Raw genomic sequence first — 113,378 nt, forward strand, 5'->3', positions numbered from 1 at the left:
TGACTCACTACCGAGCTCTCCTGTTGGTACAGGCTTAAAATTCTCTTTTGGAATCTTGAATTTCTTCGACATCAGGTACTGATGTTCCTTCGGGGAAAAAAAAAAAACAAAAGGGGGGAAACCTCCAAGGGGTTACTCTGGATTTCCTGTGTAATGTCCTTCCAAGCTCTGTTTCTGACCAAGTCTCATGTGGGATTCCGGAAGAGCGTCAGTTTTACTGCGTATCTTAAGTCATAGAGGAAACTTTTTTTTTAAGCTGGTTTAGATTCCAAATGTATACAAATGAAGTCACTTTAATCCTATAAATACTTCTTAATTTATTTTTAAAAAATTGTGCTGTTAACCCTTTTACGGGGCAACAAGCTATGTGAAAAGTACAAAACTTTTTGTCAAATGTAATATTGAGAGTGCTTTTGACATAGTTCACTGGTTTGTCATCTGGATCAGTATCTACTGCGCAACGGGCAAAGGCTAGAATCCATGAACCAAGCTGCAAAGATCTCAAGCTAAATAAGGCGGAAAGATTTGGAGAAACAAAAGAAGGAAATTCTTTCCTATCCAATGTGTACTCTTCAGACTAATGCACTCCTTCTATCAAGCCTTCTAAACTGTTAAATAAAGTTTTCCAAACAAGCATTTAAACTTCATTACACAGAAGAGCAACAAGAATGGTGTCCCACCAGACAAAAGGCAGGAGGGAAAACAATATATATACGGAGTTCGGTGGGTAAGCCTGAATGTAGCACAGTCCTTCACAACCGATGGGGGCGATTCAACATGGCGTCCAACAACGTTCTAACGACGTGCTTCATCTCAACTGGTTACTATGAAGCAAGGTGTAAATGTTTGGCCCCAATCGGGCTTCAGAAATGGTTCTTTTTTTCATGACGAGCATGTCTGTCCAGCTATCAATCATGTTTGTTTGCACCAAATCCCAAGCCATTAAAATACGACTAATTTTAAGTTAAACAGAAGCCGTCTGCTCCACACTCGCCATCAACTATCCATGCTACTGCATTCCTCTGAATGAAGACAAGACGAAATGTGTTTGGAGGGCGGGGAGGAGGTGGGGGGGGGGAGGGGGAGGGGAGAGGGGAGGGGAAGAAAAAAGTTACCAGTTAGTAAGTTTTAATATCAGCATCATGACATGACAACCCGTACTCCCACTGAAAAATAATCACGCCAAGGCACACACTTGACATTTCCACCATAATCATTAAAACCAAGTGTTTGTATCATGTCTTAACTTAGGACAGTCTACATCCATTACTCTGTTCCCCAAGTGAACGATCACACTAGACTCTCACGGCCCTGCGACCGTGGCCTCGCTTTGCCCGTCTCAAGGTCTGCAGTCATCAGCCTCCCCTCTCTGGCTGTGGGTCAGCCACACACAACACACACAACACACCCACTTAGAGCGCACAACTCAACAGTTACTACCGGTACGTCCACAGGACTGTACAACCATCACCTCCACCAACCGCGGAATGTTTTCGTCGCCTGTTGGCACTCATCCGCAAACACCAGCCCCCAGCCCGTCTACTTTCAGTGTCTGGGGGTATGCCTGCTCAGGACGTTTCATACAAACGGAATCACACTCAGCGGTCTTTCGTGCCATCCAGGCTGTAGCAGCGTCACCGCCTGTGAACTCTACCGTTATCATAAAAGGATCTTACTTAGGGTGTCATGGTTTTTGGAGGTTGTTTTCTTCAGCCTCACCTATACTTTTCAAAATTTCTATTCCAAACAGGTGTTCATTTAAAAAAAAAAAAAAAAAAAAAAGTTTCTTCGAGTGGGGGATAAAGAACCAGAAGAGTGCTACATAGAAGGCCTAACAGCCACATACCCAGTTACACAGAAGCATTTTTCCTGTTTTAGGGCTATCTGTCTCTGGCTCTATCGATGTTCCCAAAACCCAAGGCAGAGTTGTTGACCCGGACCAGAGCTCAGAGCCACACCACATCTGGTGCATCCGCATCAACTAAGCACCCCCCCCACCCCCCCCCCCCCCCGGCAGCACAGTGGCTCTTCACTGTCATAGAGAGAGAAGCTCAAGGGTGTGTCTAAAATAAATCCACTTAGAAGGTCAATCTGTTACTACAGACCGAAGATTCTTCTTCGCCTTCAAATCTTACTTGAAGAGACAAATTCCAAATGACTGATAAGGTTAGAAACGCACGTACGACCAGTGACAGACGTATGCAACGTCTCTATCAGAGCCCCGGCCCAGAAACTGAAACACGACAACGAATGGAGCGGAGGCTGAGTCCTCATGGCTTTCCCTGAGGAAGCGGGTCTGCCGTACGGTGACGCACAGGCCAACGGCCCGTCGGGCCCTGAACCACTGAGCAGTGGTTCACAAACTTCACCCCTGTCGTCCTTCAGGCTCCCGCTCTCATCTGACAGCAGCTGGTTGCCTTTCTGGCTCATTTATGTGGGACAAAATGAACGCAAATCTCCTCTCGGTTTTCTAGGTCAGGGACTTCCTTCTAAGCAAACAAAACACTTCACCTGCTCTGTGTGAAAGCGGAGTTAAGTCCTTTCCATAAACCTTCTCATCACGTCTTCCCTCCAGCCACAATGTCTTGCTCAACGGAGCCTTGTCCTTCACTGTTCACTTCCTCGCTCTGGGCCTGCTTCGTTACCAAGCGTTCCAAGGTCGTGAGAAAACCCTCTTGGATTCGGGACTCGAAGGCCGGCAGCGCTCGAGTGAGGCCTGGCCCAACTCCGTCTGGAGCCCTCCAGAACTGAGGGTAAACATGTCTCTCGGAGGGCCAGGAGGATTTGTGCAAGACTGCACACGAACGACCAGGCCGGCATGCTGCCTGGCCCCAAGGTACGGGGGAAGTTCAGTTTCCTTCCCTCTCCTCTGCACAGGGGCTGGGGTGCCACGTGGTGCCATACGGGTTTATTTTTAAGAGTCAAATCCATAATCAAGATCGTTCTAAAGTGGTTCACATTTTGGATAATGGCTAGTTCTTGTGGGTATAAAAATATAAAATGCTTCCTGCATCATGAAGCAAGATGATTTTCCATATGCTGTTGAACTGACCACAGCCAGAGGATATGAAGGAGGTGGCACATTCCAGTTTATTCTCCCCACTGTCACCGCGCACACACATGCACACACGTGCACACCCCCCACCCCCCGCCTCTCACATTGCTTACACTCCTGTGAAGGGAGAGCGTATACAGCCTCTAAATGAGGGAGAACATAAATTCTGTCCCACGCTTAAAAGTCCTGCAACTTTACAACGAGTGGGGCCCTGTTCCACCGGGAGGGAGCCTGGCTGCCGTGCAGTGGGGTTACCTTCAATATTCTGGTGGTCTATAAAAGGTGCTGGTCCCCATATTCTAACAGTGCCGTCGTCGGAGGCGCTGGCCATCAGGGATGGGATCTGTGGGTTCCAGCTCACGCAGTTGACTGTGCGCGTGTGCCCTGTCAGCTCCGCGATGGGCAGTTCACTACGTTTGTGCCAGATGTAAACCTTGTGATCTGAACAAACGGCAATTCAAAGAAAAGTTAGGGAGTTGTCCTACTGACCTTCAATTTATTATTCGTTACACACAGAACATGTGATGTGATTATCAAGATGTGCCACGAGCAGCTCAATAAATTACCTTCCGAAAAAAGCCATTTTAATAAAATACACATTTTCCCTGTTAAAGGTGATTGATTAGCCCTCAAGTCATCACAGAATCTGCAACGTTCTGTAAGACCTGAGCAACAGTCTAGATCTTCCGACGTGAACAAACCTAGGACAGGGACAATAAATGCTAGGGAAACCGGACGTGACAGAAAAACTATGTGTCCAAATTCAGCAACAGCAATGACGCAGGTGACAGCGGACCCCTCGCAGGGTGTTTAGCGCACACTAGGTCCCGGACACCGTGTCCTGGGCCTACACGGTGCTGCCCACGCCCTTTCCGGGCTCGGGGACAGCGGAGGCTCCGGAGCCGCGGCTACTCAATGCCTGGCCACCCCCCACCACCGACCAGCCCCGTTGCTGTGGACACATAACCCGCTCCTGGCGACACTGCAGCCGTAAAGGAGGGACTGGACTTACCTCATCACGCACGAGGGTAAAATTAGTTTGTGTATGGAACAGAGTTTTGAAAAGAGCCTGGCACAGAGGAGACACCACGTGTTACCATGAAGTGATGGTCCTTAAACAGAGGGCAGAATCCTGGCTGAGTTAGAAAAGCATTCAACCTCAAGACGGGCCACTAGTGGCCAGCGTGGGAGCTCCTGGTGGGGGGGCGGTCAGTCCTTTATGGAAAAGGACGACGTCCTGGCTTCAGAACGTCTAACGTGACGACGTGAGGCTGGGGCTGCCTCTGAGCATCCTGCGTGCGTGTGTGAAGCGAAAGCGGAGACCCCCGCAGGAGAACTAGCGGAGCTCGCCTAGAAGGCGTATGCTGCTCGATCGTTTCTCCTTGCGTAAGAAGAAAAAACACGGACAAAGACCGGCAGATTAGCCACGCTTCCCCCCGAACTGGAGGAGCTCCCAAGAAGGACACCACAGGTCCGAGGAGCGTGAAGGTGCCTGAGCACTCTGTGAGCACACACCCACGGAGTGTGCGGCTGAGGCAGGGCTCAGGGTCAGAGCCACCGGCTTGCTGACCGAGCCCTGCCGGCTGCCACCGTCCAGGGCACCCACAGCTCATGCAAGGGCAAAAAAATAAAGCAAGTTTTTTTTATATCACCAGCACAATGAACACGCTTGAGCGACAGCAGAACTCTTCTGGGAAAAGGTTTCCTCATTGCTCTATTTTATACTGCTGTTCACGTGTTTGGGGATTTGGAAGGTTCTTGAAATATTTTCCTTGCAAACGAACGACAGGTGGATTAATGTGACCGTCTCGGGACAGGAGACATTCACTACATCCGCTTGGTGCTCAGGACGTTTTCAGAACCGCTCTACCACCCGGACTTGAGAACGCGCGTCTCGCTGTTTCAGGTGTGTGTCACTTGTAGCCCCGAATAGAACATACTGTGCTGTGCTCACAGTATTCATCGTTAGTTCAAAGTCTGCTCGGGGCCTAGAATGAAGGACCGTGTCACTGGCGACAGAGGCGGCCAGACGGCTCTCCGGGCATTTCTAGGGCACGTGTGCCATTCGGAAGGGCTGTGAGGCTGAAGAGGGGGGAGCAGGGCTGCGAGAGACCCGGGGGGAAGTGGACAGGCAGGCAGAAGGCTTCCCAAGTGTGGACCGTGTCAAAGTAGGAGCCAAGGCGGAATCCGGGCGAAAACAAATGATTAAACTACCAGGAAAAAAAAAAGGATTTCTAACTGCAAAGACATAAACTTTTCAAAAGTGTCACCTACAAACCACTCTTCTCAATCTGATCGGATTTTTTTTTTTTTTTTTAGTGGAAGAAACAACAGATAAATTCGTACGCTTCATATGAATCCCTAAAGGTCTTTGTCCTGCTTCTTTTTTTTTTTTAAAGTTTACTTTTGAGAGAGTGAGTGAAAGTGGGGGAAGGGTAGAGAGAGAGGGAGAGAGAATCCCAAGCAGGCTCCATGCTGTCAGTGCAGAGCCCAATGCGCGGCTCGAACTCATGAACCGTGAGAACATGACCTGAGCGGAAATCAAGAGTCCGACACTTGACCGACAGAGCCACCTGGGGCGGCCCTGTTCTGGTTCGTAAGTACATCTCATACTCAGAGGAAAAATTCCTGTGTTACTCTGTGATCCTCTGTGTACTGACAAGACAGGGGTAGCAAACATGGAACATTAGCAACATAATCCAGTACCTTGGTCTAGGTTGTAAAACTAGATTCAGTATTTTTAAAAGTGACTTAAATAACTTGCTGCCCTAGTACTTAAAACAGTAGAGTGGGTACTCAATGTGGCCAATGAAAATTTTCAGTAATTTCCCACGACTTGTATTTCTATTACCTTAAAAGGTACACTAACTTTCAGTACTTACTCACCTATCTATGTTGCATATTTTAAACAATTTCTCTCTTAAACCGGACTACTTTGGGAACAAGCCTGCCTGAAACACTGATGTTAGCCAACTGGAGAGCACATTTGCTCTGAAAGGCAGTAGAGACTCTTCTAGAACTTCAGCTTTTCTGAGACTGTAAGAATTATCAAACTCTATTGTTCTCTTTGGCCATTACAAAACCACTAAAGATTTAGCGATCATCAATTTTGTCTAAGTTCAGCTAAATCATCATAATCAACCAGACTTTTTAGATCCTACTAACCTCTGAATGCCACCAGCCTCATGAAAAGAGCAGGCCGGCATTTGAAAGAGTTTGGATTTAAGTAAACCTTGATGTGACGCACGCACCAAGCGTGACCAGCGCTCTCTTACGATTTTTACCCGTGTTAACACCCTGAATCTGCCCGGCAACACGGCCACCTTCACACATGGAGACGGTCACCGAGCTCCCACCCCATCCGTACACACGCTCCAACAGTGCACACAACTTACCTTCGCTGCCACTAGCGATGAAGTCTTCGTTATGGCCTCCAAAACATGAATGAATTGTATAAAACCCTTGCGTGACACCTTGATACTTTCTTACTAAAACTCTGTCTTGCAAGTCCCATAAATGAACTCCCTGTAGGCAAAAGAAAATGGACATATTTATTCTCCCTCAATTCAAAAGAATTTTAAAAAGTCATCTGTGAATTTCCCTTTGCTCGATGGAACAGTTTTAGTTTCTCGTTACGCAAAATGCCAACATTCTGATAAATTTATGGTTGACTCTACACCTTTAAAGGTCAAACATATGAGGTAAAATTTAAGAATCTGTAAAAACAGCAGTCTTGAAGAAAAAGTATTTGTAGAAATATTCGTTTACACACACACACACACACACACACACACACACACCCCAAAAATCGCAATTAAAATCTGAACTACACTAACTCTTTGAGAGAAGGATAAGCTTACCTGAGTTGCTACATTTAACAAAGCTAACCGGCCATTCTTGGAAATAGTAAAAGACATAATGGGGTGATCTTCTTGTACTCTGTAACCAGAAAATAATCTGTCAGAAGCAACATACTGAAAATCATCATACTGAAAATCATTCAAATTATCAAAATGTAACCTGTTCTACTAGCTTAAAGACCACAGTTCTGTCTGTAGTCGCCGCTACGCACTATTTTAATCAAGGAAGAAAATCTGAGTTTCTGGTTACTCGGCACCACCAGACCCGCCAATCCAAACAGTCAAACCAAATCCACAACATAAAAACTCTTCTTCTACAATAGCAAGTTCCACCACACGTTTTAACATAAATCAATGAATATTTAACGGATACAAAAAATAGTTACATGTTCCTATCTGTAAGGTCCTCGAAGTTGTACCCCCGGATTCGCTGGTGTGTATCTGATGCCAGAACCGTCTTGCCGTCGCTCAAGCACCAGAGGCATTGCACTCTGACCCCTTCCCAGGAGTCAAGGAGGTTACCATCTAAATCCTGAGGAGAGAAGCACCATTTAGTCCCAAAGCTGACCAGCACGTGGAAAGCAAACAGAAAGAATCTCTTGGCAATGTCTTTCTGCAGCAACGTTTGTTTTTTCCTGATCTCAACTTAATTGTTCCACGACTGGTTTTAGTCACAAAAATTTGAATACAGGGCAAATTTCATTACAACAATAAAACTGTTGGGAGGGGGAGAGAACCTCTGTAAAATCCATCTTTCCTTCAACAACCAGCCAGGCACAGGCAAATACAATAAATAGAAAGAAAGAATCCCTAAATTCCAAGTAAGGGCCTCGCTACTATTGGAAAAGAATTCAAATGCTCCTTTAAAATGCATTATACTGAGGTTTATCCTAACCACTCAGAAGCTGTGATCTGGAAAAGGTTGCTGACACGGTAATTGCAGCTTTACGGAAGCCAGAACGTGCTACAACACTTTAAAAACTTGTAACGTGCTCCAATGGGTAATGTGTTCTACAGATCAGAGCTCCCAGGATTATCATCTTGTTGAATGTTCCAAGGTCGGAGAGGCACCCTGTTCCCGTTCCCCAGGGGGCCGGGCTGCCAAGTCCTTGTCCCGAAGGGGTCAATACCGTAGGGGACGGCGGGGTCGGCAGAGACGTCGTGGTCATCTTGCAGCCAGGGACTTAAGAACAAACGGCTTAAATGCTGCCACGTACAGCGTGGTGACTAACTTGCAGATTGAGAGTTGCTAAGAGGGTATATCTTAACAGTCCTCACGACAACTTTGGATGCTAGTGGACAATTACCGTGGTCGTAATTTTCAACGCACACGAACATCAAGTCATTACGCTGTACCCCTGAAACTAATATAATGTTACGTGTCAGTTATCCCTCCGTTAAAACAAAGCAAAACGGAGGGAGTAAGAAATAAAAGTAGGACAGTGCATTAGCCCACGAATAGAAACTCCACTTAAAAAATGGGAAGATCACACGTAGATCAATACACTGTGCTGAGACGACTGGGAACAAAAAAAGCACTGGGGGCTTGTAAGCAAGCACGTGTCCCATGGCCAGCGTAACGGAAGGCCCCCCAGTCTGTAACGACCACGTAAGTCTTCACGATACGCATCTCCGGCGACATTTAGCGATTTACGGGATTCAGGATCTTGTTTAATTCTGGTCTTAAAAACATGTCTCGAAGTGCCCCTGGCACTGAGCCTCGAGAAGACAGGGCCTGATGACATCACACCCCTGGCAGAGCTGGCCTCGTGACAGGACTCGTCACAGGATTGTCACCTAGTACTTCTGCTCGTCAGACAGCCAATCCAAGATCAGCAGGGCAGATGCTAATCAAAAGACATTTCAAATAACGACTGGAAGGCTCTCTGGTAGCTCTCCTCACCACTTTTAGTCCTCAAATACTTAAGACCACCTGCTCATGAAACTCAGCATATTTTTGATACAAAAAACCTAAAACCTCAAAAGAATAGTAAAATATTTTTCAATCCTATACATTAGAAACTTGTTTATGAGAACAAAATGCTCAGTAGAATAATTTTTTACGTCTTACTAAACTCAAAGTCCATAGTTTGTATAAAAAGGAGAACAGACAGTTCTGCACACTCTGCTCATTCAGAACGAGCGCAAAGCAGGTCTTCGTGGAACGTATCTTATACGAGATACCAAGGCAAAGCGACTATTTTAAACTTTTTTTTTTAACGTTTATTCATTTTTGAGAGAGAGAGAGAGAGAGAGAGAGAGAGAGACAGACAGAGCATGAGTGTAGGAGGGGCAGAGAGAGAGGGAGACACAGAATCGGAAGCAGGCTCCAGGCTCCGAGCTGTCAGCACAGAGCCTGACGTGGGGCTCGAACCCGTGAACTGTGAGATCACGACCTGAGCCGAAGTCGGACGCTTACCCAACTGGGCCCCCCAGGCGCCCCGGCAAACGAACTATTTAAACACAACGAAGAACAGAGGCGTGGAGAGGCGCACGACATACTCACACACTGATAGAACTGGCCGCGCTGGCCTCCGGTCACAAAGCGTTTCCCGTCTGGATTCCAAGCCACACTTGTTAAACTGTCCTCGTGAGACTGGCTCATTTTTGTCCTTAGCTCTCCCGTCTACAGAGGAATAAAACTGTGGATAAGACCTTCAGATATTCTTCTAAAGGGAACGTATAAAGAAAAGCCAACAGTGACTGGGCTATCTGGTTAGTTTAGTCCTCCTAACTGGAGAAATGAACTATTTTCACCAGCCTCATAAAAAGCAAACGAACAAACAAAAACACCGCAGCCTCAAAGAGAAATTAATTAAGAATATGGTGAAAAGCTCAGCGCTGCAGGCCTGTTCCTTCTGAGTTCCCACTTCTCCTCACTCCATAGTCCTTTACAGATTTATTCTAAAATTGCAGTTAATGCCATTAGCAGTTCCTCACGAACACGATTAATAGATTGAAAAACTGTGCCCTTGAACTAGGGCAGGGGTGTTCTAAATTATGTCAAATTTTATACTCAAGATGCTCAAAATGTAGTAGGGAAGATGGGAAGAGAGAAAGGAAAATTATTTCTCTGATATCTAATTTGTTTAAGTTTATTTATTTAGAGAGAGAGCATGTGTGCGTGAATCCCAAGCAGGCTCTACGCTGTCAGCGCAGAGCCCGACACGGGGCTCAAACCCACAAACCGTGAGATCATGACCTGAGCCAAAATCAAGAGTCAAACGCTTAACTGACTGAGCCACGCAGGCACTCCGATATCTCATTTTATCTCAACTAAAAGTCCCAGAAAAGAAGAACTTTTGTACTGTTTGGCGTAGCCACTTTAAAGTATTCCCAACTACGAAAGACTGTTTAGTGGTTACAAAACTGAAACATCCTCCTCTTATTTTTTCTAGGTTATTCAACTTAGAAGGTAGACACATACCATTTAATCTAGTCTCGATTCCATTTTGTTCATGGATTAGAAAGGCTCTGAGAGAGATTAGCTGCCCTTGATGTAATAAAAAGTACATGGGCATAATTTTCCTGTGAGAAATGGGTAATCAAAAGTAAAAAGAAAACAGTGAAAACAAAGTGTAGGATCAGGAAACGGGGCCAAGTAATAAAAGCAAAGAGGACACTAAACTAGAAAACCAGAAGTCTCCCTGATTTTCCCTGGTCCAGCAACGTTAAAACCTTCCCCCGTATCGTTAATTGCTCTCACCTACTTATCTTTTTGGGTTGCTAGAGAGAAACAGTTTAGAACCACAAGTACACACGCAACAGCTAAATCCTCCACACTTCCTGTCACAAACACGTTAGTACACATTTCTGTAGGCAGAAATGGTCTTTTCTTCTGTTACGCTCAGGACAGCACGTATGTGAGTATGTAATTACGAAACAACCTAAAAATATAAAGGAATAAGGTGAAAATGGACTACGTAACAGGTCCGCTGAGTAACACACAAGCAAACAGGCGAGCTAGAACATCGTGTAACCGTCTAGAAACTCAAAACTGACCCACAGGAAGACTGTGGCCACCATAAATCCTGAGTCTACCACTGTAGAGTTATGACGACATGTCTTCCTTTGAATGGGGGAAAACAGCTTTGACGGAAAAAACCCCTTTGGTCTTTGAGGGGAGATTCACTTCAGGCCCGTTTTGCTGAGAAAGCCACGGACTCTCCTGTGCCTTGCCGCTCCCCGAACCGGATCCCGAACACACGCTGCGCGCACACTGCTTTGATAAAAATGGCACTAGCAGGGCGCTGGGCGTGTCTGACCATGAAACGAATGTTAGATATTAGAGGATTAATTATAGCTAATGTCAGGTTAAGACGGGAGCGCGTGTTATACGGGAGAACGTTATTTTGTAGCAGGTACGTGCTTAAATATTTGGGATAAAACATCCTATGTGTTATTTCCTTCCAAACGTTTTGGATGTGGGGGTCTATGTGAGTGTGTATGCACGTCCTCATGCGTGAGCACACACGTGTCCACACAGAATGTACGGAATGTTAACTGCCGAATCCAGGGTGCTGGGCCCAGGTCACCGCTGTATTCCTCCACTTTTGAACGTTTTCCTTAAGAAAGTGGGGTCTCACACATGAACAGCAAGTGAGCGGTGACAGAACCGCCCGGGGCAGCAGCAGAGCGAGAGTGTGGCCGGTCACCTTCAGGGGTACCCCCTGTGCACACTTCTGCAGAGTTTGAGCTCCACTCTCTCAGTAAAAACCAACTCACTTCCAGGCCCCCGGACTCCCAGGCCTAGCTCATCAGCTCGCATTTTTACATTCAAACCACAGCCCGGACCACGCTCTGGCCTCGCGTCAGAAAAGCGAAAAGAATGGCATCGAACCAGCCATCTTGCAGAAGGAAGTTAAAAAAACCAAAACAACCCTCAAATTGTAACTATAAGGTTTCCCAAACATAGTACAAAATTAATGGCGGGAACTTAATGCTAATTTTTAAAAAATGGGACCCTAGATAAAGGCCAAGTTTTCATTTAGAGACAGCAACAGAGCGCTTACTACTGAGAGCTGAAACTTCCTTTGTTTCCCAGATTAGATGAGACCACCAAACACAGGCCAGGGGACAATGGTGTGGCCGCCAGGTGAGAAGTCTGACCCCGCAGGGAGGCTGTCACATGGCAGTTCCGCGTACATCAAACGACGAAACCACAGGGCATCCTCTGGGGAGGGCAGGGGTGGGGTGGGTGGGGAGAGTCCCACAGTCAACAGCGTCAAGTCCACCATTCCTGAAAATACTCATTCCTCTTTCTTTTCAAAACTCTATCATGCTCAGCATGATATTTAGCTTTATACATTCGGACACCTGGGCTCCATCCGACGGATTCTCTTTGCTAAGGGGGCCGAATGGCTCTGCTCTACGGGAGAGTCGAGTTTCGAGTGTGTGGATGTGCAGAACGGCTTTCCTTAAGGGCCGAAGCAGGGACGGAACGCGCTCACCTGTACGTTCCAGAGCCAGAGTTCAGAGCAGTCGTCTGGGCCACACGCAACAAGATAGTTGTCATCCGGACTCCACGCGATGTAAGAAACGCCGTACGCGTGTCCTTCTAAAGTCTTAAGCAGTTTTAGCAGGTGTGTGTCCTAAGGGGGAAAGAGGCCACTTGGTTAGAGTCCCCAGAGTCCATGTCCTACTTCAATGAGCTGCGAGGTATACTCTGAGAACGTAATTCACTCTGAGGAAGTTTTCACAGATTTCACCAATCTCCCAGCTGAAGCCCAAACAGCTTGCTTCATAAAGACACGTCCACACGGCAACATCCAGTAGGCATCCACCACGCACCAGGCCCCGTGTGCCAGAGGCCAACATAAGGACACAGGCCGTTACCTGGTGATGCTCTCAGGGACACTGAAAGCAGGTGTAGTCACAGCTACGTTTTCATTTTTGAAAACTGCTTTCTTGAGACACAACTTAGGTACCACCCTCTCAAAGTATATGACCTAGTGAATCTAGAACATTCCGTGGCCTCACAAAGAAGGCCCGTACTCACTGGCAGTTACTGCCCCCACCTGCCTCCCCTGGCAGCCACTCCTGTCTCTCTGGATCTGCCTATTCTGGACGTTTCGTACAAGTGGAGCCATCCAATATGGCGTCCTCTGCGATCGGCCTCTTTCACTCTGTGCGTCTGCGTGGTGTTTCCAGAGCCCATCTGTGTCGCAGCCGGGGTCAGCATTCCGTTCCTTCTCCCTGATAAATCCTCCATTTGTGGACACGTCAGACCCCGTGTACCCACTTGTCAGCTGACCAACACGGGACCGTTTCCATGTTTCTGGCTACTGTATCTAATGCCGTCATGACCGTGGACAAGTCTCCTCTGAGTCCACGCGCGTGAGTGGAGCCGCCACCTCTCTGTGTGACACCGAGGAGCGGCCACAGTCTTCTGAGCTTCTGGCTGTGGCTGGGCAGGACGAGCACGGTTTGGCAACAGCGCCTCGTGTAACCCTCATCAGTCTCCAAGGTTACCACCCCCCCTCGCCCCCACGGTACAGGGAAGGGCGCAAAGTCTGTGAACGTGGAAGGCCTGCCCCTGCCCGGGCCCTAGCGTGAGCCGTGTGGAAGGGACCGCGCCGTGAGAGGGGAGGTGGCGAGTGACAGGGCTGAAGAGTGGGCACCTTCACTTCGGGCTAAGGGTGAGAGGAGAGCCGCCGACAAGTTTTAAACCGGGGGCTATGGGACGTGACATCTGGCTTAGGACGGGGACTACGGGATGTAACATCCGGCTCTAGGAGGACGTGGAAGGTGAATCTGAACGAACGGACACAGGAAACATACACTCATAAAGAGCTGACACCACAGCCATTAACAGTTAAGACAGGCCATCCAAACAAAAGTCTGGACCGAAAGAGGTCACACACAACAGAATGGGACGACCTGTACATTTTGGTTGTGGGAACAGGAAACGGGGGCAGGAAGCAAGGAGTTCAGTTTTAGGTTTGGTCAAAGATAGAGACCAGTATCAAGCCTGCAGGATTCCAACGGCGAGGACCCAAAAGTAGTTAGGGATGGGTCTGATAAACTACTCCGATAAAAATAGGTTGGGAGATTTTTCCAGAAATGTAACTGACCAATGGATGTGTTTAATGTACTTTGTTTCTTCACTGGACCCTAAGTCTAGCATTTATTCAATCGCCTTGTCCAAACCGCCGTTGTTTGACAAAACTAACTAGGTAACGCTACGACTGCCTGTGATTCCTCTCTGGGAGAAGGCTAACAGGCGTGGGGATCCGTACAAAAACAGAGAGTCTCCGGCATAATTTAACAGGGAAGTCTAGGCTTTTGGACCGGCTCAGGATCTTCCAGCAAGAAACTCTCATTCGTGGCGGTCCTTCGTATCTACCCAAAGATTCACTTCTAAACTGATGACAAACTACTTTAGAAGTGTGTAACTAAAAAACGAATTGTTTCATGCACATTAATTAATCCTGAAAAAAAAAGCGCAAAACATCAATGGGGATATTAATACTAGGTTATTACGAGCACAGCGTCTCTATACTAACCTGTTCCAAGTGGCAATATCATGTTCATGGAATCCACTGAACTCTGCTTTAGATTTTGGGTGGGGAAATGAGTAAAATGTTTTTTGGGGGGCAAAGGTAAGAAAACCTGTTAAAAGAAATTAGGCACTGGAATCACACCAACTCAAACCTCAAAGGTCCCTACGTATTCTTTTTTCTATCTATTAAAACACACACACACACACACACACACACACACACACACACACACACACACACTCAAGAAGATTACCAACTTTCTTACAAGTTTTTCAGACAGTACTTGACATAAAATACCATCGTGCTAAACTCTAAAATCCACTGCATTTCAAATTGGAACAAAAGCATGAATTCTGCATGTCCCAAGCTACTCTGGCTACAAAAGCCCTTCACGTGGAACTCCTGTCCCGGCAACAGCACCCTGGGTGATACCAGCATGAAGGCCCAAAGTCCCCAGCAAAGTGTACAAGATCCTCCTCGACTGGCTGCTCCGTACATCATGAGCCTCGTCTCCTAGTCCGCAGCGTAGCCTCTTCCCGGAACTGCCCGGATGCCAGCCATGTCCTCCTGTACCTGGGGGCCAGTAGTAACTAGCTTGTCTAAGTAACCGTTTACTCCGTCTTCTCCGAAGACTTACTCGTCTTACTCTGCCCTCGCTCTCCAGCTCCGGTGGCGTTTCTTCTTTGAGGCCTTGTAGCACCCAGTATAGAACAATCACACTGTATGACCATGAGCTGGCAAGAAGGCCTCGCATAGAGCACGTGCTCAGAAAATAGGTGCCAAACGGTAGGAACTGCTACACGTCGTTGCCAAAAGAAAACGTAATAAAGCACAGCCTGATGTGCTTTCTTTCCAGACACGCTGCAGATAACTGCTGAAATGCGACTCCTTGGAATGGCACTCAAAGGCCGAGACTAGACCCCACGCTATTTTCCTAATCTGGTTTCCCGCTCTTTGCCTGACTCACCCTATTCTCTTATTTGAAGGTGGGGGAGGGCAAGGTAAGGTCCCTCTCGCCCCCAAATGCCCCTTCCTGTCTCCCTTGATGTCGTGCACATCAAGGTCAGACTAGGTGCGCTCACCTGAGCGGCAGGCCTGCGCTTTTGTGACCCTTTGTACATACTGCATGAAACTTCCTTCGCCTGTGGTCTGCAAGGAGTCATTCAGGAACAGAAACGGGGGTCTCTGAACTTGAATGGGACAAGTGCACATCTTTATTTTCACTAACCGCAGGCCGAAATTCAGTATTTCCTTCAATCTTGAATGAAGGCAATTAACAAGGCGGCATCAGGTGATACACGAGGGACATTCACATACTGAGTATTAGGAAGGATAAGGTGGCGGTTGACAGAAATCTCAAATATTTTCACAGCACGTTACTTGTTGCAGGTATCTTGAAACGCTGACGCCCATCACTACTTCAAATCTGATACTTGTTAGCTCTCTTGCTAGAACTTGTTATTTAATGCGTTAATAAAAAAGCACCACGTTATTATACTGTATCTGTTTCTATACTATCTTGACAACTCTATTTCAGCATACTTGGGCTTCCTATATGTTCTGGCTTATGCATTTAAAAATGTTATGGGGGGGGTCCCTCCAGAGTAGTACATGGTACAAAACGAGAACGCCTGCTTTATCGCAAAGGGTAGGCCTTGTTTACCTTTCATCATTCACAGCACATAGTAGGTACACAAATCTCGAGGTGTGTTCTCCAATTTGATTTTGTTTTAAAGTAATAAACTCCAAGCCCAACGCAGGGCTTGAACTCACAACCCTGAGATCAAGAGTTGCACATGCTACAGACTGAGCCAGTCAGGCACGCCTGATTCTTTTTTTTAAAGATATTTCCTTCTAGAGGCACCCGGGTGGCCCCGTCAGTTAAGCATCCAACTCTGGATTTCGGCTCAGGTCCCGATCTCACGGTTTATGAGTTTGAGTCCCGTGTCAGACTGCACTGACAGCGCAGAGCCTGCCTGGGATTCTCTCTCCCTCTCTCTCTGCCCCTCCCTCACTTGTGGTCTTTCTCTCTCAAAAATAATTAAATTAAAAAAAGAGATTCGGAAGGCAAAAGGGTAACAAGTCTTCTCCTAACTTGTGACACAGTGGATGCCGTACCAATCCGGAAATCAAATATTAGCACGCAAACCGGCAGGGGGCATTGAGAGCAGTGGGTCTGGAGTGAAACTCTTCCTGGATCTGAGCCTAACTCCGCCACTTACGAGCTCTGAGAGCCTGGGCACTTAACTTCCGCCTCAGTTTCCTCACACGGAAGCAAGAGGTGGGGGCAGAGGATGAAGCCAGATCTCGCGTGCACGGACTCCGTGCCGGCACGTAACGCGCACGAACTGTTGGTGTACGCGCATCATCTAGACAGCACAGCAAGAGGGAAGACACGACAAGAACGGGAGGAGAATGCTCAGAACTCATTTACGTGTGTACACTTCATTCGCTAACAAGCGGTCGATTCCATCACTGATTACCTTTTTGTCATCTAAACCCCCCCGCAGTAAAGTACATACCAGATCAACGTGCCATATGATAACGGTCGTATCTTTTGATCCTGTTGCTAGTTTAGTGCCATCGTTCGAGAATTTACAGAACCACACTTCATTACAATGCTCCGTAAGGATCTGCTGAGTGTAACACGGGAACTGTCTCCTAAAACAGAGAGGTCCACAAGTAATTCTTCGTTCAAAGCAGAGTAGAATAAGAACAACGAGAAAGTGATAGAACCGCGTGGAGATCAGAAACTTTACAAACGAGATATCAATGTCCTTATAAATCTGGAGAATCAAGTTTCCATAGTACGTAGAAAAAGATTATAATGACATCAGCCAAGGCCATCTCAGGGGAAATCAGTAATCCAGAGTCTCCTTCGATGCCCAAGTTTTTCTTTTTACCCCCGTTCTCAAGATTGAAAAAAGAGTAAAAGTATGCATCCATCAGAGAATTTTTTGGTCTGATTAAGTCAACTCCTATGAATAAAAATTAACAATCAGGTGTTCAAGTTTGTGTGAGCGGGCCGGCATCGGGAAGGATGTATGCTGACAAACAGAAGGACGACAGGCATCAGAGAGTCTGGGTCACAAGCTGTCGTGTCTGGCAGGTCACTGACCTCCTCTAGGCCTCCATTCCCTCATCTATAAAATGGGATTCATCTATACTTAACAGGGTTCTGCCGAAGATGAGAAAAACATCTCAAGATCCTGGAACACAACAGATACTCACGAGTGATCGCTAATTCTAATACCCCGCTGGGGGGAGCAGGAAGTGCGGTGTCCAGGAAGGGCTGCGGCGGCTGGCCACGTATCAGGTAGCTTCCCAGAAAGTGGGCAACCCCTTTAATGCGAGTCTCCATTTTTCCAACCATAAGCTTAGAGGGAAGGGGACATGCCTCCTGAAACTCCGTACGCAAGGGTGGAGTCCAAGAACGAGGCCGTGAAGGCAGGGTGGGGAGATGGCGCCTGACGCTCTGGCGGGCACCTCAGGGGCGGCAGTGATTGTTCTAGACTAAGGGCAGAGACTTCTACAATCACCAACCTAAAGAGGAGGCAGTTACCACAAGGATGACTGTTCTAAGCACCTTTTGAACCATTTTTAAACTCTCTTGACGTTTTCCAACCTCCGCAGCAGCACCTCGGACAGCTTCCTGAGCTAACCTGGCAAGGCTCTGGACCCAGCCCACCAGTCGCGGAGCCTGGCCACTTGGGGCTCCCGGCCACGTGACATGCGGCTGGCACAGCTGAGGAACTTGAGTTTTAATTTTAGTTTCTTTACGTTTAAGTGGTCACGTATAAATCAGTGACTACTTTGGGGACACTACGGCCCTGTAACGGTCTCTGTAAGATTATAAAAAAGGTACACATTAGTGGAGAAACTTTTCTTAACTCAAGTACACCTGACATTATGATAGAAACTGTCTTTCAGGCGTGTGGCGGTGCCTCAACCATTATGTTATCACCGCAACAGGTGTGTTCTACACGGACTGTGTTACCTGTGCTGTACTGTTCATCCCTGTGACTTGACGACCTTCTAAGTCTGTCTGGAAAAATGGTTTTCCCTATTTTTTTTACCCAACGAATCTAGAATCTAAAAATATATTTTTATCAATTCACCAGCCTGATAAGTAATCTAGATTTAAAACCAAGTTAACATTCTTTATCTGCACACAATGACCATCTACCGTAGCACTTGACTATCGGCAGGCTGCTTTAAACTTTCGGGTTGTCTATAAGTTGCTTTAATATTAAACGGTTATTCTATATCTAAAACACAATCGATACCAGCTGCCATTTAGTAGGCACTTTCTAGATGCCCTGCACTGCTGCGTACTTTACATATAGTACTGCTAATTCTCAAGACCAGCTTGCAAGGCAAGTAAACATCTCCGTCTTCGTAAGGCTCAGAGGACAAATACCGAATCTCACAGACCGATAACTGAATCGGGATTTAAACCTATGGCTCACTCTCCAAGACCAGTTTTCTTTCAATTATCATTTTTTAAGTTGCATTTTTCAAGACACTGTTGGATACAATTCCAGTCAAGTGGGTACTTTCAATACCAACAGTGCTTCCCCCCACTTTATGGGTAGTAATTGAGAGTGATGTCTTTTACTCAGTGAGAAACACCTTATATTTAGGCATAAGATACACAATAATTCAAATGGGCTAGATTGATCCCATGATCAGTGAAATGACAGATCTAAAACCAGAGCAATAAAATGTTCTTGAAAAGGACCAATTCGTAGTAAGAATTTAGGGCACAGATCATCCAGTCTACTACCGACAGTCATTACAGTAGTATTTAAATTGTCATTATTTTTATCGTTAAATAATTTCTGAAAAACAGCCCTCAGTTTATTAACAGCCTAATTTTAGATGTACACAAGTGAAAGCTGAGGACTTAGTTTTCAAGTAAATTTAAAATTTAAGATGGTGTTGGGGCACCTGGGTGGCTCAGTGGGTTGAGCGTACAACTTCAGCTCAGGTCATAATCTCACAGTTCGTGGGTTCGACCCCCAGATAGGGCTCTGTGCTGACAGCTCGGAGCCTGGAGCCTGCTTGGGATTCTGTGTCGCTCTCTCTCTGCCCCCACCCTGCTCACTCTGTCTCTCAAAAAAAAAAAATAAATGTTAAAAAAACTTAAAAAAGAAATGTAAGACGGTGTTAAAAATTGCACCTTCCCAAGTAAAAGAGAATAGTATAGCATTTTAATCAAACTGAATCTTCACATTTTAAGTTTCTATAAATATTTCATAATAATCTTTTACTAAAAACTCAACACTTACAAAGTTATCTATGGAAACATCCTTCCACTGGATGCTGGTGAAAAACCCCACCAATTTAACCAAAAATATGCATTCACTGTCACAGATACAAATACACGATCTAAAGAAAACTCTTCAGTGCTGATTAAGACTTCTACAAGTTCCCGTTCACTTATTCATAATCAATTCTCTGTCCTCCAGAGAGAAGAAAGAAAAGCTGGTATTTAGATTTCAATGCTAAGATTTAATTTATGAGAATACAGTTTTCTAGTTCCAATGCTAATCTTATTTCCCCAAGGGAGTAGAGTAGGTAAAAAAGACAGCAAAATTTCATTTGAAGACCTCTAGATGAAAGGGGAATAGCAGGAATTAAATCAAATCCAGGTTTTCCTCTCCTAGTTCAGCAACAGAGGAACAGCTCACCGTAAAGACGTGTATCCCAACGTTATGCCTGACGCATCCCTCCCCGGTGCCGTTCAGACGCACCCCTAAATGTCCCTCTAGGCTGACTCCCAGTGTTCTGGCTGGGAGAATCTGGGCAGACGGGAGGCCTTCACTGAGACAGGGAAGTTACGAGGAAGAGTAGACTCTTCAGGGACAGGAAGAGGAGAGGGAAGTCCACTTTGGACGTGCTGCATTTAAGATACTCGAGCAACACGCACAATTGTATTAAGGTCCAAGGCTTAGGAGATGAATTCTGCAGCCCTTGCCTGGACCCGGGCACCGTTAGAACCCAGAAGAGGAAGGCGGGATGACAAAAGAAACTGTCTGGAACACAGTTAATAAAGCACAGGTAACGAGCGGCAGCCAGCAGTGAAACCAAAGAGTCTGCAAAGCAGTCATTGGGTTTAAAAAAGAAACTGTTCGTCACCAACATCTGCAACAGTTACGGGGCTGTGCTGGCTGCAGAAATCTGAAGAGCGAAGGACACAGACGGTGTGACTGCACAGCCGGGAATTATCTTAAGCAGCAGACTCTGAGGCAGGTGTGTGTGCGTGTGGCGTGCACACTGGTAAGTAGCAGAAGCACAGAGTCAAAGTTTTATTTTGATTTTAAAAGACTACAGGGGAGACCTTCCAATCGACGGTGAGTTCTGAAAAGCATGAACTTTCACTCCCACGTAAAACTTCAGGAGTGCTTTCTACGCAGGTTCTAAGAGCCTGATCCCTGATCTGAGGGCAAGACAAAGTCAGACTAAACATTTTCCATCATTTACTTTCACAGGTCCTACTACAGACATTAAGAAAAACGCAGGTCCCGTGCTCATAGATTTGAGTTTCCGCACAGGAAGGCAAGCCCTTCACCCACCGACACCTCTTAAACCATAAAGGCCACTGCAAATAGCATTCTGCCAGCAACAAATTCATGCAATATTCAGCAATAAATTAAATCTTAGAAAGGCCTGGCTTCACAACTGCCTTAGTTTTAACACTGGTCTCACATTCCCCACAGGAGCTGCGAAGGATGAAACCATGTCGCTTTTTAACTATAATCTCCTACCTCTTTTCAATTGAAAGATTTAGAAATTCGAAGTTAAAGAACAACATTAAACAGTAAAACAGGAAAAAAGAAAAGGACTCTAATCCATCACTTTCAGCAAGTTTAAGACACACACCAAGTCATTATCCGCTAGGTGAAGGCCAACCGTCAGCCTCCTGTTTCCACTGCATCTGGGGAGGGGAGGCAACACCGAGCCACACACAGAGCGTTCTGTGCACGCCTGGACCACGCGCGCCAACGTTCGGGTTCCTGGACCCAAAGCCCGTCGCCATCCGCACCCTGGCCCCACCTGCCCGCACCGGGGCTTCTGCAGGGGCCTTTGGCAAAACAAACTGGGCACGCACAGCACAGCTGTTCGTGTTTGGTTCACCAGACCCAGATCGTCTCCCTCCTGAAGCCTGAAATATTTCCAGATTCGTTCTTTAGCACCTTATTTACTGAGAGAGAGAAAGAGAGAGAGAATACACGTGTGCGAGTGGGGGAGGGGCAGAGAGGGAGAGAGAGTCCCAAGCAGGATCTGCATGGTCAGCAACAGAGCCCAATGCGGGGTTTAAACCCACGAACCGGGAGATCATGACCTGAGCCGAGATCAGGAGGTGGATGCCTTACACAACTGAGCCCCCAGACGCCCCTGTTCTTCAGTGTCTTAAAAATTAGAGCTCAGCTTTAAAAAAAAAAAAAAAAAAAAAAAAAAAAAAAGTTCTTTTTTTTTTTAACATTTATTTATTATTGAGAGACAGAGAGAGAGCATGAGCGTGGGAAGGGCAGAGAGAGGGGGAGACACAGAATCTGAAGCAGGCTCCAGGCTCTGAGCTGTCAGCACAGAGCCCGACGCAGGGCTCAAACTCACAAACTGCGAGATCGTGACCTGAGCCGAAGTCGGACGCTTAACCGACCTAGCCACCCACGCGCCCCGAGCTCTGCTTTAACTTGGAGATCATCATTAAAATAGTAGGGACAGTTTCAGTCAAAATACTCCTAATATCAAAAGTGGAGGCTCAATCCCTACAGGTTAAATTACGTATTTGGACAGGTACAGCAACAAACCCAAACCAGAAAGTTAACACCTGTTACTCCAACCATGTTTAGTTCAGGGGCCAGGTTCTACTAAAAAGCAGACCTACCGTTAGGAACAAAGTATTTCCATGATCTTTATGGGCAGGAAATAATTGGGGCCACTGTTAAAACAGCGACAGCGTCCAGAAAGAGAGTCCTGGCCTCCAAGGATGGCCAACACTTGGGTCAGTGGCCTCGCCACCCGACAACACTCACAAGCCCTCACCGGGAGGGCCGGACACCGAAGATCAGCGACCCGCCCACAGACAAGAGGAGGAAAGCACGCTCTCCAGCTGAGGGTCACTACATAAACACCTGCACGTCTCTCCGGAAACGTCAGCTTCGGTAATCCCAGCTCCACTCGTGAACGTGAACGCGGTACCAGAGACAAACGGTTTCACCGCGACAGGACAAAACTCCAAAAGAGAAAACATTTTCACAAAGTCCGTACTGAGTCTGTAAGACGTTCGCCTACTTCAGAACGTAAGAGCATAAGAAGTTGTTCTCTTACCTACTACAAACGTGGTCTATGAGCAGAGACACAGAATCTAGGTTATTATCGAGTTTGGTGTTGTGATACAGGCACCGATCCCTTTGCAGCTCCACCGCCTGCCGCAGGAGAGTCTGTAAACGCCGAGGGGGAAGCATCACCGATGGCGGCAAGTAGGCTTCGGGAGAAGATAGTTTTAAAACAAGAAACGAAAGTAAATGTTAAAACACCAAGACAGTATAACCTTTTACTGAAGACACTTGCTCGCTCTCTGCCGCACTGGCCCTGACCCGATAATTCAGGCCCCCTGAACGGAGCAGTGGCGGGCGGTGCGACAGAACGTGGGCTTCATCAGGATTTGTCAGCGGCTACGGGGGCGCCGCCGCAAAACGGGACAGACGGGAAGGCTTTAACTTGTATTTTTTTTTAAACAATTTTTAAAAACTTTATTCATTTATTAAGTTAGGCTCCACGCCCAAAGGAGGGCTCAAACCCGTGATCCCGAGGTCGAGGTCACATGCTCCCTGACTGAGCCAGGTGCCCCAGGAGGGCTTTCACTTGCATGTGAATTTCCAAAACTAAACAAAAGCAAAAGCAAAACAACAACAAAAAACAAACCCACCACCAACAACCCCCCTCCCCCTAAAAGGCAGTGATGGAAAGAAAATGTACAGACGACCATGCGCCCGAGGGAACTAAGCGTCACCGCACGGGCAGGGAAATCTAGAAATCTAGAGACGGAGGGGGACTGGTGTTTTGATGCAGACACCAATCTATTCCAATCCTTCCGTGCCTCACCCCTCCCGGACCACATGGTTTCCCGACTCCTAGGATGTTTACTCCTGCACCTCAACGTGCAACACACAGAGTAAAGTGATTTAAAATCCAAGAGGGCAAAAAGATCGTTTATGTATAAAACTGTGGCAAAAATAAAACCCTTCTGCTAATTTGGAAGTTACCTATAACATTGAGGAAAACAATTAAATATGGCCCTTCCTATTGAAATCAACAAAATATTTAAAACACTTGTAGTTTGGTGGCTCCTGGCTGGCTTAGTCGGTGGAGCGCGTGACCCCTGATCTTGGGGTCGTGAGTTCAAGCCCTATGTTGGGTGTAGAACTTACTTAAAAAAAAAAAAAAAAAAAGTACAATAAAGTCTTTAAAAAGGAAAAACAGTTATTTAAAGGTCTGGTTTATGTCCTTTTTCTCGAACCACAGCACTTCCCCCACAAAGAAAATCTCAACGGGAACGTGACTGCGCAACACAGGTGCGAGGAGAGCTGCTCTGGGACCCGCACCCCACACCCCCCACGGCTCCTGAGGATGTGAGCTACCTCCCAGACTCCAGGGCCCCATCTGGAAACCTCTGGTTTAAAGGGCTTCGTGATGGATTTTCCCTTCTTGCCTACATTACCGCTCACTGCTCACTAAGAGTACGTCTAGACACAAGGCTACCTAATCAATTCTCAGTATCTATTTCTAACATAAGCGAAAACACAGAAACCAAAAACGAAGACTCTTCTTACTCTGAAGTTTGTCCAACAGTTTGGATCGGGAAGCCGTTCCTTTGCCCTCCCATTCTGCTTTTGCCCGGAGGTCTTCCGCATGGCTGCACATCAGATAGCTAAAAATGCGACAGAGGGAAAGCAGTGAGTACCAAACCCTTTGCTTCGGATTAAACATAATTGGAAAATATTGATTATACTTTCACTAAGAGAAACTCATCAAGAAGAAATCTCTACAGTGGACCCAATTCACTAATACAACTCGGCACCCGGACAGAATTACTACAACGTAATACAGTGTGACAGCGGCATGCGCGGTAACTGTTACGATGGTGTCATCCACTAGCAGATTATTACAATCCACCAGGGCACACGTGCAGCTCTCCCTGTGCGCCCGGCTCTGCTCCAGGCGCTCCACGCACTACTTGATTTAACGCCCGCCGCGATCCCGCCGCAGTCCGCACGAAGCGAGCGCTAGCGTTCTCTTTGTACAGACGAAGCACGGAAGGCACAGAAAAGCTTCAGGAACTGGCTTAGGTAAGAGGCAAAAACGAAGGGGATATGAACCCAGGCATTTTTAGCCGCAAATGCTGCTCTTAAATACTACGCTAACTCAGCTGCTCCTCAGTTGTAAAACAAAACTCCAAAAAACCCCTTCAATTTACACGATGTTAATTAAACAACACCACACTTTCAAGAGCTGATCACAGACGTCACTCAAGAAACGGAACGACTGGATAATCACCCCTGTGTCATCCCGTGAAAGGTATCGTGAGCCCCCAAAGCAGGAAACCTGGGAACCGTTTCCCGGCTCACTATGTGTGCCAAAGGAGGTGTGAACGCTCAAGTCACGGATTCTGGAGAACACAGGAGGGCCCCGCGGAAGTGGGACCCTGACCTGCCTCTGGCTCCTCTCACGAGAACGGGCTTTGAAAGTCAGGGAAGCGAAGGCACGGTTCGGACACGGTGACCAGACCTAGCAAGGGACCCTCCTCCTGCTTTTACTCTGGGACGATGCTCTCGGACCTGTTCCTCTCACTTGGAAAACGGGCACTAAATAAGGAAGTCAGGATTAAATGAGAGGGAGTACTTGAAGTACTCAGTCCACTACTTGGTATGGAGGTAGAGCTTCCTAAATGATGAGAGAAACACCCGACACCTCCCAGTTAACAGGAGTGCCGCCCCTCTCCTTCTGAACTGTACTTAGCAGCCAGTAACGTAGGCCCTTCTTCCTCAGGAGCAGACCTACTCGCTCTCTTGCCATTTAGCATACAGTGTCTTAGCTACTTTAATAGCATGAGTAGTTTGACTCAAAATACCCTATAAAAAAAAGCCAGATATCATAACAATTTTGGTTTCTAAAATACATTTTGGGGAGTAAAATTTATCATCGATAATTTTATGGAAAAATTGTTTACTTTGCTGGGAGCCTCAGTCGGTTAAGCGTCCGACTTGATTTTGACTCAGGTCATGATCTGACAGTTCCTGAGTTCGAGCCTTGCATCGGGCTGTGTGCTGACAGTGTGGAGCCCCCTCGGGAGTCTCTCTCTGCCCCTCCCCGACTTGCTCTCTAAAATAAAAAAATTAAAAGAAAATACACATTATACTTTAAGATTTCAGATGAACCTGTCTATGGGAAACCACAGAGTGTAACTGAAAGGAAGGAGAGGGTGAGAGGAAGAAACCATGGGTCTGAACGCCAAGTCCACACCTGGCCATCTCTGGGCCATTTCCTTATGTGGAACACTCAAGGGACACACTGGGTTAAGATCATTCTGGAATAAAGGCTATGTGATAAAGTTACGTGTTCTGTGACCAGACAAGACAAACCTCGTCATGGGAATGTTCTTTAGCTGACACAGAAACCAGACCCCCTATCGGAGAGGTAAACAGAAGGAAGGAAGCGGTCAGCTACTGTAGGACATCCAGCAGCAGCACCATTTCAAGAGGCAGCGGGTGTGGACCGGTGACTCTAGAATCAGTCAAGCCGGAGTCTGGGGCTCGGCTCTTGGTGGTGTGTTAGCTGTATCCTGGACTGGCTACGTCGCTTCTCTGACGTGGTTTCCTTTCCCTCAAAAACCCTAAAATGAACCCTATACCTCTCTGGGTCCATCGTTTTACCCACCATTTTGTATCTGGAACCTCATCATGTGTCGATGCTGTCCTGGATGCTGGGGCCCTGTCCTATAATAAAAACTGCTATGGAGAAAAACATGAAGCGCAGTGATGTGACAGAGAACACCTGGTGGGTGGTTTTAGGAGAGGATATTTGGGCTGGGACCCTAGCAACTAGTAGCTCCTCCGAAAAGATCAGGGGAAGAGCATCTAAGATAAAGGGAACAGGCAGCGTAAGTGGCCTGGCAAGTTAAGGAGCAGAAAAAACATTCGTGTCACTGGAGCGAATGGATCGAGGAAAAGACGGCAGGGAAGGATCAGCAAGCGTGTGGGCTTAAGCAGAGATTGTGCATTTTAAGAAAGGGAGAGAAATGACTTAATGTACGGTTTTACTTCTGTATCTAGCCAGCTGCTGTGTGAACCGTGTGCCATTAGAGGAGCAAGAACACATACGGTGGGACTCATGAGGAGGGTACGGGAACATTCTAGGAGAGCTGGTGTGGACTAACTAGGGTAGAAATGGTGGAGACGGAGAGAACTGGACAGATCTGGTATGTTCTAGAGTCAGGCCGACACACAGCGGAGTGAAAGGGTTAAACAGCCGCAAGGATGAACCTTGGGCTTTGTGTGGACGAGTGGGTAGAAGGTCTCACCGTTTACAGAGGCAAGAAAGTGAGAGCGGGGGTGGGGGGAGGGGGCCAGCGGATTGGAGAACTCTGCTGTGAGCATTCGCCCGACACAGCCTGGAGACACCCCGAAGACGTCAGGCAGGCCGGAGACATGCGCGGGGAAGCGGGAGCCTCGTGCCCAGAAGGCACCTGAAGGTGCGGCCCGGAGCGTGAGCGCGAACAGAAGGGGGGCCAGATCCAAGCCCCACGGCCCCCCGACACGTACACGACTGACGCGAGGCTCAAGTGGGGCGCTTGGCGAGGGCCTGGGACGCGACGGGTACACGGTAACAGAAACGTCTGATGCCTCGCGCCGGAAGCCTCGCTGCCTACTGTCTTCACAGACAGTCGCGCCACGGGGCTCTCCCGCGAGACCACGAAATGGCGACACGCGCTGCTTCTTTCACCCCCTTGCGTGGCTGATCCCGGAGCCTCCCGTGAGGACGACAAGAGCTCGGACACGTGAGTGAGTTTATCCAGACGAACACGGGCCAAGAGTTCGGCCCTCTCCAGAGGCGGGCACGCCGTTAAGAAGGGGGACTCGGGAGCGGCCCCCCGCTAGCCCTAGCGGCCCCTTCACCGGCCTGGCTCGGGCCGGGCCTCCTTACCCGCTGAGAACGTGGATGCGCTCCGTGTTGTATTTCAGTGGCGTCAACTCGCAGCGCAGAACTTGAAGCGCCTCCAGGACCTTGCCGTCCTCCAGGTACTCCAGGTACTTCTGCTGCAGCAGCAAAAACTTCATCCTCTGACATGACAGAAAGCAGCAGTCAGGGGAAAAAAGTTGGCGGAAGTTTCAGAAAACGTTTGTGCCTAGACAGAACAGTAGAAACCATTCTACTATGCCCTCTGAGAATAACTTATCATAAAGCTTTACGATGACTCAAACATTTCGGGTTAACAGAGTCACAGCAGGTGAAATGGGACTGTGCGATTCCACGTCTTAATAAAACTCTGCTTTCAACGCCCGATCGCAGATCAGGTGAGGCCATTAGTGACCATCGCATCAACACAGGGAAACACGAACTCTGCCCTTAAAACATTCACCTAGAGTTTTATTTCTTTTGTGAAAACTCAGAACTATTCCAAGTATTCTAAATTCGTTTTGAACACCTGACTTTTATAATTGCATTAGGGGGTTTTATGCAACAAGTTTGGAAAAGACAGAAAAACTGGTTCTCAGAGGCAATCATTTAAAAACTACAATGCAGGGGCGCCCGGGTGGCTCAGTCGGTTAAGCACACGACTCTTGCTTTCAGCTCAGGTCATGAGCTCGGAGTTCGTGAGTTCGAACCCCGAGTTGGGCTCTGCACTGACACTGCGGAGCCTGGTTAGGATTCCTTCTCCCTCTCTTTCTGCCCCTCACGTGTTCTCTTTCTCTCAAAGTAAATAAACTTAAAAAAAAAAAAAAAAAAAAAAAAGCTAACCTGAAAAGTCTACAGAAGGATTCCAGTTTTGTATTTGGGGACTGGTAACAACCAGAGCTCTTGAAGCCCTGAACTGGGAGGCAGACAATTATCAGCTCTTTGCCCCCAAAATGACAAACCGCTTCCAGCTTACTATGAAGCACTTTCACATTTAGTTTTTTCTGGAATGAGTTTGGTTCTAATTCTTTCTAATGTCCCTTTACTCTATTATTAGCTGGAAAAGAGATACTTATGAGCAGCCAGGTGAGAATCTTCTACAATCGAAGACCCCTGCTTACAGGGGCTCTCTTGTCACCTCTACCTGTGGTGCCTAAGCATGCCACAGGTGCAGAAAACGTCAGTCATATTCGAGACCCCAAGGGACTCGGTGGCAAAGATTTTAAATCTACTTAAAAGAAAAAACCAAACGATAGTTTCTTCTTCTTCAGTAAGAGGCTTACTGTGAAAACATTATTTATATACTGCTATCCAAAAATGGTGTAGTGAAATTATTTCTTCACAGAGTTAAGGGTACCATGAGCCTCCCTACATTAAAAAAAAAATTTTTTTAACGTTTATTTATTTTTTTGAGACACAAAGCAGGGGAGGGGCAGAAAGACAGGGAGACGCAGAATCCAAGCAGGCTCCAGGCTCCAAGCTGTCAGCACAGAGCCTGACACAGGGCTCCAACCCACGAACCGTGAGATCGTGACCTGAGCCCAAGTCGGACGCTTAACCGACTGACCCATAGGCGCCCCTACACGGTTTTCTATTAGGCAGTATTCAGAAAAAAGGCATACGTACAAGCTTAGAAAAATGGTTTCTAGCGAAAGTAAATGAAACAAACCCTGTCATTTAGTCAGGCCTACATTTAGACACATCGTTTATAAGACATACTGCATATATTTGGTGATCATCTAAAACTTCAACCTGTAACTGAAGAACGATGAAAAACATTTCAAACTGTAACATGAGCTCCTACGACTCTAGAATTTACCCTTACCCAATTTTACACTTAAAAGTCAGACTGGCTAGTGAATGCTTCAGAGACAGACCAGTACCAAGATGCCCTGCAAAGCGTGTTGTTCATGGAGCCAAAAGCTAACCTCTGTGTGTCAAATAAAAAAATACTTTGAAGTCCATCAGGTGACAAAAACCAAAAGAACAACTTAAAAGACTTTTATATTTGAAGTTATCCTGGATATTCTCACCATTTTATCTTCTGGAAAGAAAAAAAAAAAAAACCTCTATGAAATGTAGATTTCCATTTATCGATCTGCTGTTACAAGTTTCATTTCACGTAGTGTTTCTAATTAAACTTGAGAATCCTGTTTAGCTGCAAAATTTTTCATTTAAATGCCACATGGAACTGGCCAATAGTATGTGTACTTGATTTCTTCAATAAATTTTCTCAGCAATTGGAAATTTGGAGAAAATTACTTGTTAGCACTCAGAGCGAATCTTTATTTTTTGGGTATCCATCATTAGGTTCCAGGCACACCCCCGCTCAGTGTAGGTAGGGACAGTGCCCCAAGTGGGGTTTCCCCTTTATCTTGCCACCAAGAGCCTGTGATACGATGTTACTCTCTTCCTAAGGGGCAGAGGCAGCACAGGACACAGGCAGAGGACGCGGTCGGAGAAGCCGGTGTGAACACGCATTCCCTGTACATACGGGGCACGCCAGACAGGCAGTGCACAGACTACCCGAGGAGGCCTTCTATCCGGATTGAGACAAAGAATACCCTCGCAGGGGCACCAAACCCTGGTGGCGGGCGTGGTGAGTGACACACCGCTGGCCAAGCACAGCGAGCGATTTGGTGGGAAGAGAAAATATTTATTCTCCTAAAAATCAGTTCGATTTGTATTTGACATGTATGAGAAGGATGAAGAGTACAACTGCAATTTACTTCCCACAACTGTAAACACAAGTTCAAGAAAATTAACATCGTTCACCAATGATGTTAATTATTTACCAGAAAAGTTTTAAAAAATTCGGCAAAACTAAAGTTTGCTGAGCTGGAGACAGCGTTATTAACTTTTTTTTGCTTTAAGAGCACAATCTTCTCAAATGAAGAAAGAAAGAGACTGAGAAAACAGGCTCCCCTTTCTGTCGTCTCCCAGCTCCTAGGGGGACCTCTGTGAGAGATTATTTCTGTCCTCTGATCATCTCTCAGAGCCCTTCCGCCCAGGGAGTCTCTGTCCCTTCTACCATCTGACGAAAGAAATGGATAAGGGACAGCTCTACATGGTAAACCCTGTCTCCCCCCCGCCCCCCTCGGCCCACCCAGTATCGGGGCTGCTTCACTCTTTCCTCCCACCATTCGACGGGAAGGAAAACCCCGAAGTTGCACAGGAAGTCTGGTTATCCCGGGCAGCCTCCTAGCTAACTCAGGAGTGCCTCTCACTAACTCTGGAATAAGGTTATAACCAAGTCGTAGCAATTAAACCATGACTCAGAGGAAAGGGGAAATGAATTCTATTTAAACCATGGCTTTCAAAACCCCTCCCTATTTAACTTTAAAATACACTAGTTAATCTCTGTCCCTCCAATTAGCATTTGAACACTTTTCTTGAGCACATTTCTATACAATAAAAAATACATAAAACTTTTAGACCGAGTTTCCTATTCTACTGGCCTCTACTACCAACCCAAACTCCCCAAACGTATCAAACCATATTTGAACCCAAAATGAAAAATGTTGATTCATGAGCTCACTTTCCAGAAAGTCCAGAGCAAATTCTGCTATTTCTGGTATCATCTGACTGGAAAGCATTCAGAAATATGGTACTGGGGGGGGGGGGGCAGGCGGGCAGGGAGTAGATTGGGTGAATAAAAGTATTTGAGCTTAAAAAATAAAATACAGGGGCGCCTGGGTGGCTCAGCTGGGTTAAGCGCCGGACTCTTGATTTCGGCTCAGGTCACGATTCTCACGGTTTTGTGGGTTTGAGCCCCAAGTCGGGCTCCGCACGGAGCCTGCTTGGGATTCTCTCTCCCCCTCTCCTTCTGCCCCTCCCACACGCTCTTACTCTCTCTCTCGCAAAATAAATAAATTTGAAAGAAAAGTTTAAAAAGCAAAATACAATGGTAGCCTAGACTAAGTCATCAAACGTGTCTGGGCATACAGTGAGAATGACGACGCTGAGAGAAAGCTCCATGTTGTGCTCCGTGGCATTATGACAACCACGCTTGGATTAGACGATCTTTCTGGAGATCGAGCGGGGAGAGGAGCAAATCTGAACACAGACTCGAAGGGTGATAAAATGCTGAACTGGATCTTAAACCTGGAACCTTTCTCTTCGTATAAATACCTAAAAAGTTTGATGGCGTGAGGCTCAGCCAGAGATCTAAGCTTCATGTTTTATTAGATCCCAGAACGTTCTACAGACCGAACAGGCTGTAAAAAGAAAGGATTCCTCCCCATTATCTACAACTACCTTTCCTGAGTTTGCATGTTGCTTCTAATGAAGATTTCAAATGAGACAGTCATACCCTAAATCCAAGACACAAGCCCCACATTTCTATAAGAAAAAAATAGGAAGTGAGCCTATAAAAATTTCACTACTAAATCACAAATGGAATTTGAAGCAAAGCTTACAAAAGGCAAACAATCTCCCCAAAACTCACACACTTATATTTCTTGTCTTTATTTCAGGGTTATCTTCCATTCTGCCAGAGCTAATCACTTATGAGAAACTGCTCCATTAAAATATACTTGGTTGTTTTGTGGTTTTTTTTTTTTTTTTTTTTGATAAAACCCAAACATAATGACTGGGGAAAACTTATAACTGCTGGAAAATTGATAACCCTCTTAAATATAGATGTTTAACTTCTGTTTTCATTTTTAAAATTTGACAGGGAACTGATTATTCCACGAGTTATTTTATTATCAATCATCTGATTCAAAAGTAAAAATTTTAATATTTAAGTATTTACTGAAAGCAAAAACATGTATACTAGATCATCAATTTAAACTAATCCACATTTGTTCATACTTTGTACCTTTAATTTGCCTTAAATCTATTCCCTAGGACTATATATTATTGTATAAAATCATATCATGAATTTGAAAACTCTTTTGTAATTAAGATTCACACACACACGCCAAAAACAAAAATAAGAGACCCTGTTAGGTGTACAGACAAAAGCAGAAAGATTAATGTTTGGCCTAATTAAAAAAAAACAACAACCAAAAAACAACAACCAAAAGGTAACAGTAGTCACTCACTAATATTTAACAAACAGCTGGTTTCCCTACTTCACTTCCTATTGGTGCTCCTTCCCTCCCCCACCAGACAGGAAACTGCTTTTGACAACAAATGAATCAGCTAGAAGTTAAAAGGCCAGGAGCCTGCAGCTGATTCTCCATGGTTTCCAATCACAGCCACTCAGAACATCTTATCCCCTCCTCTCCCTCACCGACATCTACAGAAGAATTAAGGTCCTCTCAGCATAAAAGATTCCTGAAGACTGGGCAGAGAGGCTAACCAGTTTAACTACTAAGGTGACCTCGTCAGGGAAAGAAGGCCTGTGAGCCGAGCTCCGTGGTCAGATCTGCTCACAAACCCCCTACCAGACCAATATACATACACTGACCAACTCAGACACTGTCAGTTCACACGACTGCAAGAATGGAAAATGGTGAGCACACCGAAGGAGCTGGCTTGAATGGACTGTTATTCCCAAAGATTAAAGAAAAAAAAGGACAATGTACCAGCTACTTAGGATAGATCTCCTTTGCATCCTTAGGATACATCTCCTTTGCTGGTACGTTCAGTACAGATAATAGAAAAGTAGAACTTATGTTTGATTCCACATAAAACTGTTCTTAATGGCACCGAGAGCACAAACACCTCTCGATCGATTCTGTAGAAGCTTAATTTATAAACTAGGTTCAAACGACACATTTATTAAACATGACTTTAAAGACATTAAACACGATTTTCAAGACATAAAACTCAAAACTTTAAATCATTAACACTCATCGCAGTTTACAAACTTAACTATGCAAAATTTAACAATTTTTAGGCTTTATCTTTTATAGGTAGCAGAAGCCTACAATTATCAATAACCTACTAAAATAAGCATGAATGTGAAACTAAGAACAAAAGTGTATTTACCACAATTATTCCCAACAACGTTTGAGAGATTTCAAGTGCGCCTCTTACCACAATAGCATGAGGAGAATGCACTAAGGGCTTTAGTTCATTCAGGTCATTTTCTGCCTGCAAAAATTGGTATAAAAGAAAAACAGAGATGTCACCGGATGAACATTCAAATATATAATTTTAGCAGCAGTCACACAGCTCTATATGCCCTACTTTACCTTATCCCAGTCTCCTTCCATGACATGATTTCGGAATTTGGTGGCAGAAGGATGTTCTAAACGACATCCTGACTCTTGCATGAGGAGATCAACAGTCTGGCTGCAGGAGAGATACAGTGTAAACAGACCTGGCCAACTTTAGGGTTTACCCTTCTAAATACACTAACGTCCATAACAACAGTTGCGGAAGTTTTCAAGCTAAGTTCATGATGAAGAGAAAGAAAGAAAGAAAGAGCTTTTCAATGTGCTTGGCTCACCAAACTTGCATTTTTAAACTGCCACCTTCCTGTGCTTATGTCAAGTTAAAGGCCTTCTTGAAACCAGAATTAGAGTTAAGTTCTTCCGATTTTTACCACGTAATTCCTCAGCAGTTTAGCAAAGTATGAAATCTCCAAAGACGTGCCGTAACAGACGGGTCAAATAAACGAAGACCCAGGAGGGACAGACTAACCACCTTACAACGTTTCAGGAGACAGAAACTGTCAGCTCCAGATAAGGTGATCGGGACGACCTGGCTTAGGGAAGGAAGGGCCTTACATCCAGATATTACGTTCGCACGGAAATTCTACTAGGTCGCTCTTTAAAATTAAAATAAATCCAGCATCAAAAATCACTCTCTTTCTCGCTCTACTAAAAATAGCAAATTTACTATGGTGTAGGTTCCAAACAGTCACGAGTTATTTCCTCCTGCTGCTGTCAGCTTGCTTCTGGTCTCAGTAATATGCTCTGTTCACATTTACAAAATCTGTTTTCATACTAATCCTTTTCCTCAGGGAACAAAGTGAAATCTTTCGAAGACGTGTTTGTCTTTGTGAGCTGAAAAGACTGATCAAATGTAGTTTCTTTCATCAGATAGTTCGATACCTGAGACTCTCTCCTTTACACGTTTGTGTTTATGATTCGATGCTTTCTTGCTCAGCTCCGTGCGTTTTGCCAGAGAATCAGAACACTGAAGTCACTTCTAGAAAGTGTCCCCCCACCCCCCCACAAATCTATGAATCCAGAACCACAGCTGGGCTGGCCCAGAGCTCACTGGGGCCCCTGCTTCCAAGCGGAACTGGCCTGCCGTCCGGGGCACCCCCACCCACCCCACCTTCCACCCGGGCAGGGTTTCTTTGTGCACACGGCCCGGTGGGTTGTGGCCCAGGTCGCTGTCCACCTTCACCCAGCTTTAGGCACTGCAAGGCCACCCGCATCGAATCTGCACATCAGCTGTCCCTTTTTCACAGGCAATGGCTTTCTGGGCCCGAAACCGGGGCCTGGGGCAGTTGGTGGCAGGCCTCCTGCTCGTACACAAGGGCCTTCAAATGACAACAGGGTTCCACTCGTCCACTCCCACCAGGCTTCCTGCGCGGCCTCCCTCCCAAGCGTCCCGGCCCCTCCGCTCCCACGAACACTTGTAGGGGACTGTCCTCCCGGGCTGGTGCTCTGCCCGGGGGTGTCCGTCAGGGCGGGGGGGGGGGCCGGGGGGCTGTCCCACAAAGACGCCTCTCACATACACTCGAAAAACAAACCCTCCGAGGTCCATTATTTCCGTCCGCCCCTCCCCCCGCACCCGGACACACTCCGCATCTGTCTGGACCGACAGACGAGTCCCCGGCCCCCCTCCCGTTCGCGCAGCCCCCCTGCTCTTCCCTCCCCCCCCCACCCCCACTGGCCCGTCCGCACCGGCCGCCCGGAGAGGACACTTACTTGAGCCCCAGGCCGTTCAGGTGCTGTCCTATTAGCCGAATGACATCCTCGTCCGACTGCGAGAGCCGCTTCTTCTTCTTGAGGCTGCTGCCCAGCTCCGGGGTGGCCGAGGACGCGGCGGCGGCCGAGGCGGCGGCGGTGGCGGCGGCCGCCCCGCCGGGGACCCCGTTATTGACGTTGAGGCTGTTGCTATTGTTGCTGGCGGCGGAGGGGGCGGAAGGCAGCAGCCCGTTGGCGTGGGCCAGGTCCCCCGCGGACGACGACGACGACGGGGACGACTCCCCGTTCTGGGCCGACAGGCAGGCCAGCTCCTGGGTCTGTCCCTGGCCCCCGCCGCCCCCTCCGCCGCCGCCGCCGCCGCCGCCGCCTCCTCCTCCTCCTGCCCCGTTGGCCTGCATGATGCCGCCGCTGACCAGGCTGTGGCCGCTACTTCGGTGGGGGGCGGCGGCGGGGGCCGCGGCCGGGGGCAGGCCCACCACCACCACCACGGAGGAGGAGGAGGACGACGACGACGACGAGGACGAGGACGAGGACGACGAGGACGGAGGGGAGAGGCCTGCTCTGCCTGCCGAAGCCCCGGGCTCTCCTGCTCCCTCCGCCGCCGAGGCTCGGGGTTTCTTCCGCGGGGGCGGGGAGGCTCCGCCGGCGTCCGAGTCGGAGGAGGAGGAAGCGGAGGCCAGAGTTTCCTCGCCGAGAGAGGCCGTGGTGGGAAGCCGGCGGGGCGAGGCGGGGGCCGGGGGAGGGTCGGGGCGAGGGGGCCGGGGGCGGGGAGGGGGGGGGGGTCGGGGCCGGGGCGGGAGGAGGGGCGGGAGGAGGGAGAGGAGGAGGAGGGGGAGCAGGAGGGTCCGGGCCTTCCCCCCCTCCCCCCCGGCGGCTCGGAGCGCGGCGGGGGCGCGCCGGGGGTCGGCGGGCGGCGGCGGGGGGCGCGGGGCCCGCCGCGGGGCTGAGCCCCGGCGCTGGCGGGCGGCGGCGGCGGGCGGCGGCGGAGGCAGCGGCCGCCTCGGCGCTCGGTGGCTGCGCTCCGCTCCCTGGTGTGTTGATTCTTCCCCCAGCTGCTGCCTAATGGAGTCCAGGCGCTCGCGTCACAGGAAATGCCTATACTGCCCTCCTCACTCACTTCCGGTGGCAGGTATGGAGCCTATGGGGGGCCTGTCAGGCGGCACGTGCGCGGGGTGGCGGGGCGGGCGGAGCGCGGACGCGACCCCGACCCCGGCCCCGCCGCCCCCGACCCGGGCCCGGGCCCCGCGCGGACGCGACCCCGACACCGGTCTCGCCGTCCCCGACCCCGGCCCCGCGCGGACGCGGCCCCGACCCCGGCCCCGACCCCGCGCGGACGCGGCCTCGACCCGGACCTCGGCCCCGCTGCCCCCAACCCCGGCCCCCGCGCGGACGCGGCCTCGATCCCGGCCCCGACACCCCCGACCCCGGCCCTGCCCGGACGTGACCCCGACCCCGGCTCCGGCCCCGGGCCGCGCCGACCCCGACCCCAGCCCTGCCGGGACGCGACACCAGCCCCGACCCCGGCCCCGCGCGGACGCGGGCCCGACCCCGACGGCCGCCTTAGCAGCAGTAAGTGCGGCAGCCCCAGGTCTGGCGCGGGCCGGGGTCAGGAGGGTCGAGGTCGGCGCGGGTAGGCATCGGGGCTGGGGTTAGGGGGTGAAACAGGGCCGGCGCGGGCCGGGGTCTGGTGGGGGTTGGTGCCGGCGCACGCCGGGTCGAGTTCGGGGTCAAGGGGGGTCGGGGTCTCGGCGGGCTTCGGACGGGGCGGCGGGATCTGGGCGAGGAGGCGCAGGGTGGGAGGCCCCGGCGGCTCAGCCAGCGGTAACCCGGGCGAACAACCTCCTGGTCCTAGTGTGGAGCAGCTGGAATTATCGCGTGCCGCCCGAGGGTCTGGGGCGGCGGGCGGACGAGAGCCCTGCACCCCCTGGGGAGGTGGGCTGCTGCGGGGAAACCGGCGGTGCTCGGGCACCTGCCTAGGGGCGGCCCCTCTGCCTTCCATCCGCCTCCTCCAAAAGTGCATCTCTTCCCAGCGGGATTTGAACTCCGCTTGGGATCCAGGCATGACATTTTTTGGTGAAACGTAAGGCTTCCGTGTCACCGTGATGTACGTGTTTGTATTGCTGCAGAAATGCAGCAGCAAAGACTGGGCTGAACCTTGACCACTGGTGAGTGGTCTGCCCTACCCCAAACGAGTTTTATTTACGTGTGGGGGTGATCGCTCACATACCTAGTGTGTGCATTTTCTCAGAAATTTAAAAAAAAAAAAAATCTTTCTCCTAAGTCGTTTCCTCTGGAAAAAACATGGATTTAACTAAGCGTTTTCTGTCTCTGAAATTTACCGTAATAACAAGTCATGGTAGCTTTAACCAGGCCTTGGGAGACTGTCCTTTTCCACTTTGGAAAAATGGTAAAGAATGATGCCGAGGAGAAATTGGTAAAGGAATCCTGAGCTCTGTTGATCCTCAGACTGGAAGAAGGGAGAGGAAGTCTCATGCAGGGTCCTACAGAGACCTAGCTTTGTAGTTGTCATCACTTAAATATGCTTCCAGGTGGCGGTGTAATCGCAAGGTGACTCACATTGGATGTTTTTATTCTCCTGAGACAGACCCGAGTGCCAGCTAAGGATCGTAGGGCACCGTCCCTGTAGCCAGCAGAGCCTGAATTACTGGATGGTTAACACCTTCAGAGAGCCCTGTTTGTATGTTCACTTTAGACAACCTTATTATTATTAAGAGTCGTTCATGATAATTTGTCAGGCTCCTAACAGTATTGAGGATAGGTTCTCGGTGAAATGTATAGCTTTCCTAAGGAAATGGTTACTTAGTGCAGATAAGGCTCACGCTTCATTAACAAAAGTAAAGAGGATGAAAAGACAGAAACTGGGCTCAGTTGCTGTCTAAACTTAATACGTATATCCTAGCTTTTCTATTTTTTTTATGTGATCCCGACTGCTCTCACTAGAATTCTGAATTTATGAAGTCTACGTGCACACGCATTTTTCTCTGTGCTACATTATAGCTGGAGAAGCTGGTGTCTGAACTCTGAGTGGCTTTAGAGCTGCGTTTGCAGTCCGTGTGCGGAAGAACAATGCTGGAATAGCTCTGTGTACGCTCACCTTCAGTAATGCCATTATCACCTCCAGGATGAAACCCACCGTCCGTCTTGCTCTCTGCAGACTGACCGCAGGCTTTCTTTTAGACCTTATCCCTTACCACTCCCTTTATGAACCCTTCGTGACTGTCCCCTAGACGTGCTGGGCTCATTTCATCTTTTGAAGTTCTACCCTTCTGATTCCAGCTTGTCTTTCGAGATTCAGTTCATTTTGGGCCCGGTCAGGGAGGCTTTCCTGACTTCCAGCATCCTAGAGTAGCACCTATGTGGGCCTTCGGTTTTGAAGGCTGTTTGTAATGTTTTCTAATTTACTAAGACCCCTTCTTCGAGTCCACAGAGAGGAGCCTTTCTAGACCTCTGTGCCCAAGAGAATGAAAACAGATAATATCCAAGGAAAACACTCATAGAAAGGGCAATTAGGATTTTGTGAAAGTTTTGTTTCAATGACAGATATGTATCTAGGCCTTACAAAGTAAAATATGTTTTCTCCGTAGGACATTCTCAAAAAAAGACTTAGAAAAAAAGACAACTCAAGAAATAGGCATTGGATATTGAAATGACAACTTATTAGTACCATCCAAGGCAGTGTCTAACCGTAAAAATTAAGAGCTCCTGGATTTTTTAAAAAGCTGAGATAGTATGTGTGTTTATAATAAGATATAAAAGCACATTTCCACAATTTTTTACTTTGTAATATTTAATAATTAATATTAATTATTAATAATTATTTTATTTTTTAAATGTTTATTTTTGAGCGAGCCTAAGTGGGGGAGGGACAGAAGAAAAGAGGGAGGAAGACACAGATACTGAAGCAGGCTCCAGGCTCTGAGCTGTCAGCACAGAGCCCGACGCGGGGCTTGAATCCACGAACGGTGAGATCATGACCTGAACTGAAGTTGAATGCTTAACCGACTGAGCCACCCAGGTGCCCCTAAGTTTTTATTATTTTTAAGTAATCTCTGCACCCATTGGGGCTCAGACTTAATAACCCAGACATCAGGAGTCCCACGCTCCACCGACCGAGCCAGCCCTATCATAGAAGTCTTTGTAAAATGAGTCAAGACTATTATTCTGTCACGATGTGGCTTTGGTATCTCAACCTGGTACTTAGCAACATCAATATTATTCAATTCATTAAATTTTTGTTAGGAAGAGGTAGTTTTCATGATCTCAGGTATCCCTGGGGAGGGTGTGTTTCTATCCCTGGCTCCTTTCCTAGCTCTTCTTCAGCGTTCTGACAGTTGCAAGCTGGCCTGGGACTTGGGTGGGTGAGGGAGACATCAGGAAAGAGCACTGTGCTTGGAGTCAGAACACTTAGCTGATCAACCTCGGGTGAGTTGTGTAACTTTGCCGCCCTGTAGTCATTCCGTCTTGTAAGTACATACAGAAAATGACCTCAGCCTACCTGTTGAGTTGATGTGGTAGTCAAACAAGGTAACAAATATACCAAACGTTTGGGAAAATGCTGTCAAAAGATTTCAAAATGGATTTTAAAAAATTTTATTTATCTTTATTTTTTTTTTTAATTTTTTTTTTTTTAACGTTTATTTATTTTTGAGACAGAGAGAGACAGAGCATGAACGGGGGAGGGTCAGAGAGAGGGAGACACAGAATCTGAAACAGGTTCCAGGCTCTGAGCTGTCAGCACAGAGCCCGACGCGGGGCTCAAACTCACGGACTGTGAGATCATGACCTGAGCCGAAGTCGGACGCTCAACCGACCAAGCCACCCAGGCGCCCCTATCTTTATTTATTTTTGAGAGAGACAAAGCATGAGTGGGGGAGGGGTAAAGAGAGAGGGAGACACAGAATCCGAAGCAGGCTCCGGGCTCTGAGCTGTCAGCACAGAGCCGACCGGGGACTCAAACCCGCAAACCACGAGATCGTGACCTGAGCCGAAGTCAGATGCTTAACTGATGAGCCACCCATGCACCCCTCAAAATAGATCTTAAGCCCGCCATCATTTCAAAAAGGATTTGAGGCAACTAAGTGCCAAGATGTAAGATGGCTTTCCTGTTCTTACCAGTCCTGAGCCGTAGACCCTGTGGTCGCTCTCCCATGTGACTGTGTTCCCGTGCCCCCGGCCCCCAGGCAGGCAGCTCCTTATCGTCGGTCCTCAGTGAGGGGGAGTTTCTGACACCTGCTCACTAGCGAAGGCAAGCTAACTTGGCAGTCCTACCCGCTGTTCGCTCCCGGTTCCGGGCTCCCCTGTTTCCTCCTCCTGCAAACATCTCCCCCTGCCATGAGCCTGTAGGGCGCACCTATAAGCAGCAGGGGGTGGGCGCGTTGAGCGGACCTGAGCGCAAAGGACCTAAGAGCAAAGACAGGCTCCTGCATTGCCACGGGAACCCTCACGCTCAAAAGCGAACAGGCGGAAGCATTCATGTCCCTCAGCCGGAAACAGGCCTTTCCCGTGCTGTTCCCGAGACCCATGGGGTGTAAATCAGGGCGTCCCAGGAAAGTTTCCGAAGCACCCAAATCCACCCAGGAAACTAGACGTGTTCTTTTCCAGCCACACAAGTGGGATAGACCGCTTGGAGCCGCCTGCATGGACTTTGGCAGCAGGTCGCATTGAAAAACCACTTACAACACCAAGCCTTGTGTGCAAAGCTATTCCCTGAAGCGCCGTGTGCAAAAGCAAAAAGAATGTGGTAATAGCTGTGCTGATCTGAAAGTATCAGGATACATACGCTATTAAGGACAAAATGCATGTAGCCAAACTGCGTAATCTGCTTCCTTTTAGGGCGCCTGGGGGCTCCATCGGTTGAGCATCCGACTCAGGTCTTGAGATTGAGCCCTGCGACAGGCCCCGCGCCGAGCGTGAGTCTGCTTGAGCTTCTCTCTCCCTCTCTCTCTGCCCCTCCCCCACGCACACTTGCAATCTCTCTCTCTCTCACAAAAAAAGAAAAAAAATATGATTCTTTTAGTAAACAAGTCAACATATGTGCCTACATCATTTTTCCAGTAGGATAGAAAAGCCTAACCTTTTGTTCTGTTTTTTTAAAATTTATTTGTTAGCAATATGCATTTATTATATTAATAATATATTTATTTACCAATAAATTAATAACACTTAATAAATATAATAATACTCATTAATAAATATTGCCAGCGCGGAGCCCAATGTGGGGCTCGAACTCACAAATGGCGAGATCATAACCAAGAGTCGGACGCTTTACTGACTGAGCCACACAGGCTCCCCAAGAAAAGCCTAAACCTTTGGGTGGAAGGACTCCAGTGGTGGGAAGGCACTATTTTTTAAGTGTCATTTGGATTTTGCTTTCTTTTGTGTGTGTGTGTTAATGTATGTTTTTAAGGTACTCATGTGTTTTAAAATACCCTCAAAAACCATCAAAATATTCACAACAATTTAGTCATAATGAAAACATGCCGGATAAAGCAGTGTTGTGCATATTTAATTGACATGAAATCTATACATTCTTTACGTCTCCTTTTCATCACCTGTGTCTTCTGTGTGCCCAGACTGCTAACTGAATGTACACACCCCTTTCTCTCATTTGGTTAAATTCATCTGGGGAATAAAGGGCAAAAAGACACTCCTATTTATTAACTTTGAAAAGTAGCTAAATAATTCACGGCCCCTGGAGTCTGCATGGTAGACAGCAAGCCCTTTGGGCAGCATTCCTCATTCTCAGTGTCATATATGCTGTTTGTTCGCTTCTCTGGCATTATCATCATTAAAGAACAGTCCATGGTAAAACACAATTAATGATTGTTAACAAGAAACAAGTTCTAATTAAGAGACAGTATGTTTTCAGAATGTACACACAGGGTCTAATGGCTAGACTTTTGTTAACATTTTTTAACGTTTATGTATTGTTGAGAGAGACAGAGACAGCAGGAGCAGGGCAGGGGCAGAGAGAGAGGGAGAGAGGGAATCCTAAGCAGGCTCCATATGGCCAGCCAGCGCAGAGCCCAATGCAAGACTTGAACTCACAAAGCCGTGAGATCATGACCCGGCTGGAAACCAAGAGTCAGACCTTAATCGACTGAGCCCCCCAGTCGCCCCTAATGGCTACACTTTTAAAAATTAAAAATTTTAATGTTTTAATTCCCAGGACCTCTTCGGTTAATTATTCTTATTTTGAAATTATTCTCTTTACTAATACTAAGCATGTAGACAGATGTGAAACATTAAAATAGCGTCAATAATTTTAGAAAGTTGTTTGAAGGAGCCAGGGATGCCAGTCATTAACGACGAGAGAGTGCAAGCAGCTCTCAGCTCCGATTTGGGGCGAGTGGAGTGGCAGTGTCCGAGTCCAGACTGGCAGTGCACGGACTTGCAGCCTCCTTATTTAGCACGAGTAGGGTTTGCATTGTCGCCCGAAGGAGCAGCCTTTCTGTATACGTTTCTGAAACCTAAGGCTATCCACTTTCCTGCTAGACCTTTGACCTCTTACCTCGGAATATCTTTCTCTCTCCCCAAATTATTGACAAATATTGTTTGGTGACAGATGGAAATAGCTAGAAATAGATGGGTTCGTAGAGTTTAGCCACAGAGTTTCAACAACACTGTTTTATTTTATTTATTTATTTATTTATTTATTTATTTATTTATTTATTTATTGTTTATTTTTGAGAGACACGGAGAGACAGAGCATGAGCAGGGGAGGGACAGAGAGAGAGACACACAGAATCGGAAGCAGGCTCCAGGCTCTGAGCTGGCAGCACACAGATTCCGATACGGGACTCGAACCCATGAACCATAAATAATAACCTGAGCCAAAGTTGGACGGTCAACCGACAGAGCCACCCAGGCGCCCCTTAACAACACCGTTCTTTTCCTTCGGTTTCCGAGGAGCCTCCCTTCTCGTTCTCTCTGTCCATGGCTTCTGTAGCGATAGGATAACACGAGGAGCCAACACCAAGCATTGTTTTGAGCGCTCTACACAAACTGTACTATTTTAATCTCATCGGCCTTGGGAGGCGTGTACATTACCTGCATTTTACAGGTGATAGACCAAAGCACTTGGCAATTTGGGGCCATGTAGCTGGTGTTGGGGAGAGCTGGGCGCACAGGCTTCAGAGCTGTGTGCTCCCCCCCCTACGCTCTTCAGAGATGCCTGGTATTAGTCAGAAAAGCATCCACTGTTGAGGTCTCTGGGGGTCAAGAGAAAAATGGAACAGTCCCATACATTCATTTTTTAACCTTGCCCTTTTTGTGTATATGAAACCTTGGCCTCTTCCCTTTGAAGCCGTCACTGTTTCATTAGCCTGATTAATAGATAAGTGAGCCTCTTGGGGCGGGCGGTAGAAGGTGGTCCTTCCTCCAGGAGCCACCACAGGGAGAGCTCATTTCTCCGAGAAGGCCTTGTCGACATGGCCTGTTGCCCAGAAGGGGAGCAAACTAAGCTAGGTGCAACCTGGAGATTTGCTTATCAAGTCAGTGGCCTTCACTGCCAAGTGGTGAGTGAGGGCCGGAAGGAAGGACTAGACCCGGAGGGCTTCCTGGGAGACACGCTGGGTCAGGAGGCCTCAGTCATCTTATTTTTGTAACCACTTGAGTCTTTTCTCGTGAAGCGTTTGTTTCCCGACTGTGAAAGCCCACACCACTCCAGGATCCCAGACTTGTTTTATACAAGAATTCCCAGTTGATGACTTCACACCGAGAGAGGCCGGACAGCACAGGCTTACTGTCTGGGCATAAGAGAGAAAGAGTTAGCTCAGGGAGGCTGTGGGAGCCTCCGTTAAGAGTCTTCTGTTCCAGGGAGGGCACCCGGGCTGCTAAGACACCTTCCGACGACGGCATATCCCTCAGAGCGTACAGATCAATGACTACTCTTCTGTAAATATTTTCTATTTAACTGCTTCTCTGAGAGTAGACGTTTCCTGTGCTGCTCAGTGTGCAGATGTGGCGTGGGCCCCTCTGTTTCAGATACCCCGCTCGATAAGGAGGGAATGGCCAAGTTGACTTCCTGCGGTCCCTGTAGCCTGAGGGTTCAGTGCTCATGGTTTCCATCGTCACTGCACGATATGATTTGATTATGTCGGGGCCGGGTGGAAGAGAGGAGTCATGGATAGCCCCAAAGCATAACACCTTGGCTGTGCAATAGCTTTAAAAAGCTATTTTTACAAATACAGTAAGCTATTGTATTAAAAAAAAATACAATCTTGTTATTATACAAGATTGTAAACGTACACAGAAGTGCAACAGTACAGGTGACCCTTGAACGACACAGCTTTCAACTGCGCAAGTCCGCTGAGATACGGATTTTCTTCGATACGCTGAGCCCAGTCCTGTGAACGTATTTTCTTTCTTACGATTTTCTTAACACTTTCTTTTCTCCGGCTTACTTTTTTGTGAGAATACAGTATATAATGCATATAAAAATGCGTTAATTGCCTATTGACATTATTGGCAAGGCTTCCAGTCAATGGTAGGCTATTAACAGCTAAGTTTTCAGGGAGTCAGAAGTTACGCGTGGATTTTTGGCTGCGGAGAGGAGTCAGTGCTTCTGCCCTCCACGTTCAAGGGCCACCTGTGCAGCAATCCCCAGGTGCTTACTGTCCAGCAATACTGGCCAGTAACTCATCTATTCTTGTTTTACTGTCCTCCCTCATCGGTTATTACTGAAGCATATCTAAGGTATTACTTTATTTATAACGTACATATTTATACTTCAGTAGGTAGCTCTAAACGATAAGAACTCTCCTTTTTCTTTAAATATTTATTGATTTTGAGAGAGCGAGTTCATACTTATGTGTACACGAGCGGGAGTGGGGGGCCCAAGGGAGAGGGAGGGAGGGAGGGAGGGAGGGAGAGAGAGAGAGAGAGAGAGAGAGAGAGAATCCCGAGCAGGCTCCACACTGTCAGCACAGAGCCCACTGCAGGGCTCAGTCCCACGAACCACGAGATCATGACCTGAGCCGAAATCAAGAGCTGGATGCTGAACCGACTGCACCCCCCCCCACCCCAGGCTCCCTAAGACCTCGCTGCAACACCATCACGTCACCCAAACACCTGAACAACGTCTTCATTATCATCAAATATGCAGTTGATGGCCGAATTCTCACAAACACTGTCTTAACAGTTGCCTTGTGTGAAACAAGATCCAGTCAGGTCTCCACATTAAATTTGCTTGATAGATTTCTCAAGTCTCTTGCTTTTTTAGGAAACATGTTTATGAAAGCGTCCTAAATAGAGAAGAGCACATAAATCCTTAAGTGTGCAGCTCACTGGATTCTTTCCTGGGAGGCCCCTACCCCTGCCACGAAAGCAAACATTGCCCGACCTGAGCAGCGTCTTACCGTCGTTTTAATTTGCATTTTTCTGATGACTAATCATGTTGAGCCCTTTTAAGATAGTTGTTCTTTTTTTTGGGGGGGGGGTTGTGCCATGGGATATTCTCTTTTATGAAGTGCCTTTTCAAGTCTTTTGCGTCTCCCTCCCTTTAACATTGTGTTTCCTCTTTCTCATTGATCTGTGGAATTCTTTATGGATTGTGAGTGTGAGTGTTTTGTTGGACCCACGTCCTGCAAATTCCTTCTCCCGCTGTGTGGTTTGCTTTCAGTCTCTTAATGGTGTCTCGACGAGCAGAAGTTCTTAATGAAATCCAATTCATCAATTGTTCCCCTTATGGTTTGTGCTTGTTGTGTCCTACTTCAGAAGTCATTCCCCGTCCTCAAGGGCACGGAGATACTCTTCTCAGATAGACTCTGCAAGCTTCAGAGGTATCCTTTACCTGCCCTGGATACGTCCACACTCCTAGACTTTTTGTTTTAAAGTTCATTTACTTATGTAACCTCTCCGCCCAACGTGGGGCTCGAACTCGTGACCCTGAGACCAACAGTCAGACGCTCTTACATCTGAGCCAGCCAGACGCCCCTAGAGTTTAGCTTTGTGACTGGTGTAAGGTAGGATCAAGGCTCATTTGTTTTTCCGTGTTTTCATCCGGAGGGTCCAAAGACCATGCCTTCCTCTCTGCCCCGCAGTGTGGTGCCGTCACCATGAATTAGAGACTGGCACACGTGTGCGTCTGTTTCTAAACCCTCTTGGTTCTCTTGGTCGGTTCACGTATCTTTGCGCTTTTGCTGGCCAAAGTTTGTGCTAGTACTGTACTGACTTAACTGCTGTAATCGTATGATAAGTCTTGCCATCTGACAGAGTAAATCTTTTAACTGTGTTTTTCTTCTTCAAGATTTCCTTGGTTCTCTTGGTCCTGTATTTCATAGAAAAAAAAAAATGGAGTCATCCTGTCAGTTTCCACCAAAAATCGCCAAGATTTTGACTGGAATCGAATACGATCCGTAGATCAATTTGGGAAAAGCGAATATGTTCACGGCATTGAACCTTTGTGCCCAGGAACACGGCATGCTGTCCCACTTACATAGGTCTTCTTTCGTTTTTCTTGGGAATGTCTCTGGATTCCCTGGGCAGGTTTTGCACCTCTTTTATCAGTAAGATTGATTCCTATGCGCCGGACGGGTGTTTTTGATGTTAATGTGAATGGGTATCATGTTTAAAATTTCATTTTCCTCTCCCTGTCCTAATGTTAAGATTGCGGACAGGTAGCTCATCGTCCAAGATAAGTTAAAAGTCCATATCAGAACTATTGTTTTAGTCTTGAATTTAGCGTGTTTTTACAGCTTATACTCATTTTCCACTTACACATAATTTAACAATGCAACTGGGCTTTCGTTCTTCCAAAGGACCGGACTCAACCCTCCCTTTGGAAGACTCCAGAAATCTATTTAGGTGAGGAGCGAGGGATTCTCCTGGGAAGAGCCCATCTTAAGGGAGCAGGAGCCAGGCTGGCCCCACTTGACCCTGTAACAAAGCCCCTCCCCGAGGGAGGGAGACCGTGTGTGTCTGTCACTCACTTGTCTCCTGGCCCAGATGACTCTGACTGCGGTGAGTCCTGGGAGGACGGCGTGAGAAGGGAGGGCTGTGGGGATAGACCGTCAAGAACATTCTAATGATAATTTCAGAAAACACTGGATGCCATCTCTCCTGCTCTGTCGGCCCCGTTGGTAGCATGTTGCAGAAGGAGGGCACTGCCCCTGAGCTGGCAGCAGGATGCCCGCAGCTTGGGCTCCCTGTCTTAGGACTTAGCGAGGCTTCCCCAGGGCTGGGAGGGGCGGCCGTGGGAACAACAGCGAACATTTGCTGGGCCCTCACCGTGCGCTTCGTTCATTTAATCACTGCATTATTTTACCACATTATTTTCGAGACGGAGGCACAGAGAGGCTAGGCAACTTTCCCGGGTCACACAGCTCCCACATGGCAAAGCCAGGATTCAACCAAGCAGCCAGGTACCAGAGCCCACGCTTTCCAAATTGTGCATTTGTTCTTGTGGTGGCAGCTCGTGGTGGGGGGGATGGGGGGGAGAGGGTGGGGCAGGGGGAGCAGGACAGAAGGAATAAAGTGGGGTCCTTGCAGAGCACTGGGCCAGCCAGCCGGCTGTACCCGCTCTTCAGCTCCTGTGAGGTATCCCTTGAGGCCTGTGAGAACTGTCTTGGGGAGGGGGCCGCTCTCGAGGGTTCTGGGGCCCGAGTTAGCCAGGAGGACAGGAGAAGGGCAGCAGGTGAGGCAGTCGTGGTTTGCTGCTTAGATTCACAGCCTGAGAGACAGGGCAAGGTTTGTTCTTTAATTTTCTCCCCTTAAAACTTCCTCGGAGTGAGTGGAACCATGGGTTCTGGTCTGTTCTTTCTCGGAGGTGACAGGCGCGTCTATATTTAGACCAATAGTCATGCTTCTGTGGCGGTGGCCCAGCGTGTGCCTCCAAGAACGGCCGCGCTGAAATCCTAACACGCGAATCTTCACGAGCAGATAAATCACCCATGTCGTGGGCTGGATGTGCACCCATCAGAGGGACCTGTCACCGATGGCGGCTCGAGGGCCGAAGATAACTGGCTGGGCAGGCGGCCCTGAGCTCACAGGAGCCGGCCACTCTGGCCTGGCCGCCTCTCGACCCCCACGCGCGAGGCCACACAGACCACAGCCCCGTCCTGTCCGTCACCTCCCGCACGTTGAGTGTCACTGAGTCCCACTGATTCCACCCTTTTAACAGCTTCCAGTCTGTGACCACTCTTCCTTCTCTGTTGCTGCTGGGGGCTGACATCTGGGCGTTTTCAGGCCCAGAGGGGACAGTGACCCACGTGCTCTGCTCTGTTCTCTTCTCGTGGCCTTCACTGCCACCCAAACTATCTTTGTAAGTCAAAACCCGTCATGTCACCTCCCTACTTAAAAATACCTCAGTGGCTCCCGCCTCTCAGAGGATTGAAATCCAGCGCACGGGGACTGGTGTGCGAGGCTCTCTTAAGACCTGGCACGTGCCCCCCCTTCCAGGCTGCACTGGCCTGTGCCCCCACCCCATCCAGGCCTCACACCCCTCACTGCTTCACGTGGGGCTCCTCTGGAACCTGCGGTCTGTTCCCAGATGGGCTGCTTTGCCGTGATGCTCCCCGACAAGGAGCCTTCCCCGTCACCCCTCTGTCTCCTTTGCCCATTTGGCCACCTCTGACCTTTCCTGAGACTGTCCTCACATTCCCATCGAGCAGACAGCTGCACACGCTTCCATGAGCTTCTCTTGCACCACACTGGCTTGGGTAAATGTCCGTCTTCCCTGGCGGACTCTGGAGTCCCCCTTGCCTTATTCCCAGCACACCATCGGCCCTTCGCAGGGATGGCCTCCTCTGCCCTCCTCCCTCATCCAACTGTCCGTCCGCTCATTCAGCTGGCGCTCGTCCAGCACTGGCCGTGTGCAAGGCCCTGTTGTAGTGGCTAGTCCGTGAACAAGACACAGAATGCCCACGTCCACGGAGCTTGCATGCTAGTGAGGGGAGACAGGCAAGAAAGAAACACACAGGAAATAAATGAGGGGGTGTGAAGCGCCAGGCAGGGAATCAGGGTAGGGTCACGGGACAGAATGCCGGGTGGGGGATGCTTGGAGTTGGAGGGCTGGGGAGGGCCCCTCTGAGGGGCTCCCCGGAGGCCGAGACCTCTGTGAGCCACCTTCGTGAAGATCAGGGTTGGGAGCATTCCAGGCCGAGGCAACAGATAACACAAAGCCTCGGGGTGACAACAAGGTGACTTAGAATGAGCCCTGGTTACCTGAAGCCAGGCCGGTCATAGGGTGCGGTGAAGAAAATGCCTCTGAGAGATAGAAGTGGAGAGAGAGAGAGAGAGAGAGAGAGAGAGAGAGAGAGAGAGCAGGGTTGGGGGTTGGGGGGTGGGAGAGCAGAGGTGGGGAGAGAGAGAGCAGGGGTGGGTGGAGAGAGTGGAGGGGAGAGAGAGAGAGAGATCGCAGGGGGGCGGGGAGCGGGTAAAGCTGGTTTTGGAGTCAAAGGTGGCTCATTCTTTGAGCAGGAGCAAGCTGGACACTGACCAGCAGTGGCCGAACGGCGTTCACACCCGACGCAGGAGCACTAGGTGCCGAGTCTCCCCCGCCCAACCCCACGTCCCCCGCGTCATGAGGGCCTGTGGGTAGGAGCTGCTCACTGAGAACTCGCTTGGCTTTCTACTCTTCTTGGAGCCTTTGTTTCGCCCGAGGCACACGGTTCATACAACCACAGGAATGTGAAATGCTGCTGTTGTTAACCGGTGCGGCAGGAGGCCCTGAGCTCACCCCTGTCACTGTCCTGCAGCCTCGTGTGTTCTAACCCCCTTCCCATGCACGCAGCGTTCGAGATCCCATGTGTGCCCGCTCATGCATGTGCGGGGCCGTGGCCGAGGGTTATGTAACGAGAGCCTCTCTGAGCACACTTGGCCCCTGCGGACGGCCCCGGTGTGGCAACCACAGGCCTCACCACAGGTAGGCTGAGCGTGAACTTGAAAAGCAGGAGTCGCGGCTCCAAACAGCCTGTCGGCCCGCTTTGTTTTCTGACTCAAAATGTTCCCTTGAGACACTGGGTTTAGGTTCAAAAAAGACCCACGCTCGTTCCGTCCCCCAGAGAGGTGCTCCCCACCGCAGTCGTGATCTGGAGATCGCAGTCCGTCCTCCCCTGCGGGTGGGTGGCTCTCTTACCCGAAAAGGTGTTCACATCCCTGTGTCTGATTAACCAAGCAGCCTGGCCACACCAAGGCCACGTCTACACAGTGTGATAGACCCTGCTACAGCACAGTGATCTATTTTGGTGGGTTTTCTCCTATTAATTATGTTCCCCGTTCTTGTGGGAAGTGACCATCTAGAAAATGTATTGAACTCTGCAGTGTGGTCACTTAGTATTGAAAGGAATCTGGGCCTCTAAACTTTTCAGGCAAGGTGACCGTGACTGACATGCGTGATGGCCAGGTGTCTTGCCCAGGTGTCCTGGTGAGGCCTGATAGTCATACGTTCCTGACTTTGAGGGCAGTTCTGTTCCCAGTGACTTCCTTTAGTCATCGAAGGTGGGGCTGGCAAAGTAGTGACCTGAGATTGTCCTTTTTTTTTTTTTTTTTAAGTTTATGTATTTATTTTGAGAGAGAGAGAGAGGGGAAGAGCCAGCACAAGTGGGGGAGGGGCAGAGAGAGAGAGAGAGCGAGAGAGAGGAAGAGAATCCCAAGCAGGCTCTGTGCTTTCAGCAGAGCCCAACATGGGGCTCGAACTCATGAACCATGAGGTCATGACCTGAGCCAAAACCAAGAGTTGGACGCTCAACCGACTGAGCCACCCAGGCACCCCCTGTTTTTTTTTTTTAAGCTAACAGTCCTTATTTATTTATTTATGTATTTAAACACACTTTTTAAATGTTTATTTATTTTCGAGAGAGAGAGAGAGAGACAGAGCTCGAGCAGGGGAGGGACGGAGAGAGACAGAACGTGAACACTACATTATTCGGAGAAATAAATTGCAAGTAAGCACCTCCCAAAACACACCACCCTCACGGCTTCCTGAACAAAAGGCGCCATGCTTTACGTATCCAGGACGCAAACGGCCCCTTGGACGGGCTCATTTCTACTTGTGAACTTTTCTCTGGTCTCTACTTCTAGCTTTCTTCAACCCCACCAACTAAGATTTCTTCTGTGAAGCCAGGAGGCTCCACACAGGTAATAAATAATTTGGCTATATTGTGCTGAGCATAATTGAAATGTCATGAGCCATCTAGAGAGCAGGGGAACCAGTTCTCGCTTGCTTCTATTGGCTTAGTCAGGTTACTCCTCTGGTGCCTGTCACGGAAACTTGGGCTGGGAGACCTGGTGAGGAATGTTTCCTCCTCCGGGGTTTCGACGGGCCCAGCTCTTTGTCATGGCCTCAGAAGCTGCGTGGCTACGGGTAAGGAAGGCTGCCCTTCTGGAGGGATAATTATGGTCCGTGACCTCTGAGCTTTTAGCTTGACCTTACCCTGCACCCAAACTCTGCGCCCAAACTCGGGTGTGCCTCAGGAAGTCATCTGTTTTTGTGCGTTCACATTGATGGTTTCCTTCCCCCTTTTATGGAAGGGGATCGGCCTCGGGTACCGGTGAGGAGACGAGATTCTGAATCAGGCCTTTTGCCTGGCCGGTTGCAGGGCTCGGAGGAGTGTCTGTGCAGGGAGGTTTAAGTGGAGGGAGGAGTCATGGTCATTAGGGTACCGTATGCCTGGAAAACCAAGCACGGCCGCCCACCTCCTCTCTGACTCACCCTCGCAAAACGTGATTAAACTGGAGGGGCGTGTGGCAAGCAGGTATTTGATTCAGCGAAGTGGGCAGGGCCTGAATTCCATCCTTTACCACCCTCAACACCCCATGGTTTGTTTGGTTTTTTTTTTCAGAGACCTAGAAGCTTGGGGATCTCGTGAGACACTGACCTGTGGCATCTGTCTGGGCCTTAGTGTAACCCTGTCACATGAGTGGCCTCATGAAGGAGACTAGACTATTCATGGGCTTGGGAGGCTCGTTGACTTACCAGGAATCCAGTGGGTCCAGGATGATCCAGGAGGGGAGGCTTCCTCGAGGTAGGCAAACCCAGAGCAAATTAGGGTGGTGCTCGGCGGCCCCTTCCCTTGAGTCTGTCTGTCCCTCCTCAGGGACATTGTTCCCTCTGAAATGATCACGGGAGTAGTCTGGTTAGCATTATGAGAGATTTTTTCAATTCCGTACCTCTGATATCATGTGTAATAGGAGAATGGAGAACAAAACACCTCCACGGCCAGACCAGTGTTGGCCACATCAAAGCAACGATTATTGTACCAGTCGTGGTACATTAACGTGGATCCCACTCTAAACGTTGCTCTGTCCTTTCTTGTTTTTAAATGAATCATTTGGCTTGAATATGACGCTTGAGACATCGAGCATAAAATGCATGGTCGCATTTGAATATGAATACTACCTATGTGTTAACAATAATTGCCGCTTTTATTACGTGTATGGCAACAGGTGTATTATTTTAAATTACACACGTGACATGTAAGGTGTAGGGTGACTTAGATAGTTACTGTTGCTTCACGTGGCCTGTGTGGGACGGACCAGTTTAGACGATGAGGCCATTCCAATCACAGAAAAAGGTCACCTTCATCTGCCTGTCAGAATGCGTGGAGATCACGAATCTGGAGTCCTATTTAGACGTCAGTGATGTGGTACAGGGAGTGTCGAGCTCTCCCCTTACCCCCACCCCCTCCCACAAGCTTGGCATCCTTATAGGTGGTAAAGTTTCACCCGTGAGAAGCCCCGGTGTGCAGTGGGTCTGGACCCGAGGCCAGAAGCGGGGTGTGGTCCAGGGACCTCTTCCTTTTGGACACTCTACAGATGTGCTGTTTGCCTGGAGCCACGGTCGTCGTGCCCCCCCACCCCCACCCCGACCTCCTTGTTGTAATGGGCTGGCTCTGGTCACCCCGGAATCGCCCTGGGCGCTGCCCGCGAGCTGAGCCCCCCAAGCCTGCTGGACAGGGCCAGGCCCGGCTGGACGCGACTCTGCGTGCAGAACTTTACCCGTGCAGGAGGGGTGGCCGAGCCCGCCTCCGCGTGCCCCGCGGTGCTCACCTCTCCACTGGCCTCTGGCTGGGGAAGGGAGACGGCCCAGGCCATCCTCACGCTTCCCCAGAGAACCCGGCCGCGCTCGCATGGCTTCTCCAAGGATCAGAGGCTACCCAGTGAAGGGGAATCTGTGGCCTGAGAATTTAAGGGGTTTGCAGCTCCCCTTACTCCCCCCACCCAACGCCGTAGTAGACAAAATTCTCACCAAAGGGCCGAACACTGCCAGGGGGGTCTTGCCACCCTTCCTGGCACTCCCCTGCCCCGGGCTCTGGGAGCATTGTTGGTGGCTCTGACACCTGGTGGCCATCCCAGGAACTGCTCCCGGGGAAGGGCCCACCCCCCTCCCCCACCCGCCTAACCCCAGCCCTTCCTAGTAATTTTAATGTAGGATGTACTTTATAAGTGAGTTATTGTTAATCAAATTGTTTATAAGTTACATTCTTGCAAATACATTCAACAGAAGGTATCTGGACAGAATATGTACGTACTGAGGCACCAACCAGCCCCGTATAGGGCCTGCCGGCAGGTGCGGGGGTGGGAAGGGGAAAGAGAGGCTTTTTTAATCTTATAGCTTTAGTTCCCTCTGAGATCTGTTGTGCACAGAAGGGGTGAATTACTTCACATTGTAGCTGAAGTACCAGCTAAGGCAGGATGCCCAGAAGTGCAGGATGTTCCCTCCGGGGCTCCTGCCCCCCTTGCTCTGCATTCAGGCACCTTTAGTCCCTTCATGCGTTTTGAGGGAGCACCGTGCGCCTGGCACTCACTCACCGGCCCGCTGCTGAGGGGAGGCTGGTCCTGCAGCTTGTGGCAGCTCCTTGGGGCACAGGAGGGAAGGCAGCAGCCCCTGCCAGGCTGCCCCCCTCCGAGGGGCTCCAGGTGGAGAGCCAAGCCCGCGCTCAGGTCCCTGCCGCCTCGCAGGTGTGAGGCCCCAGGAGCACCTTTCACCGGGTGAGCGAGACAGATTCTCCCAGGTTCCAACTCGGAGCAGGGCTCGGGTGGGGGTGGCCTGCCTCCGGCAGGAGAGCCGGGTCTGATGAAAGCGGCCACCTTCTCTGTGCTTCTCGCTGTCCGATACCCGTGTTTCCTGCCCCTGCTTGACCGTGCCCTTCACTCAGCTCACCACGAACCCGTCACCTGTCTCTCCGCCTTGCATTTTCATGCCTCTTCCCTCTTACCATCCCCGCCCCCCCGCCGGCCTCGGTAAACAGAAGATATTTCTGGGGCGCCTGGGTGGTTTAGTCGGCTGAACGTCCGACTTTGGCTCCGGTCGTGATCTCGCGGTTCGTGAGTTCAAGAACCCTGGGCAGCTAAGCAGCCTTGGGGAACGTGCAAGATGTTCAGAGTCCCCTTTGCCGAGTTCGGTCCTCGTGGGGAGAGGTCCCTGGACGGTGGGACCTGAACACAGCAGTGAACTCCTTTGCAGCCGTTGGTCTTTAAGAAAGGTTGTTGGTCTTTAAACCCAGGCGTTTCAGCTCCGGACATCAGCCCTTTTGTGCCCTCTAGGGTCAGGACAGCACACGTGTTACCCCGGGATCGGTTCCTGCATCCACCGTCTTTCCGGCTCCAGGCAGCCGGGCGCCTGACCTGCCGGCCATCGCCCTCTCCCTGCTCGGGGCAGCTCCGTCCTTACCTCCCGGAACAGTCAGAGCACCTCCCTTTGCCCTTTCCCCTTCCCGCGGCTGCTGACCACATTCCAGGTCTGTAGCAGCCACCATGTCAGCCGAGGACGGGAGCCACACGCCGAGGACCGCGGCAGAAGGCTGACCCTGGATGACCTCACGGACCTGCCAACACAGCCCGCGACTACGAACTTCTAGTCTCCAGGAAGCGAAGGTCAAGCTCGTGTGTCCGTGTTACCCGAAGCCAGACTTACAGATGGGGACCCTCAGTGGCACCCACCCGTTTTCCTGTTCTCACCCAGACCGCGGCACAGGGCCACTGCTCTCGTAAAAAACAGAAATCACACAACTCGGATCTCTGGTAGGACTCTGCGCACAGGAAAATGGATCTGTTGGTGCCGTCGTTCTTGGAATCACTGAATTTTGAGTGTTGTTGCCGTGGAGGTGGGGTGGGTGGGGTGGAGCTGGGCTTCCATAAATGCACAGAAGGATCTTCGTTTAAATGTTCAATTTATTTTTGAGAGGGCGTGCACGGGGGAAGGGCAGAGAGAGAGGGAGACACAGAATCCGAAGCAGGCTCCAGGCTCTGGGCTGTCTGCACAGAGCCCAGAGCCCGATGTGGGGCTTGAACTCACGAACAACAAGATCATGACCTGAGCTGAGGTCGGATGTTTCACCGACTGAGCCACCCAGGGGCCCCCATCACTGTATGTTTTAAACAAAAGATGTGTAATACAGACTTACCTCTGAGTCATTATATGTTTTGGAGAGTAGATGTTTTCATAGCCGGTACGACTCTTACCCCTTTCCTTCCGTGGGGAGATCATCTTGCCAGTGTTCCACGGAACAATATCCGCACAGAAGGGGCTCCTGCCGTCCTGGTCCCATGTCCAACTCGAGACCACAAGTAAAAGAGATGTCACGAATTCACGTATATGTCTGGTTTTGACCGTATACTTTTCCTCGCACGTATGTGCCTTCCAGAGCAACCATATAAATCATTTCTTCTTTCGGTTTTCATAGTTTTTAATTTTTAAAACATTTCTCAAGATTTTAGTGAACATACCATAAAATTCACCCACTTACGTGTACAGTTCAGTGGTTTTTAGTACATTCGCGGAGCTGTGCACCAGCACTGCTCTCTTAAATTTAGAACATTCAACCCAGAAGAAACTGTGTTTTGCCAGTTAATAGTCATTCCCTGTTTTCCTCCTCCCCTGGTGGCTCTTACCCACTAATAATCCACGTTTGGTGTCTCTTATTTACTTACTCTGGACATCCCATGTCAATGAAATCATATCGTACGTGGTCCTTTGGGACTGGCTTCTTTTACTCCGTGTGGTGTTTTCAAGGTTCATCGTGTTGTAGCGTGGATCCATACTTCACCCCCTTTGTCTTTTCGAATAGTCTTTATTTTGTAGAGCAGTTTTAGGTTCACAGCAAAATTGAGTGGTAAGTACAGAGAGTTCTGGTGCAGCCCTTACCCCACACAGGCACAGCACCCCACACCGGATGGTGCATTCGTTCCGATCTGTCCACCCGTGTTGACACGTTATCACCCATCGACAGCATCCCTAAGATTTGCTCCTGATGCTCTACGTTCTATGTTGTTTTTTTTCTTTTTCTTTTTTTTACTTGAGTGTAGTTGACACACAATGTTCATTCTCTGGGTCTTAACAGATTATATTGACATGTATCCACCGTTACGGTATCATTCAGAATAGTTCCGTGTCACAGACTTTGAGTCTGGAGTTCTCTCTTGTCCAGCAAGGGAGAAGATGCAGAATTGAATATGAGAGAGGCTAATGACCGGGAGGAGACAAGAGCTCCGAGTAAGGGTCCTTGCTCCGTATTTAGTAGGATCAGAAGGCTTACAAACAATGGTGATGGACATGCAGAAAGAGACAATAAAACTGTGCACATTAACTCGCGTGTGAGAGAAAGGGGGTTACGAAGATATGTGGTGTCAGGGGTTTGGCTCAATACAAAACAAAATCCCGACGCAGGGCAGATGGCTGTTTATGGCAGGCACGAGGCATGTCTGTTTATCTTAACTTGTCTAGGGGATAAGACGGACTGAGCATGCTACCTCAGGGTCAACAAGGCACCTTTATTTTGATAACTAGCTCAGATCTGGGCAATTTCACCCTGCTGTGCAGTCTGTAGCCCTGTTTACCTGTTTACCTATTGTGGACCTTGCATTCTATGGAAGCAGCTTTCTGATCTTGTACTATGCTGGGGGCACTTTTGCTCTGTTTACCTAATCCTAGGTGCTTTAGTCCTAAACCCTGTTAACCCATTGGTGCAAACTCAGGGAATTGCTAAACTTATTCCCCATAGTTCCACGGCCCTAAAAATCCCCTGTGCTCTGCTTATCTTTGTAAAGAGCTGCCCAACTGTTTTACAAGGTGGTCGGACCATCTTATGTTTCCACCAACGTGTGGGACTTCCAGTTTCTCTCTCTTGTCACCTTCCCAGCACTTCGGATGGTCAGTCTTTTCAGTTTTAGCCATTTCGATAGGTGCGAGGTGGGCTCTTGCTGTGGCTTTGGTGGGCATTCTCCTGATGAGTCCTTCTGTTTGCTTGTTTTCTGTGTGTTTTCTTTGAGGAAGTACCTGTTCAAATTCTTTGCCCATTTAAAAGATTGTGTTGTTGGGGCGCCTGGGTGGCCAGTCGGTTAAGCGTCTGACTCTTGGTTTTGGTTCAAGTCATGATCTCACTGTTTGTGAGTTTGAGCCCTGAGTCGGGCTCAGAGCTTGCTTGGGATTCTCTCTCTCCCTCTCTCTCTCTGCCCTTCCTCTCGCTCTCATTCTCTCTCTGTCTCTCAAACTAAATAAACTTTAAAAATGTGTTGTTTTCTTGTTATTAGTATTTCAGAGTTTTTTTATGTAGTGCGAATACAAATCCTTTATCAGATACACGTTTTAAAGGTTTTCTCTCAGTTTACAAGTCATCTTCATTCTCTTAGGAGCTAAATTTAAGATTTTGGCTAAGTGCACTTTATCAATTTTTTCTTTTGTGGGGTCACGTTTTTGGTGTTCTAAGTAATCTTTGCCTGCCTCCAAATCACACGATTTTTCGCCAACATTTTTTTCTAGAAGTTGTACCATTTTTGGTTGTGCATTTAGACCTATCACTCCATGTTGCATATGGCGCCAGGTATGAACTGGAGGTCATTGTGTTTGTGTGTGGGTACCAGTCATTCCAGCCCTGCCCTTTCTCCACTGACTACTTTGGCAGCTTTGTCAAAAAGTAGTTGTCCATATATATGTAGGTCTATTTCCGGGTTCCCTGTTGTGTCCCCTTCATCTGTTTGCTTATTTACGCCAAATCACACTTTTCAATTCTTGTAGCCTTTATACAAATCTTGAAGTCAGGTAGTTTGAGTTCTCCAACTTTATTTTGTGTCGTAGCGATTTTGGCTATTCTAAGCTCTTCACGTTTTCATTTAAATGTTAAAATCACCTTGCTAATTTCTGCAAGATCCACCTGGGATCTTCGCTGGCATTGCACTGAAGCTATAGAACAATTTGGGGAGAGTCAACGTCTTAGCAATATTGAGTTCTCAGATTCGAGGAAAATGTATATTTCTTCACCCTTTAAAAAGCTCTTCTTTAATTTTCTTTAGCAATGTTTTGTAGTTTTCAGCGTAGCTGTTTGTATACCTTTTGCCATATTTATCCTAATTTTTTTTTGTTTTGATGCTGTTATAAATAGTATTATTTTGAAAAATTTCAGTTTCTGATTTTGTGTTGTGAGTATACAGAAATACAATTGACCTGTTATATTGATCTTATGTTCTTATTAAACTTACTAAACTCACTAGTTCTGGTAGCTTTTTTGTAGATTCCATCACATTTTCTACTTGGATGATGATATTGTTTGGGGCTAAGGGCAACTTTATGTTTTCCTTTCCAACCTCGATGCCTTTTATTTCTTTTTCTTGCTTGATTGCACTGGCTAGAGCCTCTAGTACACTGTTGAACAGAAGTAATGGAATGGATGTCCTCATGTTGTTCCTGATCTTGGGGGGAAGTATTCAGTTCTTCACCACTAACTATGATGTTAGCTATAGACTTTTCAAAAAAATTTGTTTCAATGTTTATTAATTTTTGAGAGACAGAGACAGAGTGTGAGTAGGAAAGGGGCAGAGGGAGGGAGACACAGAATCTGAAGCAGGCTCTAGGCTCTGAGCTGTCAGCGTGGGGCTTGAACTCACGAACCATGAGATCATGACCTGAGCCAAAGTAGGATGCTTAACTCACTGAGCCACCCAGGTGCCCCAGCTACAGGCTTTTCATAATGCTCTTTATCAGGTTGAAGAAGTTTCCTTCTATTCCTAGTTTGTTGAGTCTTTTTGTCATGAAAAAGTGTTGCATTTTATCAAATGCTTTTTCTGCATTAGAGATGATCACATGGTGTTTCTTATGAATTTGTTAATAGAATGACTGACATTGTTTTTCAAATGTTAAACTGAGGCTGCATTCTTGGGATAAACCATGCTTAGTCATAATGTATTACTCTTTTAAAATTTTTATTTTTTATTTTTTATTTTTTATTTTTTAGAGACAGAGTGAGTACAAGTAGGGGAGGGGCAGAGGGAGAGGAAGAGAGAGAGAATCCCAAGCAGGCTCCATGCCCAGCACAGAGCCCAATGTGGGGCTTGATCTCATGACTGTGAGATCATGACCTGAGCCAATATCAAGAGTTGGGCACTTAACTGACTGTATTACCCCTGTATTACCCTTTTAATAATTGTTGGATTCCATTTACTGAAATTTATTTAAGAATTTTGTATCCATGTTCATGAGCATATTGGTCTGTGGTTTTTTCTCTTATAATGTTTTTTGGCCTTGGTATCAGAGCAGTGCTAGCTCATAGAGTGAAGTGGGAATTATTTACTCTTCTTCAATTTTCTGGAAGACTCTGTGTAGAGTTGGTGTTACTTTTTCCTTAAATACTTGGTAGAATTCACTATCTGGGCTAGGAGCTTTCTTTGTGGAAGGATTTAAACCTTAATTAATTTAATTTAATGCCTTTAACAGAAATAGTTCTATTCAAGGGGCACCTGGGTGGCTCAGTCGGTTAGGCGTCCAACTTCGGCTCAGGTCATGATCTCGCAATTTATGACTTTGAGCCCTGCCTTGGGCTTTGTGCTGACAGCTCTGAGCCTGGAACCTGCTTCAGATTTTGTGTCTCCTTCTCTCTCTGCCCCTCCCCCATTTGTGCTCTCTCTCTATCAAAAATAAATAAAATATTTAAAAAAAATTTAAAAAAGTCTATTCAAGTTATTTCTTCTTGAGTGAGCTTTCATAGTTTGCATCTTTCAAACAATGTTTTATCTAAGTTGTCAAATTTATAAGCATAAAGTTGTTTATAATATTCTCTTGTTATCCTGTTAGTATCTGTAAAGTCTGTAGTGATGTCACTTATTTCTGTCATTCCTGATATTGGTAATTTGTCTCTTCTCTCTTTTTTCCTGATCAGTCTGTCTAGAAGTGTATTAATTTTATTGATCTTTTCAAAGAACCACCTTTAGATTTCATTTATTCTGTATGTTGTTTTTCTGTTTTCTATTTCATCGATTTTCTCTTTGATCTTTGTTATTTCCTACGTTCTGCTTACTTTGGTTTCATTTATTCTTCTTTTTCTAGTTTCATATCATAGGTCCTGAGGTCATTGATTTGAGACCTTTCTTTTATTCTAATAGGCAATTAGTGCTGTAAATTTCCCTATAAGAATTGCTTTAGTAGAATCCCACAAACTCTGATAGGTTGTATTTTCATTTTCATGTCATGAAAAGTACTTTCTAATTTTCCTTTTGATTTACTCTTTGACCCATGGGTTATTTAGAGATGTGTTATTTGGAGATTTTTCCGGATATCTTTCTGTTATTCCTAATTTAATTCCATGTGATTACAGAACATACTTTGTATGAGTTAAGCCCTTTTACATTTATTGAGATAAGTTTTATGGCCCAGAATATGATCCATCTTGATAAATGTTCCATGTGTACTTGAAGAGTGTGCATTTTGCTTTTGTTGGACACAGTTATTATTTATCTGATTACATTTTTAAAAGTTTATTTTATTTAGTTTGAGAGAGACTGTGTGAGCGACCAGGAGATGGGCAGAGAGAGAGGGAGGGAAAGAGTCTCAGTAGGCTCCCACTCTCAGCACAGACTGATGCGGGGCTTGATCTCACAAACAGTGAGATCATGACCTGAGCCAAAATCAAGAGTTGGACGCTTAACCAACCTACCGAACCACTCAGGTGCCCCTCATATGATTACATTTAAATTTATCATCGGAGCACCTGGGTGGCTCAATTGGTTGAGCGTCCGACTTCGGCTCAAGTCATGATCTTGTGGTTTGTGGGTTTGAGCCCCGCATCGGGCTCTGTGCTGACAGCTCAGAGCCTGGAGCCAGCTTCACATTCCATGTCTCCCTCTCTCTCTGCCCCTCCTCTGCTTGTGTGCATTCTCTTTCTCTCTTGAAAATAAATAAAAAACATTAAAAAATTTGGTTATGTGAAATATTAACAAAAATAAATTTATCATTTATATTTGTTTTCTATTAGTTTCATCTGTTCTTTATTCCCTTTTTCCTCTCTTGCTGCCTTCTTTTGGATTTGAATATTTTTTATGTTTCCATCTTATCTTTTTTATTTGTTTGTTTATTTATTTTTGAGAGAGAGAGAGCATGAGCAGGGGAGGGGCAGAGAGAGGGAGACAAAGAATCCAAAGCAGGCTCCAGGCTCTGAACTGTCAGCACAGAAACCCAATGTGGGGCTTGAACCCACAAGCCATGAGATCGTGACCTGAGCTGAAGCTGGATGCTTAACCGACTGAGTCACCCAGGCGCCCCTCCATTTTATCTTCTTTGTTGGCTTGTTAGTTGTATCTCTTCACCTTGATGTTTTAGTGGTTACGTTGGGGTTTTAGGGTCGCGGTATTGTCTTTAACTCGTCAGTCTGCCATCAGGTTACATTCTGCCACTGGAGGTGTAGTGTGAGAGCCCGTGGAGTCCACCTTTGTTTCTCTCCTCCTGGTTTCTATGCCATTGCTGTCATATCTTTTACTTACATATTTGCTATAGGATGTAAGAAACCCTAGGCTATCTTGTTGTTTTTATGTAAATAGTAAGTTTCTTATTCTCTTTAACTTTTTCTTTTGAAACGATTATAGATCCACAGGAAGTGGCAGAGAAATGTATAGGAAGGTCCGGTGTCCCCTTCAGCCGCCTCCTTCAATGTTGATCTCTTGTGTAACCATAGGACTGCATTAAAACTAGGAAATTGGCATTGATCCAACCCAGAGTTTATGCAGATTTCCTCAGCTCTACATGCACTCATTTGCGTGTGCGTGGATGTGTGTATGTATGTATCTGTGCAGTTTTACTTTACGCGTGGCTTCCTGTAATTGCCACCACAAGTGAGATACAGTGTCTCTCATCACCACAAGGCTCCCCTGTACCTTCATAGCCACTCTGCCCCCCTTCCTCCAATCCGTGACCTCCGGCAACCACTAATCTGTTGTCCATTTCGTATTCCAGTTATCTCAGGAATGTTATGTAAATGGAATCGTTTACATGGTATCGTGCAATATATAGCCTTTTGCTTTCCCTGGAAGCCAGCCCAAGGTCTCATTGTACCAAGAATTTGTGCCTTTGATCTCTCAGTAGTATTCCTTGGTGTGGATGTCCCGCAATGTATTTAATTATTTATACATTGAAGGACATTTGTGTTGAGTCTAGTTTTTGGCTATTACAAGTAAAGTTGCTATGGACATTCACGTATAGGTTTTTGAGTGTATGCGGGTTTTGATTTGCCTGGGATAAATACCCAACAGTGCTAAGGCTGGGTTGCATGGTAAGTGCGTTTTTAGTTTGAGAAGAAAATGCCAAATTATTTTCCAGAGTGGCTGTAGCCTTTTATATTCCTACCAGCAATCTCTGGGTGATCCAGTTTTTCCACATTCTTGCCAGCACTGAGATTTTTTGTTTTGTGGCTTTAACGTGCATCTCCCTGGTTGCTGATTTTTGACATTGGGTCATTTGGTTATTTTCCATCTGTATATTCACTTCATTGACATGTCCTTAACCAACTTTCTAACCGTATTGTGTGCCTTTCTGCTATTGAGTTTTGAGAGTTCTTTATATATTCTAGACACCAAGTCCTTTGGTAGATGGGTGGTTTGCAAAGATTTTGTTCCAGTCTGTAATCTGTCTTTTTGTTTTCTCAACAGGTTCTCTCACAGAGCAAACATTTCTAATTTTTAAGAGGTCTGATTTGTCAAGTTTTCCTTTTTACGGATCATATTATTAACGTCAAATCTGAGCACTCTTCCTAGTTGAACATCTTCAAGATTTTCTCCTGTGTTGTTTTTTCCTCATAATTTCATAGTTTTACATTTTACATTTGAATCGATGCATTTTGAGTTAATTTTTGTAAACGGTGGAAGGCTGCGGTTGGGGTTCATTTTTTTTTTTTTTTTTTTTTTTGCCAATTGACTTTTTATCAGCAGTTTTCAGCATAGATATGATATGCCTTGAAATGGCTTTCTTCATGTTGCAAGTGCCGGGGTTTATGGGGCTTCTCATATCTGTGGCTTTACAGTTTCCATGCAATTTGGTAAAATTTCAACCACTGTTTCTTCAAATATTGTTTTATGTCCCTATGCCTCGTACCCTTGGGGGATTCCCATTACATGTATATGAGGCTGCTTGACATTGGCCCACAGCTCACCGAGGATTTTATTTCTTTAAATTCTTTTTTTTTTCTCTTTCTGTTTACTTTTGAGTAGCTTCTATTGCTATGTCTCAAATTCACTAACCTTTTCTTTTGCAATATCTACTTTGCCACTGATTCTTACTGACCTAATTTTTGTTTCAGATAATGTAGTTTTTGTCTCTAGAAGTTTGTTTTTTTTTAAGGAGTTGTTTAGGTGTTGGCTGGTATTTTATTTTATTTTACTTTATTTTTTCAGCTTTATTAAAGTATGATTGACCAAAAAAATGGTAAGATATTTATTTGTAAAAAATTTTTCTTTGTTTAATTTTAGAGAGAGCGGGAGCAAGGTAGAGGGGAAGAGGGAGAAACAAAGAGAATTCCAAGCAGTCTCCACACTGTCAGCGCAGAGCCCCATTCGGAACTCGAACCCACAACCTTGGGATCATGAGCTGAGCCGAAACCAAGAGTCAGCACTCAACTAACTGAGCCATCCAGGCGCCCTAAAATGGTAAGATGTTTAAAGGATACGCTGTGATGATTTGATATATGTGTACATTGTGAAAGAGTTTCTCCCATCCAGTTAATTAACGCACCCATCACCTCCAATATTTATCTTGTGTGTGTTTGTGCGTATGTGTGTGAGAACATTTGAGTTCTCTCTCTCTTAGCAAATTTCAGTTATGTGACACAGTATTATCAGCTGTAGTCCCCATGTTGTGCATTAGATCCCAAGTCCTTATTCATCTTCTAGCTGAAAGTTTGTGCCCTTTTAACAACCTCTCTATTGTCCCCTCCCCCGCTGTGGCATCCACTTGTCTCTTTTCTGTTTCTTTTTTCTTTTTTTAAATTTTTTAAATGTTTATTTTTGAGAGAGAGACAGAGAGAGAGAGAGACAGAGAGACAGAGTGTAAGCAGGGGAGGGGCAGAGAGAGAGGAAGACAGAATCCGAAGCAGGCTCCAGGCTCCGAGCTGTCGGCACAGAGCCCGGCGCAGGGCTCGAACTCAGGAGCTGGGAGATCGTGACCTGAGCCGAAGTCGACCGCTTCACCGCCTGGGCCCCCCCAGGTGCCCGTCCGTTCTCTGTTTCTGTGAGCTTGACTTGTATTGCTTGGTTGCACACGGAAGTGACACCGTGTAGTTTTTCCCCTTGGCTTAGTTCAGTTCGTGTGATGCCATCAGGGTCCATCCACGATGTCACGAGTGTCAGGGTTTTCTTTCTCGTGGCGGAATGATATCCCAGTGTACGTATGCGTATGTGCGTGTGCACGTTGTTGTCCATTCCTTCGCTGATGGACACTTAGGTTGTTTCCATATCTCGACCCTTGTGAAGAATGCTGTAAGAGGGGCCCCTGGGTGGCTCAGTCGGTTGAGCGTTCGACTTCAGCTCAGGTCACGATCTCATGGTCCGTGAGTTCGAGCCCCGCGTCGGGCTCTGTGCTGACAGCTCAGAGCCTGGAGCCTGTTTCGGATTCTGTGTCTCCCTCTCTCTCTGCCCCTCCCCTGCTCACACTGTCTCTCTCTGTCTCAAAAATAAATAAACGTTAAAAAAAAAAAAAAAAGAATGCTGTAAGATCACAGAGCTGCAGACGCCTCTTTGATGGCCTGCCTTCCTTCCCCTGGATGTATACCCAGAAGTGAAATTACTGGCCCATAAGGGAGCTCTATTTTTAATGTTTTGAGGAACCTCTGTACTGTTTCCCACAGTGGTGGCACCACATTAGGTCCCGCCAACAGCACAGGAGCTTCTTCGTTTGATGTGGTCCCACTTGTTTATTTTTGCCTTTGTTGCTTTTGCTTTTTGGTGTCAAATCCAAAAACTCATCGCGAGAGAGGTGTCAGGGAGCTCACCACCTACGTTTTCTTCTAGGATTTTTATGCTTTCAGGTCTGAAATTTAAGTCTTCAGTCGATTTTGAGTTGATTTTTGTATATAGTGTGAGACTGGGGTTTGATTTTATTCCTGTGCACGTGACTGTTCAGTTTTCCCAGTGCTATTATTTACTGAAGAGACTGTATTTTCTCCGTTGTACGTCCTTGCGTCCTTTGTCATAAATCAGTAGACCAAAAATGCATGGGTTTAGTTTTGTGCTCTTTGTTCTGTTCCATTGCTATATTGTCTAGAAGTTTGATAAGAGTCTTTAAGAAATAGCTTTCAGGTGTCCGCTGAAATTTTGAACAAGTATAATACAACTGTGATGGCTGTTTTTATGTCCTTGTCTGTTAATGCTCACACCTGGGGCTATCAGTTGTGGGTCGGTTTATCCTCATTGATCATTCTCCTTGTTAAGGGTAAGGTTTTACTATTCCTTTGTGTGGCTGGTAGTCTTTCATTGGGTGTTTAACCTTATTGAATGCTGGATATTTTTGTGCTCCTATTAATATGAAAAACAATTTTTGGGGGGGCGCCTGGGTGGCTCAGTCGGTTAAACATTCGACTTTGGCTCAGGTCACGATCTTGCCTTTTGTGGGTTCGAGCCCCGCGTCGGGGTCTGTGCTGACAGCTCGGAGCCTGGAGCCTGCTTCGGATTCTGTGTCTCCCTCTCTCTCTGCCCCTCTCCTGCTTGCACTCTGTCTCTCTCAAAAATAAATAAACATTGGAAAAAGAGAAAAACAATTTTTAAAAATGTTTATTTATTTATTTTGAGAGAAAGAGAAAGAGAGCACCTGGGGGAAGGACAGAGAGAGAGAGAAGGAGAGAGAGAGTCCTAAGCAGACTCTGTGCTATCAGTACAGAGCCCCATACACAGCTCGATCCCATGAACCACGAGATCATGACCAAAATCAAGACTCAGATGTTTAACTCACTGAGCCACCCAGGCATCCCATGAAAAACAATTCTTTAAGGATCTTCTTTTTAAAAAATATTTATTTATTTATTTTGAGAGAGAAAGAGCTGCGCACGAGAGTGGGGGAATAGAGAGAGAGGGAGAGAGAGAATCCCAAGTAGGCTCTGTGGTGTCAGCACAGAGACCAGTGTGGGGCTCAATCTCACAAACCGTGAAATCATGACCTGAGCCAAAATCAAGAGTCAGACGCTTAACTGACTGACCCACCCAGGCGCCCCTAAAGATTTTAGTTTTAAGTAATCTCTACTTGGGGCCCGAACTCACCACCCCAAGATCAAGGATTGCAGCTCCACTGGCTGAGCCAGCCACGGACCCCGCAAGACAGTTTTTTGAAGAGAATTACTAGGACTTTTAGTTTTGTTTAGTTTCATCAAAAAAAAAAAAAAAAAACACACAAATATGTCATAAAGCTTTTTTTCCTTTAGGGAGAAAAAAAAAGGAACAATTTTCATAAAATCAAGTAAGCCATGGTAACTTGAAAAACGTCGGGAATCACCGGTTTACAAGTTATGCGTGAACAGAAGAATAACCGTCACAGCCCCAGCTGGCCGCTTCGTGCCAATGGCAGCAAACAAGGTCAACTCGAGAAAAGTCAATTAAGTGTTTGGAAGTCCTGGTGAGTGCTTAAGCAGACCGATTCACGGGGACATCAGTGTAGATCTGTCTTTGGTATGCGTATGTCAATATCCTAGGCATGTTTTTGAGTTCTGCTCTGGGATGCTGTTACGTTCATTGTCAGCAGTCGTCTGGTGTCGCCTGCCCTTGTTCACGAGGTTCCTGTGCAGGTGCTCGGGCTCCGCCATATCGGGCCCCTCTGGCGTCTCTTCCAAGATGCTGGCTTTTCTTGGTCATTTGGAGTCCCTCACGTCTCGTGAGAACACACTCGGGTTTTCACAGGAGGACCTTTCTCTCTCCTCCCTGCGTTTTCTCCTCTTGAAGTCCTAGAACTGTTGTCCAGCCGGGGGAAAGAGGCCCCTTCACGAGTCACTTACTGTATCAGGATTTCTTCTTTGTTTTCAGGCCTTGCTTGTTTTCCATCCCAGGCGGACTGCCGTTTTTCTTTTGCTTTCTCTTTCCCCCTTTCTCGCTTTTAAAACTTGGGTTATGGGAAATCTTAGGCCTGCCCAAATACAGAGACGGTACAGTGGGCTCCCGTGTGCTCGTCAACGACCATTTTTCCAGTGCTGTGGATTTGCAAACATTAGAGACTCGTCTTCGAGTACAGACGTCATGTGGGGGGACGCACAGCCCTGGTCTCGTGTGGTGTGGGTGTAAGACTCCTGGTTTGTTTTCCAGGTCCAGATGGATACAACGCGAAAACTAAGAGTCTTCAGTGGTTTTCAGGGGATGGACCAGGCATCTAAATGCTCTCTGACTTTTTGTTTTGTGCGTGGTCCTCGCAGCTTGTAGCTTTTTCTGTGCTTTGTTTAGTCTCTGGTTGATTTAGGCCGTATCTCATCTTTGATCTGGATTTACACTCCATGCATGTAGATCCTAAGCTTCCTTCGTCTTCCTCCTCTTCCCCCCTCCTCCTCCTCTTCCTCCTTCTTTTGCTTCCTTCTCCTTCTCCTCCCCCTTCTCCTCCTATATATATACATATATATACATACATATATGTATAAATCGCAAGAGGTGTCTGGTAGAATCCTGTCACTACTACGTACTAGTTAGCGTGACTTTTCCAAATCTGAACCTCTCTGAGATTCAGCCTCATCATCTATAAATTGAATAGTGCCCACCTTTAGGAGGGTTGGTAGGATCAGAAATAACACAAGTAGGGGCGCCCGGGGGGCTCAGCCGGTCGAGCGTCCGACTTCGGCTCAGGTCACGATCTCGCGGTTCGTGGGTTCGAGCCCCACGTCGGGCTCCGTGCTGACAGCTCGGAGCCTGGAGCCTGGAGCCTGCTTCGGATTCTGCGTCTCTCCATCTCTCGGCCCCTCCCCTGCTCGTGCTCTGTGTCTCTCTGTCTCTCAATAATAAATAAGTGTTTAAAAAAATTAAAAAAAAAAAAAAAAAGAAAGAATGCAAGTAGAGTGCATCACAGTGCCGGGAGCACAGGAGTAACTCAGGATGACAACCGCCACGATATGACTCATGTGGCATGGCTGAGAAACGGGTGACAGAGAATATCACCCCCGACTGGCGGCTACGCAGGCACCAGTGACTACAACACTGGCTGAAGTCACTTACGGAGCCAGCGACAGATCCAGAACCAAACACATAAATGCCACTTCCTGGACGCAGAGGCTGCTGCAAACATACCCAAATCTAATTTCTGCTCGTATCTTTGTGGGTGAATTCTTTTTTGCAACAGAAATAAGACATTTCCAGCGGCTCTTTTCAGGGGGTTTACTAAATTCATGGTTCCAGGCGTCTCGTTTTGGGCATTGTGCCCCAAACCGTGCCCTTGTATCCACGGTGAGACTTTGAAGGAGCCTCTCAGACCGGCACCCGTCTGCCGGGGCGTGTTGTTGAGTTTACTTGTGGACAGGCTGCCTCTCAGAAGCACGGGCTGCAAGTGGACAGCGTGCAAGCAGCCCGAGGAAACGGCCGCGACGCGACGTTTCACGGAGAGGAGGGAATGCTAAGAGTCCCGCTCACCCTGCGTCTGCCTCTGCGACTCTCTCTGCCTTGCTGTCTCTCTGACATACACACAAACGGAGTCCTGTCGAGCTTCTAGGCTTTACGCCCTGGAGGGGCGTTCACACCTCTGCAACTGTGTACGCTTTCCAGGTGGAGAGATGGTCCCGTTCAGCCGTTTCTCCTTACATGTGACACAAGCGTCGCCGTGTGTCGCGGTTAACCACCTGGAGATGTCCCTAGGATATAAATTCTGCCTAAAAGCGAAAGGCGCCTTCAAGCAGAATTAGTGAAAATTGTGTGGACGAGGCTCCCGCTTTTGTCCTAAACGGACAAAGTTTGGGGAGAAAAGGACTGTTTGAAGGGGATCTGGAGAGAGGCCCCTGGAACTGTCGCCTGCTGATAGGAGACCCCTTCTCACTCGGGACTCACAGGGTTACGTTCTCCCTTCGGTAGGGACGACCGTAAGCAAACCGAGCAAATCAGGATGCAAGGCCTGGGAGAGAATGAAACCCTCTCCTTCCTCAACAAGAAGCATCTGGGTTCCTCCCTCTTGTCTTTTTCAAAGCCCTATTTCCCGCACTGAGCACAGCGGCTGTCCCTGAGGCATCTTTGTGCCCCTCGCGCCTTTCATCGTGCTTTACATACAGTAAGCACTCAATAAAGAATTAGGTTGGGTGCTGGATGCATAAATGTGTATAAGGGGCAAATCTGCCATTTTGCCAGGCGCTGAGTCGACCGCTAAGGATGTGTATCCTGGAGTTCCTGAGTTTCACTGAGCTTGCTGTCTAGATGGGGTAGCAATTTGGGGAAAAGCTTGGCCATTATGTCTTCAAGCGTCTTGTCTGTTTCTCTTCTCCTCTGTGACTCTAATTGCACGTATGTTTACTCTTCTCATAATGTCCTGCAGCTTCCTGAAGCTGTTCTTTTTTTCATCGTTTTTTTTCCCTTTGGCTCTTCAGAGTAGAAAACAAATCTACTGGGGCGCCTGGGGGGCTCAGTCGGTTAAGCGTCTGACTTCAGCTCTGGTCATGATCTCATGGCTGTGGATTCAAGCCTCGCATCGGGCTCTGTGCTGATGGCTCAGAGCCTGGAAACTTTTCAGATTATGTGTCTCCCTCTCTCTCTCTGCCCCTCCCCTGCTCAAGCTCTGTCTCTCACTCTCTCTCTCAAAATAAATAAACTTAAAAAAAAAGAGAGAGAAGAAATCTATTCATCTGTCTTTAAGTTCGTCTTCATTCTGCTGTTAAGCCCATCCAATGGTTTTTAACATTTCGGATAGATACTTTTCAGTTCCAGAATTTTATTTAGTTCTTTTTATAGTTTCTAGTTACCTGCTGGTATTTTTCATTTATTATAAACATACTTTCCTTTATGTCCTTGAGCTTAGTTACGATAATTGTTTTATAGCCCTTATCTGCTAATGGTATGTGAATCATACTATTCATACTATAGTATGAATCATACTATTCATACAACACATACTATTCATCAGGGTTGATCTTCATTGATTTTATTTCTTTCTGGAGTGTAGATAATGTCTTCCTGTTTCTTTGTAATTATTCTAAGTACTTTTTTAAGTTTATTTTTTTATTTTTTAAGTTTATTATTTTTCAGAGAGGGAGAGAGTGTGCGTGCATGGGGGTGGGGGGGAAAGGCAGAGAGAGAAGGAGGGAGAGAATCCCAAGCAGGCTTCTCGCTGTCAGAACAGAACAGAGCCTGACATGGGGCTCAGACTTATGAACCGTGAGATCTTGACCTGAGCCAAGGTCAAGAGTCAGACGCTTAACCAACTGAGCCACCCAGGCGCCCCAATTGTTAAGTAGGTTAGAACCGTGTCCTGGACATTGTGAATGATGTGGTGTCGAGATTCTCAACTGTGGTATGTTCTCGTGAAGAGTTGTGTTCTGTGTCTGTAAGAGTTGTGTTCTGTGTTTGTTTGTTTGTTTGTTTGTTTGTTTCTGGTGGTAGGCAGTTAACTTGGTTACATTCAGACTGCTAGCTTTGTCTTCTGTGCTGTGAACCGTAGGTCAAATTTCTGCTCACTTCATGTAGTCTTGGCTGGATGGCTTGAGGGCTGCTTCCTCCAGTGTGGTTCTGGCAGGAGCCAGGGACTCCCGCAAAATTTATGCACGCAGTCTGGGGCTCTTCCTTTCTGGCTCTCCACTTTCCAGGGTTTCCCCTTTGCTTTACAGGAGCTGTGTCTCTCTCAACTCTATGTTCTGGTGCTTCACAGGAGTAAGACTTTGGGTTTTCTTTCTGACTTTTAGCTGCCTCGTATACTGTAATCCAAGCACGTCCCCCTGGATAAAAGCCATAAAAACCAGGAAATGCACCCACTTCTTTTCCCTGCATCCAATTGCTCACTTCCTTCCGCTATCTGCCTGTTCTGGTTACTCCCCAGTGTCTTTGGTTGGTTGTTTTTTATGTTTTGCCCAGAGTTTACAGTTGTTATTTGTGAGAAGGTTGGTTTGACAGGAGCCACACGGCCATGACTAGAAGCAGGTATGGAGAGAGGTATGTAGGACCACCAGATGGGGACAGATAAGCAAGTCACTGTCACAGAAGGACTCAGAGATGAAAATACCTTAAGAAAACAACTTGGCTTATAAAGAAGTTTGTAAGGGAGTCCAGGCTTGAGAAAGACAGGCTGAGCAAGGAAAAAAGGCAACAGGTGTTTAAAGGGAAGAAATTACTGAATCACTGAGTTTATAGTCAGTCTGTTTAGCATAGAAAAATTAGTTTTCTTGCATGATTTTAGTATTTACAGAGGCTGAGACGGATCTTCAGACATCAACTTTGTAAAAGTTAGGGAGAGACATGTTTTTTTGTAGGAGGTCAGTAACCTGCAGGAAAGCTTCGAGGTTTCATATTTTGCGGGCTGGGAGCACACAGAGCGATCCTGGTTTTTGTGATTTGGTTCTGTTTGTTTGTTTGTTTTGTCTCCGGGTGCAAAGTGGACAGGTGTGCAAAGTGGACGGGTGCAAAGGTGAGGGTGGGCCAGCCAGTTCTCCTTACAGTCCAGCCCCAACCTGACAATCAGATTTGACCTCTTAGGTTGTTTTGAAGTTTTCTGGTTCGGTGTAACTCGACTGATATCTTGTTATGTTCACTGGTTGTTAACACACAACTTTCTCGACTTACAACGGAGTCAAGTCCGATAAACCCCTCGTCAGCTGAAAATAAAATACCGTTAACCCGGAAATACAGTTAATACACCTGCCGACCTCGAAACTTCTCAGAAACCCCCATTAGCCTGCAGTTGGGCAAAATCATCTAACACAAAGCCCATTTTGTAGTGAAGCGCTGAGTATCTCGTGTAATTTATTGACGACCGTACTGAAGAGTGTAACGGTCTTGTGGGCAGAGAATGGCCGTGGGCGTGCGGTGCTAACCCCTTGACCGCCGGCTGGCAGGGAGCGGGGACCTCTGCCCAGCCTCGCCGGAGGATGTCACAGATCGCTAGCCTAGGAAGAGGTCAAAATTCACCACTGGAAGTGTGGTTTCTACCGGGCGTGTAGTGCCTTGCTTCCGTCTCAAGAGTCGGAGACTAGGAGATGGAGCCGTTCCAGTCGGGGGCTGTCTGTACAGAGGCATCCTTGTTGCACGCTCATAAAACCAGGGCGGATCTGCCCTCAGAGTTAACTTGTAAATCCTCTGTCGCTGTCATTTGCTTTTTTTTTTTTTTTAAGAAAGAATTTTTCCTTTTGTTTTTGATGTTTATTTTTGAGAGAGAGATAGAGTAGGGGAGAGGCGGAGAGAGAGAGAGAGAGGGAGACACAGAATCGGAAGCTGGCTCCAGGCTCCGAGCTGACAGCACAGAGCCCGACGCGGGGCTCGAACTCACGAACTGCAAGATCGTGACCTGAGCCGAAGTCGGACGCTTCACCAGCTGAGCCACCCAGGCGCCCCTCGCTGTCATTTACTTTTATGTGTCAGAATTATTTCATCACCTTGATCAGCTCGTCTCCTGAGCTAAGGAACAAGGACCCTTCCGTGTGGTCCCCTGCGGTTTGACTGTAGAGGCGTCCTCTGTCTGAGACGCTGCAGGTTGTCAAGTTCCTGACCTGCAGGGAGATTCTCTATTACCTGTAAAGCGGATGTTCTATAAGCGTGGGTTCCGGGAGACTTTCCCCAGAGCTGACTGCCGTTGGCTCACAAGCGAGGATCGTTAAATCTGCAGGGATTTTGTAAGCTGCTTGTTAAACAAGGCCATTACTGGAAATTAAACTTTGTAACTTTCATTAAACTTTGTCATTTTCATCACAAGTTTTCTTCCTGCTGAATTCTAAGGTGGGATGTCGGCCTAGTGTATCGCTTACGGAACGTTCCATTGCCATTTATGAAAGCAGGTTAAGCTGACGGTTAGAGACGAGGGTGGAAGGAGCGTTTTTCCTCACATACCTGCTTAAGACAGAACCTTCACCGCGGTTCAGTCTGCTCCCTCAGTCCCAGGAAGTCGATGTCTGTTTTGCCAATCTCAGTTCGATCATCGACCTTCACCGAGTCACCCGTTTCCATGCTGGAAGGTCCTGGAAGTCCTGACCAAGCCTGGTGGCCCGGACTGGACGGATGTCCGTGGCCGCACTGGCGGGGAGCACTCGTGAGTGGGCTCACTGCGGTGTCGCTGGTCGGGAGCCCCTGCTCCGGGGTTATTGCATCTCGTTTTGAGGTTATTTCCAGAAGTTTCAGTTTCATGCCTGAGTTTATAGCAGAGGCTGTTAGGCGCGTGGAAGATAAAAGCAGACGCCGTCCGTTGATGGCAAGACTGAGTGACTTTGGCTCCGTTGATGGCAAGACTGAGTGACTTTGGCTCCTTTGTTGTAACGTCCAGCAGGGCCAGAATGGAACCAAGGAGCAGGCTCGTCACTTTACAAGGGTGTGGTCAGCGACGTCCCCGGGTAGCGAGAGCTTTTGTCCCAGGGCGCGTTGATTTCTCACCAGTGGACAAGGGCATTTCAGGATGAGAAGGAAGAGATTTTTTCCTTTCTATTTATTTATTTATTTTTAAAAGTTTATTTATTTTGAGAGAGAGCGTGTGATCACGTGGATGGGGCAGGGGACAGAGGGAGGGAGAGAGAGAGACTCCCCGGCGGGCTCTGTACCGCCGCCACAGAGCCCGACGTGGGGCTTGAACTCACGAACTGTGAGATCATGACCTGAGCCGAAGTCAAGAGTCAGTTGCTTCACCGACGAAGACACCCAGACGCCCCTATATGTGGCAATTTTGTATTTGCAGAGCATGATGATGCTTACCGTTTTGTTTTGTTTTGTTTTGGCCTTTAGAGTTGTGCTTAGCAAACCAAAAGGCCAGGGAAACCTCCCTGAGGCTCTGAAGGGTTTGACACCGAGTGTGTGTGAGTGTGGCTGTGAACACGTATGTGAGAGTGTGTGTGTGTGGTGTGTGTGTGTGCGTGTGTGGGTGGGGGTGTGTGTGAGTGTGTAGATCCGGGCTGCGTCTCTGAGGTAGTTTCCGCCCGCCCCAGGGGCTGAAGGAAGGGGTGTGTGTGCTGTTGGCCAAAATACCAACGCTTCCCCATTTGGACAGAGGCGCAGGGGAGGTTGCACAGGTCCCTGGACAGAACCGGCACAGAGGTGGGTCAGAGCCCGTCCTGCGCACGTGAACTGCCTGGGGAGTTGCTTACAGAGAAATCTTCTGTTTTTCTCCTTCACCTGTTAATTTTGATTGACTTCAGGGTTATTCTATTTGTTACATTTAAATATTATTGTAATGAGAAATATTGTTTTTAAACCCTTTGAAATACAGATTTGCCTCAACTTAAAAGAAGTTCATTGTGGAAAGATTCAGAATAACAGCACAGTGGAATAAATGTTCAACTTTTAACATAAGATTTATTGCAGAATTCTCTTTCTTTCTCTCTTTCTGTTTATTTATTCAAGTAATCTCTATACCCAACGCGGGGTTCAAACTCATGACCCCGAGATCAAGAATCGCATGTTCTAACAACTGAGCCAGCCACGCACTCAGAATTCTTTTAATTCATATTTTTAGTTTTAAAAACATCAATCCAGAAAGTTTGGAAAGTAGAATGAGAAGTAGATTACCCAGGGCGCCTGGGTGACTCAGTCAGTTGAGCGCCCGACTTGAGCTCAGGTCACGATCTCCTGGTTCGTGAGTTCGAGCCCCACGTCAGGCTCTGTGATGACAGCGCGGAGCCAGGAACCTGCTTCGGATTCTGTCTCTCCTTCTCTCTCTGTCCTTCCCCCACTCACACTTGGTCTCTTTCTCAAAAATAAAATAAACATTAAAAAAAAAATTACCCATATTCCATCATCCTAATGTATTATCAATTTTGGTAAATTCTATTCCAGAATTTTATCAGATGTACATCTATGTTATTTGAAACCTTTATCCATAAGTGCACACACAGGTTTGATTGTGACTCTTTCCTCCTAACACCGACTCTAAGCATTTTGCCATCTGTGTAGTCGTCGTTTCGCTATTTGAAGCTCCCTCAGTGCCTTTCAAACGTGGGACTGTTTACAAAGACCTAACTGCGCACAGGTTTTCGGCAACACGGCCGTGGTGTTGGAAGCACAGACAGGCTGCACCGAAGCCAGATCGGGGTTGGTGACGGGAGGCACACGCTGGGAAACCAGTGCACCTTCTCATCCAGGACAGTGATCCAGTAATTTCTGAGTTTCTCAACCAGGTGTCCAGGCGACCTAGAAGGTGTGTCCCACATGACTTGTTTCGGTCATGGTAAAAATGGTGTCATTTGCGGATGACGGGTTCGTCTCGAGTATCGGAGATATAACTCGGGTCCTTCTCTTTGCCTGGTGGCCCAGCAGTGGCGCAGGGGAGGCACTCTCTGTCCCCAGCCCCGAGACCCCATGCCCTCCCCCGAGTCTGCTCACGGGCCCAGGTGCCTCTGTCTACACCACTCTGCCCCGGAGCCATCGCTGTGTAAGTCGTCTGTGACCGACTGCAGAGTTTTCACAGACGGTGCACTTGAACACGTCGATCTGATCTGATGTGGCTCTTCAAAGTAACAGCAAGGTCCGGAATCAAGTCTCCAGACTCTCTGTCTTAGAAGCCACAGGGGCCCGTGTCTGAACTGGTCTCATCCCCTGGGCTGGGCCAAAAACCGTGATAATGTAATTTCCGAGTATTGTACCTGCAGTGTTGGTATTTCACGCCCTCTGGATAGAATGGACCGCAAGGACTTGGAAAAATTAAATCTCATATCATTTTCATACAGAATCTCAAAAATCACCAAGTCCTTTTGTTAGAAAAAAATTTTTTAACGTTTATTTATTTTTGAGAGAGAGAGAGACACAAAGTGTGACCAGGGGAGGGGCAGAGAGAGCGGGAGACACAGAATCCGAAGCGGGCTCCAGGCTCTGAGCTGTCAGCCCAGAGCCTGATGCGGAGCTCAAGCTCACGCACTGGGAGATTGTGACCCAGCTGAAGTCAGACGCTTAACCGACTGAGCCACCCGGATGCCCCAAAAATCACCACGCCCTTGAAATGCCGCGTAGTCCCAGGGATGAGAAGGAACGGAATGTGCACATCTCCCCGGCGCCCAGCTGTCCCTGTGTGTCCCCGTGTCCTCCCCTCGCCTGGCAGCATGGGGCCTCCTCCAGCCTGCCTTCTGGAAGCAGGAAGGCGGGCAGGGAGAGTAGACCAAAGGTAGGAACCGGTTTATCAAGTCCTCTGCCTGCCGGGCCTGTGCCTGAAGCCACATTTCTCGCAAACCTTGTTCCTCGGTCACAGTAAGGCGGAAGCGGGCCCAGGGATGAACGAAGGACCCACAGGCTCCTGCTGCCGCAGTTTTCAGGTTCTTCTCGCCGCCGCTCCGTCCCCGTGAGCTCTTGGGGCTTCTTCCTCATTATCATGGGAAGAAGTGTTTTCAGTGACTGCACGGCGGTGGTTGTTAGCCAGATTTCTTGTGCTGATCGTTTCACAATATACACAAATATTGAGTCACCGTGTCTGCAGGTTAGACCTCAATAAATAAGTGCGTCGGTGAAAACAAAGAGACAAAACCAAGCTCCTTGGCTGGTCAGGTCGGTGCCTGGTTGTGCCGCCGCTGAGGGTCCCGGGAGACACCGGGGGGGGGTCTGCGGACACTGTTGAGGGGGTCACCCTGCGCGTGCACGGCCACGACAGCAGCAAGTGTGCCCCAGAAGCTGGGTCCACGCGGCCAGGAGGGCACAGTGGGGAGGCGGTGTGGCCGGCGGCTGAGGGGTCCTCCCTGGGGCGGGGGCCCTGAGCCCCCAGGAGCGGTGGGGCTCCCAGTGCGGGAGGAGAGGGCTTGGGAAGTCGCTGAGCGCAGGGAGGGCAGGATGCGGCACGTGCCAAGTCCCTGGGGCGAGAGGAGCAGAGATAAAGGAGGTGAAGAGGGGCCAGTGAGTTTGGAGGACGGAGGGGATGGGGGAGAAGGGGAACTGTAGTTCGAAATTACAAGTTTAAGATGTCTGTGAGATGCCCGAGGTGGGAGGCCTACCCACAGGGCTGAGCTCCTGTCTCCTGGAGCGTAGCCCGGGGAGTGGGAGAGTCCCCGAGGCCTCTGGGACAGGGGTCGGGGGCTCTCTGAGCTCCTGCGACACAGCCGGCCCCCAGGCAGCTGCCTTCCCTTCTCGGTACGTCGGAGTTTGTGCTTTCGCCTCCTCTGGGGTCAGGCCCGTCGTGGAGGCTGCGAGAAGGCCGTCTGTGTGCCGCCCGGACACGGAATCGGGGACCCCTGGTGGCTGGGCGACACAGTGAACCCGCTGCCACCTGCTGACCGTGGATTTTTGTGTTACGTGATGATGTCTGGAGTTTTGCTAAGTCTAGGAATTAATCAATTTGCCGTGGCGTATCCTGGTACTTTGGGTCAGAGACCTGGGTCGGATGTACGCGTGGGGTTCCGTCCCCCTGGTCTCTTAGTTTGGGTCAGAAGACCTGGGTCAGAGGTACGTGTGGGGTCCCTTCCCCCTCGTCTCTGGCATCAGGAGGGGCTGCATTTCCCGGGATGCGGTGCAGGTGACCATGCAGGTGACAGGCCCACGCGTGAACTTTCGTGTCCGGGTCTGGGCGTGGCTTGGAGCCCCTGCGTTTTGTCCCTGCAGAAGCCGCGGGGCTTGCTGTGTGCAGAGGCCCCTCGGGAGGCTCTTGGAATCAGGAGGAACCCCGAACTGCCTCACAGCAGACGGTGAGGGACTTCCCCAGGGTGGGCCCTGCAGCCAGGCCCGGTCCTGGGCCGGACTGAGAAGTGCTGGACGCCGTGCCTGTCCCCTGCCCGCCTCTCCCCGCCTGGTCGTGTTTGGCCGCGTGCCTTCCATCCGCCGCCCCCGTGAGGAGTGTTTTCCACAGTGAGCTCATCACGTTACACACTGGGGTGTGAGCGGCCCGTTTAAGCTGCATTCGTGCCTTAAAGGAAGACCGAGAAAACTCGGAGGGAGGACTCTTCAGCCGTGAGGAGGGCGGGGGGGGGGGGGCTGTTTGGAAGCAGGGGTGCCTTCCTGGGCATCCCTGGAACAGTCCTGATTCAGGCCCCATCTGGTCCCCGGATCTCAAGGCCAGCCTGTTCTTGCTGCTGCCAGGCCTGTGCCTCCCGGGACAGAGACTCAGGAACGCGGCCCGCCCGCCCTGCTCCCGGGAGCCCGCTAAGCTGGGGCCGCGGCAGCCCCGGCGGGGGCAGCGCCCACAGTGGCCGGTGCTGGTGGCAGGGGCGTCGTTAGCCACACTCGTGAATCACTGCCGGGCTGGGCTCTCTGCTGTGACTCAGCCTGAAACTTTGTTCTGCTAACAGGAAGCCAGCGGGCAGTGCAGTCAAAGCTTGTGGGAAACTCTCTGGATTGGAAACCCCTGGGTGTTTTCAAGCTTCTGTTTCTACAACAAAAAGGGAAATGATCAGATAGCGGCTCCCCGTCTCCTTCGATGCAGAGGGACTACACTGGCAGGGGGCTGTCGTGAGCCGGGCTCCTGGGTCTTGTGACGCGCAAAAGCTGTATAGGAGTTTCCACAAACAGGAAGCCGGCAAGGAGCGCGATGGGAATCGTGTAGATTAAACAGCGGGTCTGGAACGCGGGTGGCAGTCTGCCCGTGGGAAGCTCTGGGGACTGAGGATGGGCGCGGCCAGGTCGGGGAGCACTGCGCGGCCAGGAAGAGGCTGCGAGGCAGGGGGGCGGGGTGTGGAGCCCCGGGCCGTGCCGGAGCAGTGGGCCAGCCAGGGCTGTCTGTGGACGCAGGGACAGGAGATGTAGGTGTTCATATTCCTCGTGGACGTGGGGACAGAGCCACGTGAGCCCTGGAGGCCTCTGGCCATCCCCAGGGGCCGGGAGGCTGGAGCTCACTGGCAGCTGCCGTGGCAGGTGCTCCCGGTGGACATCTGGGAGCACCATGACTTAGATCAGTGGCTCGCAAACTTTTGGGAGTGGGGACACCTTTTTATAGCCTGTTTTGGGGTGTATTCTTGTCTCCACTGTTTCTTTTTAATCTTTAAAAAAATGTGTATTTATTTTGAGAGAGGGAAAGCAAGCAGGGGGAGGCGCAGAGAGAGAGGGACGCGCAGAGAGAGAGGGACAGAGAGAGAGAATCCGAAGCAGGCTCCAGGCTCCGTGCTATCAGTGCAGAGCCCGACGCAGGGCTCGAACTCACCATCCGTGAGATCATGCCCTGAGCCAAAATCAAGAGTAGGATGCTTAACCGACTGAGCCCCCCAGGTGTCCCTTCTTTCCACTCTTTAAAGTATTGTTAGTTGGGAGCGCCTGGGGGGCCCAGTCGATTAAGTGTCCGACTTGGGTTCAGGGCATGATCTCGCGGTTCGTGAGTTCGAGCCCCACGTCAGACTCTGTGCTGACCGCTCGGAGCCTGGAGCCTGCTTCGGATTCCGTGTCTCCCTCTCTCTTTATGTCCCTCCCCCACTTGTACACTCACTCTCTCTCTCCCTCTCTAAAATAAATATTAAAAAAAGTTTTTTGAAGTATTGTTAGTTAAAAAAAATAGATTAAAATTAACTTTGTTTTAGATTTCCAAATAAAAAGCTTCTGTCTTTTTGAAACTCCTAAGACAGCTGGATAGCCTTCGGAGTTATTGCGATATTAGGATTTGGAGCCTCTCAGCTGTGGGCTGTTTGCTCTTAGGGGGTGAAGGAAAGGCCTTCAGCGCTGATAACAGGAGACGCTGTGCAGAAGTGACTGCCTGCTCGCCAACGCCCCCTCTCCCCACGACGTCGACATCTGGGGATATTTGATAAAATGTCCTTTCCCATACCCGTTACTAATCACATTTTTTATTTATTTATTTTTTTTGCTTCTAATCTCCCTTCCCTCCAGTCTGCCACTCATCCTGCCATGAGAGCTAATTTCCGAAAAACAGATTCCATTACGCCACCTCCTTCCTCAACAATTTTCAGCGAGTCTCCCCACTGCCTATATGAAGTCTGGCACCCTAGCATGGAACAAGGAAAGCCTCTCGTGGCTTAATCCTCAAACCTTTCTAGTTTCAATGTCTTTTACATCCCTCTCTGCACCCGCAGTCCTGCTATACATGAGCATCAAGCAACTGGAAAGCTGAGCTCAAACTGCTTATCTGAGACAGGGATTTATTTGCTCCTGGGGCTTAAAAAAAAAAAGTCCATTATAGCATGAGCTTCAGGCAAGGCTTGATCTAGCAGCTGAGCAATTTCCCCAAGGACTCCATTTCTCTCTGTCTGATTTTCATGGTCCCAAGATGGTTGCCAGCAACCTTTGGCCTTTGTGTTTCTTTGTTCTCATCTCTAAAGAACAGGAGAATGTGTTGGCACCGCATTCCTAACCCACCTTCATTCTGACTAGGTTTATTTACGTCCATGTTTACCCTGCAGCCATCCCTGTGGCCAGTGGGACGTGCTGACTGGTTACCTGCTGCAGGGGTTTCCGAGGCCAGCCGCAATCCCAGGCTGTCACTGTACTTCTGACTGACTGGCTACACGTCGGGGTTCCCACGACTCCCTCCTGGGTTGGATAATTTGCTAAAATGTTTCACAGAATTCAGGGAAGCGCTTACACCTACCAGCTTATTGCAAAAGATACAGATAAAGGATACAGATGAAGGGGCGCATAGGGCGAGGTCCAGAAGGGTCCATGGAGCTGGAGTGCAGCAGCCTCCTGGCACGCGGACGTGTTCACCAGCCTGGAGGCTCTCAGAACCCTGAACTTTAGGGATTTTCTTTCTTTTTCTTTTCTTTTTTTCTTAACGTTTATTTATTTTTGAGAGAGAGCGCGCGCACAAAAGTGGGGGAGGGGTGAAAGTTCCAAGCTTCTAAACATGGTCTAGACTCTTTGGTGCCCCCAGGACCCACCCCTCCACCCCACTGAGAGTCACCTCATTAGAACCAAAGACACTACCACCCGGGAAATTCTGAGGAATTTAGGAGTTCTGTGTCAGGAACTGTGGTCAAAGACAAAATATTAGTAGGAATGGGGGGCAGAGACCAATAAACATATACATATATATATTCTTACGATTTTGTAGCATTATATCCATTATTTCTCTGAGTCCTTAATTCAACAGAAAGAACCTTGAGTTAGAGAGTTGTTTTATTAAAACATTTATTTATTTTTGAGAGATAAAGCGTGAGCAGGGGAGGGGCAGAGAGAGAGGGAGGGAGACCCAGAATACGAAGCAGTTCCAGGCCTCCAGGCTCTGAGCGGTCAGTACAGAGCCCCATGTGGGGCTCGAACTCACAAACCATGAGATCGTGACCTGAGCTGAAACCAGGAGTCAGACGCTCAACCGACTGAGCCCCCAGGTGCCCTGAGCTACGAGGGATTCTGACTGTGCTCAGGGTAGAGGCTTGAGTGTTGAATAAATGGTTGCCAGTAATAGTAATATCTTTACCGAGAGCTTTCTGCGTGCATGGCTCTTTGTTAAGGTCTCTTCCCACAAAATCTGACTTAACCCCCTTCCTCTGGCCTTGTAGCCAGCAGGCAGTGTGGACTGGAAGCCGGGCGCTCCTGCCCCTCGGCTCATGTTCTTCTGCACACTCGAGTTTCATACAGAGATTTATGTGCCCAGAGTCACTTCCCTGGATGCCGAGTCCGGCAGAGGTGACAGGGAGGGTGGGGGGGCAGAGGAGCCTGATGCTCCCCCAAAACCTCACGGATGGTGTCGAGGAAGGTGGGGTGGGCAGGTGAGCGGAGGACCCTCAGGGCCCCGTGCAGGGTGGTTTGCGGGGCAAGGGTCTCCCTCCAGGACGCCGCTTGTGGGCAGGGTCCAGGCGCGGCGGGGTATGGCGGGCAGAGAGCGAGCCCCTTGTCTCTCGGGGTCCTCAGAAACTGGGGGGTTCAAGCCATTCTCTGGCCCCACAAAAGAGAGACACCTGCCAGGATGAGGTGGCTAGAGACTACGTGTGAGAAGGCGGTGGGTCACTCCTTGTAGCGGGTCCACATGGCCCACGGGGAGCAAGGGGAGAGGGGCCTCCTTTGGTCCCTGCAAACAGCCACCCCTCTGGAGGCTCTCAGCCCCACCCCACATCCCTGCTTCCCGGGACTCCCGGCTTCGGGAGAGCAGAGGGCGGATCCTCTCTCCTGGTCAAGGCACCCTTGGGGAGGGGGATGCTGTTCTAGCAGGAAAAGGAGGGGAGTGGAGGGGGTCAGGTGACTGGAGACCCCATCGCTGGGCATCCCCCCGCCCCCGCACTCCCTTCTGAGCTCTACTCTTGAGCAGTCGGTTGGGAGAGACCGTTCCCCTCTGATAGTCTTTTCTGGATGTTTTCTGAAGGCATTTAAACCCTGGCAAACAGAAAGGAAAGCTTTTCTCCGTTCTCTAACCACAGAAAGGAAGCCGGGGATTTAAGACCATGAGAATGGGGAGGAACAGAGACAGGCCTGCAGGAGAAGGGGCAGGGGGCACGGTGGGCTGGGTGCTCTGGGGGAGAGCTGTGCGCAGGCACCCGGCCACTCGCGATCGTGGAGCCAGCACCCTGGGGGGGAGGATGTGAAAGAGAACGGCCTTTATTTTGTATGAGACGCCAGAGCACCGTTTAGCCCACACGCACCGAATTCTGTCTACGACGTGACTCTGAAGAAAGTTGACATGTGTTGAGCGTGGTCTGAGACAGGGGCCCCATACTTGCTCGAAAGCTCATCTTGCTTCTTTCCCGTGCTGGTCCTCCGGCCCCCAGTCCCTCTCTGTCTTTTGCTCCCCTGCTTCTTTCTTCCTGCCCCGGATCTCTGTGTCCCCCGCCCTCATCCTGGACGTCTCCGGGACTGAACTTCACAGGCCGAGGCACAGGGGCCAGCCCCCCCGCCTAATCTCATCCTCACACACCCTGCCGGCTGCACACGGAGCCTGAGATTCATGAGGCAGCTGGTGACTCTCCCTGTTCACAACACAGCTGGGGCAGAGGAGATAGGGCCGCGGGCCCAGCCCTCTGGCAGAGGCCACAGCGGGGACTCTGGCTACAGTGGAGACGCAGGCCTGGCCCAGTGGGGACACACACAGGCCCAGCGGGGTCACACACACGGGCCCAGCGGGGACACACACACGGGCCCAGCGGGGACACACACACGTCCCCAGCGGGGACACACACACGGGCCCAGCGGGGACACACACACGGGCCCAGCGGGGACACACACACGGGCCCAGCGGGGACACACACACGGGCCCAGCGGGGACACACACGGGCCCAGCGGAGACACACACACGGGCCCAGCGGGGACACACACATGTCCCCAGCGGGGACACACACACACGGGCCCAGCGGGGACACACACACGGGCCCAGCGGGGACACACACACGGGCCCAGCGGGGACACACACACGGCCCCAGCGGGGTCACACACACAGGCCCAGCGGGGACACACACACGGGCCCAGCGGGGACACACACACGGGCTCAGCGGGGACACACACACGGCCCCAGCGGGGACACACACACAGTGGCCCTCGCTGGGGGCGGGTGGGCATGAGGAGTGGGTGTCACAAAGCCCAGCTGGTTGTGAGTGGACCAAACTTACACTCAAATTACTTGCTGTCCCTCGGACTCTGTCTTCATCTCAAGAATGCAAATAATACTGGTCCTGCTGAATAAATAGGTAGTTTTGAGGACCGTGCAGTTGAGCGGTGCCCTCCACACTTAGGTCTGGGGTCCAAGCCCTCCATGGCCGCAGGTCAGCCAACCCTGGCACCTGCCGGTCCAGGTCGCGTTTCTCCTTCGGGACTCGGCTCCCCCGAGAAGGCTGGGCCACGGCCCCGACTAGCCCTCAGTCTCTGCCCGACTTCCCGAGACATGACCGTCACCGGCCGGCACACGCCCGTGTTCACAGATCCGGATCGTGAGAGTCCAAACCCAAGCCTGGAAGCAGGTGCTTCAGCGGGTCGCTGAGGGCATCGAACGAGACCCACCCCCGAAGCAGTCAGCGTACTTGGCTCACCGTCCGTGCTCGGTCGAGGTTTGGGAAGACTTCTGTGCTGCTCAGCGTCTAACAGGATCGTTTGCTCCCCGTCTCGGGCGTGAGCTCTTTAAAAGCCAGCCGTGTCTTCTGTTCTCTCCCTAGATCACCAGTTGTGGCTTTCGTGTGTGGGGTGATCCATAAACACCTTGACGCCCCCCCCACCCCCATTTTGGCTAACTTGTGTCTTACAGCTGCAAGAACATCAGATTCCTGCAGCAGGTGTAAGTATCCCTGTTTCACCGACAAGAAAACGAGGGCCCGGAGGGACTTTGTGGCGGGACCGAGGTTTCGCGGCTGCCAGACTGACGCTATGGCCTTGTTTGTGCCGTGCGGCACAGTCTCGATAGAACAGATTCTAAGCCTTAATCATATTTCCTGGTTATATCGATACCATACAGACTCTCGGTGTTCAACAAAACAGCAAACTCTTGATTGATTATAAAAAGTCTGGAGGTGCAGGGGTGCCTGGGGGGCTCAGTCGGTTGGATGTCCGACTTTGGCCCAGATCACGATCTCACGGTCCGTGAGTTCGAGCCACGCGTCGGGCTCTGGGCTGGCAGCTCGGAGCCTGGAGCCCGCTTCAGGTTCTGTGTCTCCCTCTCTCTCTGCCCCTCCCCTGCTCTCTCTCTCTCTCAAAAATGAATAAAAGATTCATCAGCAACCCGGAGGTGCAGGGTGTGTGAATGGTGCCAGAGCTTTAACTGAAAGCAGTAATGTGCTCCCTGTTGTGCTACAGGTTTGGTTTTCTCCCGAATCGATGGGCTGGCAGGCTTAGTCGCATTTGCCACTTTGAAAGCACGCGCTTTCTCCTGTGTGCCCCAGCCACCCTGAGTCACAAAGATTTTGGTGCCCAAGGTCCTCAGGCAGTTTTCTGACTCTCAGGAATGTTGGATCATGGAATTGTGACCACTGGCGATCTTTTGGGAACGAATCTTTGGGGACTAGCGCATGTCTTGGGAACGAAATTCCTTCGTGACGGGGGGGGGGGCGTCACACAAAACCCAGCAGGGCAGTGGCGCTGTGGTGACTCAGCAGGACGCGGCGTCTGCCCCTCGTCCGAGAATGGTGGCGCGTGCGGCCCTACGGGCAGAGCTCCGGCGCTGGCACGTCCCATCTTCACCGTCTCTGCTCCTTCCCCTTCGGGCTCGGCTCTCCCTGCGACACTCCCCTCCCGGCCCCCACAGCAAAGGTCCTGTGGCAGCCAGGACTGTGCTGTTTGCTCATGGGCCCAGCCGTGGGGGAGCTAGTGGGCTTGGGCTGTGGGGGCGGGTCCGTGACGACAGCCCGCCTCACCCCTACTTCCAAGGCGTTCCCTGTTCAGGGAAGCGGGGGAGCCCCAGGGCAACCCACAAGCCCCCAGGTCTCTAGCAGCCGCCTGTGGGACGAGGAAATGGTCGTTTTTACATTAGACCCTTTCTCTGCTGGAATGTTACGCGCGTTCGGCAATCGGGCCGTGGCGGTGCGGGACTCTCAGCACCTGCGTGAGAAGTCCTCGTGTTCGCAAAACAGTGAATGCGCGGGTTCTCAAAACATGAGAGGCTAAATCAGGAGAATCGTAGCCACCCAGAAAAGAGGCCAGGCGTTAGCGTCGTCACAGGAGGGGGTCCAGGCAGGTTGGGTTCAAGTATGGACTCTGTCACTTAATAGCACTGTGACTCTGGCCAGATTAATTACCCTTTCTGTGCCTCCGTTTTCTCGTCTCTCAATGAGGAGAACAAGAATAACCGCCTTCTGGGTTTATAAGAACATTAAATTAAATGAATATTGTTATTTTATTTTATTTTTTAAAATGTTTTATTTATTTTTGAGAGAGAGAGAGGCAGAGTTTGAGCAGGGGAGGGGCAGAGAGAGAGAGGGAGACACAGAATCTGAAGCAGGCTCCAGGCTCTGAGCTGTCAGCCCAGAGCCCGACATGGGACTCAAACCTGTGAACCACAAGATCATGACCTGAGCTGAAGTCGGATGCCTAACCAACTGGGCCACCCAGGCGCCCCAAACTAAATGAGTGTCTTAAAAGTGATTAAAATAGTGCCTAACGTGTAATAAATTCTGTACCAGGGTTTGCTGAATATGCATGCGTATTTAGAAGCTTTCTCCGATGTGTACATCCCCATGATGTTGGATACAACAGCCAGATTTGTCAACTAGGGCCCATCATTAAGCCAAAAGGCTTTGAGTATACCACAGCATACTGCAGTATGGAAAGCTCACCTCCACCCCTGCTCTTTCCTCGAGGTTGTCTGCAAGAAATGGGTGCCTGGCATCGCGTCTCCCCGTTGGATTCTTGCCGAGGTGCAGACGCCCCCAGGCTTCCCAGACTGAGGGGAGCCATTGGTGTTTCCACCTTGAACTGAGGCAGGTCTTTAAACGGGCTGTGTGCGCTCGTCTTTGGAGAATGCTTGCCCTGTGTGGGCCCTGTGATGAGAGGAAGAAGGCCCACACCCGGCCCCTGCTGAGAGCACTCTCTCTGGGCCACACACACGTTGGATGCCCGTGGGCCTGGGGTCAGGCATTTCTGGACAACCGGCGTCGAGTCCTAGGCTTTTCTCTCTGGAAGGGAAGTCCGTCTCCCTGCGTGCGAGGAGGGCCGTCTGCCCCCCAGAGCGGTGGATGAGAGGCGTTTCCATCGTCGGTCCTCACGTCCCGTCACGCGTGAGCACTGTGAGAGCCCGACCTGACACGCGTCGGCAGTGGCGGGTTTTACAAAACGGAAGCTAGACGGTTTGAGACAAAGCACACCGTCCTCCCTTTGCCCGAAACACACGCTTCTCCTTCCTTCCTGGGTCTCCAGATACGTTTCTTCTAGACGGTGGTCATTAAAGCCAGACGCGGGCCTCTGCAGACTCGTGGGAGGGCGCAGCTCGGACGTGGGGGTGCGGATGCTTCGGGCCCTGGAAGGAGCGGGCTTTCCCGGCAGAGACGGAGGTGCTCGCACAGGTGGATCTCGTGCTGTGTGTGTCTGTCCTGATTTGCGAGATGTAAGCTTCGGTGTCAGGGTCAGGAGGTGGCCGGCGTTCTGTGGTGCGGCCCGAGGGCCCCTCGGGATGCTCCGCCCGTGCAGGGACTGTGCGGGAGGGAGGGACTGAGAGCTCCGAGCGCCCTCACTTCGGGAGACACAGGGGACCAGGTTTCTTTCCTGAGCACAGCTGGGATCAGATCTCCTTGCGAGCCGTCCGCCAGTCCGCATCGCTAATGGTACGAAATATGCCAATGTCCCCTTACTTCGGCATCCCTCAAAGCGTGGCTCAGCCCAGCCTCCGTTTCTCCTGCGGAGGCAGGCTTCCCTCGCTGTCCGAAGGCAGAGCGTTCTTCCGGAAACTTCCGTAAGCTGAAGTGGCGTAAATGGAAGAAGCAGGTACCTCTCATTTATATGGAAGGCATCGGAGCATTCCCACCCCCAAGAAACAGCACGCCAGGCTTTTCTGGTACCGTCGGGCACATCTGGCCGACGGCTGCACAAAACTGATGCTCAGAGACGCCCGCCGTGGGGAGGCCTCCTGGGGATGTCGCGTGGGGCCGGGGGAAGGAGCTGGGCGGGCGCCGTCGCTGCCCCCTAACGGCCGCTGTTTCACTTTCTCTCATAAAAGTGAAAATCTGCTTCGGATTTCTCCCGCTTAGCGAGAGCGGGTGCTAAGGAAGGTCTTTCGAAGAGGCAGAGCGCACCACACAGACTTCTGGGAAGCAGGGTACGCGCCCCTGGCATATTCTGTCTCCCGTAGAGTCAGTGGCGGTGGAGCCGCAGAACGGGCGGCACAGGGTCAGACACCGGAGCTGGAGGCCCGGGGCACCCGCGTGCGTGGGGGGCCAGTCTCTGCTGGTCCCTGCTGGCCACTGGGGGTCCCTGCCGGTGTCGGCTGTGACGCCGTGACCCTGTCCCGGACAGCGGCCAGAGCAGCAGTCACGCCACCGCCCACGGAGGTCCTTCACGGCTCCCCCTCGGCTGCGGGACAACCCGGAAGCCCTGGGCTCTGGGGGGAGGAGGCTCTGGGCCCCGCAGTCTCGACGCCGGGGTCACCGTGGTGCTTTTGCGCGGCCCCCGAGAGCGGCGCCCCCAGGGCTTCGATGGACCGTGCAGGTGTCTCCCACATCCTCCCCGGGGAAGGGGCCCCGGAGAAGGGGCGGCCGTCCAGAAGGCTCTCTGCCTCGGTGGGCCTGTGGGAGACGTGGAGGGGCTTGCGGCCTCGTGGCTCCAGTCCTGTTCCCGCGGCCCCCGCAGCTTGGAGCCCCCGCTCTGCTACCCGTGCCTCTCCCCCCCCCCGGCCTGTCCCAGCTTTATGGGATTCCCTCTCCGGACTGGCCTCGGGGGGGGGGGGGGTCTGCGGTGCTCCCCGAGGACCCGCCCCAGGGGCTGCCCTACTTCTGGGAAAGGGGGACAGGCTGCCGCCTGCAGGGGTGTAGACCCGCCTCCGGCAGGTGGGGGGACCTAGGGTTTTCCCCGGCGTCAGATCAGGGCTCTCGGATTGTTGCAGGTGGCCGTCTGGAGCCCTGGAGGCCCGTCAGGGGGCCAGGACTTGAGGCGAGGAGCCAGGGGGAGCAGACACCCCGCTGGTGTCTCGGGGACCGCCAGCCCTCGTGCCTCGGAGTCGAGTGGGCAGGTTAGTGTTGCCGCGAAGAGGTGGGTTTGCTGCGGCTCTGAAGGGGCTTCTGGAGCGGCTGTTCACCCCTGTCTCTGCTCCTCCCGGGCCCTGTCTGCCGAGAGGGGACAGAGGACGGATGACCAGTGCTTGAAAAGGCCTGGCTGAACATGTAAAATAAAAGGCAGAGAGGATGTGGTTTGGGTTGTCCCCGAAAAAGGTCTCTATTTATATGTGGAAGGATATTTTCAGATGGGGCTTCTTGTGGAGGCGGTGGCTGTCCTCTGCCCGAGCTGCCCCCACAGGGCCCGTGGTGGATGCGTCACCGCTGCGGTCGGGTGGGCCGTTTGTCGGGTTTCTAGACCCGCGGCCCCCCCCTCCCCCCCCCCCCCCGCTGCCCCCACCACGGCTGCAGGGTTAGACCAGATGCTTCACCTTGCCCAGGACCCTATTTAACGAGTGCCTCTCCGCCTTTTAGGAGGTGACAGGAGGTGCCATTAACTCCTGTCTGTGACATGCTCAGAGGTCCCCAGATGAAAGTGCTGTATTTTCTCCATGAGGAGAAACCTGTTTTCACAGCCACCTGTGATCAGCGAGCCGGTAGACCAGCCTTCAGGACTTCGTGTTCAGATCCTCGGAGGATGCTTTCTTCCTTCAGCGTCTTTTCCTTCTTCAAAAATACTGTTTAGCAGGGGCGCCTGGGGACCTCAGTCATTGGTTAAGCGTCCAACTTTGGCTCAGGTCATGATCTCACGGCTCCCAAGTTCGGGCCCCACATCGGGCTCTGTGCTGACAGCTCGGAGCCTGGAGCCCACTTTGGATTCTGTGTCTCCCTCTCTCTACCCCCCCACCTTGCTCACGCTGTCTCTCTTTCTCTCTCTCAAAAATAAATACACATTTAAAAATAATTAAAAATACTTAAGAAAATTTTTTTTAAGTTTTTAAAAAATTTTAAGTGTTTATTCATTTTTGAGAGAGAGAGAGAGAGACAGAACCTGAAGCAGGCTCCAGGCTCTGAGCTGTCAGCACAGAGTCTCCCACAGGGCTTGAACCCACGAGCCGTGAGATCATAACCTGAGCTGAAGTCAGATGTTTAACTGACTGAGACCCCCAGGCACCCCAAAACTTTGTTTTCAAAATACAGGAAGTTGGGGCGCCTGGGTGGCTCAGTCGGTTGAGCGTCCGACTTCGGCTCAGGTCACGATCTCACAGTTCGTGAGTTCAAGCCCCGCGTCAGGCTCTGTGCCGACAGCTCGGAGCCTGGAGCCTGCTTCCGATTCTGTGTCTCCCTCTCTCCCTGCCCCTCCCCTGCTCATGCTCTCTCCCTGTCTCAAAAATAAATAAAACATTAAAAAAAAATTAAAAATAAATACAGGAAGTAAAACATTTGTGCGCCCCCATCGCAGCCCTTCCCTTCTCTAGCCCCCGAGGTGACACTGTCATGGCTGTGTGCTCCATGCCGTCGCGTCCCCCCTGCGCACAACAGAACCAAGCCCCGGAAGGATGTGGGCACGTGAAGCATGGAATTTGGGGTCCTCCGGACCAGGGCTCGAGACCTGCCTCTGCCACCTGTGGCCTGTGTCCTTTGGCCTCTGAGACTCACACAGGGACACAGGGGCTGGGACAGGGAATGTGGGTCATAGTGGGCACAGGGGACACAGGACACGGGTCACGGGGAGCGTAGGACACAAGGAGCGTAGGACACAGGACACGGCACGGGCATGAAGGGACAGCAGGGGGCAGCAAACCCGCACGTTCCTGCCGGGAGATGGCACCTGGCTGAGTGCCGGTTTTCTCAGCCTGCTCTTCAGGAGATTTGGTCATTTCTCTTGGTCACAGTTAGACTCCCAGCTTTGTCACACAAACCACCCCCCTTTCTGGAGGACGGAACAGAAAGCGGCCCGAGGTTGTAAGGATCCACAGGAGGCTGGCGGTCCGCGCCCTGCTTCTAGGCGGTGGCACCTTGGCGGCAAAGAGCCCCTCGTTCATCATCCTTTTTTTTTTTTATCATCAATATCAGATTATTTATTTATTTATTTATTTATTGTTTCAAATTTTTATTTAAATTTTAGTTAGTTACCATACGGTGCAGTCTTGACTTTAGGAGTGGAACCCAGTGATTTTCATCTCTTACCTGCAACCCCCAGTGCTCGTCCCAACAAGTCCCTCAGTGCCCATCCCCCATCCAGCCCACCCCCCCCCCCAACCTTCCTCCGCTTACCGCCTTCCTCTCCAACATTTGCACACAAATCTGCACTCTAGCTACATTATTTGCTCGGTATTTTAACCGCCACTCATATGAAACGGACACAGACGGATTTGAAAAGAAACCCACTATCATCTATGGGAATTACTGTACTTCCAGTACAGACTGGGCGTTGTCGCTCAGAGCGGTGGCTTCCAGAACCTTCTGATGGCCCGCTGTTGTGTGAGTGGGCGCCCAGCAGGTGTATACCCATTTATTTGTAATTTTATACATGCATTACGGTACCAATGTATTATGCTCCTTATAAATATGCATAAAAATCCAGAAAAGACAGGTGAAGATAATGTAAACAGTATTCTTAAATGTCTTGTCAAATGCAATGTTTCGGTTACTGCCGTCAGCTAATATGTGAGGCACCGTTTATGCCTGGGATTAGGTTTCTCGTTATCAACACCGAATGTAAAGGTATCTTGCTGATGGTCTTGATAATTTGGGAAACGTTTTGGCTGCCTCGTTTCCCCCGTGATGTGGCTGACCGAGCACAGGCTTTTACTTGTTCACTCTGTGTTGCGTTGTTATTTAACCCACATTTCCTTCTTAGAAAAAAATGGAGGCCTCTTGCCCATTTTTCAGATGATTAATTTAGTTAAAAACTAGGTCGGCTCTGTATATCCACTTCCCTAGGCCGTCGTAGGTCACGTTGTGAGATGGCCCCGGGATGGAGTCCCCACTGTCACCCGGTGTCCCGTCCCTGGAGAGCTCGATGACGGATCGCTGATGAGTGAACCAGGTGAAGGTGTGAAAGCCATTGCTTATATGAATATTAAAAGAGCCTAATTTATTTTGTATTTAATTATATAAAAATAGCTGCCGGTTCCCCGCAGCATCTGAAAGTATCTGAAAGCGTGAAACCTTCCGTAAACCGAAGTGGCAGAGAGGAGAAACAGTTGCCATTGGTTTTTATGGGAAATATTTTTAGCGTTTCCAGACCAAAAAAAAATAACCTGTCTTGGGCTTTTCTGACACCGTAGGGCACATCTTACTGACGGATGCACAAAACTGATGCTTAGAGGCACCTGCTGTGGGAATGCTGCGTGGGGGTCCGCGTGGTGGGGGGGAGGGAGCTGGGCGGGGGCCCGGGTGCTGTCCCTGTAATAGCCACTGAAGGCTATTTTCTCTTTTCACTTTCTCTCGTAAAAGTGAAAGTCCGCTTTGGATGCCTTTCAGTTAGCAAGAACAGGTGCTAATGTGGGTCTTTGATAAAGGCAAAGCGGTTTGAACTGAACTTTCAAAAACCGGGGGGCACCTGCTCTTCTTCAACTACAAACACACTACCGTTTGGCCGCATCCGTGATTTTTTTCCACGAGAATGTGAACTTTAAAAAAAAATTTATTTCGAGAGAGAGAGACAGAGAGAGAGCATGAGCAGGGGGGAGGGGCAGAGAAAGAGGGAGAGAGAGAATCCCAAGGGGCCTCTGAGCTGTCAGCGTAGAGCCCGATGTGGGGCTCGAACCCACGAACTGCGAGATAGTGACCTGAACCAAGATCAAGAGTCTGATGCTTGACGGGCTGAGCCCCCCAGCACCCCGAGGCCATGACCTTTGAGCGCAGCCGTGGCACCCTATTCATCGCTACATTTTCAGAGCCCCGCTCAGAGCTACAAGTGGCAAATTCTTGCATCTCAAAGCAAAAGTGCTTCCGTAAAGCGTCCTGGGTCTTCCGCTGTTGGGGTCGGGTCGGGGCGCACCCTCTCCCCAGCCCCGACAGTGGGGCCTGGCACACCCTGTCTCTACAGCCGTCTCGGGGCACGTGGTCAGTGGCGTGGTCCTGCACAAAGGAGGCTGATGGGACGTGCCCGTGAGCGAGAGCACCGGCCTCTGTCACGATGCCGTAGAAAAGGCCACGTCTGCGCGAGACTTTGGAGGCTCGGGCAGAGGCGCCGTGTGTGGTGACGACGTGCGATCGTGGAGGCCGTAAGGGACCCCGTTGCAGTAGAAGACGTGGGCACGGTCACGCTGGTCTGACCGCTGGCTTTTTCCAGGTTTGCTTTTTCGGAGTCAGTTACGGCTCCTCTCGAAGACTTCAACGCAGAAGGAACCTCTGTTCTGAGCCTGCGCGGACTTGCTGCTCGGGTGTTCCAACGGTGGTATTTTTAACGATCGTTCGTTTGTAGAATCAAGGTGACATCTCTAGACAGACCGAAGATCTAAAATTCTTAAATCCCGGGCGCCTGTGGGGGCTCAGTTGGTGAAGCATCCGACTCTTGGTTTCAGCTCAGGTCACGGTTTGTGGGTTCGAGCCCCACATCAGGCTCTGCGCTGACAGTAAGGAGCCTGCGGGGGTTCTCTCTCCCTCTCTCTCTACCCCTCCCCTGCTTGCACTGTCTGTCTCTCTCTCAAAATAAAAAAGATAAACTAAAAAAAATAAAAGTTAATTCAAAAGTAAAATTCGTAAATCTCAAACTATAAACCATTCCTCTCTGCCACCTGACCCTGCAAAATCAACTCAGCGTTTCCATTAATGGGCTTTACCACCGTAGGCAAAGCACAGTCCGAACTCCACGCAGCACTGAAGGTCCTGTCGCCTCGCTTAACCACGCACACCCCTTACATCCCATCACACGTCACGCATTTCGTTTATTCACTCCACAAGTAGTAATTAACCACCTACTTCTTGCTTAGCAGGCGTCAACAGGGTGAACTGTGTCCCCAGCCGTACAAGTACCTGTAAGAAACCGTACTCAAGTACCCGTGAATGTGTCCTTGTTAGGAAATGGGATCTCCGCAGGTGTAATAAAGTTGAGGTCGTACTGAATTAAGGGTGGCCCGTCAGCCCAGTACCTAGTGCTCGGTCAGCCCAGGACCTGGCGCTCCGTCGGTCCATTTGCATTTAGTCATTTCACGGGATGTTAACCAAAGCAAGAGAAGTCATCCTTACTTCGGGCTCTGGCTTGGGAGTTCCGTCTCTTAGCAACCGCCCGAGGGCTCTACCCTCCCCCTCAGCTTGGCGGCCTCCACCCCATCCCTCCCCCCACAGCAGTGAAATTCAAGCCAGCGGCAGGGATGGGACATTGTTGGCTCCTTTGCGTGTAACACCCCACTGCCCTGTACTGATTCCAGGCAGGAAGCTTTCACAAACGTAAACTAGCTTGTGTGTAAGAGATCCGATCAGAGCAGGGAGCACAGGTTTACCGGGTCGTGAAACCGAATAGTCAGGCAGAAACCTGTCACGGCTGCACACGGGGGCTCAGGCGGTTTCACTCGGACCACATTTGTCCCCACCTTCAATCCTCCTTTCCTCTGGGTTAGCTTTGCTCATTCGTGCAGGCAGCCACCCCGGGCTAGCATGCTCCCCGCACACACCCCGGGTGAGGCAAACACATCTCCTCCCAACATTCAGACAAGTCCTGAAACCGAGCCCCTCCCCCCAGCCTGGCTCAGATCGTGTTCCCACCCTGGGGACGGTGGAGACAGAGTCCTCCCCCAGCACCCTCCACACCCAAAGGAAAACCGGGGAGCGTCACTAGAGGGGGCACGGCGGTGGAAGGACGGGTGAGAACAAAAGTCATCTCCTAACTCGAAGGGTGTCGATCACTCGGGGCAAACAGTACGAGTCACCCACCCCGTGTCCATTCCCAGTGCTTCCTGTTCCCGGCTGATGGAATCTCAGTTTTGCTTGCTTGGCAATATGTTCGCTTTAGGGCATGAATCAAACCAAGTCAAAATTAGTAAACACGTTTCCTGTTTCCAGATTATTTAATGGATGGATTCAAAACAAGCTCTGGTCAATGAGTTAGAGGGGAAATCTGGGAAATCTGCTGTGGACGTATGGCTCGGGGAAAAATCCTCTTCCCTGAAAGGAAAGGAGGTTCATGAAGACAGTCCACACACGTGCTGTCCTGGGCTTACCTCTGGGCCAAGTATACGGGGATATGATGGGGATGTGATGGCTGGAGCTGCTGCAGCCACCTTGCGACTGTGAGGGGAGGGCCAAGAGAATAGCATAAATGCCAGCCCACTGCCCTAATGTCCCGGAGCTCCCGACCCAGCTCCAGGCCTGCCATCTCCAGGCTGCTTATCGGGAAAACCACATGCACGAAGCCAGGCTGCCTGTTTCTCACAGCTGCACACGTCCAAACTATTCCACTACAATCCACGGACACGCGGTGCCTCTCCTCACACAGCCGTGGCAAACAAGGAACCAGCAGGCCTTCAGTCAACCACGCTTTGCTGAGTTAAAACTATCCGGATGATCACCATCCGGTAGCGTGCCAACACAGGACTAAATGAGGAACATAAGCCACAGATGCTCCTTCTGCCCCAGAGTGTCACTCTTTTCCCTCAGTTTCCTGGGGGTAAAATGAGGCTAGTTCTCCCGCCCGGTCTGGGTCACGGAGTGATCACAGCAACTGCATGAAAGAGACGGGCTCCGGGGGCAGACACCAGGTCTATCTTGCATACCCGGTGCCCTGCCCTCGATAAATGTTTATTGCGGTAATGATGCATCCAGAGCGCTGAGCAAGCTGCTGCATCGCACACACAGAGAGGTGTGGAGGCTGCAGTCAGTGGCCACCCCTGGGAGGGCCCGCTCTGCTGCTGCGGCCTCCCCGGCGGCCGTGCGTGCGGCATTTCTCCTCGGCCAGCGTTCGCTCCAGAACAGAAAGCCAAGAACGCATCTCCCATCACACAGCAATGCCCTGGCAGCGAGGCACCAAGGCCAATCCAGGGCGATGAGCAAACCCCGGCAGGGCTGAGACCAGCCCCGCCCAGCCTAGCGCAAGCTCGGCGTGGGGTCCAAGCTCCTGCATCCGGGTTTTTGGGCCAGCTCGGCCACCTAAGCTCCCCGGCCTGCTGCCTCTGCACACCCCACGGGCTAAGGCCCTGAGGGCCAGGCATCCCTCCAAGATCTGCTCAGCTCGGCCCCTTCCCTCCTCAGCGACCCGGGTCCGTGGGGTTCATGGGGACCACTCTCCCCCCACCTCCATCAGCTCAGGTGAGCTGAGAGGGGGGAGGGAAACAGCTGAGACACACACACACACACACACATACATGTATGTCCCACATCTGCCAATGAATATGCAGGTGCCACATCTCCAGGCCCCGCGAACCCTGCCCCTGAAACGAGCCAGCCCTGAGGAGTGGATCGAGCCATCAGGTGCACACCCAGGCCTCCTGAAAAACCCGGAGGGGGCCCAGGAAGGCCCCGCGGGGAGAACCATGTCACTGTAGCGATGTGTAGGGACAGAGGGTAGGGAAGCGCCTGCTCCGTCCGTTCGGCCGTGTCCTACCCGTGACAGGCAGGGTCACGTGACAGGCGGGGGGCACGTTTCCGATCGTCTGCTTCTTCTACCCTCGGATGCCTGTTGGCCTCTCCCGACCAGAAGCTGGAGGCCAGGGAGGCCGCGGCCGCCATCTGCGAGGCTGGCCTCCCTGGATGCAGAGTGAGGTCCCGGGACATGGGGGGTGGGCAGTGTGTGCGGCTGGGGCCTGTGCAGCGGGGGCCAGCAGTTGGCAGCCTACCCCAGCCACCTCTGGTCTGCCTGTCCCGGGTGTGCCCGGTTGGGACAGCCCCCTTTCAAGCCTGTTTGCATTTTGGTGGCACTTTTTTTTAGGTGGGAAGTGGATGTTTCTTAATGCCAAGTTGTCATGTAGGTTCTCTGATGGCTCAAGGGTGAGGGGGCAGAGACGGAGGGAGGGCCACCTAACATTAGGACAAGTCACGGGGGGAAGGGCTGCCAGCAGAGAATACCGACTCGGGTAGAGGCGAGGATCACTGGCCACATGTGAGCTGGGTGCCACGCGGCGGAGAGGGCAAGCTGCAGAAGGTTCCAGAACGATGACGCAGACTCAGCCCCGAGACAGAGGGGCCAGGGGTTTCCGCGTGTGTGAATCAGGGGGAGCAAAATAGCGTCCTCCTTGTGGGCCAGTGGGGCGGCGTAAGTGCGTCCACCCGCGGAGAAGCACTCATTGGCCAAAGCGCTGTGTCGATACGCAGCAGCTGCCGGGCCTTCAGGGAGACACCTGGCCAGCGTCAGTGGACCCAATGGGCTGTGAGCCACCGCCTGCTCATGGTCAGCGTCGCCCCAACACACGACTCCATTCCCTCCACCGGCAGCACGGGACCCGGGGCAGGAAGGGCAGATTGAAGAATAGGAATCGGACGCACCGATCGAGGGGGAAAGGGTGCAACCTGGGCTTTGCCAAACTGCCGACTTTGTTCAGTGCTGGAACTGTCCCCTGAGGGTCTCACGGACCTGGTAGTTTTCTGCCGAGAGGAGGCATGTGTCCCGAATATTCATGAGCAGGTGTGTGGGGGAGGGCCAGGGCCTTGAACCACCCCCAAGGCCAGGTCTGCTTTGATCGTTCCGCTCTGGTTTTAGCCAAGACAGGTAGCAAACTCAAAGAGCTTTGGTTTGGGGGGATTGTCTTTCCTTTTTTTTTTTTAAATTTAAAAAAAAATTTTTTTAAGTCTATTTATTTATTTTGAGAGACAGAGCACGCAGGAGGGACAGAGAGAGAGAATCCCAAGCAGGCTCCGCACTGTCAGCACAGAGCCCGATGCGGGGTTTGAAGTCAGGAACCGTGAGATTGTGACCTGCGCAGAAATCAAGAGGTGGATGTTCAATCGACTGAGCCCCCCAGGCGCCTCTGGTTTGGGGGTATTTTCAAACCCCATGACCCCGTTCCCCTTCGTGAGCGCCGGGAACATTCCTCTGGCTCTCGCTGTATCTTGGGCCGTGTCTTCTCTGTGATTGTTCCTGGTCCCCTCTCTGCTTACGGCTTAACTTCACAACTTAAACGCAGCTTTCCTCCAAGTTCTATCTTCCCATCTTTTATCTTCTTTTCCAGGCTCCCTTCCCGCAGGGTCTGAGCTAGGACCGCTTCTCTGACGCTCTCCTGGATGTCCTCATGCGCATCTCTCGTCAGTGACGAACACTGGCTGCACTGAAACAACACCCACTTTCCACCTCACTGCTCCGTTTGCCGTGTTCACCTACGTGGCTACTGGGGGCCCCTACCCTGGCCGGATGCCCCGCCAGCTTCCAGCCCTTGCCCTCCATTCTCTCTGGACTCCGCTGCCTCTCGACGTCCGAATGACCGATTGCCAACCCTTGTGCTTTCTTCCTGTGAACCTCCCATCCCAGGGCCGTGGCTCTGCTCTAGCTTCCACCCTGATTAACTCTACTCTGGGTATTTCAGGAGCTTCTGGGTGGGTCAGGTTTCCAGCCCATTTTCCCCGTTGTCATGCGGGTGTTCTTCTATGACACGGTCAGATAGTGTCTGGTTCAAGCCCTGGTCGTGGCCTCAGGCCCTGGAGGATGTGGCCCCGACCTGCCTTTCCGGCCCCCTCGCCCACCGCGTCCGTCTCCTCCGGCTCCCCGCGCCGCCCCACCTGCCGTTCCCGCCTCCATGTCCTTGCTCTGCCGTCTGAGGGACCCTCCTCGCTTCCACTCAGAGCCTCCTCCCCTGGAAGCTTTCCCTCCGCCACCTGGTTGGAACGCGTCGGTCCCCGCTTTGCCCTTCCGCATGGTTTTGCCTCCTCTTCTCCTAGGGAACCTCTTTCCTGTCTGCTTTGTATTATAGCCACTCGCTTTGTCTCCAGATCGGGAGCTGCGGGAGGAGGGCCACGGAATCTTACTTCTGTGGTCCCGTGGCTCCATCCACGGGACCGTGAGTGAAGCCCGGTGGGTTCTCCTCACCTGTCAGCTGGTGCACGACGACTGTCGAAGTCACATGCTGTGGGTAACCGTGGCCTTCAAGGCTGGCCTTGAAGATCGCAGCTTCAGAACCCCTGCCCTCTCGTAGCTGGGGACAGAGGCGAAGAAGAAGAAAATCCGGTTCCTGGAGGCGCAGTACAAATGCAGCTGTGTTTCCGTTCCACGTGGCTCCCGTGGCTTTTGTCTCATGGCCTCGACTTGAAATTTCTGTTGGAAGCTTGAAATGCAACCCACACCGTTCCTTCCGTGTCGCTTGGTAATACGGCTCTCTGAGCCCTTAGCTCCCGCTCGGGCATTTGCCCCGAAAAAAAGGAACAGTGCTGCCAAATGGGGCTAATTCCACTCTACCGGCCCTGCGGGTGTCGTCGTGAGGAGGGCTTTAACCGGGCCACTTGTAGACTCTCCGATATGTCTATAAGCTAAGCGTTGCGTTCATTTAAAACATGTAAATAAATGCAGCTGCATCTGGCCGTACGAACAATCAAAGGCAGACCGCGGTGCTAAACCAGGTGAGAAGAGGCTCTAAATCGAGAGAGACACCCAGCTTCGAGGATAATTTAAGGAGTATTAATAAATATACGTAGAAAACTCAGGCAGCAGAATTCGTACCTCCAGCTCGCCTTTTTGTCGCCCTGCGAGCCAGCAAAACTCATAATGACAGCTTTAGAACAACAAAGAGACAACTGGCAGGTTACCAGAACCAGTTAAGTGGCGAGAAAGGAAGTCACATGCGTTCGACACGCCTGTTGGAATTCTCCGCTGCTATACTTAAAATAATTATATAACTTCGTATGTCTCATTAGAATTTTTTTTTATTAAGAGTTAAGCTGTGTTCAGCTTCCAAAACCTGCATTTCCAGCAGTCACCTTGAAAGTGTTTATTTGAAGGCCTAACGCACTTTCTCCTAAAAATACATGGGGCGCCTGGTGGCTCAGTCGGTTAACCGTCCGACTTCAGCTCAGGTCACGATCTCGCAGTCGTGAGTTTGAGCCCCGCGTCGGGCTCTGGGCTGATGGCTCAGAGCCTGGAGCCTACTTGGGATTCTGTGTCTCCCTCTCTCTCTGCCCCTCCCCTGTTCATGCTCTGTCTCTCTCTGTTTCAAAAATAAATAAACGGTAAAAATAAATAAATAAAATAAAATAAAATAAAAATACAACTGGGTGCCCAGGCTGGCCCACTAACACCATTTAAACTTATAATATTGGGGCGCCTGGGTGGCTGAGTCGGTTGAGCATCTGACTTAGGCTCAGGTCACGATCTCACAGCTTGTGAGTTCGAGCCCCGCGTCGGGCTCTGTGCTGACAGCTCGGAACCTGGAGCCTGCTTCAGATTCTGTGTTTCCCTCTCTCTCTGCCCCTCCCCCCCCCCACACTCTGTCTCTTTCAAAAATAAATAAACATTGAAAAATTTAAAAAAATAAATTAAAAACTGATAATATCAGTCGGTGCCAGGTTGTATGTCTGCAAGAAAAATTTGTAGCAAAATCCATCTCCGTTGCAACATTAGCATGTAGGTAAGTGATTTAATCCGTCATCCGTGAAACTGATTATGGAAGGTTTTCATTTTTACTAAACAGTGACACCTATGGGGACATAGGGCTAGTTAAGGAAGGATGATGGTATAGATCGGCACTGGCGGTCCGCAGGGAAATGTGGGTCCTTAGACGTTCCGGGAGGTGATGGGATCTTCAGGACATGAGACCTGGCTTCCTAGTGTCAGGCCTGCCTTCCTCCTCGAGAGGGTGTGTCACTGGCACTATTGTGCACTAACCACGCTGGGCTCGCTTTTCCTTGGCTTGCACATAGAAGAAACTGGAGGACTGGGGCGCCCGGGTGGCTCAGTCGGTTAAGCGGCCGGCTTTGGCTCAGGTCATGATCTCACGGTCTGTGAGTTCAAGCCCCACGTCAGGCTCTGTGCTGACAGCTCAGAGCCTGGAGCCTGTTTCAGATTCTGTGTCTCTCTCTCTCTGACTCTCCCCTGTTCATGCTCTGTCTCTCCCTGTCTCAAAAATAAGTAAATGTTAAAAAAAAAAATAAAAAAAAAAAGAAGAAACTGGAGGACAGAGGGAGTTTCCCTGAGGGAATTGAGGACAAGTTGCATGAGAGGAAAGCGGGAGATGAGGCTCTTGAATAGGGTGTGTGTGCGTACGAGAAATAAATTTGCCTGACTGGGAAAATGGGGCTGAGTCAGCAAAACCGCCCCATTTCCCCTTCAAGGAGAAGCAGCCGTTCATCAGATTTGAGCGTCTGGGCCGTTAGCAGGCGGGGCCGTGGCCTCTTGACCTCGGGAAGAAGCAGAAAGGACGTGGCGAGGAACTGACTGTTCTTTATGGGACGTTCTTCATAAATCGGTGTCTACTGTTCTCTCTCATACACAACTTTGGCTTTCATGATGATGATTTCTTTCTCTTCCATCCTCCATGCAGAGGGAACATCCGTATCCTATTTCGACACTGTTGGTCTCTCTCCGTCTCCACCACCGTCACCTCTGATCCAGCCTGGTGCCACCATGCAGACGAAACTTCCGTCACACCTGTCTCCAGCCAAAGGTTTGGCGGTTTCCCGTCTCGTTGTAAGCGGGAGCTTTGTGCCGAGCGTTCGAGGCCCCCGCCGCATTCTAGGCTCCTATTTCTAGGCCGTAGGAGCCTAGAAAGATGTGCCACGCTTAGGGCTCTTGGTGGAAAAGTACAGAAACCATTCCCGGTGAACCTGGGCAGAAACACTTCGTTACGAGGGCATTTTGCAGCTCCCAGAATGACCGGGAAGGCTACGGAACCAGGCTTGGACATGGACAGGACCAAGGGCACTAGGTGTCTGCCCAGGGGCCATCTTGTTGGAACGCCACCACAGATGCCTGCTGTCCACCCCTCCACGTAGCAGCTGCGATCGATGATCTTTGTAAAACTTAACTCTGACTGTGAAACTCGCCTGCTGTTACGTTGTAAGGAATTTCTTTGGTCTCTGTCCCAGGTTCCTAGCGTGGAGCTTCTAAAACCCACCGGATTTCCCAAGGGATGGGAGTGCCACTGTTTCGTGGTGGTTCTTGATGGTTTATGCTGACGAGATAGCCCACCCCAGAAACACCAAGCCTGTGGTCAGTCGGGCTGTGAGCACGTGGTGCCAGCCTGCCCTCGGGGGAGGAGAGGCTGTTGAAGGGGCAGTCCAGGGGCGCCTGGGTGGCTCAGTCCGTTGACCGTCCGACTTCGGCTCAGGTCATGATCTCGTGCTCCGTGAGTTCAAGCCCCGCATCGGGCTCTGTGCTGACAGCTCGGAGCCAGGAGCCTGTTTCGGATTCTGTGTCTCCCTCTCTCTGACCCTCCCCGTTCATGCTCTGTCTCTCTCTGTCTCAAAAATAAATAAACGTTAAAAAAATTAAAAAAAAAAAAGGTGCAGTCCAACCACGTGGCCCACGATTCAGCCTGCCAGTCTCTCCGTGGTGACCAAACCCCACAGATACTCTGGGCACTGAGGCCGGAGGGAGCTTCCCCGGTTGGTGACACATCCCGGGCCCCTGGAGGTCCCCGGGGGATGCTATGGAGGCTCTGCCTTTGGGCCTCCCCCAGACCTGGCTTTATGTGTCTCTCCATCTGGCCGGTCCTGATTCGAATCCAGCTCTAACCACAGGCACCGCGCTTCCCTGGGGGCTGTGAGTCACCCTAGTGAGGAGGCCATAGCAACCCCTGCATTTTTAGCCACTTGGTCAGAAGTGTGGGCGGCCCCAGGACCCTGAGCTCATAGCTGGCATTGAAGCAGTGACTGCCTTCTTGGGGGCTGTGCCCTTGAACCAGGGGGCTCTGCGCTGACTCTGGGTGGTCAGTGTCAGAACCCCAGGAAACCGCCTGCTTTTCGCCTTCAACTGGATTTTATTAAACCAGAAGAAAATGAGTTCTCATCCTGGCTGCGCCAGACGTGACCCCGCTGTCTCTCCGGCACCATGTCCCTCTGAGCTCCTCCTCGTTTGCCGTGCTCCAGACACGCCGGCCTTTCCCCGTCCCTCACGCTCGCCATGCTGGCTCCCTTTCTGGGCCTCGCGCCTGCCGTTCCCTCTGCCTGGAATGCCTTTCCTCAGATCTGTGCCTGGACCTTCCTGGGGCTGGGAGGGCCGTTGGTCCTGTGTGCCACGTGTGTCCTGTGCACCTCCAGACCCACAACCTAGAGACGCAGCTGGGCTGCTTGCTTGGTTATAGATCACAGGACAGGACTCAAAAGAGACGTGGTGGGTCTGTTACTGATAATTCTGCAGTCTGCCCGATCAGGTGTGAGGTCTGACCTCTAGTAGGTGCCTCTGGGGCTGTGAGAGGCAAGAGGTTCTCTTTCACGGTCGTCGAAGCTTTATGGGTCTCGAGCCTTGCAGCCGCTAGCATCCCTTCCGGTGACCCATCCAGACGCCCACGTTTGAGTCCGTTTGTGGGGCTGTGTCAGGAGCTGAGCGTTAGTGCTGTCGGGGAGCAAAAGTTCCTCTAGGGTTTTAAACAGAGGGAATTTAACGCAGGAATTTGGTAATGGAGGTCTCGCAAGAGCGGCCGAGCAGATAGGGGAAGGCGAACGACTCAAAGACCGGCTGCTTTAGGAAGCCCGGCCGCCTCCGGGGGCTGGATGCACAGACGAGAGCGTGGTGGTGCCCTGAGCCCACGGCCGCCACAGCAGCAGCGACCGCATCTCCCTGCCTCCCAATTCCCACCTCCCCGTGCAGAACCCGTTGGCAAGGGAGTCTGGGAAACACAGTGTTCAATCTTCCAGCCCTAGGGTGGGGAGGGGGCGGAACTGTGGGCACAGACTCTGCCCTCTCCCCCCCTCCCCCCCAGGCAAGCCTTCCCTGCCCTCCCAGACCAGAGCAGATCACACTGTGCTCCCTCTTAGAGCTTTCTGGACCTAGACCCTCGCAGATCTTCCCGCAGCTTGTTCCAGGGTATTACGTTTATATGCACACACAACGTGCATGTATATGTATACACTACACATGTATTTATATCAGTATCTGTTTTCCTTGCTAGAAGTTTCTAGAAGGCAGGGCCTGGGTGGGTTTTGCTGTTCGGTGTCAGCGGCACCTGCACAGAGCGGACACTCACAAACGTTTGTGGAACGAACGTGGAGCTGCGAGCATCCCCCTTACTTCACCAGGCCTCGCCTCTGGTCTGGACTCGGTTTGCCTTCCCCCCAACTCTCAGGAAACCTTAGGGTCAGCAGAAGCCTTAGCTCTGACAAATAAATGTGTTTGAGTCCGTGACACTGTCTCATTGTCTGCCGGTGATCCTCACGGGGCATCTTTCCTAAAGAGACGGTGATGGGGCACGTTTGACGCAGGGCTCTGGACAGAGACATGTTTTTTAGCAACAAAGACTGTGACAATCATAAGCCAGAACTAAGACATTCAGCCCCTTAACTGGACCGTTGAAGGATGGTCGATGACCACAGGATGGGTGAGTACCCAGGGGCTACCTGTGTTCACACTTGCAAGGTTGTCTCCATACTGGAGGCCGAATGAACAAAAGGATGTCAAAATTCAAAACAGCGATATTTCCTAACAATTGGAGATATTTCAGCTTCTCTCGCAATTCGATAAATGACCAGGGAGGAACAGAGAGGGCCCCCGACTCTGAATTGGTCTGGAAACAGTGCCAGAGTTTTCAATGTGAAGAAATTCTCTTTTTGCCCTTCTCTTTCCTGGGCTTTGCCTGGTAACTACACCATAAATATCCCAAAGGAGGCAGTGCTGAGAGTGACATAGACACCTGTCACCCACCGGGATCCAGGGCCTGGAGGGCAGAGCGTCTCGTCTCCTCTGGCCCCTCTGACTGATGTTGATTCTGACCGATGTTGATTCTGACCGAAGTGTGTTAGAACTTACATTAGTGTTTCATGGTCATAATATATTTGGTTAATGATTGTTCATTTTAGTTGCCACTTTACAGATTTATTATTGATTGCTGAGGAGTCAGAAGTCCCCAAAGAATTGCTTTTTCTTTCCCTGTTATTTGTATAGTGTTCTTATTAAAGGAAAACTTTTGGTTAGGAAATGCCAATGTTTCTCAGCTATTTCTCAGGCTAACCAGGTGGGGTTCCGGAGAACTCCTCCCTTCCCAGCAGCCATCTACCTACGCACCGTCCATTCACCAAACCTGTATTGGACACCTGTATTGATCACCCTCCACCCAACTGGCAGCGAGATGCCCGTCCCTGATGCGGGGAGCATGGGTTGCCCCTGGCGTGCTCTACTGATGCAGTCATCCCAACTTTTGCTGGGGCCAACTGGAATGCAACACCAGTGGGAATGAATGCACTGGCCACGGTGGTACGTCAGGCATTTGCCAATTAAGGAGGAAGCAGTAATTTAGAAGCTAGAACTGGAAGGTCATAGACAGGGGCAATTGGTGCATTGAAGAAAGATAGTCAAGGCTAATGGCAATCAATCACCAAATAAGGCCAAATGGGAAGGCTGTGCCAAATGGCCCAAAACAATTGGAAGAGTACAAGTGTCCCTGAGAGGGCTGAATTGTCATTCTGTCAAGCCTGCTATGCCGAGGTCATGGCCCTGAGTTGGGCAGAGTAGAATCCTGAGACCACAGTGGGGACATCTAGGTCAGTAAAATCTTGAATCTCTAGATCCCTCTGAACCTTCTGGGCCCACAGAAGTGATCTGTTTCTCACTGTTAAAGGCTAGCACTCACTCTTTTTTCAAGATGATGCCACCAGGCCAATAAGTAGGGTTGAGCCCTTCCATAGCCTGGCTGGAGAAGTGATAGGCCTGTGAAGGGAGGAAAGGGACCATAGTCTGAGGGAGATACAAGACCTCGACACCATTCTCTGGCACGAGCTGGGAGATTATATGTGGGGAAGGATTCTGAGGGTTCTAGATCAGTGCACATGGGAAAGGATTCTGAGGGTTCTAGATCAGTTCATGTGGGGGAGGATCCTGAGGGTTCTAGTCCAGTGTATGTGGGGGAAGATTCTGAGAGAGGGTGCTGGATCAGTAGATCAGTGTCCATGGGTGGGGGGAGATTCTGAGAGTTCTGGGATTCTAAATCAGTGTACAGGGGGGTCCTGAGCATTCTAGATCAGTGTACATGGGGGAGGGTTATAGATCCATGTATGTGGGGGGGATTCTGAGAGAGGGTTCTAGATCAGTAGATGAGTGTCCTGAGGTTTCTAGATCAGTGTACATGGGGGGAAGATCCTGAGGGTTCTAGATCAATGTACATGGGGGAGAATTCTGAGGGTTCTGGGATTGTAGATCAGTGTTTGTGGGAAAGCGTTCGATGATTCTAGATCTGTGTATGTGGGAAAGGATTCTGAGGGTTCTAGATCAGGAGAGGACATAAAGTTGGATGATGGAAGCATATCAATATGGGACTACGCTTTCATGATACAGGATTTAATATCCTTGTAAAGATCCTGGGAGATGGTGCCAATATACTGCAAAGATGGCTCTTAGAAGCCTGGAAAAAACAGTGGTTCATGCTAACGGAGGTAGAAATGTCAAATGCTGTGGCAGTGAAAGAAGGAATCATAAGTCTCAGAGAAGTGGGTATGCTAGAGTGGAAATCTTATCTAAAGGTTTTCCGGAAAGCTCACCGATGACTGTGTTTGGTGGGCAGGTCTGACAACACTCTGTTTTCCAAAGTAATAAGGTACATGCTGAAGAAAGGAGCCCCAGCATCCTTGGGAAGCTCAGCGGTGACTCCTCTACAGGTCAGGGCTGCTCTCGGGAGATGCTGTGACAGAACCAGGTTCTCTTACAGAAGTGGAAATTATAGATTCCCCAAAGAATTAAGGCCAGGTGGTGGCACATATGTGTCAGAAGCAAAATGGAGCATGATTATTATTATAGCGAGAGGCAAGGTCAGAGTGATAGCCATAGGACCAGACTCTTGGGGACCTATGGGGATGGTCAGAACACGGTCAGAACACGGTATCCCTAGGGGCCACGAGGGATAAGTGCCATGGGTATTGCTCAGATATGCAATCAAAACAATCAAGGATGGAGGGCCAGGAGGCTGAGGGCAACTGTCACAATTTAAAAAGTAATAATTTTTTGACTAGTGTCCAGACATGAGACAGTTTTTGGACCCAAAACCGACTACAGAAGAGGCCAAGTCTCCATGGTCTCTGCCATAGAAGGACCCCACAGCTCCACGGCAAGGGGGTATGATAACCATTCCCCCCATCCCTATTGTCATTTACTTGGGTAGCTGGGTTTACTGACCAAAAGGGAATGTTCCGACATATCAGCGAACGCTCTATATAGGGTCAGAGTTGAAATCGATTCCCAAAGTGTTATCAGGGCTTTCTGTAAGATTAGGGAGGCAAATGGAAGCCAGGTAATAAATGTCGTCCTGGATTCGGTATGGTTTACAGCATCTACGACGGAAATGCACCAATCAACCAATTAGGCAGAATGGCTTGACCAGTGATGTAGGCTAGCCTCTCTCACTGGTCACTCTGGTGCTAGTGAGACAGCTGCATGGATGGAGTAGTCTTGTTGGCGGGGGAGGCTACGTGGACACAGCAGTGGGGACTCTGACTCGACAAGGCTGCTACGTATACTGCTGCTGCTGAACGCCCATCTTCTGGTAATAGGGATCAGTGCTAAGCTCTTGATACGTCATCATCTCTTGAGAAGACGGACCAACCACTTGGTGTCAAGTCGATCGCACTAAACCTGTTCCCCTTGGAAGGCAGAGTGATTCATCTTACCTACAGTAGACATGTATTACAGGTATGAGTTTGTCTTTCCTGACTTTAGGGTCTCAGCCAGCACCGCCAACTGAGGGACTCAGTGTTTGACCCACCAACATGGGATCCCATGTAACATCTCAGTGCGTCAAGTAACCCATGGAACAGCACACGAGATGGAACAGTGGGGATGTGATTATGGGGTCCACTTGACCCATCACACTCTCCATCACTCAGAAGGTGCCGGACGGAGGGAGAAATGGAGTCCTCTTTTGAAGGCAAAACTGAGGCATCAGATTGGAGATGGTGCCCTGAGAGGGTGGGATGCCTTCTCCAGAAGGCGGCATACACCTTAAAGGAATAGCCATTGTACGTCATGTCTCCAGTAGGTACCATGTATTATATATGGGCCTGGACACCAAGGAGTGAAGGCAGGACTGGCTCCACCTTCCATCACTTTCCAAGATGTACTGTTTAAACCATTTGCAGGTAATGTGATTATAAATACAGTTGGCTTCAAATCTATCATCTTGTCTTCTGTTTGCTCCATCTGTGTTTTATCCCTCCTTTCCTCTTTTTTCTGCATTTTTGGAGATCAACTGAGTACTATGTATGATTCCATTCTATTCACTTTGTTGGCTTATTGGCTTTAACGCTTGGTCTTTTATTTTAGTGTTTGCTTTTGGGTTATAGTCTACATCTTCAACTTGCCACAGGTAATATCATGCCCGTCAGATATCACAAACAACTTATAATCGTATATTTCCAACCTGCCCTCATCCTTTGTGTGATCTTGTTGTTACATATTTTATTTGTATATGTGCTATAAACATCAGAATACATTATTACTATTGCTTTAAATTGTCAGCTAGCTCGTAAAAAGATTTCAATAATAATAAGTAGAACATTTTATATTTACTGTGGGAAGCAGGATTCACACAAGGTCTCCAGGAGTCATGCCCTAGTGTACATTATGCTTTGTAATATTCTCCTCCCCTTGAGTGTGGGTGAGGTTTGTGAATATGAGATCTCTCTGTGATGAGGTTACTAATGAGTTGGCCTTGAGTTAACCAAGACAGATTATCCCGGTAGGTCTAACCTAATCAGGCGAGCCCTTTGAAAGACGGTTTGGAGGTCAGAGGCTCAAAGTGGGAAGTGCGGGAGATTTTCCTGCTGACCTGGAAAGGGCATACAACCATGTCGTGAACTGTCCGTGGAAGGGCCACAGGGCCAGGACCCACGGGCAGCCGCTTGGAGCTGCAAGTGATCTTCAGCTGACAGCTAGAAAGAAAAAGGGACTTCAGGTTTACAACCTTGATTTTAGTTTAGTGAGACTATGAGTAGAGGACCCTGCTAACCTGAACCCAGACTCCTGACATATGGGAGCTGTGAGATAATAAATAGGTGTTGTTTTAAGCCACTAAATTTGTGGTAATTTGTTATGTGACAAGAGACAAGCAGTACATTTACCTGCATGGTTACCATGCTGGTTCTTTTCATTTTGCTGTGTAGATATACACCTCCGCCCGTTATAGTTTTCCTTCTGCCTGAAGGACTTCCTTTAACATTTCTTGAGGGGTTTGCTGATGATGAATTAATTCACATCCCTGAGATAGAATCGAAGGGTCTGACCAGTTTTGTGCTGTTGACTTTGGGGCTTACCTTAGGGGGATGAATTTGTCAACCTTTGTAGGTATGCATAAGTCTTTATTTCATGTTCATTTTTGGAAATATATTTTGGTTGGGTATAGAAGTCAGGGTTAATGTGTTTTCTGGTACTGAAAACATTTTGCTCCACTGTCTTCTAGCTTCTGTTGTTTCCAGAGAGAAGTCTGCTGCCATTCTCTCTTCTGATGTGTGTTGTGTGTTTTCCTCCTCTGGCTGCTTTTAAGACTTTATCACTGGTTATGAGCTGTTTGATTTTTGATGTATTTGTGTAGTTTTCTTTATGTTTCGTCTGCTTGGTGTTCATTGGGTTTCTTGCATCTGTGGGGTTTATAAAGTTTTAAACAAATTGGGAAAAATTTCTTTAGGGGTGCCTGGGTGGCTCAGTCAGTTGAGATCCAACTTTGGCTCAGGTCATGATCTCACAGTTCATGAGTTCGAGCCTCGCGTCGGGCTCTGTGCTGACAGCTTGGAGCCTGGAGCCTGCTTCAGATTCTGTGTCTCCCTCTCTCTCTGCCCCTCCCCTGCTTGTGCTCTGTCTCTCTCTCAAAAACAAATAAACATTAACAAATAAAATAAAATAAAATAAAATAAAATAAAATAAAATAAAATAAAATACTTTTTCTGTGCCTCACTCTCCTCTCTTTTGGATTCCAATTGTTTGGCTGCTTGAAGTTATAGTACAGGTACTATTGCTATGTATTTATGTTCACAAATCTTTTCCTCTGCAATTTCTACCTACTGTAAGTCCATCCAGGATACTTTTAATCTTAGACATTGTAGTTTTCATTTATAGATCTTCAGTTAGAATCTTTTTAATATCGTCTGTATTTGTACTTAATATATACAATATTTCTGCTAGCTTTTTTCATCATATGAAATACAGTTAGAACAACTGTTTTTATAGCCATGACCACGAATTCTATCATTTTTGTGATTACTGGATCAGTTTCAGTTGATAGATTTTTTTTCTCCATGTTATAGATTATATTTTCCTCTTTTTTTGCATACCCTGTATTTTTTGATTGGATGCCAGACAGTTAATTTTACCTTGTTTGGTCCTGGGTACTCTTGTATTTCCTCTAAATATTATTGAACTTTATTTGGGGATGTGCTTAAGTTACTAGTTTGATACGTTTCCATCTTGTTTTTAATATTTATTAGGTGAGAGCAGAGCAGCAGTTAATCTGTGGATAATTTTCCCCAAGTACTGGCACAGACCTTCTGTATACTCTGCTGAGTTTCTGTGAATTATGAGAGTTTTCACTCTGCCTAGTAAGAAGAGGAACTCTTTCTGTCATTGTGAAACCCCTAGGAATTGTTCTTTCTAAGACTTCCTTGTGATTCTTTCCCCAGCCTTAGTTTCCTCACACATACAAGCTGGTCAGCATTTGGCTGACAAATAGAGGAGGAATTTCTGTAGATCTCTTAAGTTCTTTCTGTGAACAGCTCTCTCATCTTTGGTATTTTGTCCTGGGAACACTAGCTGTCTTGGCCCTCCTGTGTTCCCGTATCTGTGCCCTCAATTCAGGGAGACCATGGGGCTCTGCCTGGGTCCCCCTTCCTCCTCTCTGAGCCATAGCCTGGAAACTCTCTCAGGACAGTAAGGGGGCCAATGTCAGACTCACGTTTATTTGTGTTCTGCCTCTCAGAGATCACCATCCTTCATTGCTGCCTTCCACCCTGTGTCTTGAAAACCATAGTTTTATATATAGTTTTTCTGTTTTCTTAGTTGGTTCAAGCAGGAGGTAAATCTGGGCTCTGTTTCTTCATCTTACCTAGAAGTCAGCCTATAGTTTCCATTTTTTCTTTAATGTTTATTTTGTTTTATTTTTGAGAGAGAGAGAGAGAGAGAGAGAGAGAGAGGCAGAGAGAGGGAGACACAGAATACAAAGCAGGCTCAGACTCTGAGCCATTAGCACAGACCCCGAGCCATTAGCACAGACCCTGTTGTGGGGCTCAGACTCACAGACCAGGAGATCATGACCTGAGCCGAAGTCGCATGCTTAACCCACTGAGCCACCCAGGCACCCCTCATTTTTTCTTTAAATAATATATTAAACTTACATTTCCTAATACATCAATTTTCATAAATAAATCCGTGTCTTGACTCTCCCTGTGAAATGTGGAAAGAAATACAACAGCACCTCCCTTTTCAATCTCCTGGTTTGGGCAAGATGTGAAAATTTCCCCCAATATATTATCATCAAATTATTATTATTATAAAATTGATTTAACTCTTCTTCCATGATTTATAACGTTTTTATCATGTATGGTAACTGTAGTTACCACTTATTAGGATTTATTGCTATGTTCAACTGAATTCAAATCACCATTAGTTTTTTTTTTTTTTTAATACGTTGGCTTCTCTACACATGAATTCATTATTTCAATTCTTCTTTTCATTGTGGAGTCCACTGTTGAAGGCAGAGTGCTTGTGCTGTGCACCTTGGTGACTTTGCATTGATTTGTAATCTCAGCTTTCTTAGGCTCACCCAGAATGGACCAGTCAATCCAGGGAGGATTCGTTTTGCCCAATTTCACAAGAGATTTGTAAGGAATATAAAATGCTATGTTGTTCCTTTATAATGAAAAATGAAAAGACCAAGATACTTGTGTTCTTTGGTCAGTGTATTGTGTCTCAGTAGGAAACTTATGCAGCAGGTCAAAGTGCAAAGCTTCTGTGCAATCACAGCAAGGTGGTTGTGGGGAGCGAATTGTACCTTTTTTTTTTTTTTTTACTATTTTTTAAAACTCAAGTACAATTAACATACAGTGTTATATTACTTTCAGGGGTACAATATAGTGATTCAATAATTATTTTTAAAAAAATGCTTTATTTAGGGGTGCCTGGGTGGGTCAGCCGGTTAAGTGTCCAACTTCGGCTCAGATCACGATCTCGCGGTCCGTGGGTTCGAGCCCCGCGTCGGGCTCTGTGCTGACAGCTGGGAGCCCGGGGCCTGCTTCAGATTCTGTGTCTCCCTCTCTCTGCCCCTCCCCTGCTTGTGCTCTCTCTCTGTCTCAAAAATAAAATTTAAAAAAACACTTTAAAAATTAAATTTTTTGGAATATTTTTATTTATTTATTTTGAGTGAGAGAGCGAGAGAGCGAGCCTGAGTGGCGGGAAGGGCAGAGGGAGAGGGAGAGAGAGAATCCCAAGCAGGCTTCATGCTCAACGTGGAGCCCAAAGCGGGGCTTGATCTCACATGACCACGAGATCACGACCTGAGCCGAAATCAAGAGTCAGACGCTTAGCTTACTGAGCCCCTCAGGCACCCGTGATTCACCAATTCTATACATCACCCGATGCTCATCCGGATTAAGTGTCCTCTTAATCCCTTTCACCTATTTCACCCACCTGTCCTCTTCCCCTCCCCTCTGGTGACCATCAATTGTCTGTATTTAAGACTCTGGGTTTTTTGTCTCTTTTTTTCTTTGTTTTATTTCTTAATTCCACATATGAGTGAAATCATATGGTATCTGTCTTCCTCTGACTGACTTATTTCACTTAGCATTGTACCGTCTAGCTCCATCCACCTTGTCGCAGATGGCAAGATTTAAATCTTTTTCATGGCTGAATAATATTCCATTGTGTATACGTACCACATCTTCTTTATCCATTCATCACTTGATGGACATTTGGTTTGCTTCCGTAATTTGGCTATTGTAAATAATGCCACAGCAAACACAGGGACATACATATCTTTTTGGATTGGCGTTTTCATATTCTTTAGGTAAATACCAAGTAGTGGAATTACTGGATCGTATGGTAATTCTATTTTTAATTTTTGGGGGGAACCTCTATGCCGTTCTCTAAGACGGCTGCACCCGTTTGCATTCTCACCAATCGTGCACGAGGGTTTCTTTTTCTCCACTCCTCGCTGACACTCGTTATTATACTTTAAAAATATTTGAAGGCCTCAGGGTCAGAACACCCACCC

At 49.4% G+C, this 113,378-nt stretch overlaps 1 protein-coding gene and 2 long non-coding RNA genes across 6 annotated transcripts; 2 read left to right on the plus strand and 1 right to left on the minus strand.

The window, feature by feature from the left end:
• Window positions 1-297: 297 nt before the first annotated feature.
• WDR26 (WD repeat domain 26) lies at window positions 298-36,186 on the minus strand. 3 transcript variants are annotated; one of them, XM_042975386.1, is made up of 14 exons: window positions 35,441-36,186; window positions 33,749-33,848; window positions 33,543-33,647; window positions 27,630-27,766; window positions 24,260-24,357; window positions 22,755-22,911; window positions 16,940-17,078; window positions 12,366-12,506; window positions 9,422-9,541; window positions 7,302-7,447; window positions 6,916-6,994; window positions 6,451-6,580; window positions 3,311-3,496; window positions 298-1,022 (listed from the first exon to the last, which is right to left on the minus strand). In XM_042975386.1, exons 1-14 carry the CDS (start codon window positions 35,836-35,838, stop codon window positions 997-999), a joined length of 1,962 nt encoding a protein of 653 aa, XP_042831320.1. In that variant the 5' UTR covers window positions 35,839-36,186; the 3' UTR covers window positions 298-996. The 3 variants fall into 3 exon arrangements, with proteins under 3 accessions (XP_042831320.1, XP_042831317.1, XP_042831318.1); XM_042975383.1 differs by having other exon boundaries at window positions 33,591-33,647; window positions 35,441-35,927; XM_042975384.1 differs by lacking the exon at window positions 12,366-12,506 and having other exon boundaries at window positions 35,441-35,927.
• Window positions 36,187-51,311: 15,125 nt separating this feature from the next.
• Window positions 51,312-64,148, plus strand: LOC122235974. Its single transcript, XR_006214152.1, has 4 exons — window positions 51,312-51,538; window positions 52,243-52,425; window positions 54,907-55,423; window positions 64,124-64,148. It is a non-coding gene; the product is annotated as an uncharacterized LOC122235974 (long non-coding RNA).
• A 111-nt stretch (window positions 64,149-64,259) lies between these two features.
• LOC102968937 lies at window positions 64,260-102,301 on the plus strand. 2 transcript variants are annotated; one of them, XR_447031.3, is made up of 3 exons: window positions 64,260-64,300; window positions 67,063-67,253; window positions 101,526-102,301. It is a non-coding gene; the product is annotated as an uncharacterized LOC102968937 (long non-coding RNA). The 2 variants fall into 2 exon arrangements; XR_006214120.1 differs by lacking the exon at window positions 101,526-102,301 and adding an exon at window positions 89,656-89,899.
• The last annotated feature ends 11,077 nt before the right edge of the window (window positions 102,302-113,378 follow it).

Source organism: Panthera tigris, chromosome F3, assembly GCF_018350195.1.
Source record: "Panthera tigris isolate Pti1 chromosome F3, P.tigris_Pti1_mat1.1, whole genome shotgun sequence".
Taxonomy (NCBI): domain Eukaryota; kingdom Metazoa; phylum Chordata; class Mammalia; order Carnivora; family Felidae; genus Panthera; species Panthera tigris.

What these genes read in the sequence shown, in the direction of transcription:
- WDR26 (XM_042975386.1), bottom strand. Translation starts at nt 35,838, where the DNA reads ATGCAGGCCAACGGGGCAGGAGGAGGAGGAGGCGGCGGCGGCGGCGGC. An exon ending in GACCTTACAGATAGGAACAT is followed by an intron (nt 6,995 to 7,301) that starts GTAACTATTTTT and finishes TTCTGGTTACAG; the next exon opens with AGTACAAGAAGATCACCCCA. An exon ending in CATCGCTAGTGGCAGCGAAG is followed by an intron (nt 3,497 to 6,450) that starts GTAAGTTGTGTG and finishes CCGTTTGTTCAG; the next exon opens with ATCACAAGGTTTACATCTGG.